The sequence below is a fragment of the Macrotis lagotis genome, chromosome 3 (genome assembly GCF_037893015.1).
Source record: "Macrotis lagotis isolate mMagLag1 chromosome 3, bilby.v1.9.chrom.fasta, whole genome shotgun sequence".
NCBI classification, from domain to species: Eukaryota; Metazoa; Chordata; class Mammalia; order Peramelemorphia; family Peramelidae; genus Macrotis; species Macrotis lagotis.
The window spans coordinates 291,143,674-291,277,231 of record NC_133660.1 but is presented as its reverse complement, the minus strand read 5'-3'; the positions used below and the strand labels follow the sequence as shown (position 1 = coordinate 291,277,231).

Sequence of the window (133,558 nt, the reverse complement as noted above, 5' to 3'; positions counted from 1 at the left end):
TCAAATCTGGTCTCAGACACTTAATAATTACCTAGCTGTGTGGCCTTGGGCAAGCCACTTAACCCCATTTGCCTTGCAAAATCCTTAAAAAAAAAAAAAAAAAAGGATATGATTTCTCTCTCATCGCATCAATATATACCATGGAAACAATGTAAAGACTAACAAACTGCCTTCTGTGGAGGAGGGGAAGCAAGATGGGGGTGGGATTGTAAAATTCAAAGTAAATAAAATCTTTCTTTTATAAATAAAAAAATCTTTATATGAAACTCTTATTGGAAGAAAAGTACTGTAAAAATTCAGGAGTACCATAGTCAAGATTCCATCTGAAGACCAAATTTAAAATCCAGAGCTTCCTATATGCTCCTAAAGATGTTTATCCAATTGGATTGGATTGAATTGAATTAATGCAAATTTTTTTAAAAAAATATTAGTCATTGTAATAACAATTGGAAGGAAGTACCAGCTCTTTCAGCATCACCCATCTCCTAAACGTGGACCAGTAGTACCCCAAATATCTTCTCTCCTAATCATCCCTCTTTAGTTATGCGATCATAAATAGTTTTGGCCTTTACTTTTGGAAAAAACGAGGTCCATCAGAATGTAGATTTATTCTTTCTTTAACTGTAAGTCAAAGGAACCCTATGGATTCACTCTAGATAACAGGATTTTATAACTAGCTCGTAAACAAGAAACATAGAACTGTGAGAGATTGGGTTCATCTGACTTTCTTTCGTTTTCACAAGTCATGAAAGTTATAGGAAGCTGCATATTATGAGTCTCCCTTCAGAACCTCTCTGAGCCTGGTGTGTTAAAAATTTGACCCAGAGACTGAGAACCTTGGAGCTCCTATTGCCTTTCAGATTTTTCTACAAAAGAAAAACATGGAGAAGTGAAGGTTTGTTCATTTATTGTTTGAGACCTGTGCTGATACAAGACCTTAATCTCCCCATTCCTCAAGTTTCAAGACTGAGTTGGGCATTGACTGAATGTTAAAATGGAACATTCTCCATCATGTTAAAAATAAACTTTTCTGTGATGGAAACTAGATCATCAGAAACCCTGGACAGTATGTTTGCCTCTCATTTCTCTTTTTTTCTTCCTTATCCACATCCACTCCCTCTTATTCAGGAGGATGAATGAAGTATTCTAACAAGTTAGGATTTTTTATACACCCTGAGTTATACTAAATGAAAGGCTGATGTGAGAATGATGACAATATTCTAGACCCTGAACCTTTATAGACTGTGATCCTCCATTTTCTTGGTCAATAGATAATGCTATGATGTAAAGAGATGGCACTTCAATCCACACTTGTGGATTGAAGCAAGTAAAAATGATTGGCCTTAGTCCTCTTGGCCAGCAAAGGCCACTAAAAATATTGTGTCATAAAATACTATTAAAATTCTTATATAAAAATAAGAGCTCATATGGGAATTACAAAGTATCTTTGCTAATTCATTATTGGTGAAAGCATCAGGGATTACATTTTATTATGTGGTATAATTTTGTAGTATAATCATCTACCTTTGTATCCTTCCTACTAGAATATAAATTCTTTTTTGACGGAATTCTCTCTTATTTAAATTTTGGGTTTTCTCTATACAAAGGAACCTAGAATATCAATGACTCTGCACATAATATTCTCTTTAAAAATTGTATTAATACCTTTGGTTTTTATATTGTTTGAATATCTCTTGTTTTTAATTCCCAATATCTCTTTTCTTCTCCTTTCCAGAGCACTATCCCATAAAATGGTTTTTAATGGTTTAAAAAAACAGGTGAAAAATCAGGAAAACTTAGTGATAAATTGAAAGAGCCTGAAAATATTTTTCCTAATTTTTGACCACCCAGCTCTGGAAAGGTGAGGCAAGAATTTTTTTTTAAATCTCTCTTTTTTGGAAACATACTTGCTCTTTATAAGTTTGAAACATTCACCTCGAACTACTTTATGTTGGTTGTTTTTCCATGGACTTGGTTGTATTCTGTGAAATCTTGCTTTCACTTGCTTCATTCTTCATCAGTTTTTATAGGTCTTTCCATACTTCTCTGTACTCATCAAATTTGTCTTTTTCCCCCCAGCAGTCATATGCCAATTATATTCATGAGTCATCATTTGTTCAACCATTCGCCAGTTGATGGGTATCTGTAGTTTGTTCTTAATAATTATTTGGTATTTGTTGGTGAGGCTAGTTTTTCCTTTCTAGATTCTACTTTGATCAAAACAGAGGCTTCAACCATAGCTCACATCCACAGGGCGGAAGCATTTACTCAGTTGCATGGTTTGCCTTATAGAGGTTAAACTATGGGTATGGTCAAGTACTCCTTAGTTTTCCTTACATTCTGGAAAAAACCCAAAACCTTTTTAAATCCAGGAAATATAATAAATAAAGTAACTATCCTTGCAGATAGAGCACATTTTAAAGACAAACTCCCAAGTAGAATTTGGTATCCTTTTCAGAAATTATTGATTACTTTGCAACTTTCTCTAATCTAAGTTTGGTCATATATCAAACTTGATTAGAAAACTTCTTTCTTTTAGAAAGATTTATTTATTTTGAATTTTACAATTTTTCCCCTAATATTGCTTCCCTCCCCCACCCCCCACAGAAGGCAGTTTGTTAGTCTTTACATTGTTTCCATGGTATATATTGACTTAAATTAGATGTGATGAGAGAGAAATCATATCCTTAAGGAAGAAATATAAAGTATGCGATATAGCAGAACCTAATGAGATAACATTTTTTTTTTAAAATTAAAGGTAATAGTCTTTGGTTTATATTCAAACTCTGTAGTGCTTTCTCAGGATACAGATGGCATTCTCCATCACATATATCCCAAAATTGTGCCCAATTCAATGACTTTTTCAAAATTTCAATTATCTTTAAATTTCTTAGTTAAGAAAATGTTTTGGCAATGTGAACACTTCATAGGAAAAAATCCAAGGTGCCAATGTCATCCCTCTACAAATTAAGGAGACTGGATGGGTACATTAATTTGGGGGACTTCTAAACAACTTAGTTCCCAGAATTCTTTCATTGTATGTATATTACTTACCAAGCTCATCATTAAGCTTCCCTATAAAAGATGAGAGAGAGAGAGAGAGAGAGAGAGAGAAAGAGAGACAGAGAGAAACAGAGAGATCATGAGTATATCTATTTGTTTACAACATCAAGGATGTCTCCTTTGACACTTCTGTTCTCCCAAGTATTCAAGATTCTTGATATTAAGGAAAGACCACTGAATTAGAGTTATATTTCAGAAGACCAAGATTTGGGGCCTTGTTCTCATATGAATTCACCCTGTGATCTTGGGAAAACTATTTTCTAATTTTTCTTTCTGTAAAATGAGAGGGTCACATGACAAAAATCTAAGCTTGCTTATAACCTAATCTATGAATTTATCCCAGTTCTCACATGTATTATTTTTGTGACTTTTGGAAAATGACAGAATCGCTAAACTTTTATTTTCATAACAGTAAAATGAAACCATTGGACTGCATGGTCTCTAAGAGTACTTTCAACTTTAATTTATAATTCTAGAACAATACCAACTTCCACCAGTTGCTTCATTGCTTATTTCTTCCCATTCACTGATCTTATCTCCAAAATTTCCATTATCTTTTCAGTTTCTTAATTAATAAGCAATGTTTTGGCAAAATGAATGCTTCACATAAAAAAATCCAAGCTGCCAATGTCTGCCCTCTAAAAATTGAAGCGACTGGATGAATGTGATGATATGGAAAACGAATCAACTTAGTTCCCATCATTCTCCAGTGGTCTGTAATATCACAATATACAGACATTAGAATAATGAACAATAAAATATTATTCACCAACTTCAACATTAAACTTTCCTATTAAAAGGAGTGGGGGCAAGAGAGAGACAGAGAGGGGGAGAGAGAGAGAGAGAGGTGGGGGAGGGACAAGAACAAGAACTGGGAGAGGGGGAGGAGGAAGGGAGAGGGAATGGGAGAGAAGGGCAGAGGAATAGAGAATATAAGTATTAATATTTAGACTATTTATTTACAATTTTGAGAATGTCTCATCTGACAATTTTGTTCTCCTAAGTATTCAGGCTTGTTGATGTTGAGAAATGACTACTGTACTAGGGATCAAGACTTGAGATTCTCAAACTAATTCACCCTATGACCATCTAAAGGCTATTTTCCCAGGTTTCCATTTATAAAATGAGAGCATTGAACAATATAATCTCTAAAACTCCTCATAATCTAACAATTTATGAATTTATCTTAATCCTCATGCTCATTATCATTGTGACATTTTGAAAGTGGCAGCACCTCTGAGTCTTTATTTTTTCATCTGTAGCATGAAACCATTATTCTTCATGATCTCTAAGGACACTTTCAACCTTAAATCTTTAATTCTAAGCTAACACCAACTTCTCCTAGGTACTTCATTTCTTTTGTTTTTCTGTTCATTGACTTTTTTCAAAATTTCCATTTTTTAAAATGTCTTAATTAAGAAACAATATTTTGGCAAAATGAATGCTTCACATGAAACATCCAAGATACCCAAACCTCCCCTCTTTGAATCTGGGAGACTTAATGAGTTCATAGATTTGGGGGACTCTTTCCCCAACATTCTTCAGTGATTGATAATACATATATCAAGATAATGAACAAAAACTATTACTTGCCTTGTTCATTGCTAAGCATGTCTAAAAAATAGAAAGATAGAAAGAGATGAGTGAGAGAAGGGAGAGATCAAACTTCTATTTAGATTATTCATTTAGAATACTCAGGATTCTTCCCTAGTATTCAGGCTGTTGGTGTTGGGAAATGTCTACAGATCTAGGGGTCAAAAGACCTAGATTTTGGGCCCTGTTATTAATGTACTAATATCTTTTTTTTTCAAATTAAATAGATCTGATGGATTCATTGATTTGGGGATTCTTAATCTACTTAATTCCTATGTAAAATGGATAAAATTACATGGGATAAAACACTAAATTGTCTATTAAATGATCCTTAAAGATGCCATCCATAATTTGACTGTATTATTTAACTCTGTGGTTTGCATTTTTCAGATGACTTATTTCCAAATGTCTCTTCCTGGATGATAATATAATCCTTTAAGCATTGTGGTTTTTCATTTTTTGGAAATGGAAGCTAAAAAAAAAAAACCAAAAGTAAAAATCTCACAGGGTGGATTGTTCCAGCATGAAGTAGAACAAAGAGCAGTTGCTCTAGAGAATGATCTAATTAAGCACTCCCTCTAAGATTGAAGGTGAGCTCCCCAAGGCAATTTATAGTCTTGAAGACTGGCTGAGAGCAATGAGATACCAACTACCTTCTTTAGGTCCACACAACAAACGTGGGGCCAAGGTTGTTCTCAAATTTAGATCTTTACAACTTTGAGATTAACTCCCTATTTACTATCCCATGATTTTTCCTCTAATATTTCTACAAAGACAATAAATAATATTATACGCAGACATATATACTCCCACATAACGAATATAAAAATAAACACATACATACATACATAGATATACATGTCTTTACATATGCACATATAAATACATATAAATGAAAAATATGTACAACATAGAAAGTAATTATGGGGGAGGGTACTAACAGCCATCAAAATGTAATGAGTTAACTTTGAACTCCCTATCTCAGATTTGGAGCAGCTACAGCAGGATTATAAGGATATCCTTGAGAGATGTCTTTTTTGTGTTTCCCACTATTAAGTGTCACTCACTAGTCCCCTAGTTCTATTTTAAAAATTTATAAAGGGATATTTGCTTCCAAGATAGAGTAAGCACAGAATTACAAACATTTCCTTCTAACCTATTAGGGATACACCTTCACCCATTCCTTTTGTTCTCTGGAGAACATTTGTGGCAGTTTCCACATAGCCTTGATTCCACCAACTTTTTGTTCAAAAAGCAATATTGATTTCTGATGAGTTCTCATCTAGCTCTTATTGAGCTAAGTTCCCAAGTTCCTGGCTCCTTCCTAGCCCTAGGGCCTTGATGTAATGCTAGAAGCAAAACTGACGATGGACATCACCTCCCTGACTCTCAAATTTTGAGAGGCTCACTGTCCTGACTTTTCTCAGTAAAATGAGGGAAACTAAAGCTAGGTAGTTACGGAACTAGAGGTTAGAACTCCTAACTGTTAAATGCTATCAGGAATATTTTCTGATTTTCTGGCCAGTTTTCTGGTAAAGGGGCTTCCTGGGCTCCTGCAAATAGACATCCTTTTCTGACCTGAATGTTAGCACATCCAGGAAGGCAGAATACAGGGGCAGGAATGGATTTTATATGACTTAGAAGAGGAAGATTCTTTTTTTATTCATATAGAATCTATCTGTCACTGATTCTCTTTGAGAACATGGATTATCTGTTGCTTTTTTCCCCAGGGGCTGATTGTAATCTGTTTAATTAAAATTATTGTCCATTTGTGGAAGACCAGACCTTCAGATATGAAGCATGTCCATGTAAGGAGCAATGGAATGTTTGTTGAGTTAAACTGAAATGAGAATAGAGGAACAAGGAGAGAAAAGAATTAGGATCTCATTTTCAATTAGATACCAAGGCATTGTTGGGTTGGGATCCCTGGATATAACAACCTTTCTTTACAAATGTCTATTTGCTTGAATGATATGAATGCCCTTGTAGGAAGAAGACCATCATCAGAACAGGTTCCTAGTATGTTCCATCTCTTGTGGATTCTTAATCTTTCTTTGTTCTAGATTCCTTTGATAGACTGGTAAAGGTAAATTACCTTTCAGAATCATGTCTTTAAAAATATAAAATAAGATACAAAAAATTACAGAGGAAATCAATTTCATTGAAATTCAGTTATCAAAATATAAATTTTAAAAATTAGCTACAAATTAAGAATCTCTACCTCAGGACCTAAGATGAAATATACCAGTCAAATAAGAATTCTTCCAGAGTTAAGATTGTTGAAATTAGGATTAGAGGATGATATCTGCAAGGTACCCTAAACAGGGTAGCTTCTAAATTTTTGAGGGAAGCTGACAATCAAAGGAGTGAAGTTGGGAGTTTAGCCAGTAGGCTAATACTATAACAAAGGACTGAGACAATGAAGGCCTGCAGCAAAACTTTGGGAGCTGGCAACTGATTGGATATGGAGATGAGTGTGAGAGAATGGAACCTTAATTGTGGGATGGGGAAGGCCAGGGTAGTGATAACCTTGATAGTAATGAAGAACTGTTGTAGTCAATATATCAGAGTGGTAAGAAGAATTAAACTCAGCTCTTCCAGAGCAGGCTCTATCTGTGAAAATTGCTTCCCAGCTTTCTGCATTAATTCTGCTTTTTTATTTGTTTGTTTTTGTTTTTTTGAAGCAATAAGGTCAAGCGACTTTTCCAAGGTCACACAACCAGGTAATTATTAAGTGTCTAAGTTGAATTTGAACTCAGGTCCTCCTGACTCCAGGGCTGGTGCTTTGGATACACTGCACCACCTAGCGGCCCTATTCTGCATTACTTCTAATCTTGGTTATATAGGTTTTATTGTGCAAAACCTTTTTTATTTTAATGTAATCAAAGTTATTCATTTTTACATTTTATAATGTTCTCTATCTCTTGTTTGGTAATAAATCCTTCCCCTTTCCATAGATCTGACACATTGGTATAAAGTGCAAAATATGAATCTGTGCCTAGTCTTTACTATACTATTTTCCAGTTTTCCCAGTAATTCTTATTCCAGAATTTAGGTCTTTGGGTTTATCGAGCAGTAGATTACTATAGTCATTACTATTGTTCTATTGTTTCTTTTATGCCTAACTTTTGGGCTTATCAAATCATAGATAACTAGAGTCACACTATTGTTTCTTTTGTACCTAATCTATTTTACTGATCCAACATGCAATTTCTTATCCAGTACCAGATAGTTTTGCTGAAAGCTGTTTTATATTGCAGTTTTAGATCTGGTATTGCTAGGTCACCTTCCTTTGCATGTTTTCCCCATTAATTCCCCTGACATTCTTGACCTTTTATACTTCCAAATGAATTTTGTTGCTATTATTTCGAACTCTGTACAATAATTTTTTGGTAGTCTGGTAAATTAATAAGTAAATTTATTTAGGTATAATTGTCATTTTTATTATATTAGCTCGGTCTACACACGAGTAATTGACATTTTTTCCAATGTTTAAATATGACTTTATTTATTGAAAGTGTTTTATAATTGTGCTTATATAGTTTCTGGGTTTGTCTTGACAGGTAGAATGCCAGGTATTTATATTGTCTATAGTTACTTTCAATGGAATTTGTCTTGATCTCTTATTGGACTTTGCTGAAAACATATAGAAATACTGATGATTTATGTGTATTTCTTTTATATCCTGAAATTTTGTTAAAGGTAGATTTTTAGCTGATTTTCTAGAATTCTCTAAGTATATCATCAAAACATCTGCAAAGAGTAAGGGTTTAGTTTTCTCATTGCCCATTCTAATTCCTTCAATTTCTGTTTCTTTTCTTATTGTTAAAGTTGATATTTCTTTTTTTAAGAAAGATTTTATCCTCTCCCCACCCCCAAAAGTTAATATTTCTAATACAATATTGAATAACAGTGGTGATGATAAGCAGTTTTCTTTCACCCCAATCTTGTTGAGATTGCTTCTAATCTTTCCCCATTACATATAATGTGTGCTGATGGTTTTAGATAGATATTTCCTACCATTTTTTTATTTTTTTTTTAGGTTTTTGCAAGGCAAATGGGGTTAAGTGGCTTGCCCAAGGCCACACAGCTAAGTAATTATTAAGTGTCTGAGACCAGATTTGAACCCAGGTACTCCTGACTCCAGGGCTGGTGCTTTATCCACTATGCCACCTAGCCGCCCCTTTCCTACCATTTTAAAGGAAATTCCATTTATACCTATGCTTGCTAATGTTTTAAACAGAGGTGGTAATGTATTCGGTCAGTAGCTTTTTCAGCATCTATTAAGAATATTGTATAATTTCTGTAAGTTTTAATATTGATATAGTCAATTATGCTGATTTTTTCTAAGATTGAACTATCCCTTATCATGGTGTATTTTTCATATTATGGATGGATGCAATGGCTAGAGTACTGGCCCTGGAATCAGAAGATCTGAGTTCAAATCTGGCCTCAGACACACGTAATACTTACTGTGTGATTTGGGCAAGTCACTTAAGCCCAATGCCTAAATAAAAAAAATTAATAAAATAAAAAATGCATTATCCAAATGATAACTTGCTATTATCTCTTTGCCAATAATTTAAAGTTTTTACATCAATATTCTTTAGAAAAAATGTTCTCTAATTCTCTTTTTCTGTTTTTCCTCATTCTTATTTAGGTTTCAGTACTATATTGTTGTCATTGATAGAACTCTTTTTTGTCTGTTTTTTCAAATAGTTCATATAGGATTGGAATTAATTGATCTTTAAATGTTTGGCACAATTCACTTATGAATCCATCAGACCCTGGATATTTTTCTTACGGGAATTCATTGATGACTTGTTCAGTTTCTTTTTCTGAAATAGAGTTAAGTATTTTATTACCTCTTCTGGGCAGCATATTTTTGTCAGATTTATTGGCATAAGAACAAAAATAAGGGACAATTTTTAATATATTCTCTCAGGTACTATTTAAATGGCATTAGCAGAAAATGAAAGACATTAAACCAAATAACTGTAAGAAAATATCAAGGTGAAAAAGCTTTCCACGATAAAAGTCCTAAAACTGATGCCCCAAAGAAATTGTCCAATCCTTGGAAAATTATTATTGAAGGTAGAAAAATGGAGATTGTTTGAATACTTTTGTATTTTAGTCTAAAATATGAACAAAGATAGAATGAGGATGGAATATAAGAATTCATGGAAATTGCATAAAGTTATATTTACTTTAGTTAGTTTCTTTAAAAATATATTTATTTTACATTTTATTTTTCCCTGGTGAAAACAATTTATTTTAAAATTAAAATAATTTTTTCAATCCTACATGGGCAAGATTTATTTTCATCTATCTGCACAAATATATTTTTTTAAAAGATTTTATTTATTTTGAATTTTACAAGTTTTCCCCTATTCTTGATTCCCTCCCCCCCAGCCCCCACAGAAGGCATTCTGTTAGTCTTTACATTCCTTCCATGGTATACATTGATCTCAGTTGAATGTGATGACAGGGAAATCATATCCTTAAGGAAGAAAAATAAAGTAGAACAGCAAAATTACATAATAAGATAATATTTTTTTTCTAAATTGAAGGTGATAGTCTTTGTCTTTGATCAAACTGCACAGTTCTTTTTCTGGATACAGATGGTATTCTCCATTACAGAGAGCCCCGAATTGTCCCTGATTGTTGCACTGATGGAATGAGTGAGTCCATCAATATTGACCATAACCTGCATGTTGCTGTTAAGGTGTACAGTATTCTTCTAGTTCTGCTCATCTTGCTCATCATCAGTTCATGCAAATCCTTCCAGGCTTCCCTGAATTCCCATCCCTCCTGGTTTCTAATGGAACAATAGTGCTCCATAACATATGTGTGTGTGCGTTTGTGTGTGTGTGTGTGTGTGTATGAATAATATATATATATGTTTGTGTGTGTATAATATATAATATATATCACAATTTGTTCAGCCATTCTCCAATTGAAGGACATTTACTTGATTTCCAATTCTTTTCCAATACAAGCAGTGTTCCTATGAATATTTTTGTACAAGTGATGTTTTCACCCTTTTTCATAATCTTTTCAGGATATAGACCCAGTAGTGGTATTGCTTATTATTTCTAGCAGTTTTTTTAGATGATTTTTTGGAATTCTCTAAGTATACCATCATGTCATCTGCAAAGAATGAGAGTTTTGTTTCTTCCTTTCCAATTCTAATTCCTTCAATTCTTCTCTTATTGCTGAAGCTAACATTTCTAACACAATATTGAATAGTAGTGGTGGTGATAATGGGCATCCTTGTTGCACAAATATATTTTTAGGAAAATTAAATTTTAAAATTAAAATTCTGAATTCTCTCTCTCCATCCTTTTCTCTCAATCCTTAATGTAGGATGTCATTGATGCATGTACAATCCCATAAGGCATTTTTGATATTAATCATTTTGAAAATTAAAAAAACAGACCAAAAAATCTAAAAAAAAAGTCACAGTAAAAAAAAGTATGCTTCAATCATTGTTCAAACTTCATCAGTTCTTTCTCCATATATGGATATAACTTTTCACCATAAATCCTTTAGAATTATGTATTTATTCATTGCATGGTTAATGATTGTTTTTTTCACAGTTGGTAATTGCAGAATATCACTGTTATATGGACATTGTTCTCGTTTGCTTGTTTCACTCTGCATTATTTCATGTAAATCTTTACAGATTTTTATGAATGAATTCTATTGTCATTTCTTCAGGCACAATAGTATTCCATCACAACCATATACCACAAATTGTTCAATCATTTCTCAATTGATGGACATCTCCTCAATTTCCAATTATTTGGAATAGCTATGAATATTTTTGTTAAATATAAGTCATTTTCTTGTTTTTTTTAATATCTCTTTGAAATGCAGGTCTATTAGTGGTATTGCAGTGACAAAGGGAGCATGATGTCACAACCATCTGGACATAGTTCCAAATTTTTCTCCAGAATAGTCAGATCAGTTCAAAAGTCCACTGAAAACACATCATTTTCTCAATTTTCCTTCATCCTCTGCAACATTTGCTATTTTCTTATTTTGTCAAACTGTCAAAGATTTGAGAGGAGAATTTTCTCTTACAGAAAAAGAACCAGAGTAGCTGATTGGCAGTAGGGGCTCATTGAAGGTATCATGGAAAGTATAGATGTGGGTCTGATCGGTTACATTGTAGAAGGAGATCTGGCCAGCTTCAAAGTCCAGGACGATACCCATAATTTTAGGAGTCACTTTCAATTGGACAGAGGTACTGGGATTGGAGAGAGCCTGGTAATTGTTCTTATTCCTCAGACAAAAAACCCAGAACCCAGCCTCTGGTGAGATCTGCAGTTCTTTCCAACCAAATAATCTCTTACCGAATCCTAGAGCCCAGTTTTCCTTTCCTTCCACATTCTTCTCCAGTAATGAATTCCTGAAGAGAAATTTCCATTGCCCATAAAACAGAACAGGTTGCAATTTTTTTCTTTATTCTTGGGCTTCCTTACATCAGAGGCCAAGAAAATTTTATCATTCTTTTGCACAAAGAAGTAATGATTTAGGCCTTCATCCCAAGTTATTCTCACTGCAGAGAAACGCACAGTTTCAGTATGGTAGTTGAAACAAGAGCTACATCTATTTTCTTTAAGATCAGGGACACCTTAAGTTAATAGCCTAAGAGATGGTCTATGTTCTCATCCTTCATTTCAGACATTGGCTATGTGACTATGGCAAAGTCATATAAACTTTATCTCCCTGCTTCTTTACATATAAAATAGGAATAATATCATGTCCCCCCAGTTTATTGTGAGGATTAAGTGAGTTAATAATTGCAAACAATGAGGAGCTCTAAAAATTAATTTCCCAGGAATTCATTCTATAATTTGAGAAGGCACAACATAACAAATAGAATGATGAAAAATAGTACTTAAGAATTTGTAAAAATTCTTTTTATTTGTTTTACTTTTACTTAATGGAATAAAATAATATTTCCATAATGGTATAAGAAAAGATAAAAAGATCATTTCACACCGAAGTCCATATCTGTTTTGTACAACTTGCTATTGATTTTAGATCTATTATAAAGTTATTGTGTAAATTTATTTTCCTTTCATTTATTTACTTCCTCCCATTAAAGACATGACTAGCACTAAACAAAAACACATATACATATATATATGTAAAAATCATTCTATACTTCTATTTATCAGTTCTTTCTCTAAATACAGAGAGCATTTTCCTTCATAAGTTCATTGTAGCTAATTTGGGTTTTTGTAATTATCAAAGTGACATATTAATTCAAAGTTGTTCTAAAAATAATATTACTATTACTATATAAAGAATGATTCTGTAGGTTCTGTAGTAATTGATTCTGTAGATTTCATTTTTCATTCTTTCTTGCAAGTCAATATATTGTACAATATTATTATTACTGTGTATAATATTCATCCAGTTATTCATTTCACTTTGCTACACTTCATGTACTTGTTTTTTAGATTTTTTTTTAGTGTCCTCATCATTTCTCACAATTTGTTCAACCATTTCCCAAGTGATGAACAACCCTGCAATTTCCAGTTCTTTGCCACCACAAAGAGGACTGCTAAGCATATTTTAGAACATATAGATTCTTTTCATTTTTTTTCTAATCAACTTTGGAAATAGGTTTTCTACTGGTATAATTGGGTCAGAGGCTGTATGCAGTTTAATAATTTCTTGGGCATAATTTCAGATTACTCTCCATAATGACTGGATCAGTTCACAAGTGCACCAACAGTGAATTAGTAACTCCGTTATTACACTTCCATCCAATATTTATTGCTTTTCCCTTCAATCACTTTAGCTAGTCTGATAAGTGTGAAAAGATATTACAATGTTGTTTTAGTTTATATTTTTCTAATTAGTGAAAAAATTTAGAACATTTTATAGGATTATAAATTGTTTTGATTTCTTCATTGTAAAATTGTCTATAGACAGAATTCTGTCTATAATGGAATTCTGTCTATAATAGAAAATTATCTATTAGAAATTATCTTTGATAATTTATCAATTGGCAAATGACATATTCTTATAGATTTGACAAAGGTATTAAAATATTTGAGATATTTTGTCTTTATCTGAGAAACTGTCTGTAAAATTTCTCCCCAAATTTCTTCTTTCCTTCCTATCTTGGCTACAATGATTTTGTTCCTACAAAATCTTTTTAACTTAATGTAATCAAATTTTCCATTTTCTACCTTACATCATTTTATTCTTCTTTATTTACAAATTTTTTGCCTTTCCCTAAGTCTGTTAAGTAACAAGCTGCTTATTCTTCTAATTTTCTTATAACTCTCTATATATCTAGATCATCTATCCATTTTGACCTCATCTTCATAAATGGTATAAAATAATGGCCTATGCTCAATGTCAGACAGAGTACTTTCCAGTTTTACAAAAAAATTTTACCCAAAAAATGATTCTTATTCAAAAAACTTAAGTTTTATATTTGACAAATACAAGGTTATTATATTTATTTGCTGCTGTAAAGTATATGTCTAGTCTGCTCCATTGATCTACCATTTTATTTCTTAGCCATTAACAGATAGTTTTGATAATTATTGCCTTTATATATAATTTTAGATCTGGTATTGCTAAACCTCTTTCATTTTTTCATTACATCCTTTTATTCTTCCAAATGAATTTTTAATTACTTTTTCTAATTCAATATAATATATTTAATTATTCAACTGGTATGGTTTTAAATAAATAAGTTAAATTAAGCAAAATTGTGATTTTTTATTAGATAAGTTATGCCTAGTTCTGGATAATTAATGTCTATTCTATTATTTAAATAAACTTTAATATATATATATTTTATATTTGGTTCATGTTGTTTCTGGGTTTATTTTGGCAGGTATATTTTTCACAATTATTTTAAATGGGAGATCTCTTACTATCTCTCCTTACAGAGTTTTATTTATATTATATATAGGAGTACAGATGATTTATGAGGATTTACTTTATAGCCTACTACTTTATAAAATTTTTATTTCATATACCTTTTTAATTGAATCTTTGAGATTTTACAAGAATGTCAATCATCTGCAAAAAAGACATACTTTTAGTGCTTCCGTATTCTGAACTTTCATATTTCTTTTTCTTCTTTTATTGCTTTTTCTAAGATTTTAATACAATATTAAATAATGTTTGTGACAGTAGACCTCTTATTGAGAAGGCTACTAGCTTATCCATATTATAAATAATACTTGTAAATGATCAAAGGATATAAACAAGCAGTTTCAAATAAATTAAAACTATAACCATATAATTATATGCTCACATAATTATTATTTATTTAATTAAAACAACTCAAGTACTAATTCACATCTATCCAATTCACTAAAATGACAAAAAAAAAAAAAGAAAATGATCAATGTTGGAAAGTATGTGACAAAACTGGCACAACAATGTCTAGTAAGTGGAATTGTGAACTGATTCAATCATTCTGGAGAACAAATTGGCACTGTACTCAAATGGCTATATAATTCTGCCATTTTTTATCCAGAAATACCAATGCTGATTCTGTATCCCAAAGAAATCTTTAAAAAGGGAAAAATACCCACATATACAAAAATATTTATAGCAGTTCTTTTTGTAGTGGAAAAGAATTGGAAATTGAGAGGATGCTCATCAATTGCAGAATTGTTAGATATTAATAGCTTCCTTTGTTAAACAATTTCTGCCCTCCTGGTATAAATTCAACTCGATCATCATATATATAATTATTGTAATACCTTATTATATTCTTTAATTTAGCATTTTATTTAGGATTTTTGCATCTATATTCATTAATGAAATTAATTCATAGTTTTCTTTCTCTGTTTTTACTCTTCTTTGTTTTGGTATCAGTATCACATTTATTACATAAAATGGGTTTCAAAGGATCCCTTTATTATCTGTTATTCTTACTGATATGTTTAATATAGAAATTTAATGATCTTTAAATATTTGATAGAATTCACTTGGACATCTGTTCCTGATGCTTTTTACTTTAGAAGTTCATTTATAATCATTCAACTTCTTTGTTTCCTAAAATAGTTCTGTTTAGATATTTTATTTCCTCTTCTGCTAATCTAGTAAATTTATAATTTTATAAATATCCTTTCAATTCACTTACATTGTTAAAATTATTGCCATGCATTTGGCAATCTGGGCAAAATAACTTTATAATTAATTTTTATCTTCAATAGTGGCATTTCCATCCTTGTCATTTTTAATGCTAGAGAGTTGGTTTTGATCTCTTTTGCTAAATTGACTAATTTTAATCTATTTTATATTTTTATTAAATCAACTACTGTTTTATTTATTAATCCAAAGATTTTACATTCAGCTTTATTAATCTTAACATTAATTTTAGTATTTCTAAAAATGTATATAAATTTTTTCTCTGATAACTACTTTTCCTGTGTCCCATTGGTTTTGATTTGTTTCCTCATTATTGGCATTCTCTATACTGAAATTATTCATTGATTGTAGGATTTGTTCTTTAACCCACACATTCTTTAAGATTAGGTTGTTTAATCTCCAATTAGTTTTTTATATAGTTTGTGTATTCTATTATAATTAAAAATAAATATTGCAAACTTAGCAGAATTCATTTAATATTTCTTACTTTCTGCTGTAAACTATAAAATTTGTATTTCTTAATGCATAGTGAATCATTGTTACTGATACTGTTACTACCACTACCATCAATATCATCACCAGAATTATTATTCTTTCTTGTTGATTCCCTAGGACATACTTCCCCACAGTCCTAAACTTTATCCACCTTCAAGTCACCAAAACCTCTCCCAAATATATATGTACATAGTATTCCCTATAAGCCCACATACTATACACTGAATTTAAGATCAATGTGGCCTTTGAGCTGTGTGCTTGATGCCTGTTCTAAACCAAATGTTTCCATTCTCTATCACCTTTTCCTAAATCCTCTGCAATCTGTTTTCTCATCTCTCTTCTCAAATTATACCCTTAGAAACTAGCATTAGATTATAGATTCCTTAAGCATAAAGACTATATCATGCCCCTATTCATTACTTCAGGTTCCAATACTGAGTCTTTTCACTAGTCATCTCCTATGCTTGGAATACTCTCTTTATCTTTGCTACTTCCTAATTTCTTTTTCTTCTCTCAGTGGTCAGCTAAAATCCTACATTCTGCAAGATGCCTTTCTAAGATCTCCTTGATTTTAATGTCTTCCCTCTAAAACTATCCCCAATTAATTCTATCTAGATTTTGTGTGTGCATAGGTGTTTGCAAGCTGTCTCTTCCATTAGACTCGAGCTCCTTGAGGTTAGGGTCTGTCTTTTGCTTCAATTTGATATCCCCATTACTTAACAGTGCCAGGAACATAATTAGTACTTAATAAATATCTTCTATCCTTCCTTCTTACCTTCCAGTTATGGGCTTACAAGGCCATGGACAGTGAGACCATCACCTCTCTAATCCTGAACTCTGTGCCTTTCTCAGTGAAATCTAAGCAGGTGGTAGTTTTCTTCATTGATATCCCACATGTCAACTCATGTATGCTTACAATCTACCACAATCCCCAGAGTGAATTCAGAGATATATTCTATAACCTGCAGACTATTAAGAAAAGTTTCAGCAGGAATTACCTCTGTGTCTCGTGACAAATTCAGTTAAACCTGAAATGAAAGACAGAAAAGATTGGATTACAGTAACTATGCATGGTGTGTCCCATGGCACTCCCCAAAATTCCCAAGTCTAATAAGAGTTAATATTGAAGATCATCAAAGTCAGGACCCGCTTCCCTTAAAATAAGGGCAACCTGACCTGTTCAAATACACAGTATATAAATAATATAGTCCAGAATATATAATATATATAATAAATAATATATAATATAGTCCATAATTTCTTTATTTACCAGGTAATATGAAAAAATTGAAAAAGTGTCAATTATAATTTTGATGGATCACAATAATTTCTTTATCCAAGTTCTGGTTTCTTTTTGCATAAAAACACTACTGGTTGTCCCAGACACTTGAATCTGGATCACAATCTGAAGGTACAACAGGGAAAATGTTCCTAGTATTCTAAATTCACATTAGAAAAATCTGGAAAGGAAACTTTACTTCCCAGTTTGAGGCCAAGATTCCAGTGTCAGGCCAATTTTAGAAGGAAACAAGGTCATTTATAACTTGTAGGTCTAACCTTTTAATGATTTTTTTTATTGTTAACAAATCAAAAATATTTTAAAATGAGACTATATTTTAAAAATATTCTAGATTTAGGTACTAGAAGAATAAACTTATATTTTGCTAATTATAGGTTTCTTGGTTCTTATAGTTAGCTGTCCTCTCCCTACCCCAACTTCCCCTCTTGGGGAGGAGAAAAAAAGAGACAAAGGCAGAGGGAAACCAAATAACAAGGGGAAGTCTTTAAAAAGAAAAAGATGACTTCTATCCTTGAGACAATATCAATGAGCAGGATAGATGCAATCTATGAGACTGGCAATCCTTTGTACTCTCCTAGAAGTAGTATCAGTAAAAAGCACCCAGAATGCTATCATTTCGATTGTTAATAAACCTAAACATTACACAATACAAGGAAATAGGAGAGAAAGAAAAGGGAAAGAGGAGAAGTTAATATAAAGATTAGGAATGCTGAAAGAAATCCAAACACAAACTTTTCACATGTGAAAACAGGTAGATTGGATCAGACCATGCATTAAGGGAAATGTGATTGATTTATTTCCCACAGTTCTCCAGTGACATGTAATATCACCATATACTTATATTTAGATAATGAATAAATAAAACTTACTCACCAAGTTGATCTTTAAAATTATCTATAAAAGAAAATGAAATCCAGGGGAAAAAACAGAGAAGAAAAATATAGGGCAAGAGAAAAGAAGAAATAGGAACTCAAAGAAGAAGGAGGAGGAAGAGGAGGAAGAGGGAGGAGTGGGGTAGGAGGGGAAAGAGAAATGAGAGAGAGAGAGAGAGAGAGAGAGAGAGAGAGAGAGAGAGAGAGAGAGAGAGAGAGAGAATCAACATATCCATTTAGATTATCCATTTATAACATGTAAAAGGAAATGACAAAACATTACAATGTCTTTGCCAAGAAAATGCCAAATGAGGACACAAGCATCAGATGTGACTGAAAATGATTGAACGGCAAAATTATACCATGGAAGATGCAACACTTAATACTTTTCTTCCAGGCAATCATGCTTGTTGATGTGAAGGATTAAGAAGTCCTAGATTTCGGATCTATTTCCTAAACTAATTCACTCTTTGGAAAGTCATTTTCTCAGTTTTCCATCTATAAAATGAGAGACTTATACTGTATTCAAACTGCACTGCAGAGAGAGCAATTCCAGTGAGTTAGCCATATTGTTCAAATGCCAAAAGTATGTTTGCCTGAAAGGGAAATGCTTGTATGGAGATCAAAAGATGTGACACAAGGGCACTCTCAAATTCACACTGAAGGACTTTGGGATTTATTGTGAGTCTTAGAAGATAGAGGACCACCAGAATGGCATGTATTTGTCAAAGAAGGTGCTGTACTCAATAAACAAAAGAATTTCGGCTCCTCACATTTCAATCAGGAAATGTGAGGTGTACAAATTTAAGGACAACTCCATTCAAAATGTTCACATGGACAATATGTGCCTGGTCTATGGGAGACTCTTTTCAGCTTATATTTTATCTGATCAGCTACAGTTGGATACACTGTGCCTTTACTCCAAGAGAGGGTTCTCATTTGGTCCTATTCAAAAATGTAGGATAACAATCAAACAAAAAATGAGAATTTTACTATATAATCTCTATGATTTCTCATAATTGAAGAATGTATGAATTTATCTCAGTTCTCATTCTCATTATCTTTGCAGCATTTAGAAAGTGACATCTTTGAGCCTCTATTTTCTTATCTGCAAAATTAAACTATTGAATGGCATGATCACTAAGGGCATTTGCAACTTAAAAAATATGATTCTAAGATAATGCAACTTCAACTAGATGCCTCATTTTCTTTGAACTTCTCAGTATTAGATGTTTTTCAAAATTGCCATCATTTTTTCAGTTTCTTAATTTAGAACTGGAGAAACTAAGTGGTACAAAGTTCTAGTCCTGGAATCAAGAAGAACTGAGTTAAAATTTGGCCTGAGACACTTACTAGTTGTGTGACCTTGGTCAAGTAACTTGACTCGGCTTACTTCATTTTTCTTGACTATAAAATAAGTGAAGAGGGAAATAGCAAACTATTCCAGCATCTTTGCCCAGAAAACTCCAGATGGGGTCAAGAAAGGTTGACCACTACTGAAAAATAAGTAAATAACAGTAAAAAAATTAAGAAATACAGTTGTGGCAAAATGAACACTTCACAGGGAAAACCCAAGCTGCCAATATCACTTCAAATTGGGAAAATTGGATGGGTACATTGATTTGATTTGGAGGACTTCTAAGCAACTTAATTCCCAGCATGGTATGCAATATTGCATATATATATTATATATAATATATATATATGTATGAATAATGAACAAGAAAATACAACTCACTAATTCCATCTTTAAGCTTGCCTGAAAAAGAGAAAGAGAGAGAGAAGACATCAGCATATCTATTTTAGATTATTTTTTACAACATTGAAGATGTTTCAGTGCTCCAACTTCCAAGAATTCAGCTTTGCTAATAATGTAGTTCTCTACTGGAACAAGGAGAAGACCAAGATTTTGGGCCTTGTTCCCATACTAATTCACCCTATGATCTTGGAAAAGGCATTTTCTCCGTTTTTCTATCTTAAAATGAGAGGATTGTGCAACATGATCACTAGGATTCCTCCTAAAATAACAATATCTGAATTTATCCAAGTTTTCTTATTCATTATCTTTCTGACATTCAGAAACTGACAGTATCTCTGAATTCTTATCCTCTCATCTATAAAATGAAACCATTGTAATTCATGGTCTCTAGATCATGTTCAATTTTAAATCCATAATTCTAAAATAATATAAACTTGTGCTATGCTTCATGACGTGGGAGTTCCCATTCACTGAATTTTTCACAATTTCCATTATCTTTTCCATTTCCTAATTAAGAATCAAATTTTTGAGGGGAAAATGAACACTTCACAGGAAAAATTCAAGCTCCCAATGTCTCCCTTCTACAAATTAGAGAGAGTACTTACTTCCCAACATTCTCCCATGGTATCTTGTGTCAAAATGTACATATATTTGGATAATGAACAAGAAAATGTTGCTCACAAACTTCACAGTTAAGCTTATTTTAAAAAGAGACAGAAAGACAGAATGAGTCATAAGCATATCTGTTTATACTATTTATTTGCAGCATTGAGGATGCTTCATTTGAAATCTGTTCTCCCAAAAATTCAGGCTTGTTGTTGGTGAGGAAGGACCACTGGCCAAAAGGTCAGAAGACCATTTTGGTCCTTGTTCCAATACTAATTCATCCTACGATCTTGCTTACTCAACTTTCCAAATGAGAGGGTTGTAAGACATAATCCCTTAGATTTTTCATAATCTAACATTACTTGAATTTATTCCAGTTTTCATAGGTTTTAGCTTTGTAAAACTTATGCTTTTTCTCAGCAATCTCTGAGGCTTTATCTTCTCATCTGTAAAATAAAAAAACACTGGACTTCACAGTTGTTGAGCGCACTTCTACTTTAAATCTATAATTCTAAGACAATAGCAACTTCCACTAGATTTTTCATTTATTAGAGCTTCCCATTGAAAATATCCACTATCATTGTCAATTTTTTTTAATTAAGCAACAATGTTTTGGCAAAGTTCAAGCTCCCGATATCTTCCCTCTACAAATTGGGGAGACAAGATGAGTGCACTGACTTGGTAAATTCCTGAAAAACGAAGTTCCCAAATATATCCCAGTGTATGTAGTATCACAATATATATAATGCTAATGAACAAGAAAATATGTCACCAACTTCCTTATTAATCTGGCTTATTAAAGAGAGGCAGAGAGGCAGGGAAACAGAGACAAAGACAGAGAGAGAGAGAGAGAGAGAGAGAGAGAGAGAGAGAGAGAGAGAGAGAGAGAGAGAGAGAGGAACATAAGCACATTTTTTAGTCTATTTCTTTAAACATTGAAGATTTCTCCTTTAACACTTCTCTTTTCCCAAGTATTCAGACTTCTTAATGTTGAGGAATGACAACTGGACTAGGAGTCAGAAGACCAAGATATAAAGCCTTGTTCTCGTACTAATTTACCCTATGAGTTTAGAAAAGCTCTTTTCTCAGTGTTAGAATATAAAATGAGAGGATTGTACTATATAATCTCTAAGATTACTCATAATCTAAAAATATATGAATTCATCCCCATTACTATGTTCATTAATTATCTGATATTTAGAAACTGACAGCCTCTTTGAGTCCTTAGCTTTTCATCTGTTAAAAAATGCATTTCATGGTCTATAAGGGCACTTTCAATTTTAGATTTATAATTCTAAAATAATACCAACTTCCACTAGAGACATCATTTCATGATACTTCCCATTCCCTGAATTTTTCACGATTTCCATTATCTTTTCAATTTCTTAATTAAGAAAAAAACATTTTGGCAAAATGAACACTTCACAGGAAGAATCCAAACTCCTTTCCCTTCTACAAATTGGAGAGATAGTGTGTATTGATTTGGCAAACTCCTGATCAACTTAGTTCACTGTATTCTCCCATGGAATGTGGCATCAAAGCTTACAGATATTTGGATAAGGAACAAGAAATATGACTCACCTAGTTCACAATTTTTCTCACCTATAAAAGAGACAGAAAGACAGAGACAGAGATCATGAGTATCTGTTTTTAGATTATATTTACATCACTGAGGATGCCTCATTTGACACTTCTGCTCCACCAAGTATTCAGGCTTTTTGATGTTGAGGAAGGAACACTACACTAAACATCAAAAGACTATGATCTGTGGCCTTATTCACATACTAATTCACCCGATAACCTTGAAAAAGCCATTTTTTTCACCTTTCCATCTGTACAATGAGATTATACTACATGAGCTCTAAGACCCCTTTATATTCCAACAATATATATGAATTTATACCAGTTTTCACATTCATTATCTTTGTGACATTTGGATGGCGACAGTTATCTAGGCACCTTTATTTTCTCACAGGAAATGAAATTATTGTACTGCATAATCTCTAATGGTACTTCAGCCTTTAAATCTTTAATTTTAAGCTAATTCCAATTTCCCTTAGATGAATCATTAATTTATTCCTCCCATTCACTGATTTATATATATATATATATGTGTGTGTGTGTGTGTGTGTGTGTGTGTGTGTGTGTATATATATATATGTATATATATATACATATATATATATATATACATATATATATATATATATATACCAGGATAATGAACAAAAAAATGAATACTTACCAAGCTGACGCTGAAGTTCACCTGTTATAGTGAATGAGACAGAAAAAAAGAGATGGGGGGAGGAGGGAGAGATCAGCATGTTTATTTATATTATCAGTTTTGCTAAATTTAGTACTTGCATACTGCTACTTATTCAGACTTGTTAATTCTGAGCTAGGACCACTGCACTAAGGGTCAGAAGATCAAGAAGTGGGGTCTTGTTCCCATATTATTTCACACTAAGATTTTAGAAAAGCTATTTTTCTCAGTGTTATACTGCAAAATGAGAGACTTGTACTCCATAATCTCTATGATTCCTCTTAATCTAATAATATATGAATTCAGCCCAGTTCTCATTTTCATTATCTTTCTGACATTTAGAAACTGGTAGTGTCTCTGAATCCTTACCTTTCATCTGTACCATTGTTCCTTATCTTTTCTCTGAAACCATTGAATTTCATGGTCTTTAACATTACATGCAATTTTAGATCTATATTTCTACAATAATGGCCATCTTCCACTATATAGTCCATTTCATTGTACTTTCCAGTAATTCATTTTCCATTATCATTTTAATTTCTTAATTTAGAAAGAATATTTTGGCAAAATGAACACTTCACAGCAAAAATTCAAGCTCCCAACATCTCTTCTCTAAAACTGGAGAGACTGGATGGGTTCATTGATTTGGTGAATTTCTGATCAACTAATTTCCCAGAATTCTTCCATGCTATATGTATCACTAAATACAAATATTATGATACAACTCAGCAATGTCATCTTTATCACTTTCTATAAAGGAAAGAGAGCCTGAGTACCAGAGAGAGTAAAAGAGAGAGAGAAAGAGTACATGAGCACATCTCTTTAGAATATTTGTTTACAAAACTTGATTTCTCATATGACACATCTGTTTCCCAAGTATTCAGACTTGTTGAAGTTGAGGAAGGACAGCTGGATGATGGGTCAGAAGAACAAGATTTGGAGCCTTGTTCCCCTACTGATTCACTATATAATTTTAGAACAACTATTTGCTCAGTTTTCTACTGTAAAATGAGGGGATTGTACTACATAACCTCTAAGATTCTTAATAATCTGACAATATATAAATTTATCCCACTTCTCACATTCACGCTCTTTTTTGAAATTTTGAAAATGACAGTATCTCTAAGTCCTTATCTACTTACCTATAAATTGAAATATTGGATTTCACAGTCTCTAAGGGTACTTTCAATTTAAGTCTATAATTCTAAGGCAATACCAACTTTCATTAGATGTTTCCTTTCATGGTGTTTCTCATTCCAGAATTATTCAAAATTTCTATTATCATTTCAATTTCTGAATTAAGAAATTATCAGCAATTTCTTAATCAATATGTCACCAAAATGAACATTTACAGGAAAACTCCAAGCTCACAATCTCCCTTCCATAAACTGGACAGATTAGATGGGTGCATTGGCAAACTCCTCATCCACTTAGTTCTCAGCACTCTCCTATGCATGTTGCATCAAAATATACATATATTTTCACAATAAGCAAGAAAATATTACTCATCTATTAAAGAGATAAAGTGACAGAGACCATTAAGTATCTGTTTAGAGTATTTATTTACAACACTGAGGATGCCTCATTTGACACTTCTGCATCCCCAAGTATTCAGGCTTTTTCATGTTGAGGAAGGACCACTACACTAAAAATCAATAGACTATGATTTGTGACCATATTCTCACACTAATTCACCCCATAACCTAGAAAAAGCCATTTTTTCACCTTTCCATCTGTACAATGAGATTATACTACATGAGCTCTAAGACCCCTTTATATTCCAACAATATATATATATATAATATATATATAATATATATATATATGAATTTATATGAGTTCTCACATTCATTATCTTTGTGACATTTGGATGGTGACAGTTATCTAGGCACCTTTATTTTCTCACAGTAAATGAAATTATTGTACTGCATAGTCTCTAATGGTACTTCAGCCTTTAAATTTTTAATTTTAAGCTAATTCCAATTTCCATTAGATGAATCATTAATTTATTCCTCCCATTCACTGATTTTCTTCAAAATTTCCATTTGTCTTCAATTTCTTGATTAACAAACAACGTTTTGAGGGGCAGCTAGTTGGCATGGTGGATAGAGCACTGGCCCTGGAGCCAGGAGGACCTGAGTTCAAATCTGTCCTCAGACACTTAATAATTACCTAGCTGTGTGGCCTTAGGCAAGCCACTTAACCCCATTTGCCTTGAAAAAAAAAGAAAAAAGAAACACTGTTTTGGCAAAATAAACACTTCACTGGAAAAATCCAAGCTGCTGATGTCTCTTCTCTTTAGATTCAGGAGCACAGATGGCTGCATTGATTTGAAGCACTTGATCAACATTAGTTCTCAGCATTCCCCAGTGATAGGTTGTATATATATATATATATATATATATATATATATATATATATATATATGTGTGTGTGTGTGTGTATATATATATATATATACATATATATGTGTGTGTGTGTGTGTGTGTGTGTGTGTGTATATATATATATATATATATATATATCAGGATAATGAACAAAAAATGAATACTTACCACTCTTAAGATTAAGTTTCCCTGTTACAGTGAATGAGAAAGAAAAAAGAGATGGGGGGGAGGAGGGAGAGATCAGCATGTTTATTTATATTATCAGTTTTGCTAAATTTAGTACTTGCATACTGCTACTCATTCAGACTTGTTAATTCTGAGCTAGGACCACTGCACTAAGGGTCAGAAGATCAAGAATTGGGGTCTTGTTCGCGTATTAATTCACGCTAAGATTTTGGAAAAGCTATTTTCTCAGTATTCTACTACAAAATGAGAGACTTGTACTCCATAATCTCTATGATTCCTCTTAATCTAATAATATATGAATTCAGCCCAGTTCTCATTTTCAATATCTTTCTGACATTTAGAAACTGGTAGTGTCTCTGAATCCTTACCTTTCATCTGTACCATCATTCTTTAACTTTTCTCTGAAACCATTGAATTTCATGGTCTTTAATGATACATGCAATTTTAGATGTATACTTCTAAGATAATGCCATCTTCCACTAGATGGTCCATTTCATTGTGCTTTCCAGTAATTCAATTTTTCATTATCATTTTAATTTCTTAATTTAGAAAGAATATTTTGGCAAAATGAACACTTCACAGCAAAAATTCAAGCTCCCAATGTCTCTTCTCTAAAACTGGAGAGGCTGGATGGGTTCATTGATTTGGTGAATTTCTGATCAACTAATTTCCCAGAATTCTTCCATGCTATATGTATCACTAAATACAAATATTATGATACAACTCAGCAATGTCATCTTTATCACTTTCTATAAAGGAAAGAGAGCCTGAGTACCAGAGAGAGTAAAAGAGAGAGAGAAAGAGTACATGAGCACATCTCTTTAGAATATTTGTTTACAAAACTTGATTTCTCATATGACACATCTGTTTCCCAAGTATTCAGACTTGTTGAAGTTGAGGAAGGACAGCTGGATGATGGGTCAGAAGAACAAGATTTGGAGCCTTGTTCCCCTACTGATTCACTATATAATTTTAGAACAACTATTTGCTCAGTTTTCTACTGTAAAATGAGGGGATTGTACTACATAACCTCTAAGATTCTTAATAATCTGACAATATATAAATTTATCCCACTTCTCACATTCACGCTCTTTTTTGAAATTTTGAAAATGACAGTATCTCTAAGTCCTTATCAACTTACCTATAAATTGAAATATTGGATTTCACAGTCTCTAAGGGTACTTTCACTTTAAGTCTATAATTCTAAGGCAATACCAGCTTTCATTAGATGTTTCCTTTCATGGTGTTTCTCATTCCAGAATTATTCAAAATTTCCATTATCATTTCAATTACTTAATTAAGAAATTGTCACCAATTTCTTAATCAATATGTCGCCAAAATGAACTTTTACAGAAATACTCCAAGCTCACAATCCCACTTCCACAAACTGGAAAGATTAGATGGGTGCATTGGCAAACTCCTCATCCACTTAGTTCTCAGCACTCTCCTATGGCATGTTGCATCAAAATATATATATATATATATATATATATATATTCATAATAAACAATAAAATATTACTCATCTATTAAAGAGATAAAGTGACAGAGACCATTAAGTATCTGTTTAGAGTATTTAGTTACAGCACTGAGGATGCCTCATTTGACCCATCTGTTTTCCCAAGTATTCGGGTTTATAGATATTAAGGAAGGAACACTGGACTAAGCATCAGAAGGCCAAGATTTTGTTTTTCTGTTTTCCTATACTAATTCACCCTTTGAGAATAATCAATATTTTCTGCTTTTTTCTATGAAATGAAGTAATACTACATAATCTCTAAGTGGCTTTATAATCCAGCAACATATGGATTTATACCACTTGTTACACTTATTATCTTTGTGATACTTGAAAAGTAATGACATCTCCGAGTATTTTCTCTTTGCATAATAAACCTCTTAGTCTAAATAGTTTCTATGGGCTTTAAATCTAAAATTATGAGGTAATGATAATATATTTGTGCTTTACATTTATGGTCTTTTCCAAAATATCTCCAATTTCTTAATTAAGAAACAAGGTTTTGGAAAAATAAACATTTCACAAGAAAAATCCAAGTTGCCAATATCACTTCTCTTCAAATTCAGGAGTACAAATGAGTGAATTGATTTGAGGGAACTTAGTCCTGAGCATTCTCCAATGATAGGTACATTTATTATACATATATATATATATATTTAATGATAATGAACAAAATATAATTACTCACCATGCTGATGTTTAAGTATGTCTGTAAGAGAGTATTGAGACACAGTAAGAGATCAGGGAGGAGGGAGAGAGATCAGAAAAACTTTTATTATCCATTTAGAATATTTTGGATGCCTCATTTAATACTTCTATACTCCCAATTATTCAAGTTTCTTGATATTGAGGAATGAGAACTGAACTAGGTGTAAGTAGACCAAAATTTGGGGTCCAGTGCTCATACTAATTAGCCCTATGAGTTTGGAAAAGTTATTTTTTTTCTATTTTTCTACTATAAAAGAGAGAATTCTACTGTATTATCTCTAAATTTTCTCATAATCTATATGAATTTATTTCAGTTCTCATACTTCTTATCTTTCTGACATTTATAAATTGACAGTAGCTCTGTGTTCTTACCTTCTCATCTGTAAAATGAAATCATTGGATTTCATGGTTTCTATAATTCTAAGGTAGTACTAACATCCATTAGATACTTCATTTCATGGTGCTTCCGATTCCGTGAATTTTTCTAAATTTCCATTATCTTTTCAATTTCTTAATTATGAATCAAAGTCTGGGCAATGATGAACAACATTATAGTTGTAAGTCAAGCTCCCAATGACTCCATCCTACAAATTGGAGTGACAGGATGGGTGCATTGATTTACCAAACTCCTCATCAGTTTAGTTCCCAACCTTCTCCTATGATATGATACAACAAAATGTACATAGATTACTCACCAACTTTATCATTAAGTTCATCTATAAAGAGATAGAGACAGAGGTTATAAGAATATTGGTTTGCATTATTTATTTACAACTTTGAGGATGCTTCATTTGACACTTCTGCTCTCTCAAGTATTCAGGCTTTTTGATGTTGAAGAAGGACCGCTACACTAAAATATCAAAAGACTATGATTTTTGGCCTTATTCTCACACTAATTCACCCCATACCTTGAAAAAGCCATTTTTCCACCTTTCCATCTGTACAATGAGATTATACTACATGATCTCTAAGACCCCTTTATATTCCAATAATATATATGAATTTATACCAGTTCTCACATTCATTGTCTTTGTGACATTTGGAAGGTGACAGTTATCTAAGCACCTTCATTTTCTCACAGTATAATGAAATTATTGTACTGCCTAGTTTCTAATGGCACTTCAGTATTTAAATCTTTAATTATAAGCTAATTCCAATTTCCATTAGATGAATCATGGATTTGTTCCTCCCATTCACTGACTTTTTCACAATTTCCATTCTCTTTTCAATTTCTTCATTAAGAAACACTGTTTGGGCAAAATAAACACTTCACTGGAAAAATGCAAGCTGCTTATGTCTCTTCTCTTTAGATTCAGGAGCACAGATGGGTGCATTGATTTGAAGCACTTGATCAACATTAGTTCTCAGCATTCTCCAGTGATAGGTTGTATATATATATATATATATATATATATATATATATATATATATATATGTATATACATATACATATATATGTATATATATATATATGTATATGTATATACATATATATATATATATATCAGGATAATGAACAAAAAATGAATACTTACCATGCTGATGCTGAAGTTCACCTGTTATAATGAATGAGACAGAAAAAAGAGATGGGGGAGGAGGGAGAGATCAGCATGTTTATTTATATTATCAGTTTTGCCAAATTTAGTACTTGCATACTGCTACTCATTCAGACTTGTTAATTCTGAGCTAGGACCACTGCACTAAGGGTCAGAAGATCAAGAATTGGGGTCTTGTTCGCATATTAATTCACGCTAAGATTTTGGAAAAGCTATTTTCTCAGTATTCTACTACAAAATGAGAGACTTGTACTCCATAATCTCTATGATTCCTCTTAATCTAATAATATATGAATTCAGCCCAGTTCTCATTCTCAATATCTTTCTGACATTTAGAAAATGATAGTGTCTCTGAGTCCTTACCTTTCATCTGTACCATTGGTCCTTATCTTTTCTCTGAAACCATTGGATTTCATGGTCTTTAACGACACATGCAATTTTAGATCTATACTTCTACAAATGTCATCTTCCACTAGATGGTCCATTTCAATGTACTTTCCATTTACTCAATTTTATTATCATTTTAATTTCTTAATTAAGAAACAATATTGCAAAATGAACACTTCACAGAAAAAATTCAAGCTCCCAATGTCTCTTCTCTAAAACTTGGAGAGGCTGGATAGGTTCATTGCTTTGGTGAATATCTGTTCAACTAATTTTCCAGAATTCTTCCGTGCTATACAGTATCACTAAATACAAATAATAAGGTGACTAACAAGTAAATACGACTCATCAGCTTCCTTATCAAGTTTGACTATAAAAGTGAGAGGGAGAGACAGAGTAACAGAGAGAAAAAAGAGAGAACATAAGCATATCTCTGTAGTTTATTTCTTTACAAGATTGAAGAGTTCTCTTTTAACACTTCTGTTCTCCCAGGTATTCAGACTTGATGTTGAGGAAGCACAACTAGACTACAGGTCAGAAGACCACAATTTGGGGCTTTGTTCTCATACTAATTCTCCTTGAAAATTTGGAATAGCTTCATTCTCAGTTTTCTACTGTAAAGTGAGAAGATTTTACATACTTTCAAGGGTTTCTCATAATCGAACAATATGTGAATTCCTTCCCCTTCTATTATTCATTATCTTTCTAACATTTAGAACCTGACAGTATCTCTGAGTCCTATCTTCTAAACTGCAAATGAAATAAGGACACTTTCAATTTTAAATCTGTAATTCTAAGATAATACTGACCTCTATGAAATACTTCATTTCATGGTGCTTCCCATTCACTGAATTTTTCACATTTTCTATTATTGTTTCCGTTTCTTAATTAAGAATCAATATGTCACCAAAATGAACATTCACAGGAAAAATTCAAGATTCTAGTGTCTCCCTTGGACAGATTGGATGAGTACAATGGCATACTCCTCATCAACTTAGTTTTCAGTACTCTCCTATAGCATGTTGCATCAAAATATACATATATTTGCATAATAAAAAAGAAAATGTTACTTACCAATTTTACTATCATGCTCATCTATAAAAGAGAGAGTGACAGGGATCATTTAGTATCTGTTTAGATTATTTATTTGCACATTTAACCCTTCTGTTCTACCAACTATTCAGGCTTATTGATGTTAGGGAAGAAATGCTGGACTAAGCATCAGAAGGCCAAGATTTTTTTCCCCTTTTCTCCTATAGTAATTCACCCTATAACCTTGTAAAATCAATATTTTCTGCCTTTTTTTCTCTAAAATGGGCTTATACTACATAATCTCTAACACTCCTTATAATCCAATAATATATGAATTTAAACCACTTCCTACACTCATTTTCTTCTTTTTTTTGGTTTATTTATTATTATTGCAATAATTTTGTTGCAAGTAAACATAACCCCCCAAGAAGATGAGAAAACTCAAGAATAGTGAGAGAGAGGGGAAAATATACTTCAGTATATGTTCAGTTTCCAATGGTTCTGTGTCTGGGGTGAGTTGCCTTCTTTATCATAAGTCCATCAGAGAAGTTGCTTCAATATTTTTCCCACAGTTGCTATTACTAGCTGTATTTCCTTCCACTCTATTCCTCCCACTCTCATTTATTTTGTTCTCTCTCTCCTTTCATCCTCTTTCTGTCCAAAAGTGTGTTGTATCTAACTACCCTCTCCCATGATCTTCTATCTCTTCTATCACCTACTACCCCCCTTCCCTCCCCCCCATTCCCCCTTCACCAATCCTTTTCTTCTCATTTTTCTCTAGGGTAAGATAGATTTCTATACCCTATTAAGTGTGTATGTTATTTCTTCTCTGAGCCATTTCTGATGAGAATGAATGCTCACTCATTTCCCCCTCGCCTTCCCTGGTTCCACTCCATTGAAAAAGCTTTTTCTTGATTCTTATGTGAAATATCTTAGCTCCTTTTCCCTCTCCTTTCTCTTCCTCCCAGTACTTTCTTTTATCACTCATTGACTCCATCTTTTTACTATATTATACCATTATATTCAGCTCCTTCCTGTGCCCTGTCTATACATACTCCTGACAGCTGTTATAAATGAGAGAGTTCATCTGAATTATCAGTATCTTCTTCCCATGCAGGAATGCCAACAGTTCAGCATCATTAAATTCCTCATAGTCCTTCTTGTCCACCCCCTCTATGGTTCACCAGAATCCTGCACTTGAAGATCAAATTTTCTGTTCAATTCTGGTTGTTTCAATAGGAAAGTGAAAATTTCCTCTTTCATTGAAAGTCCATCTTTTCCTCTGAAAAAGAATGTTCAGTTTTTCTAGGTAGTTGATTCCCAGGTGTAAAGCAAGATCTTTTGCCTTCTGGAATATCATATTCTAATCCCTATGAGCCCTTAATGTAGATGCTGCCAGATCCTGTGTAATACTGACTATGGAGCCACAGTAGGGGAATTGTATGTTTCTGGCAGCTTTTCGTATTTTCTCTTTAACTTGGGAGTTTGGGAATTTGGCTATAATATTCCTGGAAGTTTTTTTTTTGGGGGGGGGGGGAATCTCTTCCAGGAAGTGATCAGGAAATTCTCTGGATTTCTATTTTACCCTCTGCTTCTAGGATCTCAGGGCAACTTTGCTGTATTATTTCTTGAAAAATGAAGTCTAGGTTCTTTTCCTAGTCATGACTTTCAGGTATCCCAATAATTTTTAAATTATTCCTTCTGGGTTTTTTTTTTCAAGGTCAGTTGTTTTTTCAATGAGATATTTCACATTTTTTTCTAATTTGGGGCTTTTTTGGAAGAATTTTATTTCTTTCTGATTTCTTGCAAAGTCATAAGCTTCCTTTAGTTCCATTTTGCTTTTGAAGGAGTTATTTTCTTCAGAGAGCTTTTTTATCTCCTTTGCCAGCTGGCCAGTTCTGCTTTGTAAAGCATTCTCCTCATTTGGCTCTTGTTTTGCTTTTTCCATTTGGCCTAAACTGGTTTTTAACATTATTTTCTTCAGTATTTTTTTGTATTTCTTTCACCAAGCTGATTTAGTTTTCATGATTTTTTCTGCATCACTCTCATTTTTCCTCCCAGTTTTTCCTCCAACTCCCTTAATTGCTTTTCAGAGTCTTTTTTTGAGCTCATCCATAGTCTGAACCCATTTTCTCTTTCTCTTGGAAGTTTTGGATACTGAAGCTTCGATTTTGTCATCATCTGAGTATGTGTTTTGATCTTCCATGGGACCGGATGGTCAGATTCTATGGTCAGATTCTTCTTTTTCTGTTGTTTACTCATTTCCTCAGCCCAAGACTAATTTACTAATTTACAATACTTCCAAGACTTTGGGAGTTTTTTGGGGACACCCCACTGGGACCTTTATTCCTCCAAGGTCTTATGCTCTCTTGCCTGTGCTTTGAGATATACATACATACATATATATATATATATATATATATATATATATATATATATATATCTGTATATACACATATATGTCCACAGGTGCTCCCCTCTGCCCTGGAGCTGTGAGGAAGGCCCCTGCTATCTTAATATGAAAGGCCAAACTGCAACCTGGATCTGAGTGTGGGCAAACAGCAGAGTCCTTCCCAAGGGGGAGCAGAGAGATGTCTGCAGTCTCCCCTGACCACTTTACCATATGTGGGCTCTGGAGGTGCAAGCTGGAGGCTTGTGCTCCTCACTCCTCATCCATTCTGGTGAAGCAGGTTAGTTCTCTCATCCCCCTTCAGGCTGTTCCCAGTGATTCCTGGGCTGGGCTGGGCTGAGCTGGGCTGCACTGTGGTTGTGGCTTTTTTCCAGTCCCTGGTTCAGAGAAACATACCTTTCCTATGGAACTTCTAAGTTATCTTGGACTGGTAAAATGTATTCCTCAGTCTTTCTGTGGGTTCTGTCCCTCTAAACTTTGTCTAGAGTCGTAATTGGATAGCTTTTGGAGTTTTGGGGGTGAAGGATTTCCAGGAAATGCTGCCTTCAAGCTGCCATCTTAACTCTGCCCCCTACACTCATTATCTTTGTAACATTTGAAAAGTAATGCCATCTCTGAGTATTTTCTCTTTGTACAATAAACTTTTTGGCCTAGATAGTCTCTATGGACTTTAAATCTAAAATTATAAGGCAATGACATTTTCCATTAGATGTGTTAGATGTATTGCTGCTTCCCATTCATGGTCTTAATTAAGAAGCAAAATTTTGGTTTAATTTTTTAAATTTATTTATTTTTATTTTTTATTTTAGTTTTTGCAAGGCAATGGGGTTAGGTGACTTGTCCAAGTTCACACAGCTAAGTAATTATTAAGTCTGAGGTCACATTTGAATTCAGGTCCTCCTGACTCCAAGGCTGGTGCTCTATTTGCTGTCTAGCTGCCCCCGAGGAACAAGATTTTGGGAAAAATAAACACTTAACAGGAAAAATTAAAGCTGTCAATATCTCTTCTCTTCAATTTCAGGAGTATAAATGTTGAACTGATTTGAGGGAACTTAGTCTTGAGCATTCTTCAATTATATATATATATATATGTGTGTGTGTGTGTGTGTGTGTGTGTGTGTGTGTGTGTGTACATACATGCACAAATGCAAATATATATATATATATACATATATCATAATAATGAACAAACTATAATTACCACACTCAAACTTAAGTTTGCCTGTAAAAGAGAATTGAGACACAGCAAGACATCAGGGAGGAGGAGACAAATTTATATTACTCATTTAGAATATTGTTTATACCTCATTTAATACTTCTATACTCCCAATTATTCAAGCTTGTTGATGTTGAGTAAGGACAACTGAACTAGGTGTCAGAAGAACAAGATTTGGAGTCTAGTTCTCATACTAATTTGACCTATGATTTTGGAAAAGCTATTTTCACTGTCTTCTACTGTACAATTGTTCTGCATTATCTCTAAAATTTTTCATAAGCTATCAATATATGAATTTATCTCAGTTCTCATACTTCTTATCTTTCTGACATTTATAAATTGAAAGTAGCTCTGAGTTCTTACCTTCTCATCTGTAAAATGAAATCATTGGATTTCATGGTTTCTAAGGGCACTTTCAATTTGAAATCTATAATTCAAAGTTAGTGTCAATATCCATTAGATGCTTCATTTCATAGTGCTTCCTATTCACTGAATTTTTCTCAATTTCCATTATCTTTTCAATTTCTTAATTAAGAATCAAAGTCTGGGCAATGATGAACAACATTACAGTTGAAAGTCAAGCTCCCAATGACTCCATTCTACAAATTGGAGTGACTGAATGGGTGTATTGATTTGCCAAACTCCTCATCAATTTAGTTCCCAGCTTTATACATGTGTTTGGATAATGAATAAGAAAATATTACTCACCAACTCCATTATTAAGTATAGCTATAAAAGAGAAAGCAATGCAGACATCATAATAATATTTCTTTAGATTTTTTATTTATAGCATTGAGGATACCTCATTTGAGCATTCTATCCTCTTACATATGTTCAGACTTATTGATGTTGAGGAAAGACAACTGGATTAGTTGTCAGAAGATCGAGATTTGTGACTGTTCTCATGCTAATTCACCCTGTGATTTTGAAAAAGCTATTTATTTTCAGTTTTCTTCTGAAAAAAAGGTAAAATGAGAGGATTATACTATATAATCTCTGAGATTCCTTATAATCCAACAATATATGAATTTATTCCAATTCTTATATTCATTATCTTTCTGTCTTTTAGAAACTGATAATACCTCTGAGTCCTTATCTTCTCACATATAAAATGAAACCTTTGATTTCATGGTTTCTAAAATCATTTTCAAATTTAAATCTATGATTTTAAAGTGATACCAACTTCTACTAGATGCTTCATTTCATGATACTTCCCATACACTGATTTTTTCTTAATTTCCTTTTTCTTTTCAATATCTTAATAATCAGTGTTTTGGCAAAATGAATACTTCACAGGAAAAATCCAAGCTTCCAAAGTCCCCATTCCTCAAATTGGAGAGACTGGATGGGTGCATTGATTTTCCAAACCCACCTTCTCCCATGGTAGGATACAATAAAATATACATAGGTTACTCACCAACTTTATCATTAAGGTCATCTACAAAGAGAAAGAGAAAGAAATTATAAGAATATTTTTTAGATTATTTATTTACAACATTGAGGATGCTTCATTTGACATTTCTATTTTTCCAAGTATTCAGGTTTGTTGATGTTGAGGAAGGATCACTAGATTAAGAATAAGATCAAAATTTTCATCCTTTTTCTCATACTAATTCACCCTATGACATTGGAAGTCATTTTTTCACCTATCTGTAAAAGGAGGTTATGCAACATAATTTCTAAGACTCCTTATACTCCAACAGTATATGAACTTATCCCAATTCTTATATTCATTATCTTTCTGTCTTTTAGAAATTGATAATACCTCTGAGTCCTTATCTTCTCATATATAAAATGAAACCTTTGATTTCATGGTCTCTAAGGTCATTTTCAAATTTAAATCTATGATTTTAAAGTGATACCAACTTCTACTAGATGCTTCATTTCATGATACTTCCCATACATTGAATTTTTCTTAATTTCCTTTTTCTTTTCAATATCTTAATTCATAATCAGTGTTTTGGCAAAATGAATACTTCACAGGAAAAATCCAAGCTTCCAAAGTCTCCATTCCTCAAATTGGAGAGACTGGATGGGTACATTGATTTGCCAAACTCTTCATCAATTTAATTCCCCACCTTCTTCCATGGTAGGATACAATAAAATATATATATATATATATATATATATATATATATATATATATATATATATATATATATAGGTTACTTAGGTTACTCACCAACTTTATTATTAAGGTCATCTACAAAGAGAAAGAGAAAGAAATGATAAGAATATTTTTTAGATTATTTATTTACAACATTGAGGACGCTTCATTTGACATTTCTGTTTTTACAAGTATTCAGGTTTGTTGATGTTGAGAAAGGATCACTAGATTAAGAATAAGATTGAAATTTTCATCCTTTTTCTCATACTAATTCACTCTATGACATTGGAAGTCATTTTTTCACCTATCTGTAAAAGGAGGTTATGCAACATAATTTCTAAGGCTCCTTATAATCCAACAGTATATGAACTTATCCCAATTCTTATATTCATTATCTTTGTGTCATTTGGAAAATATCAGCACCTCTGAGCCTTTATTTTCTCATTGTTCAATGAAACTATTGCATAGTCTCTAAGGGCACTTCCAAATTAAAAATCTATAATTCTAATATAATGCCAACTTCCAATATATGTCTCATGTATTGGTGCTTCCCATTTTCTGTCTTTCTCAAAATTTCTATTATTTTTTCAAATTTTTAATTAAGAAGCAATATTTTGCAAAACCAACAGTTCACAAGAAAAGTCTAAGCTTCTAATTTGTCTCCTCTTCATATTATGGAGCACTGATGGATACATTGATTTGAATGACTTGATCAGCTCAGACATGAGAATTCTCTAGTGGTAGGTGGTGTATAAATATATGCAGATAATGAACTCACCTCGCTGATCCTTAAATGCGCCTGTAAGAAAGAATGAAACACAGAAAGACTTGGGGAGGAGGGAGAAATCAGCAAATTTCTTTATATCATCTATTTAAAATATTTTTGCTACCTCAGTTAATATCTCTGTACTTCCACTTGTTCAGTTTTGTTAAAATTGAGGAATGTCTATTGGACTAATGGCCAGAAGACCAAGATTTGGGGTCTGCTTTTCAATCTCCTGATGTCTTCCATTACAGATTTGGTAGCCTGGATCGATGTATGGATTTGGGGGATTCTTGATCAATTTAATTGCCAGATAACCTAGACAAAACTGCAAGGAATTAGATAGCAAATTGCCTATTTAACAATATAGGGTCTTCTGATCTCAAACAAGTAATAAAAGTGCCTTGAGGGAATTTTTGGATCATGGGTAGATAGGTTGTAGCTGATTGAAGTCTATTTCCCTTTTAGCTAATGGAAACCTCTTTCATTAGCTACGTAGCCAGACCTGAGCTGAATGAAGTAGTGAATAGAGAGACAGATTTGGAATCAGAATGACAAGATCAAATCTTACCTCAGACATTTATTATAATGGGATAACTCTCAATTGTAAAATGAGGCATGATTGTTGTGAATATCAAGTGAGATAATATTTGTGAAATGCTTGACAGAATGCCTTGCAAATAACTGTTTCTTGTTATCTCCCCTCTTATTTCAAATAACACTACTTTGTTCTACTTCTTCACCACTGTCCCTGGTTGCCATTCCATGGTAAATCTCTACTCCTGGTTTAAAACCTTTTCTGTAGACTTCTGCTGAGAAACAGTGCTGTAAGGAGAGAAGTCTTACACATTCTTCCCTTAAATTCTTTGCCTCTGTATTTATTCTTTTGTTTTAGAAGCTATGGAGGAACTCTGGAAACTCTTACTTTGTTAGTTTTGAAAGGTCAGAGCATTAAGCCTCCAAGAAATTGGGAATCAGGGAGATGAAGTCCATAGTCAGTTTTTCATCTAGACTTGCATTATTGCCCTGAAGCCAGGAACTTGAGGCAGGAACTTGAGGCAGGAACTTGGAAGCAAGCCCAAGGGACTCAACAGAAACCACTGTAACTTCTGAACAAGAATTTGGTGGAACCAAGGCAGTGTTGAAATTGTGCCAGGAATAATCTGATTCTTCCCACAAACCAAAAAGAATAAAGGAGGGTGTGACTCAAATAAGTTGGAGGGAAATATGTGTATCTCTATACAAACTGTACTTCTGTATTTTTGAAATAAATAACTTTTATGTAAGTTAACAGAAATTTGTTAAATAAAGCTAGAGTGCTAGTCAGTGGCACTTAAAAATGATGAACAATAACAAAAAGACATCTATCCCTAGAATCCTGCCTTAGTTGCCCCAAATCTAGAATAAGTTCAAAGATTGCTCATTACATATGGAAAGTCACACTCAGTTGCTCTCTATGTAATAAATATTTTTTATTTATGTAGATGTGTTTATATATAGACATGTACATGTTTTATGTAATTGTGCATGCATAATCTATATTATATATTTATACTATTTGAGTATATGTGTAGCTATATATGTATATATATTTATATACACACATACACACACACATATTGGGAAAAAAAGCAAAGGATAGTAGGTGGATTTTTATCCCACACAAACTTAATAGGAATAGAAAAGAATATACCTTTTTCTCAGCAGAGCATGGCGCCTTCCCCAAAATTGACCATGTACTAGGGCACAAAAACCTTAAAATTAAATGCAGAAAGGCAGAAATAATAAATATACACTTCTCAGATCATGATGGAATAACAATTACATGTAATAAAGGGTCAGGGAAAGATAAACCAAGAACTAATTGGAAATGAAATATCTTTATTTGAAATAATGGATGGATCAAACAGCAAATAACAAAAATGATCAATAATCATAGCTGAGAAAATGATAATAAGGAGACATCATACCAAAATTTATGTGATGCATCCAAGGAGGAAAATTTTGAGAGGAAATTTTATATCTCTGTCTATGTGAATAAAATAGAGAAAGAGGAGATCAATGGATCGGGTATGTGACTAAAAAAGCTAGGAAAAAGAATAAATTAAACATCCCCAGTTAAATACCAAACTAGAAATTCTGAAAATCAAGGGAGAAATTGATAAAAGAGAAAGCAAGAAAACCATTGATCTCATAAATAAAACTTAAAGTTGGTTTTATGAAAAAGCCAGTACAATAGATAAAACTCTGGTTAATCTGACTTAAAAAGAGAGAGAGAGAGAGAGAGAGAGAGAGAGAGAGAGAGAGAGAGAGAGAGAGAGAGGATGACCAAATAAACAGTATCAAAAATGAAAAGGGTGAACTAACCACCAAAGAGGAGGAAACTAAAGAGATAATTAGGAGCTACTCTGCCAACCTGTATGCCAATAAATTGGACAACTTGAGTGAAATGAATGAATATTTGCAAACATACAAACTGCCCAGGTTAACAGAAGAGGAAATAAATTACTTAAATAAACCCATTTCAGGGTGGCTAGGTGGCGCAGTGGATAAAACACCGCCCTTGGAGTCAGGAGAACCTGGGTTCAAATCCGGTCTCAGACACTTAATAATTACCTAGCTGGCCAAGCCACTGAACCCCATTTGCCTTGCAAAAATAAATAAATAAATAAACCCATTTCAAAAAAAAAAGAAATGGAAGAAACCATCAATAAACTCCCTAGGAAAAAGCCTCCACGTCCAGATGGTTTTACAAGTGAATTCTATCAAACACTTAAAGAACAATTAATTCCTACTCTACATAAACTATTTAAAAATAGGAGAGGAAGGAGTTCTGCCAAACTCCTTTTATGACGTCCACATGGTGCTGATACCTAAACCAGAACGAACCAAAATAGAGAAAGAAAATTATAGACCAATCTCCCTAATGAATATTGATGCAAAAATCTTAAATAAAATTTTAGCAATGAGACTGCAGTTATTAATAGGATACTATACTATACTAAGTTATTAATAGGATAATATACCATGATCAGGTAGGATTTATACCAGACAGGCAGGGATGGTTCAACATTAGGAAAACATTCAACATAATTAAACATATCAATGGTAAAACCAACAGAAATCATGATTATCTCAATACATGCTGAAAAGGCCTTTGATAAAATACAGCATACATTCCTATTAAAAACACTTGAAAGTTTAGGAATAAATGGAATTTTCCTTAAAATCATAAATACTATCTAGCTAAAACCATCTACAAATATTATATTTATTGGGAATAAATTCAGAGTATTGCAAAAATTCAGGGGTGAAAGAATGATGCCCATTATCACCACTACTATTCAATATAATATTAGAAATGCTAGTAGTAGTAATAAGAGAAGAAAAAGAAATTGAAGGAATCAGAATTGGCAATGAGGAAACAAAACTTTCACTCTTTGCATAGATAGATAGATAGATAGATAGATAGATAGATAGATAGATAGATAGATAGATAGATAGATAGATAGATAGATAGATAGATAGATAGATGATGGTATACCTAGCAAACCAGAGAAAATCATCTAAAAAACTCCTTGAAATAATTAACAAATTCAGCAAAGTAGCAGGACATAAAATAAACCCATATAAATCATCAGAATTTCTATATATGAACAACAAAGCCCAAGAACAAGAGATAAAAAAGAGAAATTCCATTTAAAATAACTGTAGATAGCATAAAATACTTGGAAATCTCACTCCCAAGACAAACTTAGAAACTGAACACAAATATAAAGCTCTCTTCAGCTAAATAAAGTCAGATCTAAATAACTGGGAAAATGTCAAATACTCATGGAAAGGTCAAGCTAACATAATAAAAACGACAATTCTACCCAAATTAAATTACTTATTCAGTGCCATACCAATCAAACTACCAAATAGCTACTTTATTGAGCTAGAAAAAAATGGTAACAAAATTCATGTAGAACAACAAAAGGGCAAGAATAACAAGGGAACTGATGGAAAAAAAAATAAAGGAAGGTGGCCTAGCTCTATCAGATCTAAAATTATACTATAAAGCAGTAATCATCAAAACTGCCTGGTACTGGTTAAGAAATTGAGTAATGGATCAGTGGATTAGGATAGGTTCAAAATAAAATATAGTAGGGACAGTTAGGTGGCACAGTGGATAGAGCACTGGCTCTGGAGTCAGGAGTACCTGAGTTCAAATCCTACCTCAGACACTTAATAATTACCTAGCTGCGTGGCCTTGGACAAGCCACTTAATCCTGTTTGCCTTGCAAAAATCTAAAAAAAAAGAAAAAAACCTTAAAAACAAGAAAAGAAAACACAGTAAAGGACGACAGCAATCTACTACTTGACAAACCCAAAGACGTCAGCCTCTGGCATAAGAACTCAGTATTTGAAAAAAATTGTTGGAAACCTGGAAAACAGTGTGACAAAAACTAGGCATGGATCCACATCTCACACCTTATACCAAAATAAGGTCAAAATGTGTACAGTATTTAGATATAAAGAGCAATACCATAGATAAATTAATAGACCAAAAAATACTCTCTATCTGATCTATGGAAAAGGGAGAAGTTTATGACCAAAGAAGAATTAGAGCAAATTACAAACTACAAAAATAATTATATTGACTATATTAGATTCAAATGTTTTACACTAATCAAATCAATGCTGCCAAAATTGGAAGAAAAGCAGAAAGCTGGGCAAAAATCTTCACAACCAGCAGTTCTGATAAAGGTTTCATTTCTAAAATATATAGAGACTGGCATCAAATGTATAAGATCACAAGTTATTCCCCAGTTGATAAATGGTCAAAGGATATGAACAGACAGATTTCAAATCAAGAAATTAAAGTTAGCTTGGAAATATTCATGTACAAATGGATGAAAATAAATTTTAAAAAAAGATTGTATGAGTATTTTTATTTTTGAAGATCATATTAAGGCAGGGAGCAGGCTCCAAACTGTGCACATTTTTTTATCAGATTCTCCATAGTTGTTTCTGTCTTTGATAGTTTTACATATTGCATTCAAATATGAAGCAAGTTCATATGATTTCCTGAACCTTAACTTCTAGGTAAGGATAAGCCATCCATAGAATATTCACAGGTAACATAAAAATATAGTGGTCCTTCTCAACACCATGAAACAGTAAGTGATTAGGAATCCAGTGAGAGGGTTTGACAAAGCATGAAGCTCACTAATCAGAGGATTAAGATAGAATGACATATTTACTCTAGCCTCAATTCTTAACTAGAATGAGAACTTATTAAGAACCTCTCTGACCAACTCTCCTTGATCTTTTTCAACCTGTTTCTTATTTAACCTAGTCCATTTTCCAATGACCATATCTTTAGTTTTAAAGCCTATGAATCAGACTGATTGGCTATTTGATTATTGCTTTTGTATGGTATACCTTAATTCAATAAATCAATTATTCCCTTCCCCCCATATATTTTTGTGAGAATTTCTTTCATATATTGACTAGACAAGATAGCTCCCAAGTTCCCTTCTACCCCTCAGATTCTGTGAGCTCATCCTCTTGTGACTAAGAGGACAAGAGAGCAAAGGACTCAAGGAGAGAATCTAGTAGTGAATTGACCTAGATCTCTTAAGTATTACAATTGTGAAGAGAGGATAGTATAGTCAGTCATAGCAGGAATGGAAGATGAAAATACTCCAGAGAGGCCCAGAGGCAAGAAAATCCTTCCCAGGAGCCAAGAGTGAGAGCAAGGGCTCAAAGCCACATCCCACCTACCTGAGAGAAGCCAGGGGAACTGCAAAAGGACAGTAAGAGTCACTTCTCTAGGAGAGAGAGACCTCATCACTTGACGATTCCCCACAGGCCGGCATTGGTAAGCAGAGCTCTGAATTGGAATCCAGCTTTGCCAGCTCAGCCAACGGGATGCTGCTCCACTCACTTCACTACTCTGAACTTCTTTCCATGAGGAATGAAGGAATTACTCTAGAAGAACTCTGACATCTCTTCTGACATCTTTTTATGTCATCTTATATGTCTCTAAAAACATAGTTTTCAAAACAGAGTTAGGGACGTGATCTAAATGACGAAGTTTCAGAGCAACCTAGGCTACCAATTGACATGATTCCCAAAAGAATATCTTTCAGGAAATCCTGCTTCCTGATCCAGAAATGAAAGCGAAACAATTTAACTATAACTTTATGTGGTCAATGATTGTCAAAGTACTGCTAATAGTTACTATAAAAAAATTGGACTGAGAAGAAAACTGGGTGGTACAATGGTTAGAGCCCTGGATTGAAGTTAGGAAGACCTAAGTTCAGATCTGTTCTTAGACACTTAACCCCTTTGGTTGACCCTAGAAAAGTCCTTTTATCTCTCTCAGCCTCAATTTCCTCAAATGTGAAATGGGAAGAGTAGTAGCACCTATTTCCCTGAGTTATTGTGAAGATGAAATGAGATAATATTGTAATAGATGGTAGATGTTGAATAAATTCTTATGCATTTTTCTTCCTCAGGGTGGATTATCTTTTGTCCAATATCTAAAGGATTTAACAGCCTAACTCCAATGTCATTGTTGTCTTAGACATTATTCCCCTCTATACATATGAATATATATACATATAAATGTATTTATATATTTGCCCATATGTCCACACAAACACACACATACACATATGCTTAGATATGTATTTGCATATATATGCATATATATATCCAGATAAACATATTTATTCTGTTTGTACAAATATGTTGGTGTATTTTTGAGTGTATACACATACTTATAAGTATATATAGCATATGGTAATATAGAAATGGGTCTACATATCATATATATATTTTTTTAACTTGATCTGAAATCTCATTTGTCTAAGGGACTTTGGGAATTTGAGGGAGAATTTTAGGATACTCACCAGAAGAAATGCCTTATTAAATGAATATTGGAAATGATATGTGGGTGATCATACTCCAACAATCTCACAGTGACCTATGACCCCAAATTCTTCAGTCCAGGGTCAAACAAGAACTTTGACCAAGGGGTTCCACACAAACCAAGCTATTGTCTGAACTAAGTTATCCTGCCTATTTTTGCTGCCACTATAATATTCCATTGTGTATGATAGTAAAAGATTTAAATAAACTATTAGTGGGAAAAAATGTGTTGCCCTGAGCCTTCTGCTGCTGTTTGCAGAGCCTACTTGTAGTATTTCTATGCCTCATACTCTCTATATAAGTATTTCCTGTTCTTCTGCCACCTCTGTTTCATGGTTATCGTTTAAAGTGAAACTACAGCTAGAACCTGGCTGGATCTTTCTATGGATCTTTCTATTATTAAGTCACAAGTGGAAAGGACCATTTGAATACCTTGCTTCAGTTCGCTGCTCAAAGAGAGGCAGAATGAAGAAGGTAATATAGGCAGCTAAAACTACAAAGAAAGAAAATTAGCATCAGAGCAATGAAAAGGGCAATGGAATGCTGCTATTGTTTCAGAAATTCAAAACCATAGAGCAAAAAGAAGTCCATGATGTTTTTAGACAGAAAATTTCTCAGAATAGAAATATAGTCCTTAAATAAGAAAAAACACCAAAAGCAAAGAAAAGGAGAGAAAGAACATCAGACTGCAGCACCTAGAAGGATGCTCTCTTAGAATGAGCCACACTCATCCTCATGTGTGGATGAACACTTTTGAGATCATGGAATTTGACTTTTCCCTCTCCTGCTTCCTCTTCTATACCATCTTCTGTCACTTGCCAGATAATCCTTTATTCTCAAAGAAGACCATTACATCAAGAGAGGTGATGCCATGATGAGCACAGGAAATGGGCTTTGTATGGGGGGGGGGGGCTGTGCCAAGTCATTAGCCTCACTTTCTCCTCCAGAACCATGTGGCCAGATATGAATCAGGACGACTGAAGATGATCTTAGATACAAGAGAATCATGGTAAAATGACTTGCCCAAGGTCACACAACTAATAAGTGGCAAATATCTGAAGCTGGCTTGAACTCCCATCCTCCTGACTCCAAGGTCATTGCTTTATCCACTGTGTCACCTAGCTGCCCACTTGTCAAACAATGATTCCCAGTGCCACAGGGTCCACCTAATATCTTGATGTTACCATCTGGCTGCCCAAAGTCTCCAAAAATTTTGGTAGTCCGTGTAGGCCTGCTCTCTCCATGGTATGCCCAAGGTCACAGATGAAGAGGAATGGAAAAATATGTAAATAATTTATACTCCTTATCTCTACTGTTGGAAGAAGAGTAACATGAAATAAGTGTGGAAAGGTAACGAGTCAAGTAGATTGCTGAGTGTTTTGAAAGATACACACAAAGATAAAATAAAGGGTAGGACTAGATTTTATTATATAAATAAAGCAGAGGTAGAAATCTTGATCTCAAAGTTAAAACAAAGAAAAATTTAATCAAAAAAGAAAAATATAGAAAGTACAGTATGTATCAACAATATTATTCAATTTAGGCCATTTCAAGTAATGACAATATAAAATATCTGAGAGCATGCCTTTCAAAACAAACTTTATGAATATAAACATAAATAAAGTCAGAACTAAATAATTGAAGTAATATTTCTTGTTCATGGGCTGGTAAAGTCAATATAATGACAAAAATGATAATTTTACTAATCTATTTAATGCCACCCCAATTAAATTACTAAACAAATCGTATTGAATTAGAAAAAAATAGTAACAAAGTTGATTTGGAAGACTAAAAGGTCAGGAACGTCAACGAAACTAGAAAAAAGTATGTAAAGGAAGCAGATTCAACAGTATTAAATCATAAACTATATTATGAGAGCATTGTTGAAGATTAAAATGGATAATTTCAATTACTTTAAATTAAAATGTTCTTATATGAACAAAACTTATGCAGTGAAAAGTAGAATGAAAACATAAAATTAGTGGGGTACTGAAATATTTGTTGTGGGGTAGGATATAATGTGCATTTAGAAAACATGGAAAGACTTGATCTTATGATGGAAGTTGCTTCAGAGGAACAGAAGACAAATGGAAATAAACAATGTAGTCCTAGATAGATAGATAGATAGATAGATAGATAGATAGATAGATAGATAGATAGATAGATAGATAGATAGATGTATATGAGTATAATATGTGTGTATGTTTAGTGAATGCTCTCATGCTCCTCTGAGTCCATGACAATGTTAAGAAGGTGGGGGTGAAGTTCATATTGGTGAGCTCAGTCATATTGTAGGAGGTCTGGTCTACTTCCTAGTCCAAGAAAATCCCCATCATCTTGGGGACCACTGGCAATTAAAGAGGAATCCAGAAACTGGAGAGAACCAGGTTAAGTTCTCCTATTCATCAGAAGTAGAACAGAGAATTCAGCATGTGGTGTAACCTGTACCATTCCTTGATCACAGAGTCCTTATAGTCTCAGAGATCATGTCTTTCCTTCCACATCCTCCTCCCAGGTGGATGTTCCTGAAGTGAATCTCTTCCTGCCCAGTCAGTTTGTCAGACTCTTCTCCAAGGCTGGATATGTTTTGCTTCTTTAAAACAAGTCAAGAAATGTTTATTATTGCAGTAAGAATGAGCAATGAGTTGTACCTTCATTCCAAGGAATATCCACTGCAGAGAAATGCACAATTTCAGTCCAGGGGTAAAAACAAGAACCATATCCCTACTCCTCAACTTCAATTGCATATCCAGAGATCCTCTATGCTCCTCTTCATCTCAGACATTGACCATCTGTATGACTATGGCAGAGTCATTTAGACTCTTATCTACCTCAGTTTCTTAATGTATAAAATTAAAAAAATTAGAGTTTCTTCCAATGTTGTGAGGTTAATATTTGTAAAGCAATTTGAATACTATAAAGGATTACATAAATTATAACATTACCTTTGCTACTCTTGTTGCTATTGCTATTGCTCCTGCTGTTACTACCACCACCACCACCACCACCACCACCATCATCATCATCATCATCATTGCTATTTTCTCTTGCTGGTTCCCTAGAACATCCTTCCCAAAAGTCATTCTAAACCTTCTTCACCCACAAGTCATTAACCTTATTCCAAACACACACACACACACACACAGATACATATACATATATATATATATATATATATATATATATATGGTAGATGCCATCCCACACCCACATCCATCCCACGCACTGTATTTAAAATCATTGTGACTTTGGGCTGTGTGTTTGGTCTACACCAAATCTTTTACCTTGTCCTTAACCTTCTGCAATCTGATATCTCACCTCAGAGGCTAACATTAGATGGTGGGTTCCTCATGATCAAGAACTACTTCAAACCTTTCTTTTTATCCCTGGCCCTTCCCTTGATGTCTGACACTGGGCGCGTTCATGAGCTGTTTCCCATGACTGGAATGCTCTTATTGCGAGTCCTTAGCTTTCATGACTTTCTTAGGGGTCTGCTAAAGCCTCGTAGTCTGCAAGGTGCCTTAGGTCTCCTTGATCTTAGCATCTTCCATCTGAGACTACAGCCAATTAGTCACTTCTAGGTTTTCTGTGTGCATAGCTGTTTGCATATTGTGTTCACCCAATAGATTATAAATTCATTGCTTCTTTTTTTGGAAACCCAGCCCTTGACAGTGGCTGGTAAATAAATAATACTTACTAGACGTCTCCCTTCCTTCCTACCTTTTTTTCCCTTGTTTTTCCCTTTCTTTGTTCTATTTTTCTTCCTACCTTCCAGTTATGGATTAACAAATCTGTAGACAATGAGATAATCTAACAGTTCTCTAATCCTGGACTTGGTCTTCTTCTATGAAGTCCAAGAACTCATTTGCTTTCTTCATTGAGACTTCCATACTGATTATTGATGGGGTCTTACAATCCCTGACAATCCCCTGAGATAATTCCCCAAAGATATCCTCTATTCCCCACAGACTGTTGGAGAAGCCTCAACATTGATTACCTCTGTGCTTCATGACAAACTCAGTTAAGACTGAAATAAAAAAAAGGAAAAAAATTGGGTTAAAATTAATTGTGCATAGAGTCCCCCTTACTCTGTGATTGCACCCCCCCCCAACCACAACCTCCAAATCTTGTAAGAGTTAGAGTTGAAGAAGACACAGAATATCATCAAGGTCAATAATCTCTTCCCTGGACATTTGGGAGCCTGACCTATTCAAGGTCCCCCAGTGCAGAAATTTTATTTTATTTTTTATTTATGGAATAAAGCAAGCATTTCCAAAACATAGTATAATGAAAAAATGATTTCAAATGAAACTACAAATCTATTATGTAGAACATGTTATTTCTTCTAAATGCATAATAAGGTTATCATGGATATTTCTTTTTTCCTTTTTTCCTTCCCCACTTCAAAATGCCTACTATTAAGCATGGATATGCATGCATGTGTATATAAATATAATATATACACATGTACATATATGAAAAATTATTTGGGGGTCTTTCTCTGAATGTAGGTAGCATTTGCCTTCATATGTACTTTCTAGTTAATTTGGACATTTGCAATAAGCAGAATAACTTATTCCAAGTTCTTCTTAAAACAATGTTATTGTTATTGTATACTATATTCTCTTGGTTTTCCTCATTTTATTCTTCATCGTTTCATGTGATAGGACAGGTAGGTGGTGCAGCGGATAGATTACTGACCTCAGAGTCAGGACAGAAGTTTGAATCCAGCCTCTTGATACTTGAATCTTATTAGCTATGTGACCTTGAGCAAGTCACTTAACCCTCATTGCCTCACATCCAGGGCCATCTCCAGTCATCCTGATTCATACCTGATCACTGGACCCAGATGACTCTGGAGGAGAAAGTGAGACTGGTAACTTAGTACAGCATCCCCTCAATCAAATCCATTTCACATGCTTGTCATGGTACTACCTCCCTGATGTTCTTTGTGGTCTCCTTTGAAAATGGACAAACAATATTTCATGTGGGTCTATGCTTTTCTATCATCAAGTCCATAATTTCTTAAAGCACAGAAATTTTCTATCACATTCTTATATCACTGCTTGTTCAATCACTCCCCAATCGATGGGTATCCCCACAATTTCCAGTTCTTGGTCACCACAAAGAGAGCTGCTATAAATGGTTTAGAACATCTAAATTCTTTCCATTTTTCTCCAGTTTTAGAAAAAGACCTAGCAATGGTATCACTAGGTCAAAGATATAGAAAATTAAAAAAAATTGAACATAATTCCAGAATGCTCTCCAAATTGAGATCAGTTCAGAATTCATCTAACAATGAATCAGTGTCCCAGTTTTTCTACATCCCTTCCAACATTTGTCACTTTCCCCTTCAATCATTATAACCAATCTGATAGGCAAAAGATATCTCAAGGTTGTTTAAATTTCAAATTCCCTTAACCATAATGATTCAAAACATTTGTATATGACTTGTTTCAGTTGCTTCATTGGAAAACAGACTGTTCATGCCTTTTGACCATTTATCAATTGGAAAGTGCCTCATATTCTTACAGATTTCACAGAGGTATTTATACATTTGAGATGAGACCTTTACCTGAGACTCTGTGTATAAAATTTTTTGCCAATTTTCCGCTTTCCTTCTGAACTTACATTTTAATGAAATGTAATTGAAATTATCCATTTTACAACCACATTCTATTCTCTGTATTTTTTTATAAATTGTTAACCTAATCATAAGTCTGATAAGTGATATGTTCCGTAGTCTTCAAATTTTCTTGTAATATTTTTTCTTTATATCTACATTGTGAATCCATTTTTACCTAATTTCTGGTAAATGTTATGAGATATAGGTTTATACATAATGTCTGCCACACTGCTTTCCAGTTTTCCCAATAATTTTTACCAAATAATGAATGAGTATCCCAAAATGTTGCTTTTACACTTGATAAATACTATACTTAAATGCTTCAATAAATTGTATATCTACTCTATTGCATTGATCTTTCTCTCTATTTCTTAGTCAGTACCAGATAGTTTTAAAAACAACTACCTTTTAATGTAGTTTAAGATCTGCTCCTGCTAAACCTCCTTCCTTTATATCTTTTTCATAAGTCCCTTTGACATTTTTCATTTTTTGTTCATTCAGATGAATTCTGTTATTTTTTCCTAATTCAATAAAGCAATTATTTTCTCTATATGTCAGTCTAAGTAGATTGCCATTCTTATTATATTTGTCCTGGCTACCCATGGACCATTAATATTTCTCAAATTATTTAAATCTAGTATTATTTGTATAATTTTTAAAATTTTGCTATTATACATCCTGGAATCATTTTGGCAAGTATAATTAAAGGAATTTTATGCTGTCCACAGTTATCTGAAATGGAGTATCTCCTACTATCTCTTCTTGAAGAAATTTGTTTGGGAGGGTTTAATGATTTGCATGGATTTACTTTGCATTCAGCTACTCTGCTGAAAGTATTCATTGTTATTACTAACATTTTAGTTGAGTTTTGGGGATTTTGTAAGTAGATCATCACATTATCTGCAAAAAATGAGATAGTTTTTTTAATCTAATTCCCAAATTTGAATGTTTTTATTTCTTCTTTTTTTATTGCCCTTGCTAGGACTTCCAAAATAATAATGAGTAATATTGAATAATAGTGATAAAAGATGACATCATTTTTTTCACATTCGGGCTTACAGTGGACATTTCCAATTTATCATCATCATAAACAATACTGACTGATAATTTAGATAAATAATTTTTATCAATTTAAGAGAAAATCCATTTATAACTATACTTTTAGGGTTTTTGAGAGAAATGAGTTATAGTTTATCAAAAGCTGTTTCTGTTTATTGATATAATCATATAAATTTGCTTAAATTAATATATGTTATATATAATGATATATTATTTTATAATTTAATCGATTATGTTAATATTTTCCTTAAGTTAAATCATCCCTACATTCCTAATATAAATCCCACTGGTCATAATGTATTATCTTTGTAACGTAGTGTTGCAGACTTCCAGCTAGTTTTTTAATTTAAAATTTTTGGATCCATGTTCATTAATTAAGTTGCTCTATAAGTTCCTTTCTTAGTTTATACTCTTCCTGGTTAACTTGTTTCTTTTTACTAATTTTTATAAATTTGCTTTATAGTCTTGACCTTTTGTTCTTCAAGATGAACTTTGTTCATACACCCACCCTATGCCAAATAAGGTCAAAATGGTGCAGGATTTAGACAAAAACTGCTACACCAGGCCAAGAAATAATCTATCAGATCCATGAAAGGAGAGAAACTTATGACCAAACAAGAAATAGAATAAATTATCAATTGCAAATGGATGATTCTTGAATTACTAAATTAAATTAAAAAGTTTTTACACTAATAAAATCAATGCTGCAAAAATTAGAAGGAAAACAAAACTGGGAAACAGTTTTCACAGCTAGGGGTTCTGATAAAGATCTCATTTCTAAAATATAGAGAATTGCATCAAATTTATAAGGTTACAAGTTATACCTCAACTGACAAATGGTCAAAGGATATGAACCAGCAGTTTTCAAATGAAAAATTAAAACTATGCATAATCATATGAAAAATGATAAATCATAAATGATTAGAGAAATAAACAACTGTGAGGTTCCACCTCACAGATTGGTCAAGATGGCAAAAAGGGAAAATAATCAATGTTGGAGAGGTTGTGGGAAGATTGTGACATTAATGCATTATTTTTTTAAATTTATTTTTATTAAAGATATTATTTGAGTTTTACAATTTTCCCCCCAATCTTGCTTCCCTCCCCTCTCCCCCCCACAGAAAGCACTCCATCAGTCTTTACTTTGTTTCCATGTTGTACCTTGATCCAAATTGGGTGTGATGAGAGAGAAATCATATCCTTAAAGAGAAGTCTAAGAGGTAACAAGATCAGACAATAAGCTATCTGTTTTTTTCCTAAATTAAAGGGAATAGTCCTTGCACTTTGTTCAAACTCCACAGCTCCTTATCTGGATACAGATGGCACTCTCCTTTGCACACAGCCCAAAATTGTTCCCGATTGTTGCACTGATGGAATGAGCAAGTCCTTCAAGGTTGAACATCACCCCCATGTTGCTGTTAGGGTGTACAGTGTTTTTCTGGTTCTGCTCATCTCACTCAGCATCAGTTCATGCAAATCCCTCCAGGTTTCCCTGAAATCCCATCCCTCCTGGTTTCTAATAGAACAGTAGTGTTCCATGACATACATATACCACAGTTTGCTAAGCCATTCCCCAATTGAAGGGCATTTACTGGATTTCCAATTCTTTGCCACCACAAACAGAGCTGCTATATATATTTTTGTACAAGTTATGTTTTTTACCCTTTTTCCTCATCTCTTCAGGGTATAGACCCAGTAGTGATATTGCTGGGTCAAAGGGTATACACATTTTTGTTGCCCTTTGGGCATAGTTCCAAATAGCTCTCCAGAAAGGTTGGATGAGTTCACAGCTCCACCACCAGTGTAATAGTGTCCCAGATTTCCCACATCCCTTCCAACAATGATCATTATCCTTCCTGGTCATACTGGCCAATCTGAGAGGTGTGAGGTGGTACCTCAGAGAAGCTTTAATTTGCATTTCTCTAACAATTAATGATTTAGAGTATTTTTTAATATGGCTATGGATTACTTTGATCTCCTCATCTGCAAATTGCCTTTGCATACATTAATGCATTATTGATGGAATTGTGAACTGATCCAGACGTTCTGGAGAGCAATATGGAATTATTCACAAAGAGCAATTAAAAAAACATTCATATCCATCCATATCCAAAAACCATTAATGCTTGGCCTATATCTAGAAGAAATCATTAAAAAATGGGAAAAGTCCCACATGTTCCAAAATAAACATAGCAGCTGTTTTTGTTGGAAATTAAAGGAAGGCTCATTAACTGAGGAATGACTGAACAAAAGTTTTGATACATGAATACTATGGAATATTATGCTCTATAAGAAACCATAAATGGTTTGACTCTAGACAGTAGAAACAGGAGAACAATGTACCCATCAACAACATGACCAACTCTGATGGACGTAGCCCCTCTCAGCAGAGGTCGAACAACTCTAAGAAATCAGCTATAGGCAATGCTATTCCAATTCAGAGGAAAAAATAAATAAAATAAAGCAAAACACCCTACAGAATCTGAATGAACACCACAATCACTTCTTAAAAATTTCTCTTATGTATTTCTTTCCTATCTCATGGATTTCATTCTTTTCCCTTAATCTTGATTCCTCATACCAAAAATGACTAATCTGAAAACAAGTTAATCAAAAATGTGGATGTACAATATTCACTTGATTGTTATTGGTGGGGAAGGGAGGAGGGAAGGAAATCATGTAATTTAAAAATATGCATATGCATATGGATAAATGGATAATTAGGAAAATAAAATAAAATATCAATTGCAAATAAATAAACTGGATGAATTTTGTTTATTACTCTTCTAATTATAAAGTTTTTTTCTTAGTTTAAGTGGTATAGTACTTTATAATTAGTTTGCTTTAGGGAAAATTGTTTTTATTATATTAGTCTAGCCTACACATGAACAATTGATATTTTTCCATTTATTTAGGTCTGATTTTATTTGTGTGAATAGAGTTTTGTAATTATATTCCTTTAGTTCCTTGGTAAGTTGTTGGTTATGTGACTCGATCATGCTAAAGGTGTTAATTGATAATTATCTCAGGTAGATTTTTAGTTGATCATTTAGGATTATATAAGTATACTATCATATTGTTAGAAGAATGATAGTTTTCTTTCCTCAGTGCCAAATTCCTTCAATTTCTTTGCTTTTCTTATTGGTATAGCTCCCATTTCTAGTACAATATTGAATCTTAGTGGCAAATATTGGCAAACTTGTATCACCCTTCATCTTATTGGGATGACTTCTAATTTATCCCCTTTATCGTTAATGCTTGCTGATGGTTTTAGATGAATACTCTTCCTCATTTTAAAGCTCCAATTATTCCTATTGTCTCTAAGTGTCTTAAATAGCAAAGGGTATCATATATTGTCAAAAGCTTTTTCTGCATTCATAAAGATAATTAGACAATTTCTGTTATTTTTCATTATTGATAAGGCCAATTATGCTTCCTTACATTGAACCAGCTCCAAGTAAAGTTCATTAGGTGAAGCTTCCTAAAGTCGCAGCAGGAATTTTACAGAGATAAAATTTCTTGAGAACTATTAGGTTTCACAATGGAGTTGAGCTGTAGATGTTTACAATTCATGGGTAAAATTGCAGTCTTTGGAATCTGTTTTGAGTTCCTCTCAAGTTGCCTTATGAGGACAAATGCTTTACCTCTTTATTTTTGCTGCTCTAAATACATTTTTTGGCAATTTTCTGATGGTTTTTCAGGTAGCAAAAACTGGAAAAAGTCCAGGAATTTCTGACTTACTCTTCTATCTTCCCAGAATTTCCTAAGTTTGTAAAAATGATAGTCTATATTTAAAATAAGTTCTCAATGCTTGAGGCAATATGAAAAAAATGAAAAATGTCTGATAGGATTTGTTGTTGTTGTTAGGTCCTAATGGATTTATTATTCAGATCCTGTTTTCTTTTGCCATATAATTCTATGGTTGAACCAGGCAGCTACATATTGGTTACAATCTGAAGGTGGAACTGGGGAAAATATTATGATTATTTTAAGTATATATGGGGAAACTGACTTGAAATTTTCATTACAGAAGAATTTATGACTAATCAAGAGATAGAGAACATTATGAAACATAAAATGGATGATTTTGATTACATAAAATTTTTAAAAAATTACACAAACAAAATTAATGCAAACAAGATGGGAAAGAAAGCAGAAGCTGGCAAATAATTTTTCCTGTCAGTTTCTGATAGAGGCTTTATATCTAAAATAAATGAGAAAAAATTTGTAAGAATAAAAGTCATTCTCCGTGTTTCAAATCATTATTGATTAGAGAAATTCAAATTAAAACAACTCTGTAGTACCCCCCCATACCTATCAGATTGGCTAAAATGACCAAAAGAAAAAAAGGAAAATGATTAGTTTTGGACAGAATGTGGGAAAACTGGGACACTAATGTTGGTAGAGTTGTGAATTTATCCAATCATGCTGGAGAGCAATTTGGAACTTTGTCCAAAGGCTCTTAAAAATTATGCAAAAATATTTTCAAGTGAAAATTGAGGGGATATTCAACAATTGTGAAGTGGATGAACAACTTGTGATATATGAATGCAATGAAACACAATAGTGCTTTAAGAAATGATGAACAGACAGATTTCAGAAAAAACCTGGAAAGACTTATATGAACCGATATTTAATGAAACAGGAAGAACCAGGAGAACATTGTGAACAGTAACAGTAACAGTAACACTGAGTGATAATTAGCTATGATAGCTCTTCTCAACATTACAATAATCCAAAATAATCCCAAAGACTTGTGATGGAAAATGTCATCTACATCCAGATAAAAATCTATGAAGTATAGTATTCTAACTTTTAAAAATTCTTTCTGGTTTTTCTTCCTTGGGTTTTTCCCCTTTTGATCTGATTCATCTTTCACAATATGACTATCAGAGAGATATGTTTGATATAAATATACATGTATAACCTATATCAGACTGCTTATTATTTTGGAGAGGAAGGAAGGGAGAGAAGATGAAAATTTTGGAATGCAAAATCTTATTAAAATAAATGTTTAAACTATTTTACCTTTAATTAGGAAAAATGTTATTATATTTTTAAAAAGACAGTTTACTTCCTAGTTTGGTGAATTCATAGAGGGGAACAATCTCTTTTATAACCTGGAGACAAAAAACCATCTAATTATTTATTAATTGTTAACAAGTCAATATAGCCCACAAAAAGCAAAGAACCTTTAAAATGAATTCAGGAACTAAATCCTAGAAGAATGGACTCATTCTTAAAGTAGCTATAAGTTTCTAGGCTTATACAATTATCCATTTCCACTATCCCTCACTTTGTCTCTAGAAAAGAGAGATGAAAAGAGAAGGAAAATCATAGAATGGGATATTTTTAAATAATAGTCCTGCACCCTTGAGAAAAGTACAGTGGACAAAATAGGTACAGCCAGTGGGGATAAAGCAATTCTTTCCATCTTTTTGAAGCAAGGGGAAGTAAAGAGCATTCAAAATGCTTAGTATTCCCTGCCAAACCTAGTTATTAGAATAGAAATACATTACACAAAAATGGAAACAGAGAATGATAGAGAAAAGAGACAGGATTAAGAGAAAGCTGAGAGTTGTTGAACCCTAAAACTTTTCATAGCTATGAAAACAAGTAGTCTAAGTGGGAACATAAATTAGGGGAACCATAGTTGATTTAGTTCCTGGTATCATCCATTTATATATAGTATAACCATATACTTATATTTTGGTAAAAAATACCAATAAAATATGATTCACCAAGTTGATCTTTAAAATTATCACCTAAAAAAGAAAATAAGAGGGAGAAAAAGAGTGACAGAGAGACAGATAAAACAACAGTACGTCTATTTAAATAATTCATTTAAACATAGATAAGCAACCACTCCAGCATCTTTGTCAGGAAAGTTCCAAATGCAAGTCTCTCAACCCCATTCCCTTGCCAAAAGAAAAAGAAAGCCCCAATTGGGGTTATGAAGAGTCAAATACCATTATGGGCAAGTCATTTAACCTTGTTTGACTCAGTTTCCTGATTTGTAAAAATGATCAGAGAAGGAAATATCCAACAACTCCAGCGTCTTGGGCAAGAAAGTCCCAAATGGCTTAGAGTCAGATGCTACTGAAAAAAGACTGAAAAATAATAATAGAAAACTAAAAAATCCTTTTATCTTGCAAAATTAACACTTCACAGAAAAAATCCAAACTACCAAAATATTCTTTCTATAAATTGGGGTGATTAGGTGGTTGCTTGACTTGAGGATCTCCTAATCAACCTAGTTTCCAGCATTCTCCAAGGGTATGTAATATCAATAAAAGTAAATATACAGATTTGGATAATATATTTTCAGATGATAAACATTACTCACCATCCTTTACCATTTTTGTCTGTAAAAGAGAGAAAGACAGAATGAGAGAGAGAGGAAACAAAATTAGCCCATCAATTCAAATTATCCATTTATAACACGGAAAAGAAAATGGTAAACCATTTCAAGAGTACCCCAAATGGGATCACAAAATCATACACAATTAAAAATGACTAAACAACAAAATTATAACATGAAAGTTGCCTTGTTTTATCATGCAATTTTCCAAAGATTTCAAGTCTGTTTATGATGAAGAATGAACAACTGAACTAAGAATCAGGAAAACATAGATTTTGGACCTGGTTATCATTCTAATTGAGAAAGACATTTTCTCATTTTTTTCATCAATAAAATGAGAAGGTTGTACCACATAATTATCTGTAAATGTATGAATCTACTTGTGCTCTCACACTTATTACACTTGTGACCCTTAGAAAGTGAAACATTTCTGAGCCTCTAATTATCTGTAAAAGAAAACTATAGAACTACATAGATTCCAAAGTGACTTCCAGTTTTAAATCAATAATTCCAAGATAAAGTTTCCACTAGATGCCTCATTTTTATGGCTTACCATTCACTGACTTTTGTTCATCACTTCAACTATTTTTTCCATTTATTAATTAAGAAACATTGCTTTGTCAAAGTACATATTCACAGGAAAAATGCAAGGTAGCAAAGTCCCCCTTCTAAAAGTTAAGGGAGCTGGGTAGGTACATTGACTTGAGGGTCTCCTGATCAACCTAATTTCAGCATTCTACAGTGGTCGGTGGTATTACCACATATAAATATTTGGATAATGAAGAAGAAAATACTACTTACCAAGTTCAGTTTTAAGTTTATCTATGAGATGAGATAGAAAGAGAGGGGGTGGGGAATAAGAAGAAATAGTAAGATAGAATTAATTTATTTAAATGCTGCAGTTTGTATTCTCCAAAGTATTCAGGTCAGTGGATGCTGAGGAATGACCACTACTTTAGGGATCTGAAGACCTAGATTTGAGGCCTGTTATAACTAATGTATTCTATGACCTTGGGAAAGTCATTTCCTAACTTTTATCAAAATGAGACTGTTGTACTACATAATCTCTAGGAATCCATATAATGTAAGAATGTTTGAATAAATCCCAGCTCTCACACTCCTTATATTTGCAACTTTTTAGAGAATGACAACATAGTTGAGGGTCCATTTTCTAATTTGAAAAATGAAACCATGAGACCACATGATCTTCAAGGTCACTTACAACTTTAAATCTATAATTTAAATATAGAATCGATGGGTATTACATGGCTCATATTTTAGTGATTCCGATTCATGCCTTTTTCAAAAGTTTCATGATTTTTTCATGTTTCAATTAAGAAAATGTTTTGGTGAAAAATTTAAAAATTTTTAAAAAACACTTCACTGGAAAAATCTGGTCTGACCATGGTTCCCCTCTATAAATTAGAGACTGGTTAGGAATATTGAGTTGGGGGGGGTGTCTCCTGACATTGTAAGTTACCAATATTCTCCAGTGTTATGCAATATTATCTTATGAAAATATTTGGATAATGAAGAAAAAATAGTACTCACCATAATCATTTTGAAGCTTATCTGTGAGAGAGAGAGACAGAGAGACAGAGGTGGGGGAGGGAGAGAGACAGAGAGAGAGACAGACAGAGAGAGAGAAAGAGAGAGAAGAAAAGAGGGAGGTAGGGAGAAAAAAAGCTTATTTAGATTATCCATTTTCTAAGTAGAATATACATCATATGATACTTCTGTTCTCCAAATTATTCAGACTGGTTGATGCTGAGAAACATCTTGTAGAACTAGAAATCAGAAGACCTGGATTTGAGACCTGTTCTCAAAAGAATTCACTCTATCATCTTGGGAAACCCATTTTATCCCTTTTTTCATCTTTATAATAGTAATTATTCTACATCATGTCTAAGATTCCCTTTAATCTAAGGATGTCTGAATCTATTGTATTTCTCATATTGATTAACTTTGGGACCTTTAGAAAGTGACAACATTTCTGAGTCTCTATTTTCACAACTGAAAAATGAAACGGATCACATGGCCTCAGGCCACTTCCAATTTTAAATATATAATTCTAGATAGCACTACCATGTGCTAGATGTCTCTTTTCTTAATGTTTTCTAATCACTGCCTTTTTTCAAAATTTCCATTATTATTTTCCATTTCTTATTTAAGAAACATTGTTTTGGCAAAGCAAACATTTCACAGGAAAAATTCAAGCTGTCTCCCCTCTACAGATTGTAGAGGCTGAATGGGACACTGAGTTGGGGGTAGCCTGACAATGTAAGTCCCCAACATTTTGCAGTGGTATGAAGTATTTATATTCACAAATATTTGGATAATGAAGAAGAAAATATTACTCACCACGTTCATATTTAATTATATCTGTAAAAGAAAGAGAGAGACAGAAAAACAGAGACAAAGACAGAGAAGAGACAGGAGGGAGAGAAATGGCTCATTTAGATTATCCATTTACAATGTTGAGGATGCCTCATATGACATTTTTATTCTCCAAATTATTCAGGTTTATTGATGTTGAGAAATGAACCATGGAACTAGGGATCAGAAAACCCAAATTTTTGACCTGTTCTCAAACTAATTTACTCTATCATCTAGAGAAAGTTATATTCTCACTTTTTCCATCTGTAAAATGAGAGAGTTGTGCTACCTAATCTCTAAGATTCTTTAAAATCTAAGAATGTTTGACACCATCCCATCTCTCACATTCATTAACTTTGTGATCTTTAGAAGGTGACAGTATCTCTGAGCCTCTATTTTCTCATTTGAAAAATTAAACTATAGGACCACATAGACTCTAAGGTCACTTCCATAAATCTATGGTCCTAAAATAGTACCAGAATGTACCAGATACTTAATTTCTTACTGTTTCCTAATCATTTCCCTTTTTTAAGATTTGATTTATTTAAGACAATGGAGTTAAGTGACTTGCCCAAGGTCACACAGCTAGGCAATTATTAAGTTTCTGAGGTCTCATTTGAACTCAGGTCCTCCTGATTCCAGGGCTGGTGCTCTATCCACTGCACCACCTAGCTGCCTTTTTAAAAATCCCCATTATTTTTCCTTTTCTTAATTAAGAAAGAATGTTTGGGCAAATCAAACAATTCGCAGGAAAAATCCCCTCTACAAATTATAGAGACTGGATGGCTATGTTGAGTAGAGAATCTTTTGAGAATGTAAGTTCCTAACATTTTCCAGTAGTATATAGAATTGCCATATACAAAAATTTGGATAAGAAGAAAATACTACTCACCACGCTCATACTTAATCTTGTCTGTATATATGTGTGTGTGTTTGAAACAAAGAGAGACAGAGCCAGAGTAAGGGGAAGAATGGTAGAGGGAGGAAGAGAAGGAGAGAGAGAGAAGAAGAAGTTTATTTAGATTCTCCATTTAAAAAGTCAAGAATGCCTCTTATGACATTTTTATTCTCCAAATTATTCAGGTTGGTTGATCTTGAGAAATGAACCTCAGAATGAGGGATCAGAAGACCTGGATTTGTAGCATGTTATCATACTAGTTCACTCTAGAATTTTAAGAAAGTCATTGTTTCACTTTTTTCCATGTGTAAAATAAAAGGGACTACATAATCTTTAAGATTCCTTATAATCTAGGAATGTTTGAATCTATTCCATCTGTCACATTGATTAACATTTTACCTTTAGAAAGTGACAACATCTCTGAGCCTCTATTTTCTTATTTGAAAAATGAAACCATGAAACCACATAGCCTCTGAAGTCACTTGCAATTTTAAATCTATTCTGTTAGTACCAATATACACTAGTTGCCTCAATTCCTAATTAGCATTTCCTAATGACTGACTTTTTCAAAACTTCCATTTTTCCCATTTTTTAGTTGAGAAAAAGTGTTTCCCAAAACAAACACTTCACAGAAAATATCCAAGCTGCCAATGCCTCTCCTCTACAAATCTGAGAGATTGGTTGGGTACAATGAGTTGTGGGTCTCCTGATAATGTAAGTAAATTCCAAACATTCTCCAGTGGTATGTAGTATTAACATATACAAATATTTGGATAATGAAGAAGAAAATGATACTCACCGCAGTCACCTTTAAGGTCATCTGTGAGTGAGACAGAAAGAGAGAGAGAGAGAGAGAGAGAGAGAGAGAGAGAGAGAGAGAGAGAGAGAGAGAGAGAGAGGTGGGGGAAGAAGACAGAGAGGAGGTGAAAGCATTCAGCATTCAGGGAGGGAGGGAGGGAGGGAGAGAAATAGTTCATTTAGAATTAGATTTTCCATTTATGAAGTCAATTATGCCTAATGTGACACTTCTATTCTCCAAATTATGTAGGCTGGTTGATGTTGAGAAATGAACTATAAAACTAAGGATCAGAAGAATTGGATTTGTGGTCTATTCTCATTCTAAGTCACTCTATGATTTTGAGAAAGACTTTTTTTTCACTCTATCCACCTGTAAAAGGAAATCTCTAAGATTTCTTGTGAACTAATAATGTTTGTATCTATCTCATCTCTCACACTGATTAACTTTGCATCCTTTCAAATGGAACAGAATCTCTGAGCCTCAGTTTTCTCATGTGGAAAATGAAACCATGGGACCACAAGACCATAAGGTCACTTCTAACTTTGAATCTATAATTCTAAGATAGTACCAACCTGCATTAGATACCTCCTTTTATAGTGCTTCATTGTCACTGCCTTTTTTTAAATTGCAATTTTTTCCCATTTCTAAATTAAGGAACAATGTTTTGGCAAAAAAAAATATTTCATAGGAAAAATTCAGGTTGTGAATACCTCCCCTCTATATATTGTGGAGATTGGGTGGCTATATAATGTTGGGGGAACTCTGATAATGTAAGTTTCCAACATTCTCCAATGGTATGTAGTATTTCCATAGACAAATATTGGGATAATGAAAATGAAAAAGAACTTATTACTCACAATGTTCATGTTTAATCCTGTCTGAGAGAGAGAGAGAGAGAGAGAGAGAGAGAGAGAGAGAGAGAGAGAGGAGAGGAGAGAGAGAAAGGGTCGAAAGAGGGAGGGAGAGAAACAGCTCATTTAAATTATCCATTTTAATGTAGAAAATGCCTTGTTTAAAACTTCTATTCTCCAAATTATTGAGGCTGGTTGATAATTGAGAAATGAATTATGGAACTAGAGATCTGAAGACCTGAATTTGTGGTTTATTCTAAAAAGAATTTGAGAAGTGAAAACATGGAACCACAAGGCCCAAGGCCAAGATAGAACCAATGTTGCCTCATTTCTTAGTGCTTCCTAATCACTGACTTTTTCAAAGTTTTTCTTATTTTTCCAAAGAAAGAGTGTTTCCACAAAACAAACACTTCACAGGAAATATCCAAGCTTGCAATGCCTCCCCTCCACAGATTGGAGAGACTGGATGAGTACATGGAGATGGGAGTCCTAATAATGTAAGTTCCAAACATTCTCCAGCAATATGCAGTATTGCCAGATACAAATATTTGTAAAATGAAGAATAAAATATTGCTCACCATAGTCATCTTTTAGATTGTCTGTGAGAGACAGAGAGAGAGAGAGAGAGAGAGAGAGAGAGAGAGAGGAGGAGGAGGAGGAGGAGGAGGAGGAGGAGGAGGAGAATCAGAAGGAGAAGAATCAGAAGGAGAAGAATTAGAAGAAGAAGGAGGAGAAGGAGAAGGAGAGGAAGAAGTGAAAGGAGAGAGGGGAAGAGCTTATTTAGTTTATTCATTTGTAAAGTTGATGATGCATCATATGATATTTCTCTTCTCCAAACTATTCAAGCTTGTTAATGTTGAGTAATTAACCATGGAATTAGAGGTCAGAAGTCAGATTTGTGGCCTGTTCTCAGACTAGTTACTCTATGATCCTGAGAAAGTCATTTTCTCATATTTTCCATCTATAAAATGAGAAATTGTATTACATAATTTCTAAGATTACTTATACTCTAGAATGCTTTAATCTATCTGAGCTTCTATTTTTTCATTTGAAAAATGAAACCATGGAAGTATATGACCTCTAAGATCACCTCCATATAAATCTCTTATTCTAAGATAGGAAAACCATGCCCTAGATGCTTCATTTTTTTAAATGTTTCCTAATCACTACCTTTTTTTTTCAAATTTTCCATTATTTGTTCAATTCTCAATTAGCAAATAGTGTTTTGGCAAAATAAATATTTCACAGGAAAAATTCAACCTTCAAATGCCTCCCCTCTACATATTCTAGAGACTGGATAGCTACACTGAATTAGCGGTCTCCTGATAAAGTAAATTCCACACATTCTCCAGTGGTATATAGAATATCCATGTACAAATATTTGGATGATAAAGAAGATAATATTACTCACCACATTCATATTTAATTATGTCTGTGAGAGGGAGACAGAAACATAGAGAAACAGGAAGAGGGAGAGAAAAGAAGAAAGGAGAGGAGGGAGGGAGAAAAATGCCTCATTTAGATTATGCATTTACGAAGTCAAGGATGGTTTATATGCCATTTCTATTCTCCAAATTACTCAGGCTAGTTGAAATTGAGAAATGAACCACAAAACTAGGGATCCAATGATCTAGATTTGTGACCTATTCTCATACTAATTCGCTCTATGATCTTGGGAAAAACGTTTCTCACTTTTTCCATGTATGAAATGATAGGATTATAGTACATAATTTCTAAGATTCCTAATAATCTAAGGATGTTTGAAACTAATCCATCTCTCACATGCATTAATGCTGTGACCTTTAGAAAGTGGCAACATCTCTGCATCTCTATTTTCTCATTTGAAAAAATAAAACCATGGGACCACATGACCTCTAAGGTCACTTCCAATTTTACATCTATAATTCAAAAATAAAATCAATGTGTACTAATTGGCTTGTTTCTTAGTGCTTCCTAATCACTATCTTTTTCAAAATTTCCATTATTTCATCCCTTTCTTAATTAAGAAAAAGTGTTTTGGCAAAACAAACACTTCACAGAAAAAAATCTAAGCTGACACTTCCTCCCCTCTACAAATTATAGAGACTGGATGGGTACATTGACAAGGGGATCTCCTGATAATGTAAGTTCCAAATATTCTCCAGTAGTATAAAGTATTACCATACCTAAATATATAGGCAACAAAGAAGAAAATAATACTCACCACGGTCATATTTAATCTTGTCTAGAGAGAGGAGAGAGAGAGAGAGAGAGAGAGAGAGAGAGAGAGAGAGAGAGAGAGAGAGAGAGGAGGGAGGTTGGAAGGAAGGGGGAAGGGAGAGAAAGATTTAGATTATTCATTTACAAAGTTAAGGATACCTCAGATGACATTTCTGTATTCTAAATTATTTAAGCTGGTCGATGTTGAGAAATGAACCATATTAACTAGGGATCAGAAGACCTGAATTTGTGGCCTGTTCTCATACTATTTCACTCTATGGTCTTGGAAAGCCATTTTCTCTTTTTCCATCTGTAAAATGATAGGACTATAGTATATAATCTCTAAGATTTCTTCTAATTCTGAAAATGTTTAATCAATCCCATCTCTCACATTCATTAATTTTTTTCCTTAGGACAAAGTAACTCTATGATTTTACATAGTGACAACATCATTGAGCCTCTATTTTCTCATTTGAAAAATGAAACAATTGGACCATATGACTTCTAAAGTCACTTCCAACTTTATAAATATAAACCTAATAACCAATGTACACTAGTTGCCTCATTTCTCAGTGCTTTCTAGTCACTATCATTTTCAACATTTCAAACATTTTTTCTTCCTTAAGAAACATTGTTTTAGTAAAACAAACACTTCAGAAGGAATGTCCAAGCTGACAGTGTCTCTCCTCTATAAATGGGAGAGACTGAAAAAAAGTGCATTGATCAAATTAGTCTCCATCATTCTCCAGTGATATGTAGCATTAATGTATGAAAATATTTGGATAATAAAGAAGAAAATATTACTCACCACATTCATCTTTCAGCTTGTCTGTGAGAACAAGCAATAGAGGCAGAGACAGGGGGTGAAGAGAAAGGGGAGGGAGGACAGAGGAAGAGGAGGAGAGGGAGAGAGATAGAGGCAGAGAGAAAGGGAGAGGGAGAGACAGAGAGAGAGAGACAGAGAGAGAGAGACAGAGACAGAGAGACAGAGAGACAGAGACAAAGAGAGCAGGAGGGAAGGAGAGATTAGTTTATCTGGATTATACATTTACAACCTTAACAAGGCCTCATTTGACACTTCTGTTTTCCAAATTATTCTGGGGTTTTGATGTTGAGAAATGAATCCTGGAACTTGGAGTCAGAAGACAAAGATTTGTGGTCTGATCTTATTCCAATTCATTCTATGATCTTGGGGAAGTCATTTTCTCCCTTTTTCCCCCTCTGGAAAATGAGAGGTTGTACTAAATAATTTCAAAGATTACTAGCAATCCAAAGTGCTTGAATCTCTCCCATCTTTAAAATTGATTAACTTTGTGACAAGAAAATTCCAACATCTCTAAAGTTCTATTTTGTCATTTGAAAAATGAAACCAGGGAATTATAAGACCCATAAGGTCACTTCCAACTTGAAATCTATAATGTTAAAATAGTACCAATATGCACAATTCTTAGTGCTTCCTAATCACTGCCTTTTTCAAAATTCCCATATTTTTTTTCCATTTCTTAGTCAAAAAAGAGTGTTTTTGACAAAACAAACACTTCAGAAGAAAAATACAAGCTTCCAAATTATCCCCTCCACACTTGGGCGATACTGAAAGGTTGCGCTGAGTTGTCAGGATCCTGATCAAGTTTGTTTCCATCATTTTCCAGTAGAACATAGTATTATCATATGCAAATATTTGGATAATTAAGAAGAAAATATTACTCACCAACTTTAGCTGTGGCCTTGCCTTTGAAAGGGAAATTTCAGAATCAGGGAGGGAAAGAGGGAAGAAGGGAAGGGAGAGAATTAGTGCTCATCCAAATTATTCATTGACAACATAGAGGATCTCTCATTTGACACTTCAATTCATTGTTCACTTTTCAACACCAATAAGCTTGAATAATTTGGAGAATTGAAGTGTCAGATGAGAGATCCTCTATGTCGTCAATGAATAATTTGGATGAATACATACAAATTCATTCTATGATCTTGGAAAAGTCATTTTTTTCTTCTTCCTTCCGTAATTTTTTTTAAATGTACTATATAATTTCTAAGATTCCTAATCTATTGTTTGAATCTATCCCATCTCTAATATTTATTAATTTTTCATCCTTTAGAAAATGACAACTCTTCTGAGCAACTATTTTTTAATTAGAAAAATGAAACCATGGAACCACATGGCTTCTAAGGTCATATCCAACTTTAAATATATAATTCTAAAATAGTATCAACATGCACTATATGCTTCATTTTTTAGAATTTCCTAATCACTGCCCTTTTTAAAATTTCCAATTTTGAATTTCTTAATTGAGAAAGAGTGTTTTGGCAAAACAAACACTTCTCAGGAAAAATCAAAGTTGAAATGCCTCCCTTCTACAAATTGGAGAGACTGGAGGAGTTGGGGGGGGGGGGGATTTCCTGATAATGTAAGTTCCTAATATTTTCCAGTGGTAGGTAGTATTAACATATACAAATATTTGGATAATGAAAAAGAAAATATTACTCACCATAGTCATCTTTAAGATTGTCTATGTAAGAGAGAGATAAAAGGAGAGAAATAGAGAAAGTGATTGAGGAAAGAAGAAAGAGAATTAGCTTAAATAGATCATTCATTCACAACATTGATGGTGCCTCACTTGACACTTCCATTCTCCAAATGATTCAGGGTGGCTCTTGTTGAGAAATGAATCATGGGCACTAGGGATCAAAAGACCTAGATTTGTGTTCTGTTCTCATTCTAATTTCCTTTATGATCTTGGGAAAGCCATTTTCTCACTTTTTCCAATTGTAAAATGAGAGAGTTATACTACCTAACCTCTAAGATCCCTTAAAATCTAAAAATATTTGAATCTATCCCATCTCTTCCATTAACTTTGTGATCTTTAGAAAGTGACAATATCTCTGAGCCTCTATTTTCTCATTTGAAAAATGAAACCATGGCCTCAAAGGTCATTTCCAACTTTAAATCTACAATTCTAAGATAGTTCCAACATTCATTAGATGCCTCATTTCTTAGAGCTTCCTTATCATTGCTTTTTTCAAAATTTCAATCATTTTCTTCCATTTTAATTAAGAAACTGTGTTTTGGCAAAAGAAATGTTTCAAAGGAAATATTCAAGCTGAGAAAGTTTTTGTCCCTTTAAAAGTTTGGAGAGACTGATGAAGTAAGTTGCCAACCTGCTCCATTGATACTTGGTATTTCCAAATACAAATATTGAATAATGAATAAGAAAATATTACTTACCACGTTCATATTTAATTATGTCTGTGGGAGAGGGAGAGGGGAGAGAGAGAAAGAGGAAGGAGAAGTGAAGAAAAGGAGGGAGGAAGAGAAATAGCTCATTTAACTTATCTATAAATTAGAAGATGCCTCATATGGCACTCTTAATTTCCAGATCATTTAGGCTTGTGGTTGTTGAGAAATGAACCATGGAACTAGGAATCAAAAGCCCTGAATTTTTAGTATGTTCTCTTACTAATTTACTCTATGATCTTTGGAATGTCATTGTTCATTTTTTCCGTCTGCAAAATGAAAGACTATACTATACAATTTCTAAGATCCCTTATATCCTATGAGTATTTGAATCTATTCCTTCTCTCACAGTCATTAACTTTGTGATCTTTAGAAAGTGACATCTCTAAGCTTCTATTTTCTCTTTTGAAAAACAAAACCATGGAGTCACAAGATCAATATTAAATCTATAATTCTAAAATAGAACCTATGTCCAATAGTTTCATTTCCTAATGTTTAATTTCACTTCTTTATGTTTCATAATCATTACCTTTTTCAAAATTTTCATTATTTTTTTTCAATTTCTTAAGAAAGAGTGTTTTTTGCAAAACAAATATTTCACAGGAAAAATTCAGTAGGCTCCCCTCTACAAACTGGGGTGGCTGATTGGGCACATGGAGTTGCAAGTAATCTGATAGTTTAAATTTCCAATATCCTTCAGTGCTAAATAGTATTTACATTTACAAATATTTATATAATAAAAAGAAAATATTACTCACCATATTCAAATTTAATCTTGTCTGGGAAAGACAGAGAGAGAGAGAGAGAGAGAGAGAGAGAGAGAGAGAGAGAGAGAAAGGAGAAAAAGAGAGGAGGGAGGGGTGGAGAGAGGTAGGAAGATAAATGGCTCATTTAGATTATCCATTTATAAAGTCAAGGATTTTTTTCCATTTCTTCATTAAGAAACTTTATTTTGGTAAAACAAACACTTCAGAGGAAATGTCCAAATGCCTCTCCTCTACATTTGGGGGAGGCTAGAAGGATGCATTGAGTTGGTGGACCCCTGATCAAGTTTTTCCCCATCATTCTCTAGTGGGATGCAATTTTATCTTACGCTAATATTTGGATGATAAAGATGAAAACTATTACTCACCACATTCATCTTTAAGCTTATCTATGAGAAATATGCAGAAAGAGAGAGAGGTGAGAGAGGGAGAGAATTAGCTCATCCAAATTATGTATTTACCACATTGACAATACCTCATATGACACTTCTATTCTCCAAATTATTCTGGGTTTTTGATGTTGAGAAATGAACCAAGGAACAAAGGGTCATGATCTATATTTGTGGCTTGTTTTCATTCTATGATCTTAGGAAAGCCATTTTCTTACTTTTTTCCCTCTGTAAAATGAGAGGTTGTACTACATAATTTCTAAGATTCTTTATAATCTAAAACATTTTACTCTCTTATATTGATTAACTTTGTGACCTTAAGAAAATGTCAACATCTCTGAAGCTCTATTGTTTTCATTAGAAAAATGAAACCATGGGACCACATGGCCTCTAAAGTCACCTCCAACTTTAAATCTATAATTCTATTTTAGTACCAATGTGCACCAGATATCTCAATTCTTAATGCTTCCTAATGACTGAATTTTTTGAAATTTCCATTATTTTTTCCATTTCTTAAATTAAAAATAGGGTTTTGGCTAAACACTTCAGAGAAAGAATGCAAACTTCCAAGGTCTCCCCTCTACAAATGGGGGAGACTGGAAGGGTGCACTATGTTGGAGATCTCCTGATGCAGATTGTTCTCATCATTATCCAATAGTATATAGTATTGTCATATGTAAATATTTGGATAATTTAGAAGAATATATCACTCACCAAGTTTAGCTGTAGACTTGCCTTTGAGAGAGGGGAGGGGATGCATTCCAGATTCCAAGTAGGAGGTAGGAGGAGAAAAGGGAGGAAAGGAAGGGAGTCAGTGCTCATCCAAAGTATCCATTGAAAACACATAGGATCGGGCAGCTAGGCGGCGAAGTGGATAGAGCACTGGCCTTGGAGTCAGGAGTACCTGAGTTCAAATCCAGCCTCAGACACTTAATAATTACCTAGCCATGTGGCCTTGGGCAAGCCACTTAACCCCATTGCCTTGCAAAAACTAAAAAAAAAAAAAAAAAAAACACACACATAGGATCCCTCGCCTGACACTTCAAGTATCCAATGAATTAAGACTTATTGATGCTTAGAAATGATCCACAGAGCTAGGGGTCAGAAGACCTAGATTTGTGACCTATTATCATACAAATTCACTCTATGATCATAGAAAAACCATTTTCTCACTTTTTTTCCCAAAATGAGGGGGTTTTACTACAAAATTATTAAGAATCTGTATAATCTGACAGTTCCATAATCTGTCACATATTTTACAATCATTAGCTTTATGGTCATTAGAAAAAGACTACATATCAAAGCATCAATTTTCTCCTTTGGAAAGGAAACCATGGGACATGGCTTCTAAGGTCACTTCCAATTTTTAATCTATAATTCTAAGATAAGGCCAACTTCCACTAGATGACTCATTAAAAGTACTTCCTAATCACAGCCTTTTTTTCAAAATTTCCTCTATTTTTTTCCATTTTTCCATTAAGAAACAGTCTTTTAGACTATTTCAAAGGAAATATTTCTAGGGAAAAACCTAAGTTTCCAATGCCTCTCTTCTACAAATTGGAGGGACTAGATAGGTACATTTAGTTGGGGGGGAGGTGTCTCCTGAACAAGTCTGTTCCCCCCTCATTTTCTAATGGTTTTGTCTTATTGCCACATGTAAATTTTGGACCTTAAAGAAGAAAATCAGGGGCGGCTAGGTGGCGTAGTGGATAAAGCACCAGCCTTGGAGTCAGGAGTACCTGAGTTCAAATCTGGTCTCAGACACTTAATAATTACCTAGCTGTGTGGCCTTGAGCAAGCCACTTAAACCCCATTTGCCTTGCAAAAAAAAAAAAAAAACTAAAAAAAAAAAGAAGAAAATCTTACTCACTCCATACATCCTTAAGCTTATCTGTGAGAGAAACAGAGACAGAGAGAGGCAGGGTGGGGGAGAGAGAGAGAGAGAGAGAAAGGTGAGAGAGGGAGAGAATTAGCTCATCCAAATTATGTATTTACCACATTTACAGTACCTCATATGACACTTCTATTCTCCAAATTATTCAGGTTCATTGATGAGAAATGAATCATGGAACTAGGGGTCAGAAGACCCCTAGATTTGTGGCCTATTCTCATACTAATATACTATATGATCTTGGATCTTTTTCTCACTTTTTCCATCTGTAGAATGAGAACATTGTAAGACATAATCTCAAATATTCCTTATAAACTGATAATGGTCAAATCTAGTCCATCTCTCATCACCAATAACTTTGTGATCTTTGGAAAGTGACAATATTTCTGAGCCTCTATTTTCTGTAATTTCAGGGTCTCCTGTTCAGCTTAGTTCCCAGTATTCTGCAGTGCTATGTAGTATCAGCATATAAAAATATTTGAATAATGAACTAGAAAGTATTACTCACTATGTTCATCTTGAAGTTTGTCTGTGAAAGAGAGAGAGAGAGAGAGAGAGAGAGAGAGAGAGAGAGAGAGAGAATTGAGAGGGTGAAAGAATTCATTCATAAAAATTTTGTATTTACAACATTGATGATGCCTCCTTTGACACTTATATTCTCCAAATTATTCAGGTTAGTTGATGATGAGAAAGGAATCATGGAACTAGGGGTCAGAAGACCTAGATTTGGGGCCTATTCTCATACTAATTCACTGTATGATCTTGGAAAGTTATTTCCTCACTTTTTCCATCTGTAGAATGAGAGCATTGTAGGACATAATCTCAAATATTCCTTATAAACTGATAATGGTCAAATCTAGCCCATCTCTCATCACCATTAATTTTTGTGATCTTTGGAAAGTGACAATATCTCTGAACCTCTATTTTCTGTAATTTCAGGGTCTCCTGTTCAGCTTAGTTCCCAGTATTCTGCAGTGCTATGTAGTATCAGCATACAAAAATATTTGAACAATGAACTAGAAAATATTACTCACTATGTTCATCTTGAAGTTTGTCTGTGAAAGAGAGAGAGAGAGAGAGAGAGAGAGAGAGAGAGAGAGAGAGGAAAAGAAGTCATCTAGATTAATCCTTTAAGGATGCCTTATTTGACAGTTCTATTCTCCAAATTAGTCAAGTTATTGATGCTGAGAAAAGAACCACAGGACTAGGGATCAGATGACGTAGATTTGTGGACTGTTCTCATACTAAAAATCACTCTAATGTTGGGAAAGCCAATTTCTCACTTTTTTTTCCCAGTAAGAGCATTTTTACTATATAATCATTGATTCCTTATAATCTGACAATGCATAAATCTATCACAACTCTCACACTCAATAATTATATGACCTTTAATGAGTGACATTTCTGAGTCTATTTCCTCATTTGAAAAATGAAAGAATTTGGTCATGCAGCTTCTAATTTCACTTCCAACTCTAAGTCTATAATTCTTTTTTGGGGAGAGGAGGAGGCTTGCAAGGCAATGCAGTTAATTGACTTGCCCAAGGTCACACAATTAGTAATTATTAAGTGTCTGTGGTAGATTTGAACTCAGATCCTCCTGACCCCAGGGACAGTGCTCCATCTACTGCACCATCTAGCTGTCCTAAGTCTATAAAATTAAAATAAAACCCACATTCGCTAGATATTTCATTTATTTATGTGTACTGCAATTTTCAAATTTTCCATTATTTTAATCATTTAATTTAATTTTAATTTAATTTAATTTTAATCATTATTTAAGAAAGAGTTTTTTCAGCACAACAAACATTTCACAGGAAATATGCAAGCAGCCAAAGTCTTGTCTCAACCAAGAAAGGAGAGTACAGTGAATTTCAGGGTCTCCTGATCAACTTTGTTGCCTGCATTCTACAGTGATATTTATTTCGACCATATGCAAATATCTGGATAATGAACTAGACTATATTACTCACCATTTTCATCTTCAAGCTGGTCTGAGAGAGAGAGAGAGAGAGAGAGAGAGAGAGAGAGAGCTCATTTAGATTATCCATTTACAAATTAGAACATGCACCATTTGACACTTCTCTCCTCCAAATTATTCAAGGTCATTGATGCTGAGAAATGAACCACATAACTAGGGATCAGATCAAATAGATCTGTGGCCTGTTCTTATGCTAATTAACTCTTTGATGTTGGGAAAAACATTTTTCACTTTTTCCAAAATGAGGGATTTTACTACATAATCTCTAAACTTCCTTATAATCTAAGAGCATCTAAATCTATCCCAGTTCTCACACTCATTATATCTGTGACCTTTAGAAAGTGACATTTCTGAGTCTCTTATTTTCTCCTGTGTAAAATTAAACCACAGTACTATATGACATCTAAGATCACTTCCAACTTTAAATCTATAATTCTAAGCTAATGGAGTTTCCACTGGTTGCCTCATTTTTTAATGCCTCAATCACTGCCATTTTCAAAATTTCCATTATTTTCCAGATTTCTTACTTAAGAAACGTATTTTGGCAAAGCAAACACTTCTCAAGAAAAATCCAAACTTCCAATGTCTCCCTTGCACAAACTGGAGAGACTGAATGAGTGCATTGAATTGGGGAGGGAAGGGTCTCCTGATTAATTTATTCTCATCATTTACCAATGTACTATAACCAATATAGATGTTTGGATATGGAAGAAAATATTACTCACCACATACATCTTCAAGCTTGCCTGTGAGAGAGAGAGTGAAACACACACACACACACACACACACACACACACACACACACACGCACACGCACACAGAGACAGAGAGAGACAGAGATAGAGAGGAAGGAGAGAAAGAATTAGTTCATCTATAATATTCATTTACAACATTGAGGGTACCCCATTTGACACTCCTATTTTCCAAGAAATAAACCTCTGAACTACTGTTCAGAAGACCTTAATTTGTGGTCTGTTCTCATACTAATTCACTATATAGAAGTTATTTTTCCATTTCTTTATTAAGAAATAATGTCTTGATAAAACAAACACTATACAGGAAAAAAATCCAAGTTGCTAAGGTCTCCCCTCTAAAATGGTGGAAACTTGGAAGGTGAATTTAGTTGGGAGCCACCTGATCAAGTTAGTTGTCATTATTCTCCTGTGTTATGAGTATCATCATATACAAATATTTACATAATGAAGAAGACAATATTACTCACCACATTCATCTTTAAGTTTGTCTGTGAGGAAACAGAGAAAAAGAGATTGAAAGAGAAAAAGTAGAAGTAGGAAGGAAGGAGGTCATCAAGAAAACATTGTGGATGCTGCTTTTGATTCTTCTATTCTCCAAAGTATGCAAGTTTGTTTATATTGAGGAATGAAACATGAAACTGGGGGAGAGAAGACTCAGATTTTGGACCTATTCTGATACTAACTCACTCTATTATCTTGGGAAAAACCATTTTCATACTTTTTCCAAAATGAGAGAATTGTCTTACATTATCTCCAAGACTCCTCACATTTGAATGTATCCCAGCAGTTGTCCTCATTATATTTGTAACAATTTATCTGAGTTGATTTCCTATGTGTAAAATGAAAATGTGGGACTGCACGGCCTGCAACTCCCAACTATGAATTTCTAATTCTAAGATAGTGCCAACACATCCACTAGATGTCTCATTTCTTAGTGTTTCCTAATCACTGCCTTTTTCAAAATTTCCATTATTATTTTCCATTTCCTAATTACAAAATGTTTTGACCAACCAAACACTTTATAGGAAAAATTCAAACTATCAGGGCCTCTCCCCCTAGAAATTGGGGAACCTGGATGGGTACGTTAGGTTCGGAGGAATTTTTGATCAATTTAATCTTCAGATTTCCTGAACAAAATTACTTGGGATAATGCACATTAAATTGTTCAAAAAATATAGGATCATTAGAACATGAACAAACAGAAATACGTTGAGGAAACTATGGAGCACGTGTAATCATTTTGCAAATGGCTCCGGTCTAATTGCCATGTGGTGAATGGCAGTCAGTATCTTTGATGGAATATATAGGCCCAGCCTGGCCTGGTGGGGGGGGAGGGGCGGTGAGGCAGTGAAGTGAAACTGGATAAAGAGACAAACCTGGGATCAGGAAGACAAGTTCAATTTTGGCCTCAAACTCTATCGGCTTAAGAGAATCTCAAGAAGACAATTGACTTCCATTCCCTCAACTTGGAATTTGGAGATAATATAACAGTACCCACTTACCTGTGTGGCTATAAGGATCAAATGAGATATTTATAAAGTATTTAACTTAGGGCCTGGCACATAGTACGTGCTACTTCACAAAGGCTTATTTCTTTCTTTCCTTCTTCAAAATTTACTGGTCCAGCAAACCCTTCACTGTCTTTTTTGGCCATCCTCTCAACATCTCTGCTCTTGGTCTGACACGGTGGCTGAAGACTACCAGTGAGGACATGCTTTAAAGGGAGAAATTTGGAACACTTTCTCTAGAATTGTTGGCCTTTCCTCTGCCTTCTCATTTAGCTTCAGTTTAACCTGGATGCTCTGACCTCATCCTTAGGAGAAGGAAGGGGAAATGGGCAGACTGATTGAGAAGCCTCATGGTCAATTAGTTAAGAAAAAGGAAAAAAAAAGAGAGAGGGTGAAGATAACTTTTACTTGGACTAGAAAATTCATATTTTACCTTTTAATTAAGCCTGTGCTAATAACTAATATCTCTGTAATAGAGTAACTGGATTTGAACTTTATAAAGTTACTTAAAAATGCATTCAATTTTAACTATTATTTGGTTATTTCAAAAATCTTAATGAATATATATGAGGTTCCTTAAGTAATTCTGATTGATTCTAAATGTTATCTTTTTGACTTGTCTTAATTGATACATTCAAATAAATAATATAAATATATGTGTGTATATGTGTGCAGGTGTCTATTTAAATATCAATGGGATGTTTTCACATCTCTCTACTGATCTGTAGAGGTGAGAAAATGTTTCTATATTCTGAGATTTGATACTGGCCAGGATATCCAAGGCTGTATTCAACTTAGGTTTATTGGGACATTAAGGTTTAATAAATGTAGACTCCCTGCACTCAAAAGGCTTTGGAAAGAGGGTGGGAAGGCCCTTGATAGGAAAAGGTCACCACCTTGTGTTTAAAAATGAAACTTATCTGAGAGTTAAATGAGAGTAATTTAGTCACCCTCTGGAAATTTTGTAACAAGTCTTGAGAATTTGTGTGTTTTTAAGAAGGAAAATATAATTGGGATAATTGATTGTCAAGGAACTTGGGAATATTGAATCATATATAATATATATTTACTTACTTCTTTTGGAAAAGAGATATATTGTACTAAATTTTGTAATCTGATCTGTTTTGATGTTAAATTGATATATTAACAGTGTTTGGTTCTCTTGTGAACATGTAAGCTATTCAAATACTGTAATGTTAAAGCCTGGAATTAACATGTGATTGCTTTGAAGGAGGGGTAAGGGAAATATTACAAATTATGACCCCTTTCTGGGATACATCTGTGAATTCATGCATAATATAATGATGGAAATATTATTTTTTAAAATTTAATAACTCATGTTGTTAATTGACTTGATTGCCTGGTTATTTTTACTATTGTTTAATTGCCTTGTAATCAATAACACATGTTAGAAATTTAAGGTTACCTAAGATGTTCTAATGGATTGTTTTATGAAAGCAATAATTTGTATTCTGAAGATGGCTAGCAGCTAAAAGGTTATGTATAGACGTTTCTAGCCATATATGTAAACTGGGACTAAACTGTGGTTATTTGCTTTGAGGGAAAAGCACCTGTGTAATATGAGGAAGATAAAATAATGATTTGAGATTTCTCTGTGACAATCTCTAGCCAGTTGTTATATGAGAAGTATGAGATGATGGGCAACCTCCTAGCCAGGAGATGTTTAGTTACTTTAAACATAGTTAACAACTAAATGGGTTCATTGCAAAAAGTTGGTTTCATAAAAAAATATGAATTATGATTATTCCATTTTACATCTCAATCTGTTTTATTTACAGCACTGTCCTTAGGTACTTGAGCAACAATTGAATTAGAATTTCTCTTGGATCTCTTATACCAAATTACAGCGTGGCACACTTTTGGTTCTCCTTAGAGCTCAAGCCACCTGAAGTTCCAGTTATAGGTAATTGCTATTAATACAAGGTATTGATAATTGATCTGCCTGACATCAGTTCTGTTAAAATAGAAAGAAAATATATAAATGAGGCCATCTAGGAGTAGGAGTGGGTGGCCTTTTAAGAATGACCCTAGCCTCAACTGGAGTAGGGTTCTCTTAAAGGAATCCCTCACCTGGCTCATTGGAAAGGATTGTCTCTATATGATTTCATAAGGGAACAAGTCCTTATGTCCCTCTCTGCTCTGTAATAGCAAATTGCCATGATCATTCTAGGTGCATCATAATTACCAGTAGATCAGGATAATGCCTATTGGTATATTTTTTAACTGTTTTAAAGAGATCTCCATTCTTCAACTGTAATTTTTGTTCATTCTAAACATGGTCAAAACAAAATAGAAAATTTTGTGGCAAATTAATTTTCAGACACGTGCAGTATTAAAATGCTTTTTTCAGTACATTTGCTTGTAATTTATGTGGCATCCATCAATGAATCTGAGTTATATTAGAACCCATTTTCTTATTTTGAAACTGGCTTATAATTCTCAACCCCTTTCTAGTTTTTTCTGATTATTGGAAACTCTGTTAAACAGCCTTCTCTGGTTGGTATTCTCTTAGCTGTATAGCTCCAAGACCAACCTCTGCAGGATACCAACCAGATTTGCCAGGCAATCATTCTTTGGACCCTGTCTCAATGAAGTCTTCACTGAAGAATCTGGGTCCCGAATACTTTTGAGGGGGAAATGATGCAGGGGAAAGATGAAGAGAATTTTGAATCTAGAAATTGGGTGGAGATGTAAATTGATCACCTACTCCCTCTTGAGATGTAAATGGACCAGAAGTAGAGAATTATGATTCTCAACAGAAACAATTTGTAATCTCAAATTGGGTGCAGATCACCATTACCACTGATTCATTGTTTAATGTAAAATTTGTATCCTAACTCCTAGTCCAGTAAGAGAAAGAGAGTTCACCTTTTTCTCTCTGGATGAGAGGCAAGACATAAAAACCTGAGTTGGACTTCAGTTCAAGGCCGGTATTTTCTGACCATGGCCTAGTTAATGCTACTTGGCTGTTCTTTTATCAATCTCTCCCTCTCTTTCACTCCTTATCCTTTCCTATGTGTTATAATTTCTTTTAATAAATTTTTGTTTTATTCCAAAAAAAAGAAGACCCTTAGCCTCTTAGAACTCTCAGTATTTCTTTAAGTATATAAATTGCCCAGAAGTTGCCAACCCCCATTGGCAGGGGGAGGGTACCCTCCCTGGAGCGTTCGCTAGACCAGTTGCCCTATTCTACTTCATTGGAACAACCACTCTGGTCAGATCTTTACCTTTGGCCATTTTTAGCTTCCGATTCCGAAAAATTAGGATCAGAAAGCCAATGATCATCAGGACCATAGTCACAATGCTTGTCATCCTCAGAGATTCATTTGGACACATATCATCTGAAAAATTCAAACCATGGAGTTATACAGCAGTCAGGTATAGAAGGGCATTTTAGTAATCATATAGTGCAACCCCTTTATTTTACAGGGAAGGAAACTAAAGCTTAGACCAGTCTAAAGATTGACTAGGTAGTTATAGGATTAGAATTTACAACACCTAACTCCCAAATGCTGCCAGGGGATGGTCTCTGATTTTCCGGCCAGTGTTTTGGTCAAGGGATTTCCTGAGCTCATGTAGATAGAAGCCCCTTTGTGATGTTAGCACAGCAGGAAAGGAAGCCTATGGGGCCAGGAATGGAGGTTATGGGCTAATGCTCAGAAGAATCTCTTTTTTTATCCAAATGGGAGCTATTTTCACCTAATTCTCTTAGGTTGAGAGGTGTTTTAGAACAATGAATGTCTTTTGCATTTCTTTGTATCTCCATTGCTTGGGATAGAGCCAGACACATAGGAAGTATTCAGTTGTTGTCTGATTGTAACCAATCAAATAAGAAGGAAAAGGAGCAAAATTACTTCTGGAAGAATATTGATTAGATACAAATACAAAGTCTTTCAGTATAAGAAGCAAAGGAATGCTTATTGGGCTCAATTGAGATGAAGAGAGGAAAGAGAGGAAGAGGACTTGGGATGCAATGAAACACTGGCACTAGTGGTCTTGGTTATATCTGTCCTGATCTACAAAAATCTTTTTTGCTTGCATGGTAAAAATAGCCTTAGAGAAAGACCGTCATTGAAGCACCTGCAGAGTGTATATTATCTCTCATCCCCAGGGCAGGCGTTTTTAATCTGTTATGTATTAGATCCCTTTGACAGAATGTTATAGACTTTTTCCTCAGAATCATATTTTTAAAAGCACAAAATAAGATACATAGAATTACGAGAGAAATTAATTTTATTAAAATTCAGTTATTGGTCTATAGAAACTTATTTAATGTTTCCTATGCTCCAGTCTCTGTGAAGCTTTTTTTCTTTGTTCTATATTCCTTAAAACTTAACACAATGTCTGGAACAAAGGAGGCATTGAATAAATATTTCTGGACCAATACACTAATTTTATTACTAAGTCTCCTCATATGTAAACCAAGAGGGTTAGTTGTCATGACTTCTTTTATATTTAAAATCCTGTGATTCCTAAAGGTAGAATTTTGGACATTATAACTCATGTATAGGAGAAATATTTGGAAATCCTTGTTTCTCCCCCTGCCCTTTATATCAGAAAGTTTACTCTGTCTCTTCACAAAGTGCTTGGGGAGGGAACTGACCTGCCAGAGAAATGCCTGCCTCCAACTTCTGGTTGAGGAGGGGATTCCGAATGAAACAAGAAACATTCATTTTGGAATCGGTGGATATGATGATTGATGTTTCAACAGAGAATAGCCCGTTCTCTTTCTTCTTGATCATAGTGCTGCTTGGCAAAGACTTTTTCTGGTTTTCCTTCCATTGCACTTGAGGTTTGGGGTACCATCCATTAGATGTGCACACCAGTCGAAACCTTTTATTTCCCTCACCCTTGATAGATATGTGAGGAACTGAACCTATGTCTAGGAAAGAGAAACAACATAAAAGTAAGATTATTTCCTAGAAAATGAGAGGAATTTTAATCCGTCTCATTCCTTCTTATTATTTCTATCTAATATTATTTGGAAAGAATCAAATGAGAAAAACATACAACATGCCTCTGTGCCTAGGTTGATGATATATGATTCCAATTCTATTCTTAGGTAGAGTGACAAAGACAAAAATAAAATCGTTCCTGGCATCAAGGAGTTTTTATTACAATGGGGGCTGTGGGAAGGGGTATTTTATATATATATATATGTATATATATATATATATATATATATATATATATACATATATATATATATAAAATTTCAGAGAAATGAAAAGAATGAAAGCAACAGATTAATAAACATATTTGATTCCAGGACTGAAATATAATAAATTCTTGGCAGAATACAACAATAGCCTATCTTAAAATGAAACAATATAGTAATAAATGAAACAATATAGTAATAAAGTGCTACAAGGATTTTTTAAAATTCACCTGTATTGGTATATGATGAAGGAGACACAACTTGACAGACCATTTGAAGAGATATTAATGATCTATTAGGTGACACACTGAATAGATCTTAGGCATTTTCCTCTTTTCAAGTCTGGCCTCAAACACATACTAGCTGTTTGACCATGAGTAAGTCATTTAACCCTATTTGCCTCAGTTTTAATTCTCATGTGTAAAATGAGTTGGAGAAAGAAATGCCAAACCATTCCAGTATCTTTACCAAGAAAACCCCAAATGGAGTTGTCAAGACTTGGATAAGTGAAATGACTAAATAACCAATAGAGAAAAATGATTATTCTACTGCTCCTGACTCCGGATCAGACCCTATCTTTAATTTAATTATGATACTTTTGAAAAATATACTGTAACACTCATTTTTTCCCCTTTTAATTCCAATGTTTTTCCTTCCTTCCAGCCCTTCCACCATTCATTGAGCTAGGAAGCAATAAGATATGTATTATCCATGTGAAGTCATGCAAAACATTCCCATATTAATCCATTCTATGATTTGCTTCTGTTTTGTGGGCGTTCATCCCATTCACATTCATAATAATTATTTCTAACTGTGAAATTCCCTTCATTCTATTTTCTTCTGCTTATTATTCTTTTTTGTTTATTCCCTTTCCTTTTAGAAATATGTTTATACCTCCATCTTATCACTCCCATCATTGTCTTATTTCATTCTCCTCCTATTTTCCTGCTGGGTAAATTGGATTTCTATTCCTAAATAAGTGTTTACATATAAACTTCCCTCTTCAAATCAGTGAGGAGGAGATTCAGGATCAGGAATTGTCTGCTTCTTCTCCCTTTGCCTCTCCCTCTCCTTCACCATCTATTTTCCCCTGCATTGTAAAAAGTCTTCCTGGGGCAGCTAGGTGGTGCAGGGGATAAAGCACCCGCCTTGGAGTCAGGAGGACCTGAATTCAAATCCAACCTCAGACGCTTAATAATTGCCTAGCCCTGTGGCCTTGGGCAGGCCATTTAACCCCATTGCCTTGAATAAACTAAAGTCTTCCTTGCAAATTTCATTTACATAAGATAATTTTCTCCATTCTTTCTCTCCTACTCCCATTCTTCCAGTCCATCCCTCTTTCTCAGCCCTCCTTTTTTTTATGTCATAATAAGATCATTCTCATGGCTTTACTCTAAATTGATGCCTAACTGCCTAAATTAAGATAAAGATATTCAAAGTCACATATATCACATCTCATTTTGAAACGAGTTATTTAAAAGGGAATTCTGGGAGAGTTTTAGTTAGAATGCTCCTTTTATTAAACTTTCTTTGCAAGGTTTGAATTGTCCCAGTTGCTTCCCAGTCTACCTGAGCTCTTCTATTCTCTTCATTTAATTCTCTTAATCCTTGTACATCATCTTTCAATTAGTCATTCAGATGCTCCCAGTTCAATCAGCTTGCCTCTGACCAGGATAACTTTTTTAGTTTTTTTTTATTTATAAAAGAAAGATTTTATTTTTGAATTTTACAATTCCCCCCCCCTAATTTTGTTGCCCTCCCCGCCAACCCGACACAGAAGGCGGCAGTCTGTTTGACTGCCTTTAGATCAAGCATGCCCTACCTGGTTTTGTCACTCTTGCATGATCTTTAGGACTGTGTGTATTTTTCTCAGGCAAACATCATCTTGGGCCAACCCCAACCCAGAGGTGTTCCTCATGGGGCCAGGACACCTGGCACACTCACCTGCTACATACACTTCGAACTCTGCTTCTTCATAAGCAGTAAAACTGTCAAAGAAACACCGGTACTTCCCCTCATCAGAAGGACAGATGTGATGAAGCCTCAATGCCACACTCCCACTGTAAATATTATTTCGAAGAAATTTTGTCCGCCCTTCATATTCTTGGGACTGACCTATCAGATAATCCATTCCATATTTATAGCGATGCACCAAACGTGAAAACCGGCCATGAAGCCATACAATCTCCATATGTTGAGCATCCAGCTGGGGAGAGAGGTGGCATGGGAATGTGGCCTCACCACCCACTGAGGCAATAATTGGTTGCTGTGGTCCTATCACTTTGAACTCCCCTAGAAAATAAAATCAGAATAAGGGACAATTACAAGGTTAATTCAAGAATGGTGGGCAGTAAACATGACTATGTAACAAGGCACAAATTTTTAGATCTGGAAAAATACATTTAGATGTCACCCAATCCAATCCCTCTTTTGTTAAAATATAGATTCTTACCATCTGAAAGAAACACAGACATTGAAATATGTTATCTAGGATCTTTGGAAATCAATGGAAACCAAACTCCCTGTATTACACAATTATCACTTCTACATTATCTCTGAGCAATAGCTTTCTGCTTCTCTGAAGTAGTTTCTTCATCTGAATGAAAAGGAAAATGGACCAGATAGCTTTCAGTTCCAACTTAATGTTGGAGATAGTTATTCTTCACTAGAAATTAATCTTCCTTTTCATGAGGAAATCATTTCATATAACTTTATAGGTGCCCTTACACAGTTTAACAGAAGACAACAAAATTGCAGGACAAACAGGCTTTTGCTAAGATCTTCTGGAGGGTTGAGTATTCATGGTCAAAAATCAGTTTCCTTATTAAAGACTAAAGACTGATTTGGCAGCAAATTGATTAAGTAATCATATATTGTTGAGTTATAATAAATATCTTCTGAATTAGAGAAAACAAAAGGAGTTACTGAAACATGGACCAACTAGGCGAGATTTTAACTTAAAAATAAAGAAAGTGCCTTTAATTGAAAGTTTTCTAACCAAGTCTGAGATATGACCAAAGTGAAATGAACAAAAGTTGGAAAAAAGTTAAGAATTGGTGAAAAGAGCATCAAATTCTACACATGATGTTAAGTCTTTAAAGTTTGCTCCTTATGGATAGTTTCTTTATGTACTAAATTTCCTGGTTTTACAAAAGTTCTTTCAAAAATGCATGAAGTTCCCCCATTTCACCATTCTAATGACTTAACCCTAAGATAAATCACCTAATAATTGCTTCCATCTTGTGGATATGAACTGTAATTGCAGCTCTTATACTTTTCAGAAATCGAAGTAGCATCCGGAATGAGAAGCAAACCTCATCAGCAATACCATCTCACGTGCAAGCTTGCTATCGGACGGTATTTATACATACTCATTTCCTTGAAGGTAAAAATGGTTTGATCACACTGGTGACTTTGAAATGAAGGACAAGTGGTTGACTTTTAAAAATTAAATTCAACAAGATTAAAAAAATGATCAGGAGATTAATCAATGATTTCACTAACAAATATTTATAAAGAATGATGGACTATGAGCTAAAAAAAAAGGAAAAATCCGATGAATACAGAGACGTATGGGAGAAGCTATATGAATTGATAAAGAATAAAGCAAACAAAACCAAGGAAATAACATATACACAATATAGCAGAGTCCATAGAAAAAATAACTATCACAAAGTAGCCAAAAGTGAATATTGCAAAATTATAAACAGCAAGCATGGTCCAAAGAAGAGATGAAAAAACGATTCTTCCCTCAACTTTTCAGATAGGTGAGCCACGACTATGAAACATGATACATCATTTCAGGTTGTTTTAGTTTGTCCATAAGTTTGCTGACATTTTCCCTTACTTTAAAAAATATTTTTACATGGAACAGTATGCTGGGAAGGAGAGGAAAAGAAATACTTAGATGTAAAAACAAAAGATATTTAGACAACATAAAAACAAAAGATATCAGTATAATTTTTAAAAGAACTCACTGTGCAGAATTACTGGTAGTATATTTAAGAATTCCTCACATTTTAAACTTATGTATCCTCTTATCTACTGGCTATGCTCCCATAAACACTCGAAAGTATCGTCAGTCCGTAAGAACTTTTATACCTCTAGCTACCATCCTCTCTCTCTCTCATATGTTTTTTTAAATCTTTCTTTTTTTCAGTTTTTTTTTGAAAGGCAATGGGGTTAAGTGGCTTGCCCAAGGCCACACAGCTAGGTAATTACTAAGTCTGAGGCTGGACTTGAACTCAGGTACTCCTGACTCCAAGGCCAGTGCTCTATCCACTGTGCCACCTAGCCGCCCCCTCTTATATGTTTTAACCAAGTTCCCTCCCTCTCTTTCCACTCCTCCCCACAACTAATCCTATGGGTTCTTCCTAATTTTCATCCTGTTAGACCTTTCTGCCATATTTGACACTTTTATCTACCCTTATTTCCTAGGTATAGCTTTGTCTTATGTCTCCACTGATCATTCTGATGGTTATTATTCAATCTATTTGCTAAATCATCAATTTAATGCCCATTACTATGCATGTTCTCCAAGGCTCTGTTTTATACCTTCTTCTCTTTTCTCTGTATACCTTCTCACTTTTATCTTATTAAGGCCAATCATCTCTATTCAGATTTATTTAAATATATGCAATTCCAATCCAACATACAAACAGCTTATTCAGAATTTCAAGTTGTATGTACTCAGGCCCTTCAATCTCAACCTGCCCAAAACTTAAGTTACATTTCTACTCGGGCTGTTTCCTCTCCTTCCGAGAAGTTACATTTCTACCCCATCTTCCATATCATCCTTATAATCAAAGAATGGTGAAATTTCACCTGAAACTTCTCTGATTCCTCTCTCTCATCTCCAATCTCTATCTGGTTACTTTCTAAATCTTGTTTCAGTTATCACATCTTCTGCACACGTCCTATCTCCTTACCTAAATAGTCACCGTCTTAGCCACCGTCTTAGCCACCGTCTTAGCCTTGGTCCTCATTATGCTTGTTGTTTATAATTTTGCAATATTCCCTTTTGGCTACTTTGTGATAGTTGCTTTTTCCATGGACTCTGTTGTATTGTGTATATTTTATTTCCTTGGTTTTTGTTTGCTTTCTTTATCAATTCGTATAGCTCCTCCCATACGTCTCTGTATTCATCAGATTTGGTTTTTCTTAGCCCAGTCATAGTCCATCATTCTTTATATTTGTTAGTGAAATCACTGATTAACCTCTTTGCTTTCCCTGAATCAGATAACTCTTAAGTTCAGTCTATCTACCACAAAATTGCTAAAACAAATTTCAAGGAGGGTGGGTTTCAGGAATAGATCATTGATTTAAAAATGATGAAAAAGCATGATTCCAAGGAGTTGACAGAATGGGCAGACTGTGTAGGGAATGAGGCACCATAGAGCAGAGGTAGAGGACAAAGAGATTACTGGGGATCTTGAAGGACGACCATGATTTTACTTAAAGGTATCTATCATGTTAGATAATCAATAAAAATGAGGAAATGATGTGTGGTAAAGAATAAACCGTGGAACTTTCACCATAAAGGAAAGGAGGGGGCACTAAGAAGGCAGAGAGGCTTATAGTGCTCAGTAGTCAAAAAGTTTCTGAAATTTCCCAATCTAATTCACTTTAGAAGTTTGCATGTAGATTCTTTATGTGCTCTATCTTGCAAGAAATTGTAGGAACAGGAAAGCAGGGTATATTGTTCAGAAACAGATGATTGTGTCCAAACAGTAAATTTCAAACTTCAGATGAGGTTCATATCTTCATTTCATGAGTGATCTCTCTGCCGTAAACATCAAAGCCTCAGTGACCACAAATGATCTGCTTTTGAGGACAGAGACTTTGCAGCCACTCTACCTTATTGGACCACATGACCTAAATTGGGGTGACCTCCTTCATAATCCACACTTGCATCACATTCCTGTGATATGTGGAAATGGCAAGGGAACATATTCAGACGTGACCGTTAAGTATACGTGAAAAAAGTGTATTTATAGAAACACCCAGCAAAAAAGGGAGGAAATCCAACCCCTTTAGGCCATGATTTGAGATCATTCTGAACCAGATTGAAAGGTTAAGGGGTAGAAATCAGGGTTCTTTGACCTTAGTCCTAGCACCTGCGAGGGGCAAAAAAAATGCTGACTTTTCAGAAACATCGTGCTAAATTAGTCTAAGCCATAGGCCTCAGTTTCTGTCTCAAGAATCAGGCGAGCGTGAAAACCCAGATCTCTGGCTAGAAAAATTATGTCACCCTAACCTTATAAGATATAAACAAAGACAGACCCTCCTGGGAAAGCTTAGGTACACCTCCCTTCTCTTTGGACCATCAAGTTTGACCAGTTGTTGTAAGGGTCAGCAGAAAAGAGGAGGGAATGGGTTGTGGTTTCTGTGGTTTTTCTAACCCTGCTTCAGCTTCTATAATTCAGTTTTTTCTGCTCTCATAGAGAGTTAGGAACTGCCCCTCTTCTTGCAAGAACTGAATGAAATTTTAACTCTTTGCTGCCACTTTGAGAGAACTCTGAGTAGTCATTTTGGGTGAGGGCCTCAATACCCCCCACACACACCCATGAAAATTAAATGACTAAGCTAGACCAATGAGTAAAAGCAGAGAAAGACAACTTAGAGGAGCCATTGTCAGAATCTTATCTGGATCCTGAGGGACAAATAGCATTGGAATTTAAATTAGAAAAGTGATGCCCAATTCTTCTCAATTCTCTCTGATCTGAAACTTCCCACAACACCAGAACAGAAAGACAAAAAAGATGAAAAGAGCACCAGAGAGGTTTGGAGGCCAGCAAATCGTTCTGCAAAGGAATCAGGAAGGAGCACAGGGGCTCAACACCGTCCCACCTACCTGAGAGGAACCAGGGGAGCTGGGAAAGGACAAGAAGTGCCACTTGTCTAGGAGAGAGAGGCATCATCTCTTGCAGTTTCCCCAGAGGCCAGAATTTGCGGTCAGTGGCCCAACTTTCTCAGTGGCAGCCAGTGGGACCCTGGACCCATCACTTCATCGCTCTGAACTTCCTTTCATCACTCATGAAGGACTTACTCTAGAAAAGCTCTGACATCTCTTCTGATTTTTAGGCCACAATCTTATCTATCTTTTGAAAAAGTGCCCAAATGAGGAGGACCCAGGGCTGCCTGGGCTTGCCTGGGTCCCAAAGGTTTCCACGCCTCCCAAAAGAGCCACTTTCAGGCCTGGGATGTTCTGCTTCCTAAAAGTCTTGTCCGATTCAGCGGGAAATGAAAGTAAAATGGCTCAACTCCCTGTGGCAGAGCAAGCAGAATTACCATAGTTCCTATAATAGACTGGTCTGTGTGAAAAAGTAGATGGTTTGGAGGCAGGAAAACCTGAGTTCAGACAGATCTGATCTCAGACACTTATCACTTGGGTGACCCTGAAGGAGTCATTGCATCTCTCATCCTCAGTTTCCTCAAATGTAAAATGGGGACAATAGTAGCGTCTACCTTCCAGGATTGTTGTGAAGATTAAATGGGATATTTATAAAGGTCATACAGTGATAAAGGTACATGGTTGATATATAATGCTTTTTTTTCTCTTTTCTTCCTCAGGCTGCAATTATCTTTTTTTCAGAGAAACATCTATTCTGTGTTTTCTCTGCCTAAGTTGATTTTATAGATCATGGATTTTTAAATTTTTAAATTTAGAATTCTCAAAACATAGATCCACCCTTATCAGTCCCTTATCCATCAACCTCCAGTGGTTCCCTATTAACGCTAGGGCTAAGTATGAACTTCTCTTTCTGAAATCTGAAAATTTAAGAGTTGGCCTCAATATCTTTGGTTGTGTCTTAGACATCATTCTAGATCCATATAAAAAATATAAATATATGTCAATATTTGTCCATCTGTCTACATGCGTGCATCTATATACATTTAGATAAGAATATCTGGACATGCATTTGTGCATAAGTAACATATGTGCTCATTCTGCGTGTGCATATATTATGCATATATACTTACTACATAAGTATATATATACATTTCATATAGTGATATAGATAAGATATAGATTTAAATATATTTAAGTTGATCAGAAATTTCATTTGTATAAGAACTTTGAGGATTTGAGGGAGAAATCTGGGATACTCACCAAAAGACATGCATCATATAATGGGTTTTGGAAATGATAAATGGCTCAACTCAGTGACCCTGTAATCCCAAATTCTTAACTCAGGAGTTAAGCAGAAAATGTCCAACCAGGAAGGGCTCCACACAAGCCAAACTGTTGTCAGCGTTAAGGTGCCCTGCCCATCTTTGATGCTCCCACTATTAAACTCCATGATGTGTGATAGGAAGACATTTAAATAAGATCTCAACAAAAAAAAACAATTAGAGACTTTTGTTGCCCATTGCAGAGCCTACAGAGAACATCCACTCTGTGTTAACATCTCTGCTCTTACACGGTATAAATAGTTCCTGTCCTTCTGCCAGCTCCAGTTCAGGACTGAAAGAAAAAAGGAAACCCCAGCTGGAACCTGGCCTTTCTTTTCTATGATAGAATCATGGCAAACTCTTCTGAGTGGGCAGAATCATTTGAATGCCTGGCTTCGTTTAGTTACTCAAAGATGTAATTGTCCCAAAAGAGAAGCAAATGAAGAAGGTGGAAAAAGGCAGGGAAAAAAACTAAAAAGAAAGACTGCAGATGGCAATGGCATGCTGCTATTATTTATTTTTAAATCTTCATTTCAGATATTCAAAACCATATAGTGAAATGTTAATGTTTTTAGACAGATAGAAAAATTCTCAGGCTAGGAATATAAGCCTTAGGCGAAAAAAAGAACCATCAAAACCAAAGAAAAGCAGAGAAAAATATTAGATTACAGTACTTAGAAGTATGTTCTCTAGAATGTATCATACTCATCCTCATGTGCAGATGGTTATACCCAGGCCCTGACCATGAATTAGAACCAATGGCATTTGTCTTTTCTCACCTGTACTTCCTTTTCTAAAACATCTCCTAGCAGTGGGTCAGACAATGAATACCAGCTCCAGTCTACCCAACATCCTGATGCTACCCTGATGGCTGTCCAAAGTCTCCCAATATGGCTCTCTATGTAGGTCAACTCTATCCATGGTATCCATCCCCAAGATCACACATGAAGAGAAGAATGTTAATGATTTAGTGCAACTGATCCTCAATTGAAAAGGGAAGCAACATGAAACAAGCCTGGAAAGGTAAATTTCAGTCAGATTGTGAAGTATTTTGAATGGTTAGATTAGGAATTTGTAATTCATTCTTAGGATGATAGATGAGGATTCCATTTATTTTTTACAAGTTTATTTTTTATTTTAAAGATGTTAAAATAAGATAAATAATATTCATTTAAAACTCATGTCCCAGGGAGAAAGTATAATAAAGTTAAATGATATTAGTGATCTGCTACATGCATTTCTACATCAATCTTTATTAATTGCAAATGGAATATTGATAACTTTTCTGGGTCCTTTTTTACTAGATTTAAATCCTAAAATGATTTGTCTCTTCAGGGAAGTACTCTGGAATTAGTGATGACTGTAACTTGATCTATCATCTCCATTTCTACAATAATATTCTTCTGGTCCAGTCCATCAGATTCATTAAACAGTAGTTTCAAACAAAAGCCATTTTTTCCATTACTGACTCAGAGTTATAATCCTGGAGGGAAGCAATGATATCAGAACATCAGAGTCAATGGCAAAGTCATCCACCACACTCATGCTGGCAGATCTTATCATCTTCAAGCCTGCAATGCCTAGTCTCAGTGAATGTGGTTTGCAGGTACAGACATATATTTGAAAAATGATGGTAGGAAAGGAGGAAGCAGCTGTAGCTTGATCAGAAAAGCTCAGTACAAAGAACCCAAATGCTAGTGTATCAATCACTAGCTTTCAACGTAGCAGACCTTGAAGTTAAGACTCCCAGAATTAGAGTACCAGTTTCAACTGTGTCCAAGAATGCATTGCAAAAGAACCATTGTTTAACAATAACAAGGGGGGGGGGGAACAGATGATGGAAACTATTCCATGATCCTGGGTCTTCCTGATAAACTTCAATCAAATCTTCTCCATGCCAGGCTCTTGTGGAGTAGGTTTCTCCGGATTCTCTGGAGCAATTCTCTGACCTTCAAAAGAAACCCCAAGTGAATTCATCAGAACAACCCATCTTTAATAGTGTGATTCTTTGAGGATTTTTTTAAATGAGTTGTCATTTTCACCCTGATGTGAATTTTGCTCTGACCCATCCTAAGACTTTGAATCTAATGCATCCCTTTCTGTCTCCACCCCCGCCCAAGTCCTCAGCAGGTTTTGTTTCCTTGTCAAACATAGGAATAGCTGCTTCTCCCCTTGAGATCTCCACCCAATCAAGTGGAAATCATTGCCCCAATTCAGAAAGTCACCTTGCTCTTCCACATTGCACACTACAAGCATTTGAAGTTTCTTAAATAGTCATGTTTCACACAATAGGAAGCTTGTGGGGCAAAGTGTGAGGCAGTGGATGTGGGTGTGGTGACTGTGTCAGATGATTTGGAGATAAATGGAATCTAAGAGTAAAAATATGAGATTGTTTCAATAGTCAACTGAAGAGGTGATGAGATTCTGAATGAGGGAGATGGTAAATTGAATGAACAGGATATGAATCCCAGATGAACAACTTTTTAAAAAATATTGCGATTTATAAGATTTGAGAACAGTGAAGGAGGAGTTGAGGATGATTAAGAGGACAAACCTGCATCCCAGAGAAACTTCTAGTGCCCCAAAGGGAAATATAGAAGTTTGAAGGAAGGGTAAAATTATCAGGGGCAAAACTGAATTGTTTAGAATTGTTAAGTTTGAGATACATATGAACTATTCAATTGAAGACATGGGACTGGCAGCTCATAATGTAGAACCGGACAATTGGGTGGTTAAGTGGATAGAGTGCTAATATCTTGCATTTGGAAAACTGATGAGTTCAAATCTGACTTCAGACACTTATTAACTTTGGGACTTTGGGCAAGTCACTTAACTTTCATCTATAAAATGAGCTAGAGGAGGAAATGACAAACCGTTCTAGTATCATGGCCAACTAAATCCCAAATGGAGTCCTAATGAGTCAAAAAGATTGAACAACAAATACGATGTAGACCTGGAACAAAGTTAGGGAAGCCTCTGAGATTGATCGTGGAGTGACCTGAATAAAGTGATGATGGAATTCTTAAGAGCTAATGAGATGGAAGCAAAAGAGAAATGAAAAGAGTCTAGTAACAGTCTTGGGAGATAATGACACATAGAAGACTGAACACAGGGTGGTAAACTTACAAAGGAGACTGAAAAAGAATCATTAAAAACTGGAGAGAGTAGTCACGAAAACCCAGAAGGGAGAAAGTGCCTAGAAAGAGAAGAGAACCAACAGTTTCAAAGGCTGCAGAAAAGTCCAAAAATATGAGAAAAAAATAACTCTCAAGATTTAAAATTTGTCAATACTTGTAACTTTAGACAAGAGTGTCAGACAAAAGTTTGAATGGACTTCAAAGTGAAGCAATGGGTGGTGTGTTTGTGTGTTTATTTTAACTTTGGGAAAGACTTGGAAATATCTGTAAACAATAGAGAAAAGTGGTGATTGAAGGGACAAGTTTCTGGTAACTTGAAAGTAGCAGGAATTTACAGAGAAGATTAGAATTAAGGGAAATTGGCAAAGTGTCCTGTAAAAAGTAAAATGTTAAAAGAAAATGCAGGTCAAGAAAATCTGAAGGCAGAAAGGAGAAGAAAGAGTATGACAGGGACAGCTAGGTGGTGCAGTGAATAGAGCACTAGCCCTGGAGTCAGGAGTACCTGAGTTCAAATCAGGCCTCAGACACTTAATAATTACCTAGCTGTGTGGCCTTGGGCAAGCCACTTAACCCCATTTGCTTTGCAAAAAAAAAAAAAAACCCTAAAAAAAAAAGAGTATGACAGGCAGGCAAGGGGGACAGTCAGAGAAAATGCCCAGAGATGGAAGAAGGAATATCATGTTTAAGGAATAGCAAGGTGTCCAGTGTTATTTGGAAAGTATATGTTGATGGGAAAGGTGTGTAAGGAAGGTGTAAGAAGATTTTAAAAGGAACAAGGGATCCATTTTATGATGAGTTTAAACACCAAACAGAGGGTATTATATATAACTTTGGAGATAATTGGAAATCAATGGAGATTATTGAAAGGGGGAGGATGAATGAAAGACTCAGACCTGTGTTTTAGGGAAATAACTTTGACAGTCATTGGGATGGACAGTCTTAAGACAGAAGACCAAGCAGCAGCTATTGTTGTAGACTAGTGAGGAGGGATGAGAGCCTTCAGCAAAGTAGCAGAAGTATCAAAGGAGAGAAGCAGGCATAAATCAGAAATCATATGTAGATAGAATCCATAGGACTTGATAAAAGATTAAATAAGGGGAGTGGAAAGATAAGAAGTAGAGGAATATACCTAGGTTGCAAGCCAGTGTGATTAGGAAGATGGTATTCTCAACCATAAGAGGGAATCTAAAAGTGAGTGATTTAGTGGGAATGATGATGAATTTAAGACACGTATTGTTTTAGATGACTAAAGGACAATCAGCAGTGGAAAGGTTAGGGTTAGCTATGTAGATGTGAGGCTCTAGTATAAAAATTATACTTGAATCCCTAAGAGCTGATGAGATCATCATTTGCAATATTATTGAAGGAGGATAGATCCAAGTCAGAGTTCCAAGACATCCCCACACTTAGCAGATGTGACCTGGATGAGGACCTAACAAAAGAGTATGAGAATAAGTGGAAATAGAGGAGATGAAAGTGGAGAGAGGAGTGTCATGAAAATCTAAAAAGAAGATAGTATCGAGGAGAAGAGGGTGGTCAACAGGGTGAAAAGCTGTAGAGAGGTTATTATTTTTGTTTTAACAAGCATTTATTAAATCTATCTGCATGCCAAATACAATGGATAAATAATATCCCATTAGAATCTAACAAAAATCTTGAGATATAGATTCTATTATTATCTTAAAAATAAAACATTTTGCACTATTTGACAAAAACTACTGGGGAAACTGGAAAATAATATGGCAGAAAATAATATGGCAGAGTCATAGCTCAAATCCTATATCAAGATAAAGTGAAAATGTGGACATGATTTACACATAAAGGGGGATAATTTACGCCAATTGTTTACCTGTTAGATATTTGGGGAAGAGAAAAATTGATGGTCAAACAAGAAACAGAGACAAAAAGAGCTGCTAAAAATATTTTTGCACATGTGTCTTTTTTCCCCCTTTTTATTATCTCTTTGGGATACAAGCCTAGCAGTGGTATTACTGAATCAAAGGGTATGCATAGTTTTATTGTCCTCTGGGTGTTGTTACAAATTACACTGCAAAATAGTTGGATCAGCTTGCAACTGCACTAACAATGCATTAGTGCCAGTTTTCTCACATCTCCAACACCTATCATTGCCCTGTTCTGTCATATTAGGTGTGAGTTGGAATCTCAGAGTTGTCCTAATTTGTATTTCTCCAATAGTTATTGAGAGTATTTTTCCAATGACTATAGATAGCTTTAATATTTTCCTCTGAAGCTGTCTATTCATATTGTTTTACCATTTATCAATTTGTATTCTATTAATTATGATTCAGATCTCTAATTTCAGAAATGAGGTTTTATCAGACAACTATAAAAATCGTTTCCTAGTTTTCTGCTTTCCTTCTAATCTTGGTTGTATTGGTTTTATTTATTTTTTTATTTTTCTATTTTTTTTAGGTTTTTGCAAGGCAAATGGGGTTAAGTGGCTTGCCCAAGGCCACACAGCTAGGTAATTATTAAGTGTATGAGATCAGATTTGAACCCAGGTACTCCTGACTCCAGGGCTGGTGCTTTATCCACTGTGCCACCTAGCCGCCCCGTATTTGTTTTATTTATGCAAAAACTATTTAATGTAATCAGGATTATCCATTTTGCATTTCACAATGTTCTCTATTTTTATTTTTTGTTTGGTCATAAATTCTTCTCTTTCTTCATAGATCTAACAGGTAAACAATTCCTTCCTATTCTAATTGACTTATGGTATCACTCTTTATGTCTAAATCATATATCCATTTTGACATTATCTTGGTATAGGGTGTGTCAGGTTGGTCTTTGCTTATTCTGGAAATCCTCTCAAATTGTCTTAAGAAGATATGATTTATTCTGATTTTTTTCTTGCTGCTCTACAATCATTTCCTGAAAATTTTCAGTTTGCTTGTGTTCTTTTTTAGATTTTTTGCAAGATAATGGGGTTAGGTGACTTGTCCAAGGCTACACAGCTAAGTAATTATTAAGTGTCTGAGGCCAGATTTGAACTCTATCCACTACACCATCTAACTGCCCCTTCAGTTTGCTTGTGGAGAAAATCTGAAAAGCATGGAAATTTCTTAACTGTTCATTCATCTTCCCAGAATGCTTTAAATTCATAAATGCTATAGTCCAGATTCAGATTAAAGTTCTCAACCTTCCAGATAATATGACAAAGTGAAAAGTATACATTATGATTGGTTTTTTTGTTTGTTGGGTTTTTGGTTAGGTTCTAACAGTTTTGTTAGTCAGATCCTGTTTTCTTTTCCCCATAAAATGCTAGTGACTGAAACCAGACTCATGGAACTTGGTCACAATCTGAGGGAAATGTTCTGACTATTTTATGAACATATCAGGAAATTCACTAAAATGTTTATTTCCTATAGAATTTATGACTAAACAAGAGACAGACATTATAAAACCCAAAATGAAATTTTTGATTATTAGATTTGATTATTAGATTAAAGAGGTTTTGCAGAAACAAAACCAACACCCCATATTAGAAAGAAAGCAGAAAGTTGGGGAAAATATTTACAGCCAGTGTTTGATAAAAAGCCTCATTTCTAAAATATATGAGAACTGAATAAAATTTATAAGAATACAAATCATCCTTCAATTGATAAATGGTCAGAGGATATGAACAGGCAATTTTCAGATGATGAAATTAAAGCTTTCTAGAATCATGAGTTTATGGGTCTTCCTGACTCCAGGGATGGTGCTCTATCCACTGTGTCACTTAGCTACACTTTTAAGGGAATTTCCAAAATTCATTAGGGAATGGGGATGCTTATTTGATAGAAGCATAAGGATTCAAAACATTTAAATAAATGTATTTAAGTTACCTTACTCATTATTGGTTTACTCTGCTTCTGGTTAATGTCCAGCTCAGTGAAACAAATTTGATGAAGTGTACTTTTACTTTCTGTGATATATGGGGCATGCCAAGACTAAAACAGATGAAACAAACCCAAAGCATTTTCCTAATATATTTTACTTTTAAATATGTATATTTTTACCCTGACAGTGACTCTATAATATTGACATGATTTATTACTTTAAAAAAACTTTGAATTGTAAGTTGTTAATAATTGAAAATATTTAGAAGTCATTTTTACTCTTTTATTGGTAATGCTGTGTTTTTGATAATCCAGTTTCCATGTTTTAAAAAAAGCTAAAGAAACATTGATCGCTTTTTTTCATCAACTGTAAACTATGCATAATTGATGTTAAAGTAAAAAAATGTTAACCATCTTTGTTCTTGGATGTGACTGGAATATAATATTCTCAGATTGTCTGCTTGTGATGAGTGTAACTTAAAGCAAATAATATTTAAAAATGAAAAAATTGTTAGTTTAAATCATTATTAATTAAAGAAATGCAAATCAAAGCAACTCTGAGGTACCACCTTACATCTATCAAATTTGCTAATGGGGAGAAAAAGGAAATCATTAATGTTGGAAGGAATGGAGGAAAACTGGGGTATTAATACATTGTTGGTGGAGTTGAAAAGTGATACAACCATTCTGGAGAGCAATTTGGAATTTTGTTCAAAGGACTATAAAACTGCACATGCCTTTGATCTAGAAAGCAACACTACTCAGTTCTCTACCCTAAAGAGATCATAAAAGGGGGGGGCAACAAATATTTTTAAAGCAATTGTTTTGTGGTGGCAAAAAATTGGAAATTATTCCCATGCCCATCAGTTTGGGGAATGACTGAACAAGTTGTGGTATATGAGTATAAAAAGATACCACTGTTATAAAAGAAATGATGAGTAGAGAGTGGAGCCATGATGGTAGAGAAAAGGCAGGGAGGGACTCACTTGAGCTCTCCCCAAACCACTCCAAAGACTTTTAAATGATGACTTTAAACAAATTCTAGAGTGGCAGAATTCACAAAAAAAGATGGAATAAAACAATTTTCCTGTCCAAGATAACTTAGAAAATCAGGTGGAAAGGTCTGTTACAAAGTGGTAAGAGTTCAGTGCGGCAATCCTGACACAGGAAGCAAGTGAATTATAAACATCTGTGGTGGTTTCCAAGCTCACAGAAGCCAAAAACAACTTAAAAATCAGCTGAAGGTGTCAATCACAACGGGTGAGAGTGGAGCCCTGTCCTGCACAAGCCACACCCCAGAAGCAGGCTTGGAAGCCACAGAATCAGTAGCAGCAGCAGCTTCCAGAGCTCCCAGCCCACATGTAGAATGGGGCCTGGCCAGAGATTATAGGAGTCTCTTTGATAGATCTGAGGCAAGACTCTGTTGTTTTCTCTGTACTTGGACCTGAGTCATATGCTTGGTTTTACTCCTAGTAGGGAGAAGAGATGCAATGGCACATGAGAGCTTGCTGCCCCAAATGAACAGGGAGAGAAGTAGCAATAGCACATGAAAGTTTGCTGTCCCAAGGCAGCAGGGACCCTCCTCACAGAGAAATCAAGAAATAATCAAACAAAATAAAAAATGAAAAAAACAGAACATTGAAATATCTCTTGACTTACCTGAAAACCACTATCACAAAAAAAAAAGAGCCTGGACATCATCTTTCAAGAAATTCAAAATAACACCACCTTGATATACTAGAACCAAAGGGTAAACTTAAAATTGAAAAAGTCCACTGATCACCTACTGAAAGATATACCAAAATGAAAACTTCCAGTAATAGTATCGTCAAATTCCAGTGCTCCCAGGTCAAGAAGAAAATATTCCAAGTGATCAGAAAGAAACAATTCAAGTATCATGGAGCTACAATAGGGATAACACAAGATTTAGCAGCTTCTAGATTAAAGGATTATAAGGTTTGGAATATGATGTTCAGGAAGACAAAAGAGCTTGGATTACAATAAATAATAAACTTTCCAGCAAAATTTTTTCAAGGGAAAAAGATGGGTATTTAATGAAATAGGAGACTTTCAAATTTTTCTGATAAAAGAGATTGTTTCCCTTTTCCAGAGTTTGGGTTTCTCCCTCAAATTAGGAAGGAAACTTTCTCTTTTTAATTTAGCTACTTTTTTTTTTACTATTATATGTAGAGATGCTTTTCAATATCTTTGCTAAGAAAACCCCAAACTGAATCACAAAGTGTCAGACTTGACAATGGTCTCTAAGGTAATTTTAAGATAATATCCACATAAACTAGATGCCTAGTGCTTCTGATTTATTGACTTTTCCAAAGTTCCATTAAGTTTTCAATCTCAATGAAAAAACTATTAAACCCAAGGTACCAACACATCTACCATCTGCAAATGGGAGAGGCAGGTGAGTATATTGAGTTGGTGGACACCTGATCAATTTTGCTGCTAGTACTCTCCAGTGCTAAGTAGTATCACCATATACAAATAATTGGGTAATGAAGAAGTTTACTCACCAATTTCAGCTTGAAGAAGCTTATCTGTGTTTGTGTGTGTGTGTGTGTGAGAGAGAGAGAGAGAGAGAGTGTGTGTGTGTGTGTGAGAGAGAGAGAGAGAGAAAGAGAGCGATAGAGAGAAAGGAAAGAAATAGGGAAAGAGGAAAGGAAGAAAAGAATTCAATCATCTAGATTTTCCATTTCCAATAGTGAGGATGTCTCATCTGACTGAAGGGTCAAAAGACCTAGATGTGGGGCCGACTTCATGCTAATTCACTCTATGATCCTGGAAAAGACATTTTCTCACTTTTTCCCATCTCTGCAATATATATTCTCTAAGATTCATTATAAACTAACAAAGATTGAATCTATCCCAGCTCTCACAATTGTTAAGCTTGTGACCTTCACAAAGTGACATGTCTGAGATTCTATTTTCTCATCTGTAAAATGCAACCCTGGGGTAGCATGGCAACTGGAGTCATCTCCAACTTTAAATCCATAAATCTAAGATAATATTAACTTCCACTCAATTCTTCATTTCTTAGTACTACCCATACTACCCATTCATGAACCTCTTTTTTTTCAAAATTTCCATTTTTTTTTCAATTTCCCAATAAAAAAAATTTTCATGGCAAAAACAAACCCTTCACAGGATAAATCCAAGCTGCCAACATATCTCCTCTCTACACATGAAGGATGCACTGATTGGGGGACTCCGGACCAACTTAGTTCTTAGTATTCACCAGCCATATGTAGTATTACCATATACAAATATTTGGATAAGGAAGAAGAAAATATTACTCACCAAATTCATCTTGAAGTTTGGCTAAGAGAGGGGGAAAAGGGAAGAAAGGAAAGAATTAGTTCATCTAAATTATCTGTTTATAATGCTAAGGATGAATCATTTGACACTTTTATTCTCCAAAGTATACAGGCTTGTTCATTTTGAGTAAGGCCACTGAAGTGTTGTACAAATTCATTGTTACCTTGGGAAATCCATTTTCTCATTTTTTTTCCAATCTGTAAAATGAGATGGTTGTACTATAATCACCTGGATTCCTTATAAACTAGCAATTACTTAATAGATCCCTGCTGTCACACTCATTAACTTTGTGGCCTTTGAAAAGTCAACATCTCTAAACTTCTATTTTCTCATCTGTGAAATGAAAACCATGGGATTACATGGTCTCTAAGGTCAACTCCAACTTTAAATCTATAATTCTAAGATAATAACCACCTTCACTAGATGCTTCCCATTTACATATTTTTTTCAGAATTCCCATTATTTTGTAAATGTTTTCATTGAAAAAAGTGTCATTTTTGGAAAAACAAATACATCACAGGAGAAATTCAATTTATCTCCCCTCTATGAATGGAACAGATTAGGTGAGTACATTGATTGGCCAACTCCCGATCAATTCTGTTGCCAGCATTCTCCAATGGTATGCAGTATCACCATAGACAAATATTAAAATAATGAAGAAGAAAATATTACTCACCAAGTTTAATATGCAGCTTCTCTGTGGTGGGGGAGGGGGACAGGCAGGAGGGAGGGAAGGAGAGAATTAGCTCATCTAGATTATGCATTTACAACATTGAGGCTGCCCCATTTATACTTCTGTTCTCCAAAGTATAGCCTTACTGATTCTGTGGAATGACCACTGAATTAGACATCAGAATATCTAGATTGGGGGGGGGGGGGCTCTTCTCATACCAATTCACTCTATGATCTTGGAAAAGCCATTTTCTCACTTTTCTCATGTCTAAAATGAGAGGGTTTTACTACATAATCTCCAAAATTCCTTATAAACTAAGAAAGAGTAAATCTATCCCAGCTATCACACTTGTTAAGCTTGTTACTTTGGAAAGTAGCCGTATCTCTGAATTTTTACTTTCTCATCTGTAAAATGGAATCTTGGAACTACATGTCTGCTAAGGTCCCCTCCAACTTTAAACCAGTAATTCTAAAATAATCTCAACTTCCACTAGATGTCCTGTTTCTTAGTGCTTCCCATTCACTGACTTTTCCAAAATTTTCTTTATTTTTTCAATTTCTTAATTTAAAAAAACATGTCTTAAAAACAAGCCCGTCATAAAAAAAAAATCCAAGTTGCCAAGTTTTCTCTAAAACTAGGGGAGATTGGGTAGTTGCATTTAGTTGGGGGACTCCTGATCAACTAAGTTCCCAACATTCTCCAAAATGATGTGGTAGCATTATATGCAAATATTTGGACAATGAAGAAGAAAATAATACTCACCACATTCAGCTTTAAACATGGCTACGAGAGAGAGAGAGAGAGAGAGAGAGAGAGAGAGAGAGAGAGAGAGAGAGAGAGAGAGAGAGAGAAATAGGGAAATAAGGAAAGAGGAAGGGAAGGAGATAATTAGCTCATTTAGGTTATACATTTACCACATTTGACAATGCCTAACTTAATGCTTCTCATCTTCAAAGTATACAGGCTAGTTGATGATGAGAAATCACTGAATTAGGGATCAGAAAACCTAGTTTGGGGGCTTGTTCTCATATAATTCATTCTAGGATATTGGGAAAATCATTTTCTCACTTTTTCCATCTGTAAAATGAGATAGTTATATTACACAATCTCTAAGATTCCTTATAAACTAACAATATTTGAATCTATCCCAGCTCTCATCCACTAGCTTTGTGACATTTGGAAAGTGACAACATCTCTGAGCCTCTATTATCTCATCTATAAAATGAAACTATGGAATCATATGCTCTCCTAAATTCCCCTCCAATTTTAAATCAATAATTTGAAAATAATCTCAACTTCTACTAGATGCCTCAAACCTCAGTGCTTCCCATTCACTGACTTTTTTTCAAAATTTTCATTATATCTTCTTTTAAGTTTTTTTTTTTTTGCAAGGCAATGGGGTTAAGTGGCTTGCCCAAGGCCACATGGCTAGGTAATTATTAAGTGTCTGAGGCCAGATTTGAACCCAGGTACTCCTGACTCCAGGGCCAGTGCTCTATCCACTGCATCACCTAGCTGCCCCCTCATTATATCTTCTTAATTAAAAGAACCAAACCTGTCACAGGAAAAATTCAAGCTGACAAAGTCCCCCCCTCTTTTCAAATGGGGGAAGAGTTAGGGGACCCCTGACCAACTCTGTTTACAGCATTCTCTAGTATGACATATGCAATAATGCAAATAGTCAGATAATAAAGAAGAAAATAATACTCACCACGTTCAGTTTTAAATTTGTCTGTGGGGGGGGGAAGAGAGAGAAAAAAAGAGATAAGATTATACATTTATAAGATTATACATTTGCAATAAGGATGATCCCTCATTTGACACATCTATTCTCCAAATTAGAAAAGGTTTGTTGATGAGAAATGACCACTGAACTAGGGATCAGAAGACTAAATCTGGGTCCTCTTCTCATATAAATCCACTCTATGATCTTGGGGAAACCATTTTCTCACTTTTTATCTGTGAAATGAGATGGTTCTACCATATAATCTTTAGGATTCCTCATAAATTAACAATGATTGAGTCTGTCACAGCTGTCATGCATTAACAGTGGCATGTAGAAAGTGACACTGTCTCTGAACCTCTATTTTGTCATTTGTAAAATGAAACCACAGGACTACATGACCTCCTAAGGTCACCTCTAACTTTAAATCAATAATTCTAAAATAATTTCAACTTCTAATAAATGTCTCATTTCTTCATGTTTTCCATTCACTGATTTTTTTTCAAAATTTCCATTATTTCTTCAATTTCTTAATTAAGATACAGATTTTTTTTTAAGCTAAACAAAATCCTCTGCCAAGGTCTCCCTTCTATAAATGGGGAAGACTGAATAGGTACATTGATTTGAGAGACTTTTGATAGTTGCCTTAGGCTGCCTCAACAAATTAACAAAATTGTCAATGCAAAGTATATAGGTTCATAAGACCCCCCCCCAAAAAAAGCAGAAGAACCTTGGGGAAACTTAGTAGCATGATTATTCATTTGATAAGCGGCTCCAGTTTATTTGGCATGTGGTGAATGGCAGCCTCTTTAACTGACTACATAGACTAAGCTGGGCTTGTTTTACATGCAGCTAAGTGAAGCAGTAGATAAAGGAACAGACCCAGAATTAGAAAGACAAATACAAATTCAATCTCAGATACTTATTAGCTTATGGGTCCTTCAATAAGACAATTAATTTCTGTTTCCTCAACTGTAAATTGGGGATAATATAAAAATGCCTACCATCCAGAGTTGTTATGAGGACCTAATGAGATAATATTTATTAAGTACTTAACTCAGGGTCTGGCACATAGTAGGTGCCAGACTTATTACAAAGGCTTATTTCCTTCCTTCCTTCTTCAAATTCACTGAGCCATCCAACCCTTCATCATCTTCTCTGGCAGGCCTCTCCTGAGAGATCCTTGCTCTTGGTCTAACACATTGGCTGAAGACTTCCAGAGAAATACATACTTTAAGGGGAGAAGCCTGGAACTCTGTCTTTTGAATTGTTTTTTTTTTTTTTATCTTCTCATTTATTTATTTTTTTGCTTTAGGTGAAAGAGCTTAGTCTGGAGGTTCAACAGTTTTGAAAGGTCAGAACCAGAAGGGCTCAAAGAATTCAGGAGTCATGGAGGTGAAATCTAGAGTCAATTTTGCAGTTGACTCAGTATCAATTACCTGGAGCCTGAGAAGAGCCAAAAACTTGGGGACCTAGGCCAGTAGTAGCAGAAATGAAACCTCATCAGACATCAGTGCTGCTTCTGGGCATGACCTTGGTTGGACCAAGGTTATATAGACACTGTGCCAAAAGGGAACCCTTTCTCCCCTGAGACCAACAAAGATAGGGGAGAACATGCCCCAAAAATATAGAACAGAAATGTCTATACTTCTGTATTTGCTATATCTTTGAAGTAAAGAACCCTTTATAAAAGTTAATTGAGGAAAACTGGTTAAATGGAACTAGGTGCCCACTCAGTGGACTTAACAGTGGTGAAGACAAAAAAGATCTCTCAAAGGAATCCCTAGAACTGTATGCAATTGCTCCAACTCTAGTATAGGAAGTTCAGAGCAAACTCATTATGCAATTACAGTTGCTTGTCCCCTTCCTCATTGCTTCTTATATAATTCATAGCTTTACATTTATCTATCTTATTCTGAATTTAAGAAATAATATAAGCATTTCCATAAGAGAGTGGAAGAAAAAATTGATTGCCCATAAAACCAAAAATTTCATAAGTACAACTTGATAATCCTTTTAAAAATATAATAATGTTAACTTTACTTTTTTCCCATTTTTCCTTCCCTCCCCACCATCCTAGAAATGGTTGCCATAACAGATAAGCTATATACATATATATATATATATATATATATATACGTGTGTGTTATGTAAAATTATTCTATATGTACTTTAATTTATCAGTTCTTTGTCTCAGCCTGCGTCTTTCTTCATAAATTCTTTTTAGTTAAAAAGATGCTAATACTAAGCCAAATATATATAATATAGATGTGTATCTAAAAAGGAATATACAAGTATATGCATTTGTATATGTACATGAATATGTCCACACAGATATATTTACATGTCTGTGAGTATATGTGAGGATAGATAACATATATATATATGTATATATATATATATATTCTCTTTTTATTTTTTTTTGGAAAAGTAACATGGTATATTAGGTGGAAAGACTGAGAATGCCTTTCCTACATGTTTGTTGTGTGGTCCTGAAGAAGACCTTTAACCCCTCAATGTTCTCAACACTTCTTCAAGACTATAAATTATCCTCTGACACTTAATAATTACCTAGCTGCGTGACCTTGGGTAGGTCACTTAAGCCCACTGCCTTGCAAAAAAACAAAAAACAAAAACAAAAAAAAAGACTAAATTGCTCAGAGGAAGCTAGTCTGCATTGATAGAGGGGGGAGTACCCTCATGGGAGCATTCTCTAGACCAGTGGCTCTATTCCACTTCATGCTAGAACAATCCACCCTGTACAGATTACCTTTGGCCTTTTTTAGCTCCTGGTTCTGAAAAATAAGGTTGCAAAACACTGTGCTTGCAAGGACCAGAGTTACACTCCATGTCAGCATCCAGGAAGAGTCATTTGGACACAAGGCATCTGAAAAATTCAAACCATGAAGTTAAATATTAAGGTATAGAAGGGGTCTCTAGTGATCAACTAGTGAAACCCCCTCATTTTGCAGAGAAGAAAACTAAAGTTCAGGCCAATCTTGTGATTGACTTGGAAGTTTCTTAACTAGACCTTAGAACTCCTAATTCCTGAATGCTCCCAAGGGATGGTTCCTGATTTTCTAGTCAGTGTTCTGACCAAGGGGCTTACTGAACTCAAGCAGATAGAGACCTCTTTCTGATCTGGATGTTAGCACAGCTGGGAAGGCAGACAGGGCCAGGAATGGAGGCTATCTGGCTAATGCTCAGAAGAACAAGTCTCTTTTTCAATCAAATGGAAACTTTGTGTCCCAATTCTGTTAGACTGTGAGGTGTTTGAGAGCATGGATTGTCTTCTGCCTTCCTTTGTCTCCCCAGTATTTGGGATAGTGCCAGACACAAAGAAACCACTTAATAAATACTTGTTGCCAGATTGCAGCCAGTCTAATTCAAAAGAAGAAACTTACTGCTCATGTGTGGAAGATTAGCCACACATTTGATATAAAGCATTTCAGTATAAGAAGTAATGGAATGTTTATTAGGTGACAGCGAGATGAAGAGGAAAGAAAAGAATGAGACTTGGGTTGGCACTGGTGTTCTTGGGTCCCTGACTATGTTTACTCTGCTCTACAGATGACTGTTTGCTTGAATAATAAAAATAATCAGAGAAGATGACTACTTTCTCTTGTCTCCAATGCAGGGTTTAGCTCTTATGTATATAGGAACCCTTTGGCAAAGCTGGAGAAGCTTATAGGCTATTTCTCAAAATCATAAAATGCATTGTATAATAAGGGAAATCAATTTTATGGAAATTCAGTGACCAAAATACATTGTTTAAAATCCTCATACCCTTTTTGTATGCTGAAGTCTTCTATTATGAAAGGAAGGGCTGAGGGGGAAAGAAAAACAGTGAGCCATTTGCTAAGTGAATTGTAAAAAAGGGAGGGAATGACTTGGAAGTCTGTAGAAAGTAACTGCCAGGAAATTTGACTGAGTGGTAAATATTAATAGAATGAAACTCAAAAGAAGAGAGGTTACCAACAGGTGGAGGTAGGGGAAAACCTAAAATTGTCAGTGTGGAACAAAGAGAAATACAATTTGCCCACCTTAACCAGTGAGCCATGGATAATGAATAAAGGTTGCACCTCTACTAGAATTAGAAGCCAGGAAGGGTTTTGTCATCTAAGGGTAGCCCAGGTTTCATTAATATCTAATGGTTAGAAAGAATGGTAGAATTTTATACTAGCTGTATGACCTTGGACAAGTCACTTAAACTCATTCCCTTGCAAATACAAGAGAGACAGAGAGTCATACAGACAGACACAGAGACAGAGAGACAGACAGAAAGGCAGAGAGATAGAGATATTTTCTGACATTACTTTACTTTCATAGGGTGAGGGGAAGGAGTGAGGAAAAATGTGGAAGCTCAAAGGCTTACAAAAATTGGATGCTGAAAGCTATCTTTGCATTTAATTGGGAAAAAAATAAAATAAAATTCAAAAAAAAAGATGGATAGAGCAAACAATCTGGGATAAAGAAAAGTTTCTTGCCTAAGGCATTCCAGAAAGCACAAAGGAAGGAGTGGGTGATGTTTGTTTAAAATCTGGGGGTGGGTGATAGAGGTGGAGAGGGGTTTGGAAGATGATTTATATAGATTATGTGAAGAACATGACCAGGGAGAATATTCATCATTGCTGGAGAGCACCATGCTTCCAAAAAAAGGACATGGCTATTGCACAAGTGCAAGATGGTCAGATAGGGTCAAAGAGTTGGCCCTGCTTCACTACTTCCCTTTCAACAAAAGAGTGATAGAGAGTGTAGTAGATGGAGTACAAGCCTTCACACCACGTGAAGACAGGCACATTCATCAATTGTACTATTCCCCTTCCCTCAAAGGACGGATGTGGCAGGTCTGAAATCAAAGAGTAATTTGAAGAGGAAATGGGGGCGAGGGCTTTATACCAGAAATTCTCCATGTGACATTTGGGACATCGGCCCGGCAGCAGGAAGTGGAAACTATCTTGTGCCAATGAAGATGGTAGTCTTTCTTTTGGGATAGGGAGATGTTCTTTGGGAAAGATGGCAGACTCTGTGCCATTTTTTTCTCAAGGAACAAAACACATTTCACCCAGAAGGAGATGGATGGCACAAGGTCAATGATCACAGGAATTCATGGTCCCTCATCACTTGAGATGACCAACCAAGAGGTAGAAGCAGAAAGAGATAAATGCTCTAAACAGGAGGGAGTCTACCTACCAAACCCTCATCAAATTAGTGTTTATTGTCAGAGTTTTGGGCACATATATTGTTTTTACAGAGATGTTTCTATGTCACCTCCCCCATTAATCGATGAGCTTCTTGAGAGTAGAGACTGGGGTTTTTTCCCCTTTGCTTTGGAACAGTGTTTGGAACACAAGAGACATTAAATGAATGTCAAATAGACCAATGCACTAATGTAAAATGAGGGGATTAGTTCACATAATTTCTTTTATATCTTAAATCCTGCAAATCTTAAAGGTAGAATTGTGGACATTAAAACATATGAATGGGAGAAATATTTGGAAATGCTGGGAATTTTTTCCTTACTCATAAAGTCAACTTTGTCTCTTCATATAGTTGACCTTAGGCTCAGAGAACTGACCTGCCAGAGAAATGTTTGCTTCCAATGTTTGATTGAGGAGAGGGTTCTGAATGAAACAAGAAACATTCATTGCAGAATCTGGGGACACAATGATTGATGTTTCAACAGAGAATAGCCCATCCTCATTCTTCTTTATCATAGTGTCTTGTGCCAATAAATTTTCCTGGTTTTTCCTCCAGTACACTTCAGGTTCTGGGTACCACCCAGTAGATACACACACCAGCTGAAGCATTTTGTTTTCATCCCCCTTCAAGTATATGTGAGAAGCAGAACCTTTGTCTAGGAAAGGAAAACAACACAAAAGGAAGATTATTTTCTAGTAACCAAGAGAATTTTTATCCATTTCATTCCTCCTTATTTTATTTAATATTATTCCTGAGAAAGCATCAGAGGAGAATAACACACAGTATGTCTCTGTGCCTAAGATGACAATATATATTTCCAATTCTATTCCAGCTTAGAAAGGCAAAGATAAAAATAAAATAGTTCCTGACCTCAAGGAGGTTTTATTCTACTGGGGTTATGGGAAGGAGTAAGAATTTCATGGAAATGAAGAGAATGAAAGCAATAGATTAAAAAAACTAACTAATATGTTAGATGCAATGACTTCATTATAAAAAGCTCTTGGCAGGATTAACCAATGGCATAATTCTGAAATGAAAGAATATAGTAATAATGGGAAAGTCCTACATTGGATTCCTTTTAAAATTCATCTATATCAGGGCAGTTAGGTGGTGCAGTGGATAGAGCACTGGCCCTGGAGTCAGGAGGACCTAAGTTCAAATCCGACCTCAGACACTTAATAATTGCCTAGCTGTGTGACCTTAGCCAAGTCACTTAACCCCACTGCCTTAAATAAAATTTTTTTAAAAATCATCTATATTGATACATGATGAAAGAGATACAACTTGAGAATTTGGAGGGAAGTGGGATTTTGTGGACTAATTTGAGTTGATCATTAAGTTGATCAAAAATGTTAATGACCCATTCGGTGGCACAATGAGTAAGGACCTGGGCCTGGAGTCATGAAGACACATTTTCCTGATGTCAAATCTGACCTCAAACACATACTAACTATATGCTACTGGATAAGTCATTTAACACTGCCTCCATTTTTTAACTTTGTATGTAAAATGAACTGGAGAAGGAAATGCGAAACCACTCCATAGTTTTACTCTGTTGTATTTAAGAACACCCCAAATGGTGTTGCTAAGACTTAAATACAACAGAAATGATGAAACAACCAAGACAAGTGATGGATAGCCTCTCTATTCTCATGGTTTTTTTTGCCATCACAAAAAAGAAGTGCAATAAATATTTTTCCTACAAATAGGTCCTTTTTTCTTTTTTCTAGATGTCTTCAGAAATTTGTCTTGTTGTATTAAAGGGTATTCATAGTTTGATAGCCCTTTGAGTATAGTTGCAAACTGCTCTCTAAAATGGTTGGATTAATGTCCCCATTTTCCCATATTCTCTCCAACATTTATCATTTCCCTTTTCTGCCATATTAGTTAATCTGATAGGTTTGAGGTGGTACCTCAAATTTGTTTTAATTTGCTTCTCTTTAATTTTAATATATATAATTAAGGATAGCTTTGATTTCATATTCTGAAAATTCTGAAAAGTCATATTCTGACTGCCTTCATGTCTTTAAAGAATTATCTATTCGGGAATAACTTGTATTCTGATAAATTTGACTGTTGATTATTGAGAATTGTCCATTATCAGAGACATGTGTAGTAAAAAAAAAATTCCCCAGATTTCTACTTTTCTTCCACTCTTGGTTGCATTGATGTGTTTCTGCAAAACCTACCTAATTTAATTTAATCAAAAAATTATCCATTTTACTTCCCATGGTTTTCTTTGCCTCTTGTTTAATTCTAAATCTCTGACAAGTAAACTATTCCATGGTCCCCTAGTTTGCTTTTGGTATTGCCTTTCATGTCTCAATCATGTACCTTTTTGACCTTATCTTGGTATACAATGTGAGTTTTGTTCTGTTCCTAGTGTCTTCCATACTGTTTTCAAGTTTTTACCACAATTTAATAGTTCTGATTTTATCATTCTCATATTTCCCAATTTTCCCTCTGTCTCTCTTATTTGATTTTTAAGTGTACTTGTGCATTTTTTTAATTTCTTAACTCTTCTAGAAATTATGGGGTTTGGGTACAATCTGGATTTTTCTTTGAGGTTTTGCTTGTAGATGTTTTTACTTTTCAGTATAATTGCTTTTAAAGGTCAGGTTCTTTTTAGTTTGTTGTTTGTTCATTTTCAGTCAGTTTCTTGACTTTAAACTTCATATTAGAATTGGGCACTGGTAGGTTGAGTGAGCGATCATATTCCCAAGTTTGGGGCTTTTTCACTCTACAGTTTTCACAGTTAAGTCTAATGCCTATTAGTCTTTGGTGTTTCCAAAGAGGAATGACCCAGGGAGAAGTGTGGCCACCACTCTCCTGATCTGCACTCTGATCCTTACACATGTAGAGTCTCTTTTCTAGTGACCAAAACTCCTCTCCACAGGAACCGTGACTAGGAATTATGGTCCCATTTCCCTTAGAACTACATGTGGTTCTCCCTCCCTAGAACTGAGATCCTAGAATGAGGATTTCTGCTTCCACAATTGTGGCCACAGGTTTCTCCTCTCTGCCTGATCACTGCAACTCAGAACCGAATAATAGAAAATGGAGTTCTGAAATGGTGCCTTTACCTTTATCCAGCAGCAATTACAAGGTTCCCCTAGAATCCCTTTCTGCCCAGATGTCCACTACCCTTACCATCTCTAGATGGTGAGGATCTGATCTTTTTGCTGGTTGGGCTGTTGCTACCAGCACCACCTCCAAGGGTCACCTCCATGACCCTTCCAAGACTATGGTGCTACAGACATCAACTTATGACCTCCTAAGTTGTCCTGGGCAGGAAAAATATTTTATCCCAACCTTTTGTTGGTCATGCAATGTTAGAATTGGATTTGACACATTGTTCAAAAGTTGTTTAGAAGAGATCATTCCCTTTATTCTCTTTTCTTGGCTTTGCCTCCTCTATCACATTCAGAAGAGACTTTAACAAATGGATGTTCAAGGTAAAGTGACAAGGCATGGGACATCACACCTTGGGAAAATGGATTGAAGGAGCAAGAGAAGTCAGAGTAAGAAGGTGTTGATCTTCGAGTTATCATGTGGAAGAGAAATTAGCCTTGTTCTAAGAAGTGGTGAGAAGTAGAAACAGTGAATGGAAGATAAAAAAGGAAAAATGCAGAAATTTGTTCTTTTAATAAGAGCTGTCCAAATGTTGGATAGGTAATTGATCAAATTTCATTAGAAAGTTTCCACAAAAGAGGGGGAAAGGCTCCTTTTTTAGAGATAATATAGAGAGGATTCCTATTCAGGCTAGGGTTATACTAGATGACATTTAAGGTCCCTACTAACTATGAATCTTTCATGATTCTACCCATTGATTCTACACACAGGTACACATAGCTTAAGTCCAAGAGCTCTTTCAATTTTGTCTTTATGAGTGCTTAAAATGCTTCTCTTAATTTAAATCATATTTAATTGGTCAGCATATACTACTATGTGCACAACTACTTCCTAAAGCTAAAGTCTTATTCCAGTGACTGCTGGGTCTCATAATCTCGCTATAATTTTACCCTTCCTCTGCCTCTGGTGACTTCTCCAAAGATGTTCTTTGCCTGTGTTCCTGAATCAGGTTTAATCACCCCAGTTACAGTTATCAGTCTCTATACTGAACCATTCATCACTTTCCTGACCCTTGAATATCATCTTTAGATTAGTCTATTTGGTCTCAAAATATATTAGTATGTTAATATATTAGTCTATTAGTCTCAAAGCTCCAACAGCCTGCCTCATACCAGGAAAGCATTAGACCTAAGCCTTCTTCCCTGTGTCTAGTTTTACCCCTCTAGCATGATGCTTAGTGATGCATGTGTTCCCCTTAGGCAAGTATCATCATCAGGTCCTCTACCTAGAGTTATTCCTCAGGGGATCAATGCATCTACATCACACTCACCTGCCACATACACTTGAAATTCATTTTCAGTATTATAGTGCCTACTTTCAAAGTAACACCGGTACTTCCCCACATCAGAGGGACGGATGTTATGGAGCTTCAAGGTCACGATCCCATCGTAAATTTCCTCTCTAATAAATTCTGTCCGTCCTTGATAGTCTTGATGCTGATCTTTCACATAATCGCTCTCATATTTATAGTGATGAACAATACGGGAGTTGGTTTGACCATGAAACCATATCACCTCCATATACTTTGCACTCTCCTCGGAAGAGATGGAGCATTGGAATATAGCCTCTCTGCCCACCAAGGCGATGATGGGTTCTTCTGGTCCCTTCACAGTGAATGTCTCTGGAGAACAGAGAAAGATTCAGGGGTAAATCCAAAGCGAATACAAGAATGGGGTTGAAATGAAAGCCTCATCATGTGATCATATGTCAACTCATAAATTTTTAAAACTGGAAAAGACATGTAGACATTATGCCATCCAATCTGCTGTTTGATCAATCAGAAACTAATCATCAAAAGGAAACTCAAAAACTCCCCCCAAATGGAGTCAAAACCCCTATCTTATACAGCAATCACCTTCACATTATTTCTAAGAAGTAACCATCTATTCACTGGTTGGACACCCCAGAAATGGCGAACTTACCTCCTCAGTTTTCTCATTTAAGAAATCTATAAAGATTCGGTGGACCAAGTTAGATAGGATGATAAAGGATGGCCTCTGTGTCTAGGGCCAAGAAGATAAAAATTTTCAAATTAAACATTCTTACAATTAAAGCTTCGACCACTAAGAGATTTCTCCTTACTCCAGGCTCTTCAAAGATTTTAATTATCCTTATACATAACCAAAACAGCCACCAGAGAAGGGGAAGGGAGTTTATAATGAAAAATCTTGATATTTTTAAAAACCTTATAGTAAATACTATAATAAGTTAAAAATGAATCCTTGACTACAATATTAAAGGTCAACAAAAATAGGGAAAGATGAATAAATAAATATGACTAGGAAGTAAATTCTTTTTAAAAATTTTATTTAAGACAGTGGAGTTAATTGACTTTCCCAAGGTCACACAGCTAGGTAATTATTAAGTGCCTGAGGTCAAATTTGAACTCAAGTCCTCCTGACTCCAGGATTGGTGCTCTATGCCCTTCACCACCTAGCTTACCCTTAGGAAGTATGTTCTTAATGGTAACAGAGATTCCTAAAGGGAAAAAAATGATATGTAATAGAAGGTGGTACCAAGAATAAATCACTGGACAAAAAATACCAAGAAGACTTGAATTCAAATCTTTTGTTTGACACTTACAAACTGTATGACCCTAGGCAAGATATTTAATCTGTCTGTTTCAGGTTCATCTACAAAAAAAGTAATAGATAATAATAGAACCTATCTTCCAAGGTGGTTGAAAAGGAAAAAATGAGATCATATTTGTAAAACTCTTTTCAAATAATCTAAGTCTGTTAAATCATTTATATTACATAACCTCAAAAAGATTTTCCATGAAAAAAATCTATAAAGTGAAGAAGAAAAAAGGAAACTGATCCCCTGGGGGAAAAATATTTACAGCAAATGTCTCTAATTCAGATCTGACATTCAAAATATGTAATGAATCCACAAATATACAAGATCAAAACCCAGGTCCCAGGGGTTTAGTGTTTGAGAAACCAAAATGAACTTAGGGTACAGGTGGGCTTAAAGCTGAAGACACAGAAATATGGATCAATAAAGAGAGGGTTTAACTATAAGAAAAGGAAGCAGCTTAAGTTGAAAAGAGTTTTCAAATCAAACCTGAGAATATGACCAAAGTTAGTTTAAGGAAAGTTGGAAAACAGGTAAGAATTTGTGAAAAGAACAACAAATTCTACCTGTGAGTTTTTGTCTTTAAAATTTGCTGCACTCTAAAAGGATTATTTATTATTTTTCCTAGTCTTAATAAGGTTTTTTTTTTTAAGAATTTATGGAAAAACCAAAGGACCATTGTAATAGTTTAAACCTGATAAGGCAAGCTACCTAACTAAATAATTGCTTCCACCTTGTGGCTATGAACTATGATAGCAGGTTGTTCTTTTGAGAGATCAAAGTTGAATCAGGAAAGAGAAACAAACCTCACCAACAATCTCACCATATATTCAAACTCATTATTTCAGAGTATGTAGGTAGTCAGTTCTTTGAAGAAAACTATTGTTTCATTACATTGAAGACTTTGAAGGGAAGAATAAAAAATAATTGACTTTTAAAATTTAAATTCTACAAGATTAAAACAAAATGACCAGAAGATTAAACAATGTTTCTATTAACAAATATTTAACTAAGAACCTACAATTGATGCCTATTAATTAGAAATAGGTTGGGGTGGCTAGGTGGCATAGTGGATAGAGCACCTGCCCTGGAGTCAGGAGGACCTGAGTTCAAATCCGGCCTCAGACACTTAATAATTACCTAACTGTGTGGCCTTGGGCAAGCCATTTAACCCCATTTGCCTTGCAAAAAAAACCTAAAAAAAAAAAAAAAAGAAATAGCTGAATATATGATGGCATATGAATATAATAGAATGTGATTATACTAAAAAAAATGACAAATCTGATGGATACAGAGAAGTATAGAAATAAATACATGAAGGGGAAGTTAGTTGTTGTAGTGGATAGAGCACCGGCCCTGGAGTCAGAAGTACCTGAGTTTAAATCCAGCTTCAGACACTTAATAATTACCTAGCTGTGTGGCCTTGGGCAAGTCACTTAATGCCATTTCCTTAAATAAATAAAAATTTTAAAAAAACCTACATGATGAAGAATAAAGCAAGCAAAGGTTAGATAATAATATACACAGAATGCAACAGAGCTCAAGAAAAAAGAATTGCCATAAAGTAGTGAATGTTGGAAAATTACAAAGGATAAACATGGTTCCAAAGAAGAGATAGAAAAAGCAATTCTTCCCTTGCCTTTCCAGAGATGGGAAGTCCACAATTAGGAAACAATGTACATATTTTCAGGTTCTTTCAGTTTATCAATAAGTTTTACCAATATTTTTCCATTTTTTTTCTTTAAAAGCATTTTTAACATGGGATTGTACTCTGGGAAGGAGAGAAAAAGAGGTACTAGGATGCATAAAAAAAGATAATTAGACAATATAAACTAAAATACTTCATTATAATTTTCAAAAAGGTTACTATGGGTGTCTGGATAGAGAAAGCTCAAAATTTATATTAGAGAGAATCCTTATCCTAAATGAATTTATAATCTAGTGGATGGAGAGACACAAAAACACATAATTATGCTACAAAATTATTCTAACATAGGATAAATTTATAATGATTGTCATTAATCCTGTTAATCTGTCAAAACCACTCTAAAGACTGTAACCTTTAAAAAAAACCATTATCTTATTATGTCATTTTGCTATCTCTTATACTTTATGTTTCTTTTTTAAGGATATGATTTCTCTTTCATCATATTCAACTTAGATCAATGCATACTATGGAAACAATGTAAAGACTAACAGACTGCCTTCTGCAGGGGTGGGGAGGGAGGGAAGCAAGATTGGGGGGACAATTATAAAATTCATAATTTATTTTTAAGCAAATAAAAGCCTTTCAATGTGAGCTTTCTCTTTTTCTCGTTTCATCTCACAACCACTTGATATAATCTTAGAGTCTCTCTCTTTTTGCTTTAGTCTCTGAGGAAGACATGACCATTCTCCTTGCCCAAACCAACCTTTTCCCAAGTATCCAAAAACTCAATCCCTCTCATCTTTTCTAGTAAATTTCTCCCAATTTCATCATTCTGAACTTTAAATTTATATCTCCCCTTATCTACAGGTTAGGCCTCTACAAATATACTAAAGTATCCCTGATCGTTAAGAACTTTTATGTGAACCTGTCATATTCTGTGAAACTTACCCTCTTTGTCCTATATGTATCAACCAAGTTCCTTAAAAAAGCTATAAATACTTAGTATCTCCACTTCCTTTCTCTCTCTCCTTCCAATTTCCCCCAACTCTGCTGAACTCCCTCCAAAATTACAAAAGACCTTTTCATTGACAAATCTCATGACTTCTACCTAATTTTCATTCTGCACCATTTGACACTTTTATCTACCCTCACTTTCTGGGTTTTCAAATCTTCTTTGATCATTCTGATGGTTGTTTCTCAGTTTTCTTGGCTAGATTATCATGAAATTTAATATCCATTAACTATGCTTGTTCTCCAAGGTTGTTTTGTGCCTTCTCTTTTCTTTGTTTACTCTCTCACTTTGATCTCAGTAATGCCAATAGATTCAATTGTCTTCATTCAGATCATACCCATTTAAATATATGCAATTCCAGACTAACATAGCAAAGTGACTATTGTGGATTTTAAGCTAGTCATACAACAGCAACTTCAATCTCAACCTGTCCAAAAACTGAACCATCTTTCTTCTCAAAACCCATCCCTCTTCCAAGCGTTCTTATTATTGTTAAAGGGTTCTATATGGTCCTCAGTACCATTTCTGACTTTCCTCTCTCATCCGCCTAGCTAATTTCTAAATTTTGTTTCAGTAACCACAAGATGTCCTGCATATGTCCCTTTCTCTTTACCTAGTCATCACCCTAGTTCAAGAGCTCGTTATCTGAACTCCCACAATAATCTCTTAGTTCTCTTTCTGCCCAAAATATCTTCCATTTTCAGTCCATCCATCACTAAGTTGCCAAAGTAAATTTTAAAGAGGAAAATTTCAGGGAATAGGAGACCAAGGATTAAAAGATAGTGAAGGAGAGTGATTCTAATAGGTTGGTAGAATGGGTAGGTTTGTATAGGGAATGTGGCATCATAGAGCAGATGTGAAGAAAAAAAGATTGGGGTGGCTAGGTGGCGCAGTGAATAGAGCACCAGCCCAGGAGTCAGGAGGACCTGAGTTCAAATCTGTCCTCAGACACTTAATAATTACCTTAACTGCGTGGCCTTGGGCAAGCCACTTAACCCTATTGCCTTGCAAAGATATATATATATATATATATATATATATATATATATATATATATATATATATATATATATAATAAAGATTATGGTGGATCATGAGGGAGGACCATGACTTTACTTAGAGATACTATGTTGGGATGATCAGCAGAAATTAGGAGATATTGTCGGGTGCAGAGTATACTGTGGAACCTTCACCAAAAGGGAAAGAAGAGACACCCCAAAGAGACAGAGAGACTTGGAATGTTCATTAGCACAAAGTTTCTGAACTTTCTCAATCTAGTTCTCTTTAGGGAATGCTCACCTTTGATTACTTAGGTGCTCTATTTGCAGGGAGTTGTAGGAACAGCAACACAAGAAGTTCACACCTTCATTACATGGTGATTTCTGGAAACATCAAAACCCCAAAGGCCACAAAATCTCCATGAATAGTCTAATTTCAGGAACAGAGACTTTGCAAAGTCACTCTCCCACAACATGGATCCACCTTTATAACCCCCACTTACATCACATCTCCACCTGTGGACATGGTGAGGGAACACATACAGATATGGCTATGCTATAAAGAAAACTCATTTTTAAAAAAAGTCTTTGAAGAAACTTACAGTAAAAAGAGAGAAGCAAGTTTTGATGACAAGTTTTTCCCCTTATAAGGCTATGATTTGAGATCATTCGGAACTGGATTGAGAGGTTAAAGGGGAGAAATCAGAGTTCTGTGATCCCAGTCCCAGCACCCATGAAAATGAAATGAATGAGAGAGACCAAGGAGTGAAAGCAGGGAAACATAGCTTCGAGATTCCATTGTCAGAGGCGCCTTTATACAGGACAGCTAAAATTGGAGTCTCCGTTGGCAAGGTGAATTTACCCAATTCCCCCCCCCCCATCAAATGACTTGAAACATCCCACCACACCAAAACAGAGAGGCAGAGAAGATGCAGAGAAAAAAAGAATGTGTCAGAGAGGTCCAAAGGCAAGAAAATCCCTCTTAGAAGGAGGAGAGAAGGGGCTCAAAAACCAGGTCTCACTTACCTGAGAGGAGGAGCCAGGGGAGCTGGAAAAGGAAAATAAGCACCACTTCTCTAGGAAGGAGAGACATTATCTCTAGGCTAGGGTTGGCAGTCAGTGGCCTCCACTGCAAGCTGGAATCCCAACTTTGCCAGTTGCTGCCAGTGGAAGTGCTGCACCAATCACTGTATCACCAAACTTGTTTTATCAGGAATGAAAGTGACTCTGGAGCTCTGACATTTCTTCCTGCTTTTAATCTTCCATCTTCTCCTCTGTCTCTGACAACACGTCCACATGAAGGGATGCCACCTCAATAAGGAGCTGCCCGGGCTGGCTGGCTGGCTACCCATAGAGCCACTCTCAGGGCTGGGAAGTCCTGTTTCCTGCATCTGTCCTCGGGCTCCAAGGGAAACGAAAGTGAAACTGTTCTGCTGGCTGTGTCTGAGATCTTAATTATAATTGCCGTAGTTCCCCTAATAGACTGGACTGAGGGGGAAAGCCAAGTGGTGCAGTGAGTAGAGCCCTGGTAGGAAGACCTGAGATCAAACCTGATCTGAAACACTGGCCACTTCTGTGACCCTGGGACAAGTCATTGTGTTTCTCTCCTCCTCAGTTTCCTCAAATGCAAAATGTGGACAATAATAGCACCTACCTGCCCAGATTGTTTGTTATAAAGGGCTCCAGAATACTTAGTCCAGAGTGATGAAAATGGTTTTTATTAAGCTATCTTAACAAAATGGCACAGCTCTCTCATGATGGGAGAGAGGGACAGGGAAATTCCAACATAAAAGCTCTTTTATGCACTTTGAAAGACATTGTTCCTGCCCCATCATGCCAATCATACACTAGGGTCACCACATCTAAAGGATACATTGGTTACTACTATACATTTCCCCACCCTGCTCATTATACTAATGAGCAAGAGGAGATCAAGTCTCTAGGTTAAGTTAAAAGCAGGTGGGGCAATCTCATCAGTTTCAGATCAGATTTGAGGTCATCTGTCCTTAAAGCAACCATATAGGCAGTCTTTGTAATGTAAATTTATAATCTTGGAGCAGCTGGGTGGTGCAGTGGATGAGAGCACCAGCCCTGGAGTCAGGAGGACTGGAGTTCAAATATGGCTTCAGACACTTAACAATTACTTAGTGGTGTGAACTTCCACAAGTCAATTAACCCCACTGCCTTGCAAAAATAAAAAAAAAAAGTAAACTTACAATCCTCCCTTCACATTCTTGTGGAACCCAAATACCCACATTTTCCTCACATTATTGTAAAGCTCAAATGAGATAATATTTATAAAATTCTCAGCATATGGTAGATACTGAATAAGTGCTCATGCTCTTTCCTTCCCCAGGCTGGAGTTGAATTGAAAGAGAATTATTCTCCTCTTAGTCTAATTCAGAGATCAATGGTTTAGGGAATTCTTTGTTGGGAGCCAGGGTCTCTAAGCTGTTTGACACAGTCCCAGCAAGAAGACTCAAGGCAGTCACACTGCCTGATGGAACAACATTTCCTTCTTCAATATATATAGGGATTTCATGCATACCCATATTTATAGGTTTATTATTGATTACAATATTTACTCACCCTAATACTGGAATGACTATAAAGGAAGGATTTCAGAAAAATTCCTTGAATAAAACAGATTGTAAACTCTGTCCAAATTTAACAGGACTGCCTCTCTCTGAGGCATACAAAAGGCTTCAACATTATGAAATCTCTGGAAAACCCAGCACTGGGAATTCCAAGATGTCAGAATATATACAGGGAAAACAGATACAAGATGGGTCAGATAGAATTCCAGGGAAATTAATAGTTTTGCCCCCCTTACCATACACAGGAATATATGAAAAAGATGGTGAGAAAATAGTATAGGTGACCGATATGTGAACTCCAGCAGCCTTAGTTTCATGGGAAAGAATAAAAAAGTCATAGAAACCCTAGCGTCTACCAACAAGGGCTGAAAGGAAAATTGGTTATTGAAGGAGTCAGCGGACAGGTAGACAAACATAACTACCCTCAGTATAGGTTGTCAAGGGAGCATATCGAAAACATTACATATGCGGTACAAAAACATAGAAGCCTTTCATTAAACAAATTATATCAAAGATTATTCTAAGGAAAGTTCTGTTTAATTAATAACTTTACTATGCAGCAACAAACTAGACAACAGGCAGGTTAAGGTTATCAAGGTCTGAGCAGGGACAAGAAAGTTAATGACATGATTGAGAATCACACTTGTAACCACTACATGCTCAAACTTGTAACCATTTGAACTATGTGATTAATGATGAAAATTGTACACTTTTGTAACCAAGGAAATGATTTTAGTTTGCTTGTTTCATATGATTCTGAGACTATAAAAATAAATCTAAGCAGCTGACAGTCAGGCAACCTGCTCCTGCCTATACCCACTTGTTGACTCAACTCATTTTGCCAACTCTATCCCTCCTGTCAAGTTCCAAGGACCCCGCGGAGGCTGAACCCCCGCAATTCTTAAAATACAATTTTCTGTCTCTGTGTCAGTCCCCTGCTCAACAACTTCTAGTGACTCCCTATTCTTACTGGGGTTGAGGATGAAGTCCTCTTTCTGACATCTGAAGGCTTTACCAACTTGGCTCCAGTGGCTTTGGTGGTTGTCTTAGACATTGCTCCCCAAAAAACATGCTGAAATCCAATTCATCTGCTTGTCAAGGTATCACCTCCCCTGATGACATAGTCTTCTTTGAGAATGAAGGAGAAACCTCATCAGGTTCCGATGAATATATGTGTAAATATATTTCTAAACACAAACATGTCTACATATACTTATATAGGGATATTTGTGTATATAGTTGTATGTACATGTGTAGATAAACATATACGTGTTTTCATTCTTTTCATACCTATGTGTGTTTTGTGTGTACCTGGCATGCTACATATGTATGTATATAATTTATACAGTGCAACATATTTGTATTGATATTTTACATATTTTTCAATTTGTTCTGAAGTTTCATTTGTATAAGGGTTTGAGGGAGAAATTCAAAATACTCACCAGAATTAATCATTAAATGAATATTGGAAATGATATATGTGTTATCATGCCCCAACAGTCTCATAATGATCCTGTGACCCCAAATTCTCCTACCAGGAGTAACTCCACACAAATCAAGCTGATATCAGAGTTAAATGACCCCCCACTATTATACGCCATGGTATCCCTAAGCTCACAAATGAGGAGGAACAAAAATATATGTAAATAATTCAATGCTAGGGGCAGCTAGGTGGCACAGTGGATAGAGCACTGGCCCTGGAGTCAGGAGTTCCTGAGTTCAAATTTGGCCTCAGACACTTAATAATTACCTAGCTGTGTGGACTTGGGCAAGTCACTTAACCCCATTTTCCTTCCAAAAATCTAAATAATAAAAATAAATAATAATAATAATAATAATAATAATTCAATGCTACTTATCCTCAGTATTGGAAGGGGAGTATCATGAAATAAACAAGAAAAGGAAACTTTTAGCCAAATTGTGAAAAGTTTTGAATGGTTAGAGTAGGAATTTCTATTTCATTCTTTGGATGATAAGGAGAATTTTTTGTTTTATTTCAAGTATTTTTGTGTATTTTATGGTACAAATAATATCCATTTAAAACCCATGTCCCAGGCCAAAAGTACAATTAAAGTCAAACAATTTAAATGTTCTGCTATATGTATTCCTGCATCAGTACCTTTATTAATTGTAAATCGAAAATTGATAGCCTTTTGGGGGGGTCTCTCAATATTTATAATCCTTTTGGCAGCTAAGTGGCACAGCAGAACCTGACCTCAGACATTATTAATAATAATTAATAATTATCTAGCTGTGTGACCTTGGGCAAGTCATTTAACCCCATATCCTTGCCAAAAAAAAGATTTATAATCCTTCTTCAGTCTCTTCAGTGAAGTAGTTCTGGAATTGGTCACAACTATAATCTGATCTATCTCTCATCTTCATTTTCAATCTGATATTCTTCTGGTTCAGTCCATCAGATTCATTTAAAAAGTGGCTTCAAATTAAAGAGAAGTCATTTTTTCCATTGTTCCTATAGAGTCATCTTCTAGGAGAGAAGCGATGACACAACAGAATTTCAGGGTCAGTGGGGAAGTCAGCCAGATCTTATTGGCTTCAAGCCTGTGAGGCCCAATTCTAGTGAATGTGGCATGTATGTACAGATATGTATTTCTAAAATAATTGCAGAGTAGTAGAAGTGGTTACAGCTTAATCAGAAGACTTCAGCACAATGAAAACAAATGATCTTATATACAGAGCATCAACATGCAAAAGAACAGTTTTTGGAAGTAATGCTTCCAGAACTAGAGTGCCAATTTCAACTCAAATGCTACATTACAAAAGAACTATTGTTTAAAAACTAAAAAAAAAAAGGAAAAGGAAAAAAAGCAGATGATGGAAATAGCTCGACGATCCTGTGTCTTCCTGATAAACCAGTCATATCTTCCTCCATGTCAAGCTATTTTAGAGTATATTGACAATTCTCTGGCCTTCAAAGAGAAACCTGAGTGAATTCATCAAAACATCCTGTCATTGACAAGGTGATAACTTGAGTTGTCATTTTTACTAAGAAATCAATTTTGCTATGTCCTGCCCAAAGATCCTGAGTTTAATGCATCTCTTTCTGTCTTTCCCAACAAATCCCCAGCAGAAGGCTTTGTTTCCTTGGTCAAACAGCAACAGCTGCTTTTCCCCAGGGATGATAACTGGATCAGGTAAAAAAACCACACATCCAGGCACCAAAAGCTAACTAGCTCTTTCCCGTAACACAGCACCAGCATATGTTCTTTTGTAAATGGATATGTTTGTGGGGAAAAGTGTGAGGGAATGGTTGTGGGTGTGTGTCAGATGATTTGAAAAGAAAAATGAAGTCTAGGACTATAAATATGATATTGTTTCAATAGTCAACTTGAGAGGCAAGGAGATCCTGAATGAGGGAGATGGCAATGAGTAGGGAGGAGATGGATCCCAGATAATCAAGTTTTTTAAAATCTGCAAATCATGAGACTTAAGGAGGTGGAGAGTGAAGGAGGATTTGAGGATGGTTGATATTGCAAACCTAAATCACAGAAAAACTGCTGGTGATCTAAAGAGAAATAAAGAAGTGTGAGGGACAAAAGTGCTGACTTTTCAGAAACACAGTGCTAAATTAGTCTAAGCCATAGGCCTCAGTTTCTATTTCTCAAGAATGAGGTGAGCCTGAGAACCCGGATCTCTGGCTAGAAAAATTGTCACCCTAACCTTATAAAGTGCAAACAAAGACAGGCAACCCGCCCCCTACTCTGTGGACCATCAAGTTTGACCAACTGTTGTAAGGGACAGCAGAAAAGAGGGAAGGTGGTTGGGGTTTCTGTGGTTTTCTTCAGCTTCTGTAATTTGACTTTTCCTGCTCTCTTTCCTAGAGACTTAGGAACTGCCTGGTTTCTTGCAAGAACCGAATTAAATTTTAACCCTTTGCTGCCACTTTGAGAGGACTCCAAGGAGTCATTTTGGGTGAGGGCCTCAATACCCCGCACAGAAGTATGAAGAAAGAGTAAAATTATCAATGGGGAAAAAAAGAATTCTATTTTAAATTTGAAATATCGAAGACATAAATTTGGCAACAGGTAATAAAGAACTGAGCAATTAGATGGTGAAGTGTTCCAACACAGAAAAGTCAAGTCAAAGGAGATATGTGGTTCAGGAGAAAGAGTATGAGATGTGCAATAAGAAGAGCTGGGTTCAAATTGTGTCTCCACCACTTAGTGCCTTTGTGATTTTGGGCCGGTTGCTGAGTCTCATTTCTTCCCCTATAAAATGAGGCAATTTTAGATGGCTTTTAAGGTCCAACCCAGCTCTAATTCTGTGGGGTTTTTTCATCCTTAAATTCTGTTAGTTTATTTATACTGAGAAATTTGAAAGTGGTTACACTCCTTGATGGTTCTTGGATATCTATGCTTAGCATCCTTAGAAAAAGTACTGCCTTAGATGTAGTGATGTCCCTTTGGTCTTCTTCGAAAACAAAGGGCAAGAAGCCGGCCACTTAAAATAACTAGACAGTCTAACATGTATGAGAATAAATCTACCAAAATAGACACAGGAACTATGTGAACATAAACATGAAACACTTTTTATACAAATAAAGTCAGATCTAAATAATTAAAGTAATATTTCTTGTTTGTGGTAGGTAAAGTCAATATAATAAAAAAAATAAAAATTTTAGTAATGTATTTATTTAATGCAATTTCAATGGAATTATTAAAAAAATTCTTATTGAATTAAAAAAATAAAAATGAAGTTCATTTAAATTTCAAAGAAACCAAAGAAAAATGTAAACAGATTCATTTATATTGAACCTTAAACTGTATTATAAAGTGTGAACATTGTTAAAAAGTAAAATGGATAATTTCAATTATTTGAAAATTTTTACGTATAAATAATACCTATGCATCCAAGAATAAGGAATGTAAAAAAATGGCAGGAAATTTTCGTAGAAAATATCTCAGATATGATGTGATTGGGTTGGAATATTTGTTGTGGTATAGGAATGCATGTGCTGCTTAATTGAGAAAAATCTGGAAAGGCCTGGATTTACGAAGTTGCTACCCACCTTCAGAGAAATAAGAGAACAAGTAGAAATAAACCTAGTATGGTTATATATATATATATATATATATATATATATATATATTTATGCATTTACATCTACCCTTACTTGTATCTTTCTTTGGGGAATGGTCAGAAGTGAAAGAAAATAAAGCAAAAAGTGCACAATAGAAAACAAAAATACAATCTTCAGGGAAGCAAAGAAAAGCTAGGCTTTCATGAAATGGAGATGTATTGTTTTATAGTGAAACCTCTCAGGTTTTGCTATGCATATGATAGATATTTTCTTTTCTCACTTTTATATTTAGGATTATTTTGTTTAACTGGTTAACTATAAAAAGGGGACAGGGCAGGACAACTGCATGATCATAGGACTTCCTTGAATGTGTTATGAAAAGTAGGGATTTAGTTGATATCAATCACACTGTAGAAAAATGTCTAGTGTATTTATTTCATAGTCCAGGGAAATCTCCATATCTACTGCCAATTGGAAAGGGAGATTAAAATTCCTATTCACCAACAATCCAGCCTGTGGAGAAACCTGCATTGTGGACTGAGTCCTTATAGAGCCACAAAGACCATGTCTTCTTTCCTTCCTCATATGCCACCAAGTATCTTCCTAAAGTGAATCTCTTCTTGTCAGTACATAGGTAAGTTTGTCAAATTCATCACCAAGCTTGGGGGAATCTTTTAACTTCTGAAAATAGGTCAAGATATGTTTATATTTGTTTATAATTACAGGATGATAGTATTAGATTTATACAGTTCTTTAGGGTTTCCAAAATTCCTTCTTTCACTGTAGAGAGAAGCACAACTTCAGTCCTGGGTTAAAACTACGACCCAATCTATACCTTTTCTGTTAATTCAATTGGGTTTCCAGAGATACTCTATGCTCCTCTTCAGTGACTATCTGTGTGACTATGGCAGAGTCATATAGACTCTACCTAAGTTTCTTTATATATGAAATAAGAATAGGATCAGCTTCTTCTAGGATTTTTGTGAGGATGAAATGAGTTAATAGTTGAAAAGTACTTTGGAAACCAAAGAGCTATATAAATTCTAATGTTACAACTGCTACCACTACTACTACTATCATCATCACCATCATTGATATTTTCTCTTCTTGATTCCCTAAGACATACTTTCCAACATCCATTCTAAACCCTCTTCCATACACATGAACACAGTAGGTAGATACCATTCTTCACAAACCCCCATACTACACACTGAATTTAGGATCCGTGTGTCTTTGGGCTATGCATTTATCACCTCTGGTCTACACCAAATGCTTCCACTCCCTCACCACCACCTTGTCTTTAATCATCTGCAATCTGATTTCTCTTCTTTCTTCTCAAATTATTCCCACAGAGACAATATTAGATTATGTCTCTTCAAAGGCAGACTACCTCTTTTTTTCTCTTTGTACCCTGACTCTTCCCTTAGTGTCTGACATTGAGTATTTGGTTAGCTGTTTCCCGTGTCTGGAACATTCTCCTCTTCATTACAACTTCTTAGCTTCTGTAGCTTCCTTCACGACTCAGCTAAAGCCCTACCTTCTACAAGGTGCCTTTCTAGGCCTCCTTAATCCTAATGCCTTCCCTCTGATATTGCCCAAATCAATCCAATCAAGGTCCTCTATGTACATAGTTTGATGCTATTTTCCTCAAGAGCTGTCTGTGAACTCCTTAAATGAAAATTGTATCTTTTGTTGCTTTTTTGTGTCCCCAGAATTTATCAGTGCCTGAGACAAAATACTTAATGAATGTCCTCTTCCTTGTTTCCTTTCTTATTTTTTCTTTTCTTTCATGGTATTCTTTCTTTCTACCCTCCAGTTATATAGTGAGATTCTCTATCACTTCTCTAGTCCTGGACTTTGCCCTCTCTCTATGAAATCTAAGAAGGCATTTGCTTTCTTCATTGAGAGTCCATATTGATGATCATGGGAACTTACAATCCATGACAATCCCTTCAGATAATTCCCCAGAAATATCTCCTGTTTCCCCTCCCCCAAAAAAACTGTTAGAGAAGTCTAAATATTGATTACCTCTGTTATTTATGACAAATTCAGTTTGCTTGAAATAAAAGTAAGAAAATAAAGTGGGGAAAAAGGTACATAAGGTCATCAAGGCCAATAACTTCCTTCTTTACCCCTTTGGGGTATCTGACATCCAAGGTCACAGAGTTCAGAAATGGTTTGGTCTTTCTTTGCATTTTAAAATATTTTAATTTATTTTATTTTTTGGAATAAAAAACATTTCTATACTAGTAGTATAATTAAAATATGATTTCACATGAAATTATACATCTACTGTGTACAAATTGCTACTCCTTTAATTTTTTTTTTTTTATTTAAGGCAGTGGGGTTAAGTGACTTGCAGCTAGGTGGTGTAGTAGATAAAGAACTGGCCCTGGAGTCAGGAGTACCTGAGTTCAAATCCGGTCTCAGACACTGAATAATTACCTAGCTGTGTGGCCTTGGGCAAGCCATTTAACCCCGTTTGCCTTGCAAAAAAAAAAAAAAAACAACCTAAAAAAAATATATATATATATAATATATAAAACATAAAGTTTCTTTTTTTCTTTTTTCTCTCCCCTCCATATGAGTACCATTAGAAAGAAATATGTATGCATTTATATGTAAACAATATATACATACATGTACACACATATGAAAAAGCATTCTATACAAAGTTCTACTTATCAACTCTTTCTCTGCATGGTCTCTTACTTCATATGTCCTTTATAGCTAAATTAAGTGTTTGCCACAGCCAAAATGACTCATTCACTCAAGTTGTCTCATTTTTTCCAATTATACATAAAGATTGTCTTCAATATTGAGTTTATGTGCATAAGCTCATGTAAGTCTGCAGATTGTTCTGAAATTCGCCTATTCATGACTTCTTACAGAACAATTGTACTCTAAGTCATTCCTATGCCTCAATTTATTCAGTCATTCACTGACTGATGAGCATCCCTTCAATTTTCAATTCTGCCACAACAAAAAGAGCTGCTATAAATAGTTTGTAAATGAAAAGCTTTTCCCCTTTTATATGACCTCTTTGGGATACAGATCTAGTAGTGCTATTGTTGCATTGTCTTCACATTTTTAATTTACTTTGTCTAAAGTTCCAAATTGCTCTCCAGAATGGTTAGATCAGTTCATAAATCCACCCAGAATGTATTGGTGTCCCCATTTTCCCACAACCCCCTCTTATAAAAGTTGTTATTAAAACAATATTGCTTGGGGAAGCTAGGTGACACAATGGATAGAGCACCAATCAAGAGGACTTGAGTTCAAATTTGACCTCAGATACTCAATAATTATATGTGTGACTTTGGGCAAGTCTGTTATTGTATTCTATCTTCTCTTAGTTCTATCATTTTGCACTTCATTAATTCATGTGAGTCTATCCATGTTTCTCAAAAATCATCAAACTCATCATTTCTTATAGCACAGCAGTTTTACATCACAATCATTATCACAGCTTGTTCAGCCATTCCCCAGTTGATTGAACATTGATGAGCATCCCCATGATTTCTAATTCTTCATCACCACAAAGAGAGATGCTATAAATATTTTAAAACTTATTAGTTCTTTTCATTTTTTCCCTAATCATTTTTGGAAATAGACATAGCAATGGTATCAATGGGTTGAAGGCTGTAGATAGTTAAAGAACTCTTTGGGCATAATTTGAGGTTGCTTTCCAAACTGGGATCAGTTCAGAATTTCACCAATAGTGAATTACTGTCCTAATTTTTCCACAGTCCCTCCAACATTTCTTGCTTTCCCCTTCAATCATTTTAATCAACTTGATAGCTATAAAATGATATCTCAAGGTTGTTTTAGTTTTCATTTCTCTAATCAATAATAATTTAGAGCATATTTTTTATATGTCCAAAAATAGTTTCAGTTTCTTGGTTGGAAAACACTCTGTTCATCATATCCTTTGACCATTTATCAGTTAGAGATTGACTCATATTCTTATAGGTATTACAGAAATCTTTATATATTTGAAATATAAAACCTTTATCTGAAAAAGCATCTATAAAATATTTTCCCAATTTTCTGTTTTCCTTCTGTTCTTGACCACAAGTGTTTCATTTGTACAAAAACTTTCAAATTTAATGCATTTGAAATTATCCATTTAACACTTCATTCTATTCTTTTTTCCATAAATTGTTCTCCTATCCATAAATCTGATAAGTGATATGCTCCATGTTCTTCAAATTTTCTTATAACATTTCTCTTTATGGAGGTCATATATCCATTTTTACCTTCACTTGGTAAATGTTATTAGATATTAGTCTATACCTTTCTGCCATACCATTTCCCAATTTTCCCAATAAATTTTTTTACCAAATAATGAAGTCTTTAATGTATATATATACAACATACAAGTATTATTAATATATACAAGTATATTAATTTGCTGTAAGTTGTATGACTACACTATTCCATTGATCTTCCTTTCTATTTCTTAGGCAGTGTATGATAGTTTTGATAATTATCTAATATAGTTGAAGATGTAATACTGCTAAACCTCCTTCCTTTACATTGTTTTCATTAGTTCCTTCAGTATTCTTGATTTTTTTGGTTCATCCAAATAAATTTTATTATTGTTCTTTCTAATTCAGTAGAACAATTTTTGGCAATTTCATTGGGATGGTGTGGAGTATATAAATTAATTTAGGAAAATTGTCGTTTTTAATTTGTCCTGCCTACCAATGGACTATTACTATTTCTCCAATTATTTAAATCTAGTATTATTTGGACAAAAAGTTTTTTATAAGCTTGGTTATATACTTCCTGGAATTTTTTTTTCACAGGCATTTTATACTCTCTACAATTATCATCTCTTACTATCTCTTCTTGAAGGATTATGTTTGTGATATATAGGAATTCTGATGATTTATGTGGATTTACTTTGCATCTTACTATTTTGCTAAAATTATTCATTATTTCCACTAATTTTTCAGTTCATTCTTCAGGATTTTCCAAATACCATAATATTGTCTGCACAAAATTGATAGTTTTATTACCTCATTCCCTATTCTGATTCCTTTTATTTCTTTCTTCTCTTATTGCTTTCACTAGGCTTTCCAATAGAATACTGAATAATATTGGTGAAAGTTGGTGTCCTTGTTTTACATTGATCTTAGGGGAAAAATTTCTATTTTATCCCCATTACAAATAATACTGGCTGATAGTTTTAGTTAAATGATCTTTATATATTTAAGGGGAAATCATTCATATTTATACTTTCTAAATAATAGAATGAGTTTTATGCTTCAGCAAAAGCTGTTTCTTTAACTATTGGCACAATCATGATTTTTTTTTACTTTTATTATTAATATAATCAATTATGTTAATATTTTTCCATATGTTAAACCATCCCAGCATTCCTAGTCATAATATATATAATCTTTGTAAAAATTATAAAAATCAAAGAGTAGGGTATCAGGGAGGAGGAAGTACCAGACATTTTGTGCTGGTACAGATAGGAGTCTTTCCTGTGGAATAAAATGTTCTTTGGGTAATGTGCAGAATAGAAGATCCTTTGCAAGTTTCCATCAAGGAACATAGTTCACCCAGTGGGAGATAGAAAGGACAAGGTCCATGATTATAAGAAATCTTGATCTCTGTTATCACTTGAGAGGACCAATCAAGATGTGGTAGCAGGAAGAAATAAACACCCTGCACAGGATGGAGTCTACTTACCAATCTCTCATGATGTGAGTTCTTCTCTCTGTGTTTATCACCAATTTATTGGGCATTATATATATATATACATATATATATATATATATATATATATATATATATATGTGCATATATATGTATACATACACACACACACACACACACACACACACACACACACACACACACATAGATTTTTGCATTTGGGCTCCCTGAGAGAAGAGGTTGGGTTTTGTTTTTGTTTTTGTATTTTGTTTGTTGTGCCTTTTTTTAGGTTTGTTTTTTTTTTTTGCAAGGCAATGGGGTTAAGTGGCTTGCCCAAGGCCACACAGCTATGTAATTATTATTAAGAGTCTGAGGCCAGATTTGAACTCAGGTACTCCTGATTCCAGAGCCCACTGCACCACCTAGCCACCCCGTTTTGCCTTTTTTATATTTCCTTTGAACTTAACATGGAGCTTGGAACATAGGAGGTATTTAATAAATGGTTTAGACCAATATATTAATTTTACTACTCTTATCCTCAATCTCCTCATATGTAAAATGCCAGGGTTAGATTGTACTATTTCTAAAATTCCTTTCATAACTGAAATCCTCTGATTGTGGACTTTATAACAATGGGAGAAATATTTGGAACTCCTGGGGTTTTTCCCTGCCTTTAATAGCCAAAAGCCTACTCTACCTCTTCACAAAGGGCCCAGGGAGGAAACTGACCTGCCCGAGAAGCATTTTCTTCCAACTTTTGACTGAGAAGAGGGTTCCAAATGGAACAAGAAACATTCACTTTAGAATCGGTGGGAACTGTAATTGATGTCTCAACCAAGAAGAGCCTATTCTCTTTCTTCCTGATTATAGCGTCTTGTGACAGTGACTTCTCCCGGCTTTTCTTCCACTGCACTTCGGACTTTGGATACCATCCTGTAGATGTACAAAAGCCCATTTTTTCCATCACCCTCCATGTATATGTCAGGAGCCGAGCCTAAACCTAGACAAAGGAACCATGACAAAAGAAGATTATTTCCTGAAAATCAAGAGTTTTTAATTGATCTTATTCCTTTTTATTACATCTATCTAATATTATTATTGGGAAAGTCCCAAATGAGAAAAACATGCAACATTCCTCTCTCTTAGGTGACAATATATATTTCCAATTCAATTCCATGGTAGGGAGGCAAAGGCAAAGACAAAATAGTTTCTAGCTTCAAGGAGTTTATCTTCTATTGAGGGTTATGGGGAGGGTGAGAAGTACTTGTACATATATTTATAAATGTAAAATAATTTCAAGGAAATGAAAATAGTACAAACAATAGATAGGAAAAACTAACTAACATCAGATGATAGGACTGGACAATTAAAAGTTCTTGGCAGGTTAAAGCAATAGCATAATTCCAAAAATGAAACAATATAGTAATAAATGCAAAGTCTTATGTGAAATTTTTTCATTTCATTAGTATTGGTACTTGATAAAGAAGATAGAACTTGACAGACCATTTGAAAAAAAATGTGAGTTTAGGTGAGCTGATATTATTAAGCCAAAAAATGCCAATAATCTATTAGAAAGGAACCATAAATGGAGTACTCAGTTTGAAATTAGGAAGACTCATCTTTTTTTAATTGTTTATAGAGATTTTATTTTGAGTTTTACAATTTTTCTCCTAATCTTACTTCCCTCCCCCGACCCCCACAGAAGGCAATTTGCCAGTCTTTACATTGTTTCCATGGTATACGCTGATCCAAAATGAGTGTGGTGAGAGAGAAATCATATCCTTAAGGAAGAAACATAAAGTATAAAAGATAGCAAGATCAGACAATAAGATATCAGTTTTTTTTTTCCCCTAAATTTAAGGTAATAGTCCTTGGTCTTTGTTCAAACTCCACATTTCTTTCACTGGATACATATGGTATTCTCTGATGCAGAGAGCCCCAGATTGTCCCTGATTGTTGTACTGATGGAACGAACAAGTCCATCAAGGTTGATCATCACCCCCATGTTGCTGTTAGGGTGTACAGTGTTTGTCTGATTCTGCTCATCTCATTCAGCATCAGTTCATGCAAATTCCTCCAGGCTTCCCTGAATTCCCATCCCTCCTGGTTTCTAATAGAACAATAGTGTTCCATGACATACATATACCAGTTTGCTAAACCATTCCCTAATTGAAGGACATTTACTTGATTTCCAATTCTTTGCCACCACAAACAGGGCTACTATGAATATTTTAGTACAAGTGATGTTTTCACTTTTTTTTTCATCATCTCTTCAGGGTATAGACACAGTAGTGGTATTGCTGAATTAAAGAGTATGCACATTCAGCTTCCTGAATTCAAATCTGGCCTCAGACACATAGATCTCTGGGTAAATCATTTAACTGTTTGCCTGGTTTCTTTACCTATAAAATGAGTTAGAAAAGGAAATATCAAACCACTACAAGATCTTTGCCAAGAAAATCCCAGAGTCACTGAGACTTGGATGCAACTGAAGTGACTGAACAACCAAGACTGAACCAGTTGCTATTGACTCCTGCTCAGACCCTCTCTTTTGTTCAGTTATGCCACTTTTAAAACATATATTTTTAAGTCATTTTTTAAATTTTCAATTCCAAATTCTTGTCTTCCCTCCAGTCCTTTCATTATGCAATAAGACGATAATCAATATGACATACATTATACTTGTGAAGTCATGAAAAATATTTCGTATTAATCCATTCTGCCATTTGTTTGTTTTATGGGTAGTCATCCCATTCACATTCATAATCATGATTTCTAACTGTGTAAGTACTTCTATCTTATTTTAATCTGTTTATCACTCTTTTTTTTTTATTTAGGCCTTTCTCAAAGTCTGTTTTACCTCTGACCAGTGTATCTAAAATCTTCCCTCCCTCTTGTGCTTCTGTATATGTAAATAGTATTGAAATGGTCAAAACATACCACTATGAGCAAGACTATTTCCTAAAGTCCCACATTTGCTAAAGTGTCATTCCAACAACTAACTGCTCACAATCACATTATGATCTCTTTCTGTTTGTTTTCCAAGAAATGTTCTTAGCCAATATCCATATACCAGGTTTGAATTGCCCAGTTACTATACCAGAGCTATTTGACTCTGCCCTAAACTTTTTTTAACCTTTGAACTTCATCTTTGGATTAGTCCCTCAGAGACTTCCAATCAGCCTGCTTCTGACCAGGATGATTTAGGTAAGCCTGCCCTGCCTAGTTTTGTTCCTCTTGTATGAAGTTTAGGATGTGTATGTACCCTCAGACAAACATCATGATTGTTCCCCTACCCAGACAGGCTTTCATGTAAGGGCACCTGACAAATACTCGTGTGCCACATAAACTTGGAATTCTGCTTCCTGATAAGCAGTAGGACTTTCAAAGAATCACCAGTACTTCCCCTCATCAGAGAGATGGATATGATGAAGCTTCAAGGCCACACTGCCACTGGCAATGTTCTCTCGAAGAAACTCTGTCCTCCTTCATTATTCTTGGTGTTGATATTTCATAGAATCCTGCCTATATTTATATTGATGTACTAGAAGTGATGATTTATCATGAAACCACATCACTTCCATATATTGGACATCCTGCTGGGGCAAGAGGTGGCAGGGGAATGTGGTCTCTTTGCCCTCCAAGGCAATGATTGGTTGTTGTGGTCCCCTCACAATAAACTTCCCTGAAAAATATAGAGACAGGCAGGAGTGAATACAAGGTTAATTCAAGAAGATAACAAAATGAAAGGCCATATAGTAGGACCAATAATAAGTCATAAATTTTTGGATCTGGAAAAATATATTTAGAAATCATCTAATCCCTCATTTGATAAAGGACAGAACCATGTCATCTGAAGAAAACACAGAAACTCCCTTTCAATGGAAGTCAAATTCCCTGTCTTATGGAGTTATTACTTCTTCATTATCTCATAGTAGTAGATTTCTATCCACTTTTTGAGCAGTTCCAGCAATGATGGACTGTCCACCTCACTTTTCTCAATGAAGTAGAGTGAGTCAAGAGAGATGATATAATAAACAATGACCTCCATGTCCAGGGCCAAGAAGATAAAAATTATGAACATTCACACAATTAAAACTATAGTAATTAAGAGACTTCCCCTTTGTTCTAGCTTCTCCTTAGATTTTAATTATGCCTATATATAGTCAAAGCAGGCACCTGAAAAATTAAAATGAGTTTATGATGAAGTTATGTACAATACTTAAACATATTATCATAAAAGTTTCAAATGAATATTTGACTACAAAACCAAAAATAGATGAAAATGGATATGACTATGAAGCAAATTTTTAGCCAAGCAAGAGAGAAGAGAGACCACAAAAAATAAAATTGATAGAATGTAAGGAAAATCGGTATTCAGATCCTACCTCAGACAATTACCAACCTCATGACTCTAGGCCAGATATCTGACTTGTTGCATCAGTTTCATTAGCTATAAAATAAGGTTAATAATGGAATCTACCTCCTTGTGTTGTTGTGAGGATAGCAATAAGATCATATTTGTAAAGTTCTTTGCAAATCATAATTGCTCTTTAAATCATTTTTTATCATATGATGCCAGCTAGGTAGGTGGCATAGAGGATAAAACACTAGGTCTGGAGTCAGGAAGACCTAAGTTCAAATTAAATCTCAGAAACTTA

At 34.7% G+C, this 133,558-nt stretch overlaps 2 protein-coding genes and 1 long non-coding RNA gene across 14 annotated transcripts; 1 reads left to right on the top strand and 2 right to left on the bottom strand.

Moving 5' to 3' along the window:
* Positions 1–45,681: 45,681 nt before the first annotated feature.
* LOC141518999 (butyrophilin subfamily 3 member A2-like) lies at positions 45,682–87,712 on the bottom strand. 11 transcript variants are annotated; one of them, XR_012477334.1, is made up of 29 exons: positions 87,000–87,711; positions 82,091–82,438; positions 79,592–79,870; positions 78,216–78,329; positions 73,927–73,947; positions 73,430–73,450; positions 72,697–72,717; positions 71,761–71,781; positions 71,235–71,255; positions 70,706–70,726; positions 69,550–69,570; positions 68,815–68,835; positions 68,441–68,461; positions 67,674–67,694; positions 66,937–66,957; positions 66,156–66,176; positions 65,256–65,276; positions 64,452–64,472; positions 63,660–63,680; positions 62,827–62,847; positions 62,255–62,275; positions 61,398–61,418; positions 60,593–60,613; positions 59,686–59,706; positions 58,876–58,896; positions 58,126–58,146; positions 48,980–57,328; positions 48,276–48,305; positions 45,682–46,950 (listed from the first exon to the last, which is right to left on the bottom strand). XR_012477334.1 is itself a non-coding variant. In XM_074231425.1 (29 exons), the coding sequence occupies exons 1-28, from the start codon at positions 87,064–87,066 to the stop codon at positions 48,296–48,298; spliced, it is 1,299 nt and encodes a 432-aa protein (XP_074087526.1). In that variant the 5' UTR covers positions 87,067–87,711; the 3' UTR covers positions 45,737–46,950; positions 48,276–48,295. The 11 variants fall into 11 exon arrangements, 8 of the variants coding, with proteins under 8 accessions (XP_074087530.1, XP_074087532.1, XP_074087529.1 ...); XR_012477335.1 differs by having other exon boundaries at positions 45,683–46,950; positions 49,111–57,328; XM_074231425.1 differs by having other exon boundaries at positions 45,737–46,950; positions 57,310–57,328.
* LOC141519002 (uncharacterized) lies at positions 62,636–83,565 on the top strand. The gene is made up of 3 exons (XR_012477337.1): positions 62,636–62,745; positions 76,767–76,891; positions 83,428–83,565. It is a non-coding gene; the product is annotated as an uncharacterized LOC141519002 (long non-coding RNA).
* Positions 87,713–88,268: 556 nt separating the features above from the next.
* On the bottom strand, positions 88,269–117,012 carry LOC141519001 (butyrophilin-like protein 9). 2 transcript variants are annotated; one of them, XM_074231435.1, is made up of 11 exons: positions 116,616–117,012; positions 115,891–115,973; positions 110,625–110,975; positions 106,599–106,877; positions 103,791–103,907; positions 101,009–101,029; positions 100,060–100,080; positions 99,301–99,321; positions 98,607–98,627; positions 97,823–97,846; positions 88,269–90,270 (listed from the first exon to the last, which is right to left on the bottom strand). In XM_074231435.1, the coding sequence occupies exons 3-11, from the start codon at positions 110,872–110,874 to the stop codon at positions 90,203–90,205; spliced, it is 822 nt and encodes a 273-aa protein (XP_074087536.1). In that variant the 5' UTR covers positions 110,875–110,975; positions 115,891–115,973; positions 116,616–117,012; the 3' UTR covers positions 88,269–90,202. The 2 variants fall into 2 exon arrangements, with proteins under 2 accessions (XP_074087536.1, XP_074087535.1); XM_074231434.1 differs by lacking the exons at positions 97,823–97,846; positions 115,891–115,973 and having other exon boundaries at positions 88,418–90,270; positions 116,616–117,011.
* Between the last annotated feature and the right edge of the window lie 16,546 nt (positions 117,013–133,558).

Excerpts from the sequence above, each read along its gene's own strand:
- LOC141519001 (XM_074231434.1), bottom strand. The coding sequence starts at position 116,682 with ATGTCTCTCCTTCCTAGAGAAGTGGTGCTTATTTTCCTTTTCCAGCTC. Across the intron at positions 106,878-110,624 it reads ATTTCAAGTGTATGTGGCAG|ACAAAGGTTCTGCTTCTCAC; the intron begins GTGAGTGTGATG and ends TTCCTTTCCTAG. Across the intron at positions 98,628-99,300 it reads GAAGCTGCATATTAAACTTG|CCAAACTTCAAGATGAATTT; the intron begins GTGAGTAATATT and ends CCCCTCTCTTAG.
- LOC141518999 (XM_074231425.1), bottom strand. The coding sequence starts at position 87,066 with ATGATGCCTCTCTCTCCTAGACAAGTGGCACTTCTTGTCCTTTCCCAG. Across the intron at positions 69,571-70,705 it reads TAAGCTTAAGGATGTATGGA|GCAAGTCTACAGCTAAACTT; the intron begins GTGAGTAAGATT and ends CCTCTCTCAAAG. Across the intron at positions 68,836-69,549 it reads CAAGTCTACAGCTAAACTTG|ATAAGCTTAAAGATGAATGT; the intron begins GTGAGTGATATA and ends TATTTCTCATAG.